Source organism: Pseudophryne corroboree, chromosome 5, assembly GCF_028390025.1.
Source record: "Pseudophryne corroboree isolate aPseCor3 chromosome 5, aPseCor3.hap2, whole genome shotgun sequence".
In the NCBI taxonomy this organism is placed as follows: domain Eukaryota; kingdom Metazoa; phylum Chordata; class Amphibia; order Anura; family Myobatrachidae; genus Pseudophryne; species Pseudophryne corroboree.
Window position 1 is genome coordinate 724,689,465 of NC_086448.1, and position 144,179 is coordinate 724,833,643.

A 144,179-nucleotide genomic window follows, 5' to 3' on the forward strand; every position below is an offset into this window, starting at 1 on the left:
TGCTCTGAGGAGCACTCGTTTTTGCATTCTGACTTTAGGCACTGGTCCTCTTGCACATTAAGATACTCCCAAGCACCTGTAATTTTGGTTATGAAGAACAGTTAATGACAGTCTAGTCCCAAACAGGAAGTGAGGTCATAATTGTTCACTGATTGATATCACTATATATAGCCAGCTTGTCCCATTCTACCCCAGCCCTGTGATGAAGTCCAAGTGACAAAACGCGTTGGGAGACCTATACCTACCTCATATCACAGATAAGGAAAATCTGCTTATTTTGATTTTATTGTAGTTTTAGATTTTCATTTTAAGTGTTTTAGTCCAGCTGTGATTGTATTGTTGTCCCATTTTATATATATGTCATTTAATTTATTATTGTATCAAATAAATAGTTTTATTGTATTTATTACTGGCAAACTTACTTAATTTACACCGTTGGTCGCTATACATCCCTCATCCCCCTGTTTCCATTCTTACTTGTCTCAGGGAATTACCACCCCTGTTTATACTGAGGGACCCAGCTGACGCCCCATTAGTTCAATAGGGGAGTGTAACATTGTATTGCCATTTTTACACAAACATATCTGTATTATATCACATGTGGCGCAGTATTAATCCTTGTCTCTATATTAACTGGTATTAAGTTAACAGATTGCTGATACATATTTAAGCAAGCTAAAAAACAGTGAACTAGGCTACTTTTGCTACATTACTTACCTTAGACCAATGATGTATAATTCTTAGTGTGGAATATCGGCCGGTGGTTGTAATTGATTTATATATATATATATATATATATATATATATATAAAACATAGCAAAATGACAGCACTCAGTAAAAATCAAATTAAATTGACATGGTGGTGCAGGGTCCTGGAAATTGATACAGACACTCACTTTTGCAAAAAAAAAGAAAAAAAGACCAGCACTCACGTTTTGATAATGGAAAGAAAAAAGGGGTTTATTCCTTACAGAAGAAACATCTGGACATGATCCTAGTACTACAGCCCGACGGCCGTTTCTACTCTCCGTGGTTTTCGTCAGGGGCATGCGAAAACCACAGAGAGTTGTAACGGCCGTCGGACTGTAGTACTAGGATCATGTCCAGATGTTTCTTCTGTAAGGAATAAACCCCTTTTTTCTTTTCATCATCAAAACGTGAGTGCTGGTCTTTTTTTCTTTTCTTTTGCAAAAGTGAAAAAGTGAGTGTCTGTATATATATATATATATATATATATATATATACTTTTTGGATGTATTCTTTATATGTTTTAAATAAATTAATATACTCAGTTCCTGTGCGCTGTAATACTGTTGTGTTTCTGTATGGTAGAGTGGCCAGACGGAAGCCACTCCTTAGTAAAAAGCACATGGCAGCCTGCCTGGAGTATGCCAAAATGCACCTGAAGAACTCTCAGACCATGATAAACAAAATTCTCTGGTCTGGTAAGACAAAGATTGAACTCTTTGGCGTGAATGCCAGACGTCATGTTTGGAGGAAACCAGGCACCGCTCATCACCAGGCCAATACCATCCCTACAATGAAGCATGGTGGTGTCAGCATCATGCTGTGGGGATGTTTCTCAGTGGCAGGAACTGGGAGACTAGTCAGGATAGAGGGAAAGATGAATGCAGCAATGTACAGAGACATCCTGGATGAAAACCTGCTCCAGAGCGCTCTTGACCTCAGACTGGTGCGAAGGTTCATTTTCAGCAGGACAACGACGCTGAGCACACAGCCAAGATATCAAAGGAGTGGCTTCAGGACAACTCTGTGAATGTTCTTGAGTGGCCCAGCCAGAGCCCAGACTTGAATCCGATTGAACATCTCTGGAGAGATCTGAAAATGGCTGTGCACCGACGCTTCCCATCCAACCTGATGGAGCTTGAGAGGTGCTACAAAGAGGAATGAGTGAAACTGCCCAACGATAGTTGTGCCAAGCTTGTGGCATCATATTCAAAAAGACTTGAGGCTGTAATTGCTGCCAAAGGTGCACCATCAAAGTCAAAGGAAAGGCTGTGAATACTTATATACATGTGATTTCTTAGATTTAAATTTTTAATAAATTAGCAAAAATCTAAAAAAAAACTTTTTTACACATTGTCATTATGGGATATTATGTGTAGAATTTTGAGGGGGGAAAATTAATTTATTCCATTTTGGATTAAGGCTGCAACATAACAAATTGTGTAAAAAGTGAAGCGCTGTGAATACTTTCCGGATGCACTGTATATAATTGATCCAGTGTATGAGGATGTGACAATCAATGTTTGTAGAATATGATGTTATTTCATACTATGCCAAAATATATTTTCTGTAAAATCACTAAAACTGCATTTAACTGTTCCAGTTCATTTACCAATTTAACTGGCTATTATGTTTTCCAAAAACTGCTCAGAAATGTTTATTTTTTTAATGATTTAATTAGGTGAAAAACATCTATTTAAAATTTTCCCAACATATTTTACTAAAAAAGTACACATTTTTTAAACACAGTATACCATTAAGAAAGCAATAGTTATTGCACTATACACTGTGCATGAACTAGAACTTTAAACTACTGTACAAGTATTTAGCTGGCGGTCCTGTACCAATTGTATTGATCGATACGGAATCACTGTAATCAAAAGGGAACCCATGACCAGAAATAATATTAAAATCAATTTCATGAACATTAGAACAATCGTTGACCATTAATAAACTGTTGGCTTTACATTTACCTGGCAGTTTGTTCCTTTCTGCAGCCTCCAGGTATATACTGGGGGGTTGAGGGTTACTGGATTTAAATTTCCCCAGTGGTGGCTCCTCTCTGCAGCTACTGGTTGAGAAGTGGCAGTGATTGGCTGCATGGCAGACTCTGTGGGAGGATACAAGGATACAGAGTATTTGGGTACTGCCCAGTGGGTGTTTCTAACTGGTTTCATCAGATGTGACCATGTCAGGGAAATCACAGCCTGGCTTGGTCGCATCTGATGTAATAATACCAGGCAAGTGGTTATTGTGCTGTGTTGGTATCCGCAGTGTGTCACAGCATATTAGTGTTGGGCATGGGGTTTCCCGAATCTACCCCATGTGTATTTCCAGAACATTCCCCAGAAGAGAAAGCCTTGATTCAGGTAGAGGCACTGAAAACCAAATACAGAGGTTAGAAGCACCTACATTGTGCAACATACATACAGCCACACATTGCAAACTACAGAATGGAGTGTTACATACATGCCACCATTAATCTGTTGTATACTGTAGATGCTTTTGTGGAAAATATTCAGCAGTCATCATCATCAACTCAAAAACTGCAGCTGGTTATACAGGATTTGTACTTGGCAAGGAAAGTTAAAACACTAAATGTATTTAACAAATACTGTACAATAAATGTAACCCAACATATTTCATTGGAAAAGTCCAGATTGCATCTGTACATATTTTCTGCACTGCACTTGCATGTGATTATGACTGCAAGTGCTGTATATACAGTATGTCACAATATTGGTGCAGGTAGTATGCATATGCAGTGTGCTCTTAAACATACAGCAGCTCTTATTCTTAGGTGGAGATGTATCAATACTTTGGACCAGCTGTACTGTACTGTGCTAATCCTTGAAAAGTGATACATTGCATGGTGATAAGGTTCCAACCAATCAGCTCCTAACTGTCATTTTTCAAACACAGCCTGTAACATTTGAGAGAAATAAAATGGAAAAGTTGTCCATAGCAATGAGTCAGCTTCTAACTGTGATTTCATAGACTATGCTAGATAAATATCTACCTGCATTGATACAGTGTTTCAAAATGGTTAATCAATTGATCAAAAATATCCAGGATGTTCAGTATTTGACATTCTAATGTTCACTATACAAAACATCAGGACTTCACTTGTAGCACTATGAAGTAAGTTATGCATGACGCTAACAACATAATAATTGACGAGGATTAAACTGTAGCCACAGATATCTTTAAATATTACATTTAGTTCATGTTAATCAAGGCAGATGTCAGTAAGGTATATGTTAGTAAGCAAGCTTTAATAGCATCCTGTTATCAATAACAGCTTGAGATGTTTAGCGTGAAGCAAGCAAAGCAATGTTCTTGTAAGCATTCACTGTCAAATGACACATACAAACACGCTCGTTAGCAGAAGCAAACTTGTATAATTGTCAGTCTCCTTGATCCTCTCAGCTGCTGGTAAATCCAATTATACAGCTAAGGAGGGATGAGAATATACATGGTACGCATACCTATTATTTAGAAAGAGTCCATCTACATAAATAGATTTTTATGCTGCAGCAAATTAATTAATTTTAGGAGAGAAAGTGTAAAAGCACCAAACTGCTGATTACCATGTTTTACTTGACGCATTTCTCCACCTTAGTCCTTCAGAGGCTTCATCAGACCTAAATAAAAGAGACCACTTAAGCCTAAGTTGAAATAATGGATTCAATATAGTCAAGAGGCCAATTTTAATACTAAGCAAAGAATTTACAAAACACAATACATATACTGTAAAGCAAGGTATGAATTAGCTGGTGCACGTCAGCAATTGCAGTCAGTGTGGGTTGATACACCTGTCAATCCAGTGTTCAACATATAGAGAAACATGTCAGTCAGAGATGTGGAGGAAATTATTATTTTGTAGAGCAGATTCAAATTACCTACTGTGTGTTGATGCTTACTAAAGAATATGCAGAGAAGACAAGCTGAAGCTATGTACCCACTATATGATTTTTTCGTCATCCTAACATTTTTTTAGCAAATCAAAGGCCCCGATATCTAAGCTACACAATAAAATATTTTATTTTAAGCAACCAATTTTCTACCACACTGACTTTGTATTTGTCTGCCCACAGAGAAACTTTGGAAATAGGAAGCAAATGCCCACTCACTGCTTGATTTCAGGAGATTGAGGCTGAGATTTTCTAGCTGACTGATCCACTAATTAATGTACAGTAGCATGTTTGTGACCATGACTTCTCTGGTTTAATACTGAAACTATTGTTCTTACACACTTTACAGGCCTAGCACCCTATTATTGCCAAATCAGTCCGATAATTCTACAGTGTGTACCTAGCTTAAGAATGTGCACTAATTGCATATGGCAATAACGGGAGCAGATCCTTGATCATATAAAGTAATCTAACCAAGTGAAACCTGTTTTAGAGGAGGAACATGTATGATAAAGATGCAGTCAGGACATCCTGATAAATTTCAGAACTGTGTTTTAAGTTAAACATTAACAAAGTGTTCTGGAACACTGCCAGTTGGTTCTCAGGTTATATTGAAAGAGGGGGATACTATTTAGGAGCTGCCACCTTATGTTTTAGCTGGCTTCAAGTTACATGGTCTTAATAGGCAAAGCTGTTACATTTGTTTTGCATGCAAAAGCTAAAGGATTGGATATTTCTTACACTATTGCTGTGTTCTCTTAACAACTACAGCAAAATTGTTTATTCTTCCCCATGATGACCACAGCTAGAGATGCATAAACCGGCCACATGTGGATTCTTGAATTGGTTCTCCAATTCAAAAGTTTGACAAAATTTCTCAATTTTTTTTAAAATCAAGCTGAATTTGAAAATGTCAAACTGATTTGTTGAAGCTGGTTTGATGAGATCCAATCCAATTCACACATAAACATAAATGAACTTGGTCACATATGGATGAGCTTGCTTGAATATGATAATGCTAAAACTGATTAACTTTAGAGGTATTTTATTGCAAATGGTGATATTGAATGAGTAACTTCAAACATGTTCAAGATCCAATAAAAAAATTAATTTTTTTTTAATACTTTCAAATATTTTTTATATAAATTTTCAAAAAAAAACAAAAACATTATTCTTAATGCTAATGCTGAATGCAACCCTGAAAGATCAAATTAGTATTGCGGGAACTAACTGAACATTTCAAGCCAAAAAATTGGGCTACAGCTAATTCCAATTTGACCATGGGCCCATTTGAACTCCCTAACTACAAGCCTCAAACTGCAGAGATTTGGAGAGGACAGCAGTTTTATTAGGATCTGTTTTATCTCAATGTTGCATTTCTGGGCAAACTTTGTTGAAAGTAGAGATGAGCGGGTTCGGTTCTCTGAGAACCGAACCCTACCGAACATCACGTCCCGAGCCCGGTTCCGAGCCTGGCTTGGGACTTCAAGCCAGACTCGTAAACCAGAACGAGGCAAAACATAACCATCCCGCTGTCAGATTCTCGTGGGTTTTGGATTCCATATAAGGAGCCACACGTCACCATCATTTTCACTCAAGTCCTGGAGAGTGTAGCGAGAGGACTTATCTCTCTCCTCAGTGGCTGTCTGTGCGGGAAAGTGGTGTGGCAATCTGCTCTGTCTTATGTGTCATTCCAGTGCTGTCTTGTGCTGCATCAGTCCAGTGGTGGTGTCTTGTGCTGCATCAATCAAGTCACAGTGGTGACGTCCTCTGCTGCCATATGTCCAATGCTGCTGCATAAATCCAGTCCAGTGGTGCTATGTTTTGCTGCAACAGTCCAGTGGTGGTGTCTTGTGCTGCATCAGTCCAGTCACAGTGGTGGTGTCCTCTGCTGCCATATGTCCAGTGCTGCTGTATAAGTCCAGTCCAGTGGTGCTGTGTTGTGCTGCATCAGTCCAGTGGTGGTGTCCTGTGCTGCATCAGTCCAGTCACAATGGTGGTGTCCTCTGCTGCCATATGTCCAGTGCTGCTCTATAAGTCCAGTTCAGTGCAGTGGTGCTGTGTTGTCCTGCATCAGTTCAGTGGTGGTGTCCCTGTGCTGCCATAAGTCCAGTGGTGCTGCCATTTAAGTCCAGTGATACTGCCATATAAGTCCAGTGGTACTGCCATATAAGTCCAGTGATACTGCCGTATAAGTCCAGTGGTACTGCCGTATAAATCTAGTGGTACTGCCATATTAATCCAGTCCAGTGGTACTGCCATATAAATCCAGTGGTACTGCCGTATAAGTCCAGTGTTACTGCCGAATAAGTCCAGTGATACTGCCGTATAAGTCCAGTGATACTGCCGTATAAGTCCAGTGGTACTGCCATATAAGTCCAGTGCTACTGCCATATAAGTCCAGTGATACTGCCGTGTAAGTGCAGTGATACTGCCATATAAGTCCAGTCCAGTGGTACTGCTGTAGAAGTCCAGTGTACTGCCATATAAATCCAGTGATACTGTCGTATGAGTCAAGTGGTACTGCCGTATAAATCCAGTCCAGTGGTACTGATATATAAGTCCAGTGGTAATGCCATATAAGTCCAGTGTTACTGCTGTATAAGTCCAGTGGTACTGCCGTATAAATCCATTGGTACTGCCGTATAAATCCAGTCCAGTGGTACTACCGTATAAGTCCAGTTTTACTGCCCTATAAGTCCAGTGGTACTGCCGTATAAATCCAGTCCAGTGGTACTGCCGTATTAGTCCAGTGGTACTGCCGCATAAGTCCAGTCCAGTGGTACTGCCATATAAATCCAGTCCAGTGGTACTGCCGTATAAGTCCAGTGGTACTGCCGTATAAATCCAGTCCAGTGGTACTGCCGTATTAGTCCAGTGGTACTGCCACATAAGTCCAGTCCAGTGGTACTGCCGTATAAGTTCAGTCCAGTGGTACTGCAATATACATCCAGTGAAACTGCCAGATAAGTCCAGTGATACTGCCATATAAGTCCAATGGTACTGCCGTATAAGTCCAGTCCAGTGGTACTGCCCTATAAGTCCAGTCCAGTGGTACTGCCATATAAGTCCAGTCCAGTGGTGCTGCCATATAAGTTCAGAGGTGCTGTCCTGTGCTGAATATTATTTACTCCATATAAAGGGGTTATTAATATTTAATCCAAATAATTTTTACAGGGTTTGCCTGGTGTTGTGTAGAGGTACACTCTCCTGTGCCGCATATTGTTATATAACTCCAGAAAAATAATGGAGAACAAAAATTTGGAGGATAAAATAGAGAAATATCAAGAACCACTTCTTTCTACTGCTGCTGCTGCCAATGCAGTTGAGGAACGTAAGTAGTCCTGCAAGCCATGTCACTGGCATGACTGACTAATCCTCTTCTAACCGGGATTGCTCCAAAGGATCCTTGAGTGGTACGCCCACTGCTGCTGCTACCACTGCTGCTGTTGTTGCTGCTGGGAGTCGATCGTCATCTCATATGGGAAGTCGGAAGACCACTTGTACTACTTCAACTAAGCAATTGACTGTCCAACAGTCCTTTGTGAGGCAGATGAAATATGACAGCAATCATCCTGTTGCAAAGTTGATAACTGAGGCCGTGACAGCTATGTTGGTGTTAGACGTGTGTCCGGTATCTGCCATTAGTGCAGGGGGATTTAGACAATTGATGGTGGTAGTGTGTCCCCTGTACCAAATCCCATCTAGATTCCACTTCACTTGGAAAGCGATTCCCAGACTGTACAGGGACATTAAGAAAAGTGTCCTTAGCGTCCTGAAAAATACGGTTGACCCAATGTCCACTTAACCGTGGACAAGTGGAGCAGGGTAAACTAAGGACTACATGACTGTGACAGCCCACTGGTAGAAATATTGCCTCCTACAGCAACAACAGCAGTGACACCGGTAGCAGCATCTCACAGACACCAGCTCATTCCTAGGCAGGCTACGCTGTGTATCGCCGGTTTCCATAAGAGGCACACCGCTGACAACGCACAATGGCTTACCCCACTTAGACTCGCCTGGGAATTTTTGATATTGGACAACACCACCAAAATTGTGCGTGCATTACATCTGGGCAAATTCCAGCACGTCCCACGTTTTGCACATACAATTAATTTGGTGGTGCACAATTCTTTGAAAAATGACAGGGGCATGCAGGAGATGCTGTCAGTGGCCCGAAAAATTATGGGCCACTCTCGACATTCAGCCCCTGCATGCCATTCTTAGATGGGCCAGGTGTTTGTGCCGCATACTTGTGTCTCTTAGCTTAGTCATACAGCTACAGTACCTCATTGTACCTCTTTTTTTTTACTTTGCATGCTGTGCTGTTTGGGGCCTATTTTTTTAATCTGCCAAACTGTCTGCAAATGCAGTACCACTCCTAGATGGGCCAGGTGTTTGTGACGCACACGTGTGTTGTTTAGCTTAGCCATCCAGCTACCTCATTGCTCCTCTTTTTCTACTTTGCACTATGTGCTCTTTGGAGCCTAGTTTTTAAAAGTGTTATCCTGGCTGCTACTGCAGTGCCACTCTTAGATGGGCCAGGTGTTTGTGCCGCCCACTTGTGTCACTTAGCTTAGTCATCCTGTGACCTTGATGCACCTCTTTTTCTTCTTTGCACTAAGTGCTCTTTGGGGCCTAGTTTTTAAAATTGCCATCCTGTCTGCCCCTGCAGTGCCACTCCTAGATGGGCTAGGTGTTTGTGCCGCCCACTTGGCTCGCTTAGGTTAGTCATCCAGCGACCTCGATGCAACCTTTTGGCCTAAAAACAATATTGTGAGGTGTGAGGTGTTCAGTATAGACTGGAAATTAGTGGAAATTAATGCTAATGAGGTTAATAATACCGTATGATCAACATTACCCTCAAATTCTGTAATTTTAGCTGTTTTTATGGGGGGGTTTCAAAAATCATTCAGATCCAAAACCAAAACCTGAAAGGGTGGTTTTGGCAAAACCAATCCAGATCCAAAACATGAGCAAAGATCAAGATCCAAAACCAAAACACAAAACATGAAAAGTGCTCGCCGCACATCTCTAGTTAAAAGTAATATAAAGCTTCACATTACATTTTGGAAAGTGATGAAGTCATAACACTTTCACATGACATTTACACAGTTCACAGTGGGGCTTTCCTGCCACCAATTAGCGCTATTTGTATATAATTTCTACCAGATCTAGTAAATCTTTCAAACATTTTTTTCTATTTTTAAAACTGCTTCATCTACCTTGTTGCCTCCATCTAGCATTAATATTGAAGTATGGATAATGGATTCAAACTATAAGATTAAAAATAAATAAATAAAGAGATATAAGTAAAGAGAGAAATTAAAAACAGTAGACTTTAAGGGGTATATTCAATTAAACGCATTACTTTTTTCTCACTGTGCGTAAAAGTTTGGGCAGCCACAGGGTTTATGGTATTCAATTAGACACAAGAATTATAGTCTCTGCCATTTCTCTAGAAATTAATGCATTTTTTTTCTCCCAGCTTCAGAACAGGTTAAAATTTAGGAAAACTCATTATTTTAACACTTCATTTATGAATTATTATAACCTAATGCAAGATTTATTTTTCAATGTTTTTTTATTAGTCCTCAAGACTTAGAAAAACACAAATTTTCTTGTTTTTGTTTTTAAAACTAATAATAATAATAAAAAAGTTATACACATGTCCACTTATGTCTACAACATAAAAAAAAAATCCCTATTATCATGGAACAGTAATTTAACCATGAACATTTTTGTTAATTATAATTCTTGCAAAAAAGTAAGGTAAAATTAAAAAAAATGTCTGGTATGGTTCCAATTTGTTCTTTTCATGTTGCTTACTGTATTTTTTCTTCAGAAACAAAAAAACCCTCTAAATAAAAAAACAATACATTTTTATGCCTATTTATGGATATATTTATCCAGAACAAAAATGTCCTCAGTTTTAATAATTTAAATATTTTCATTTACTTCTGAGTTTGTTTCATACCTATAAAGTTAGCCTTCTTTCCAAACTAAATTTGACTGATGTTAATGCTTGTAGTAAAAGTTGGAGAAGCACCCTAAATACAAAGGCTAAAGACACTGCATGTGCTTTAATTTTACATGTACATGATGCTTCGTGGCATCCCTTAGGATGCTTTAGATCTGTAACCTTTAGCAAGTGATTTCCCTCACTGAAATTAATATCAGGGGTGTATTTGACTTGTCCCTGTGCTTCAACAGAGGTGGTTTATCCTCTTCGACATTGCAACATAAAGCCAGTGTTGATCAAAGCTTGAGCCATGGATGCTTTGAAATCCAACAGATTCTTGTCATTGAATCTGGGCATTTGATACAGCAGCCTTGCATTTATAAGTCACATCAAGAAAGTGAAAGAACACCTGAATGTATCATCTCCTGTTATTGCCTCTGTGTAGTAACATCGCCACACACTGATCCATGCTATCCATTCCCCACCATGTGCATGTTATACTACTCTGTACCTAACCCTGTTGCTAGATGCTCTTGATGTTTGGATAAAATAAAAACAATACTAATAAAGCGCCCACCACTACTACCACAGCTGCTTCTAATTAGTATAATTTGACATTTACAATTTAAAAAAGCTATGATAATATCTAATGATACATATAAAGCTTTCAAAGCTGGCATATATGGCTATTATATGAGGAATTTATATATACAGATGGAGCCATCTTTATCTTGGCCTTTAATAGGATTAATTGAGCCAGGGCAGTTGGATTTAAACCCCTGCTGTAATGACTTAATCCCCTGATGTATTGTTCTCTCTGTATTGTATTGCAGCTGAGAACAATAGATGAAAGGCTTATGCTAATAAACCATGGTGTGCCTAGGCGCAGCAGAGAAGCCAAGCTGAGTGTGTCTCCATCTGTATATATATATATATATATATATATGGTGCAGAATGACCCGGCACTCGCAGACCCTTGATGCGGTGTATCTTGCTGCCGGTGCCTTCCCACAGGGATGCAACCCAGTAGTATAAGAGAACAAAATGGGCGGCACTCGGAGCCTGGATTTTAGTAAGTAAAGTGCAGTGACTTTATTGTCAACTTCAACATCATGTTGAAGTTGACAATAAAGTCACTGCACTTTACTTACCGATGCGCAATGAAGCGCGCTGTGGAGCTGAGCCTGGGGGTAGGCGTCGGGTTGCTAGGAGACGGTGTCATGACGTTCATGAGTGGAGCGTCATGACGCACTATGTGAAAGAGCGTTGGTCAGAGCGGAACAAGAGAGAGGAATGCAGTGCGTTCCACGACCAGGAAGCGACGTTACGGGAGGTTGACGTGCTATGAGAAAGAGCACTGGTTTGAAGGGAGTGGAACGCAGAGCGTTCCACAACCAGGAAGTGATGATACGGGATCTTTAAGTGAGGCATGATGCACAAAAGAAGCAATGCAGGCTTCTATTCTATGGGAGCTTAAGGAGATTCAAAACGAGGCTTGATACACACATATAGGAGAATTGGTCCATGTGTACTGAATTAATTAGAGCAATTAACATACATTGGTCACAATAGGAGCCTTTTTGAAATAGAAATTTAAGTTTAGTATAGATTAAAAGTTTAAAAGAAGGTATACTTGATTTATTATTTCAAAAGGACAGCTAATATCAATAAAAAGAAGGTTATTCGATAAATTCAATCAACCATAATGATAGGAAGTGAGGTAAGGACTGGAGAGAATAAAAGCTCAAATAGAGCCTCTGTAGTTCATTCAGAGCTAAGCCAGCACAGAGGACACAAGCTCCAGATTACAAGTAATAGTAAGTGTTGGTTTGAATACTGGTGGTCTTGTGTATTGTAGAATAGTTCATTTAGTAAATTAATTTTTCTCTATCTTTAGAATAACGAATGTTATAGAGACATTTGGAGGTTCTTATTAAAACGTTGGCTATTTAAGATTCTGGGATCATCTGGTTATATTAGGATATATATTAATGTTAATGTAAGTATTATTTGCTAATATTTTTTTCAATAATAATATTTTTTTAATAAAATTATGATTGGAAATATGGGATTGATTTAATATTTTATGCCCACAGAATTGTGTCAGTATGGGAGTCCCCCATTTTATACAAATTATCCGCTGGGACATATTGCTCTTACCTGAAGAAAGTAAGTTTTTTTTTAATTTGCTTAAATAAAATCCTCTATAGATGATACAACTGACTAGTGTTGAAAAGATATTTGTGAATACCTCTTACTATAGGACATTATTGTGAATATACATGAAATTTATTATGAAATTATTCTGGTCTAAATTGTTAAATTTATAGAGAGAGGAAAACTTTCTTCTCTAAATCATCAATACTACTAATATTTCTAATGTGGAGCTTTTTGAATTTTTGCATTTTATTAGAGATTATGGTTGAAGTGAGATATTTGTTATATATTTTTAAGATATATACAAAAGGCCATGTAAGTTAGTAAATGTTTTTCCTATATATGTATACACCAACACCCAGATAATGTTACTATTTAATCTCTGTCTATATTATATTTTCATATGTATTCTATATGGATTTTTGTATGTTATTTTGTTAATAAGGTACTATATGTTTTATTTTGTATTAAAGACACTCCTGAGGAAGTCTGTATAGATGAAATGCGTTGGGTGACGGTCTTAGACATAGTGGGTGGACAAGCTGTTTTAGGAGCTCCCCCCGGCTAGGGTAGACAGCGAGTCCAATTAAGATCTTATCCCATGAATGTCAAGACAAATGTAAGAGCTGTTAATACATAAAGTTTTAATAAATTCTACCGTTTTAAAGGAAATGGACTAATCAGTGATTTTGCTGTCTGGGTGTATTCTGGTGAGAGGGTTTTTTATAGAAACCTTTGTCGAATGTGGATATTCAATCTGAAGAAATATTGAGACTGTTGTTTGAGCGCTCCCCTTACACCTATAATTTTATATATATATATATATATATATATATACAGTTGTGCTCATAAGTTTACATACCCTAGCAGAATTTGTGATTTTCTGCCCATTTGTCAGAGAATATGAATGATAATTCACAAACTTTTCTTTCACTCATGGTTAGTGGTTGGGTGAAGGCATGTATTGTCAAACAACTGTGTTTACACTCTTTAAATCATAAAGACAACAGAAACTACCCAAATGGCCCTGATCAAAAGTTTACATACCCTGGAGATTTTGGCCTGATAACATGCACAGAAGTTGACACAAACGGGTTTGAATGGCTACCAAAGGTAACCATCCTCACCTGTGATCTGTTTGCTTGTAATCAGTGTGTGTGTATAAAACATCAGTGAGTTTCTGGACTCCTTAAAAGACCCTTGCATCTTTCATCCAGTGCTGCACTGACATGTCTGGATTCTGAGTCATGGGGAAAGCAAAAGAATTGTCAAAGGATCTGCAGGAAAAGGTAATTGAATTGTATAAAACAGGAAAGGGATCTAAAAAGATATCCAAGCAATTGAGAATGCCAATCAGCAGTGTTCAAACTCTAATTAAGAAGTGGAAAATGAGGGATTCTGTGGAAACCAAATCACGGTCAGGTACACCAGCAAAAATTTCAGGCACTACTGCCAGGAAAATTGTTCGGTATGCAAAGAAAAATCCACAAATAACTTCAGCTGAAATACAGGACTCTCTGAAAAAAAGTGGGGTGGTTGTTTCAAGATGCACAATAAGGAGGCATTTGAAGAAAAATGGGCTGCATGGTCGAGTCACCAGAAGAAAGCCATTACTAGGCAAATGCCACAAAGCATCCCACTTAAAATACTCCAAACAGCACAGAGACAAGACTCAAAACTTCTGGAACAAAGTCATTTGGAGTGATGAGACCAAAATTGAACTTTTTGGCCACAACCATAAATGTTACATTTGGAGAGGAGTCAACAAGGCCTATGATGAAAGGTACGCCATTCCTGCTGTGAAACACGGAGGTGGATCGCTGATGTTTTGGGGATGTGTGAGCTACAAAGGCACTGGTAACTTGGTCAAAATTGGTGGCAAGATGAATGCAGCATGTTATCAGAAAATACTGGAGGAAAATTTGCACTCATCAGCCCGGAATTTGCGCATGGGACGTACTTGGACATTCCAACATGACAATGATCCAAAACACAAGGCCAAGTCGACCTGTCATTGGCTACAGCAGAATAAAGTGAAGGTTCTGGATTGGCCATCTCAGTCTCCTGACCTCAATATCATTGAGCCACTCTGGGGAGATCTCAAACGTGCAGTTCATGCAAGACAGCCCAAGAATTTACAGGAACTGGAGGCTTTTTGCCAAGAGGAATGGGCAGCTTTACCATCTGAGAAAATAAAGAGCCTCATCCACTACTACCACAAAAGACTTCAAGCTGTCATTGATGTTAAAGGGGGCAATACACGGTATTAAGAATTGGGGTATATAAACTTTTGATCAGGGTCATTTGGGTAGTTTCTGTTGTCATTATGATTTAAAAAGAGTAAACACAGTTGTTTGACTATAAATGGCTTCACCCAACCACTAACCATGAGTGAAAGAAAAGTTTGTGAGTTATCATTCATATTCTCTGACAAATGGCCATAAAATCACAAATTCTGCTAGGAAATGTAAACTTACGAGCACAACTGTATATATATATATATATATATATATATATAGAGAGAGAGAGAGAAGGTGCGGGCCGGCACTCCTCCCAATGGCTGGAAATTACCCTGGTGCCCTCTGGAAGAAATTTTGCAAAGTCCCAATACAGAAGACAGCGGCACTCAGGGATTTTCAAAAACACAAAGTTGTATTCAAAGTGTACAAGAAAGCCGACGTTTCGGGGCTCACCCGTCCCTTTGTCAAGGTGTGTAACAGTAAAAACAAGCAGAAACATACCTTATATCTAGAAGAAGCCCGCCAGTGCTCGTGCGCGGACCGGAGTCGCGGCTTCCCGCTACACTTCCGGTCCCACTGTGATGACCTCACTACGGCTGCGTCTTTTGGTTGTCAAGGCAACCCTGACGCTCCTCCGTGCACAGGTCCATTCTGTTAAACAAAAACAACATGACAGAAGTGTATCCTCACTGTCTACAGAACCCTCCAACTTATCAATGATCGGGGCGCACATCTCATGTCACCTATTAGGCAACCCGGTCTATAAAGATACAAATAGATACAATTCTATAGGTTTGGAGCTGATACTGAAGGACGCTCTATTTGTATAACACCATCATATATGTATTTGTATCTATATAGACCGGGTTGCCTAATAGGTGACATGAGATGTGCGCCCCGATCATTGATAAGGTGGAGGGTTCTGTAGACAGTGAGGATACACTTCTGTCATGTTGTTTTTGTTTAACAGAATGGACCTGTGCACGGAGGAGCGTCAGGGTTGCCTTGACAACCAAAAGACGCAGCCGTAGTGAGGTCATCACAGTGGGACCGGAAGTGTAGCGGGAAGCCGCGACTCTGGTCCGCGCACAAGCACTGGCGGGCTTCTTCTAGATATAAGGTATGTTTCTGCTTGTTTTTAGTTACACACCTTGACAAAGGGGCGGGTGAGTCCCGAAACGTCGGCTTTCTTGTACACTTTGAGTACAACTTTGTGTTTTTGAAAATCCCTGAGTGCCGCTGTTTTCTGTATTGGGACTATATATATATATATATATATAATGTAGAATTCTGATCCGTGCACACTGTAGTAGTTCCCAGAGTCTATTAGTTAATACATGTAGTGCCCGCTCATCCACTCCAACCAGGAGTCGGGGGTTTCTAGATAATGTCAAAAATAAGGAGAGTGCACCAATGAATAATAATAAAAAGTAACACTTTACTTATGTAAATATCCACGTACATGTAAGTTTAAAATAATGCACTTAGCCACTCTCTCCGATAACTGCCACTACGATGTATTCCTTCAGTCAGCGGGGTATTTCTCACGGAGACGCCGTTTGCTCTGTATCAAATGGGAGACAGAACTTCGTCTGCAGATGCAAGCCACACCCAACGCGTTTCGTCACTAGGGGACTTCGTCAGGAGTATATATTTAGGTTAGGCCTATATGCCAGGATAAACCATGCATGAAGTATTGATCTTTGTATTGCCTGACATTCACTGAAGTGGACATATGATTTTACATCAACTGTGAAAAAAAGAAATTAAATATTTGATCAAAACATCTACTATATTATGTCCTGGTTTTTTTTACCTGCATTGCTATTTTTGAGTAAAAAGATTTTACAGAAATCCCTGAAGTGCGTTGTGTTGATGATCATGGCTCTGCTATTTTATTTTGACCATATTGCTTTTATAAGCTGCCATTATGTGGAAACTGTATCTTCTAAGGACACCATGCACTAGTGATGTCATAACAGTTTCTATTGGAAATAATAACTTAAAAACAGCTGTCCACTGTAGTGGCCTCTATGCATGAAAGGGTTATGGTAAAAATGTCGAGACTTGATCAGACCCCAGGACCCCATAACTAATTAGACAAATGGAAGTTTTCAATAAGCTTAACTGGTCCAATAAGTACATGCAATTATTTGAGTATTATTATAAAAAGTGTAGAATGATGGGTTAAAATATTTTGAACAGCTATATGGGGGTGTTGCATGGATGGGACAGGTGTTTTAAGATTGCAGGTGTAGTTACAGGTGTTCATTAAAAAAAAAAAAGTGACTTTTTGTTTTTACACCAAAATCAACATTTTTGTATTTTTATGCACCAAAAATTTAACTACACTTTTTATTTAAACAAAACAGTAAAGTTGGATACACAGTGCTCCTGATTCTGTCGCTCCACCGACCACTATTCACCCTTGCAGAATAAAACCTCGACATTGGCACACCAAAAAATACTCATGTACTGCTGAGCGACAATGGAGGAAATCACGCTCTAAGGCAGACAACCTACATTTAAAACATATGCTCTCATTCTTCAGTGCTATCTTTTCCCTAGCTAAACAGTCATGCTTCAAGAATCTCATTTCCTCCCAGGCTTGCAAACCCCAGTACCTCTTTGCCACTGTCAACTCCCTCCACGACCCAACCCCCACCTTGTTTCCCCTCCTCACTGTCTGTGCTTAACTTTGCCACTTATTTCACATCCAAGATTGACTCCATACATCAGGACATCACATCCCACCAGACCATCAGTAATCAGCAACCTTCTATCCCTTAACACCCCTCTCCATCCCTCCCACCAACTCTGACATCTTTCTCACATGTACTGTACCTGTGAGAAAGTCATGGCCCTCATCGAATTCCTCCCCCCAGCACCACCTCCCCACTTGACCTTATCCCTTCCCGCCTCCTCTGCTACATCTCTACTTTTGCCTGTTCCCATCTTTCTCATCATCTCAATCTCTCCCTCTCATTAGGCACTGTCCCCTCTGCCTTCAAGCATGCACTTGTCTCTCCTATTCTTAGAAAACCTACCCTTGATCCAAACACCCTCTCCAACTACCGACTCATCTCTCTCCTCTCTTTTGCCTCCAAACTCCTTGAGTGTATTGTCTACAATCTCCTTACTGCCTTTCTTTTCTCCTACTCGCTACTTGACAATTCTAGTCTAGCTTTTGTTCTCCCACTCCACTGAAACTGCCCTCACAAAAGTCTGCAATGACCTCCAAGCTACCAAATCTAAGGGCCACTACTCTCTGCTTATTCTTTTTGACCTCTCTGCTGCTTTTGACACTGTTGCCCATCCTATCCTTCTGCAAATCCTTCACTTCCTTGGTCTGCTTTTAAAGCTCAATTGGCCAAAGCGGGGATATATGCATATTTTCACATTGTGATTTCCATTGTGATGTTCCTTTTTTATTTTTGGTAATGTCTATTTAGTTTGTTTTAAAGGAATAAAAGATTATTTATTAAACCAGCAGCCTAATTAACCATAAATTTTAACCACATGTGCGCTCACACTTGTAACTATATTTCTTAGGTGCAGTGTCTCTTTATCTAGGAGGATACCCAGATCCTCCTTGTGTGAGCAGCCAATCAATATCTTAATTGTTAGTATACCAAATTTTAGCGCCCACTTTGTATTGTATTTATGTACTCTGTAATTGGGCACAACCAGGGGCAGATTTACCACAAGGCAACCTAAGTGATCGCTTATGGCCCGACGGTTCCCAGGGGCCCCGCTACAGGGATAATTAATTTTTAATGAGTTGGTGCTCCACGCTTATCTGTATGTACTGATGCACTGATCCCTTGTTGTGCTGCGACCTCTCCGTGTACACGAACAAGGAGAGGAGTAGACAACTTCAAGCATGGAGTGCACCCAGAATAAGAGAGGGGGAGGTGCTGCTGGCGGGGGGGGGGGGGGTTGGGCTGTGGCATTGGATGATGAGCGCAGGACCGTAGCGAATACTAGGAAACACCTCCCCAGCCACCGATCACAGAGTGGAGTACGGGCAGGTGTATTTGACATGTTGCAGAGCTGCATGAATGGGGGGGAAGCTGCAGCGCACAGCTCCTCCCAGGCATGGGCTGGCCAGGTGAGGCTACTTGTTATGCACACCAGTGCCTGCAGGAATGTACTGGTGTTTGAACTGTTATGCACACCAGTGCCTGCAGGAATGTACTGGTGTCTGAACAGAGAGGGATGCAAAACAAATGAACTCACAGACAGACTGGGAAATATGACATAACGTACACAGAAGGTGATAGGGTAACAAAACCAACACAGAGTGAACAGAGAAGCCCAGAGGCTAAGAAACTGGGTGTCTCCCTAGTATTAGAAATGCTCAGATGGAAAAAGCAAGATGTTGTGTTTTAATACATAGAGAACCCGAAATGCTGTTGCTAAGGGCAACAGCAAAACCCTAAAGGGTTACCAACGGGTGTGGCAGTAAACTCCTTGGTCAGAGATGGAATAATAGACACAAGGAGAGTCTCCACAATCCTAATTCTCACTTGCAGGGCCCAGGTACAGCTTACTGCCACTAAACTGACACATGGACACCCTGCACAGTGAGAGAGGATTATGCAGGCAGGTCTGAAAGTACAGCCACAAACCTGCTGGGTTCACAGAATAACAAAAGAACCTCAGCAGGCTAAACGACTGACTCCAGTCTTACTGCTAGGTCTGGATTGGCAGAGTGTAGTACCAAATCCCCAGGCCTATTTGCAGTAAGCAACAACAAATACAAAGCTACACAGTACTGGCTAACTTTCAGGAACTGACTAACCAACAAAGATTCAGCAGCATCTGCTTAACCTGAGAAGAGGCCTTATAAAGCAGGTGCCGTCCACGCCCCCCTCAGACCTCACAGACTGTGAGCACAAAAACCAGCACCGGATCCCCTGCCTGTAACCACTGCACAGCAAAAGACCCGAACCGGAGTATCAGCTGCGCTCAGGTTACTCCGCTAGCACTTGTCTCCCGGTTGCCATGACGACGTGGCAGCACAGGGCAGGAGACCCTAACAGTACCCCCCCTCTGACGAGGGGTCAAAGAACCCCTACCACCGGGTTTATCGGGGAACTGCGAGAAGAAAGAGCGTATCAGTCTGGGGGCATGAAGATCACAACTGCGCACCCACGACCGCTCCTCCGGGCCATACCCCTTCCAGTGCACCAAAAATGACAGCCGACCCCGAACCATCTTGGAGTCAAGAATCCTTTCAACAACAAACTCCCTCTGGCCACGTATCAGAAGAGGGGAAGGTCTTCCTCTGGAAGAAGGATTACTAATCGCCCGTTTTAAAAGGGAACAATGAAATGTTTTATTGATACCCAAAGAACGGGGCAGATCTAACTGAAATGCCACCGGATTGATAACCCTGGTGATCTTATAAGGGCCGATGAACCGGGGGCCTAACTTATGAGATGGCTGTCTCAACTTCAAATTCTTGGTAGACAACCAGACGAAGTCTCCTAATTTGAAGCTGCAGGGTCTTTTCCGCTTATCAAAAACCCTTTTGGTCACTAATGACACAGACACAAGGGCTTTCTTCACTTTCCTCCAAATACCTCTAAGGACCGAAACGACAGAGGAACCACCAGGCGTGGAGTCCAGGGGGTCAAAAGAATTGGCCTTAGGATGATGCCCATACACACAAAGGAAGGGAGAGATCCCTGTAGCAGAGTGAGCCGCGTTGTTATAGGCAAACTCCGCCATTGACAGATGAGCAACCCAGTCAGTCTGACACTTGGAGACATAACACCTGAGGAACTGCTCCAAGGACTGGTTCACCCTTTCAGTCTGCCCATTAGACTGCGGATGGTAGCCTGACGACAAGCTGACAGAAATCTGGAGATCGGAACAAAATGCCCTCCAGAATTTGGCCACAAACTGGGATCCGCGGTCAGAGACCACATCAAGTGGCAACCCGTGGAGACGCACAACATGCAGCATAAATAATTCAGACAGGCGTCTGGCCGATGGCAGCCCAACCAGTGGAACGAAGTGCGCCATCTTCGAAAACCTGTCAACGACAACCCAGATGGCTGTCATCCCCGAGGATTTGGGCAAGTCCACAACAAAATCCATTGAAATGTGGGTCCATGGCTTAGATGGAATAGAGAGTGGATGTAATGGGCCAACAGGAACCCCTCTAGGAGTCTTATTTCGGGCACAGATGTCACATGCCCGAACCCACTGATCCACATCCTTAGCCACCGAGGGCCACCACACCACCCTAGATAGCAACTCCCGAGTTCTGGCAATACCCGGGTGACCTGCCGACTTCTTGGCATGGAATTCCAGGAACACTCGCTGTCTTAACCTAGGAGGCACAAACAAAAGACCTACCGGAAGGTCTGGAGGAGCCTGCTCCTGTGCTCTAAGGACTAATGACAAGAGGTCCTGGGTAATGCCCACTTTAATACATGATGGGGACACAATGGGCAACGGCTCCTCGGTGGTCTCCTGGATTGGAGCAAAACTCCGCGAGAGCGCATCAGCCTTGATGTTTTTTGACCCAGGGCGATATGTTATCAAAAAATTAAAGCGAGCAAAAAACAAAGCCCATCGTGCCTGCCTGGCATTGAGACGCTTCGCTGACTCTAAATATGCCAAATTCTTATGGTCGGTGAGAATTGAGACCACAAACTTAGCCCCCTCAAGCCAGTGTCTCCACTCCTCGAGTGCATCCTTAATAGCCAACAATTCCCGGTTACCCACGTCATAATTCATCTCGGCAGGCGAAAATTTACGGGAAAAGTAAGCACAGGGATGAAGGCGATTATCAGACACTCCCATCTGAGAGAGCACTGCCCCAATACCCATCTCAGAGGCATCCACCTCCACCACAAAAGGACGCTCTGGATCTGGGTGTCGCAGCACCTTGGCCGAGACAAATGCCCTTTTGAGACGGGCAAAAGCCGCTTTGGCCTCACGAGACCAGTGAGCAACATCCGCCCCTTTCTTAGTGAGTGCCACCAAGGGCGCCACTATAGACGAAAATCCAGCGAGAAATCGTCTATAAAAATTTGCAAAGCCCAGGAAACGCTGAAGCGCCTTCAAACTAGTGGGCTGCACCCAATCCAGGACTGCCTGTACCTTGGAACCCTCCATTTGGAAACCTTCTGGGGAGTTAATATATCCTAGAAATGCGATTTGCTGAACTTCAAATTCGCACTTCTCCAGCTTCGCCCCAAGCCGGTGGTCTCTGAGTTTCTGGAGGACTAAGCGTACATGCTTCCGATGTTCCTCCAGGGAATGGGAGAAGATTAGGATGTCATCTAAGTATACAACTAAGAATCTATCCAAATATTCCCTGAGCACATCGTTCATGAAATCCTGGAAGACTGCCGGGGCATTACAGAGCCCAAAAGGCATCACCAAATATTCATAATGCCCTGAGTGGGTATTAAAGGCAGTCTTCCATTCATCCCCCTCTCTTATTCGGATTAGATTGTACGCACCGCGTAGGTCAATCTTAGAAAAAATGGTGGCAGTACGAAGCTGGTCAAACAAGACCGAAATGAGAGGCAGTGGGTATGAGTTTTTAATCGTGATACGGTTCAATTCCCTGAAGTCGATGCAGGGTCGCAATGAACCGTCCTTTTTACCCACGAAAAAGAACCCCGACCCAACTGGAGACTGTGAAGGTCTGATAAATCCTTTAGCCAAGTTCTCCTGAATGTACTCTGCCATAGCCTGAGTCTCAGGACGTGACAGGGAGTACAACCTGCTCTTGGGAAGCTTAGCATTCGGCAACAAATCAATGGCACAGTCATAGGGGCGATGGGGAGGTAGTACCTCTGCAACTTTTTTGGAGAACACGTCCGCAAAATCTGCATAACACCCTGGCAATCCTGGCAAACTTAGCTGCGAGAGCCTGACTGGAAGGCTCAAGCAACTCCTGAAACAATCAGTACCCCAACTAAGAATCTCCCCAGAGACCCAGTCAAATTGAGGATTGTGGGCCCTTAACCAGGGTAACCCCAACACCAATAGGGCAAAAGTACAGACAGTCACATAAAAGGACAATTTTTCAGAGTGTGTGGCTCCAATAAACAAAGAAATCTGGCTAGTGCAAGAGGTAATTTTACCCTGGGATAATGGTTCCCCGTTTAACCCACAAATCTCAATTTCCGACGCCAAGGGTACTAAGGAAACAGAGTGTTTCAGGGCGAATTGGCGGTCCATAAAAACCCCGTCGGCCCCACTGTCCACAAAGGCCTCAGTCTTGACAGTTTGACCGAGGATCTTCAAGGTCACCGGAATGATAAAAGTCTTCTTTGGAAATTCTGACTTCTGGCCTGACAGGATATTTCCCATCACCCTCAGGCCCTGAAGTTTTCCGGCTTTTCTGGGCATGATACTACCACATGACCCTTATTCCCACAGTACAAACACAACCCCTGCTGTCTCCTCCGCGTCTTCTCACGCGAGGAGAGGCGGGTAGCCCCAATCTGCATAGGCTCCTCGGAAAATTCCTCAGAGTCTGAGGTTCCCTTGGGAAAGAAGGAAACCTCGGTCTCCCTTTCAAGCCTACGCTCTCTCAGCCGTCTATCCACCCGGATGGATAACTGCATGAGCTGATCCAAGCTATCAGGCAAGGGATATTGTACCAGTTGGTCTTTTATCTGGTTAGAAAGACCTCTTCGGTACTGGTGTCTCAGGGCTGGGTCATTCCACTGGGTATCATGGGCCAACCTCCGAAACTCCGTACAGTAAACCTCAACTGGCCTTCGCCCTTGCTTAAGGATCGAAATCTGAGCCTCGGCTGAGGCCGTCTTGTCAGGGTCATCATACAACATGCCCAGTGCCGTAAAAAAAGCATCAACACTTTTAAGCGACGGACAGTCAGGCTGCAACCCATATGCCCAGACCTGTGGGTCTCCTTGTAGCAAGGAAATCACTATGCCCACCCGCTGAATCTCTGACCCAGAAGACTGAGGCCTAAGCTAGAAATATAACTTGCAGCTCTCCTTGAAACAAAAGAACTGCGAGCGATCTCCAGAAAAACGATCCGGAAGATTTACTTTCGGCTCCTTAACCCCTGAAGGTGCTGCTGCTGCGGGAGCTCCGCCAGCGGCCTGGGAGGTGTGCATTTTAATGGACAAATCATTAAATTGACGAGTCAGGACCTGCACCTGATCGACCACCTGTTGCAACGTATTTTGAGGGGTATGCTCCATATTCCCACAAAATTTCAACATGAGTATTGGGCTGCTGAATATGTTATGCACACCAGTGCCTGCAGGAATGTACTGGTGTTTGAACTGTTATGCACACCAGTGCCTGCAGGAATGTACTGGTGTCTGAACAGAGAGGGATGCAAAACAAATGAACTCACAGACAGACTGGGAAATATGACATAACGTACACAGAAGGTGATAGGGTAACAAAACCAACACAGAGTGAACAGAGAAGCCCAGAGGCTAAGAAACTGGGTGTCTCCCTAGTATTAGAAATGCTCAGATGGAAAAAGCAACATGTTGTGTTTTAATACGTAGAGAACCCGAAATGCTGTTGCTAAGGGCAACAGCAAAACCCTAAAGGGTTACCAACGGGTGTGGCAGTAAACTCCTTGGTCAGAGATGGAATAATAGACACAAGGAGAGTCTCCACAATCCTAATTCTCACTTGCAGGGCCCAGGTACAGCTTACTGCCACTAAACTGACACATGGACACCCTGCACAGTGAGAGAGGATTATGCAGGCAGGTCTGAAAGTACAGCCACAAACCTGCTGGGTTCACAGAATAACAAAAGAACCTCAGCAGGCTAAACGACTGACTCCAGTCTTACTGCTAGGTCTGGATTGGCAGAGTGTAGTACCAAATCCCCAGGCCTATTTGCAGTAAGCAACAACAAATACAAAGCTACACAGTACTGGCTAACTTTCAGGAACTGACTAACCAACAAAGATTCAGCAGCATCTGCTTAACCTGAGAAGAGGCCTTATAAAGCAGGTGCCGTCCACGCCCCCCTCAGACCTCACAGACTGTGAGCGCAAAAACCAGCACCGGATCCCCTGCCTGTAACCACTGCACAGCAAAAGACCCGAACCGGAGTATCAGCTGCGCTCAGGTTACTCCGCTAGCACTTGTCTCCCGGTTGCCATGACGACGTGGCAGCACAGGGCAGGAGACCCTAACACTACTTTTGCAGGACACATGTTGATGGGGGGGTGCAGCAGGCAGGCAGGCATCTTTAAGAACTGATGCTGTCATGGTAAACACTCTCTGAAGTCGCAGGGTGTGGGATGCTTATATGCTTTTAATAAAGGATGTGTTTGTGAATGCATGCTACATGTGTTTATATGTATGCTGTGTGTGTATGCCCTGTGTATGTGTCACATATATACAAAGTGTCAAAGCAATGGACCAGACAACAAAAATACCTTGCACCGGTGCCCGCACAGCTATATAGCTAATTGCTCCAAATAATGCAGCACTCAGCGACAATAACAAAAAAAAAAAAAAAAACCTATATCTTTGCTTTTTTTTATGTTTCAGTGCTTTTAATCCTGACAATAGTGCAATAAAAGCACTGAACCATTGAAAATAGCAATGACACATTTGTTGCTTTTTTATTTTTATTGTCATCAAGAGTTGCATCATTTGGATTATATATATATATATATATATATAGCGGAGTGCCACTGCTTATTTGTCCACATGTACCATTACTTGTTGCGGAGAGCACCTGGACAGAGTTGTTTAAATAAGTGCATATGTGCTAGTGTTATGGATTGTTTGTGGAAGGAGGCCCCAAATTGGTGTCTTGCTTAGGGCCCCATGAGGTCTAAATCTGCCTCTGGGCACAACGGATCCCTCGTGGTGCCATATAAATAAAGGATAATAATAATAATAATAATAATAATAATAATAATATCTGGAAAGGAACAAAAGTATGGTAATGTATGGGAGTAAATGACAATCGACCTTTTGCTCCCAAACATTGGAAAACAGACAAAAATGGACATTCAGACAAATTTGTTACATCTATTTGATTTAACCAATTTATCCAAATGACAATTTTTGCCTATTTTTTTCTGCTTTTGGGGGCAAATGGTTGATTGTTATTTGCTTCCATACATTACCAGATTTTTGCACCAACCAGAAAGATTGAACAGATAATCTTATTTATTTATTTATTACAAGTTATTTATATAGCGCACACATATTCTGCAGTGCTTTACAGAGAATATTTGTCCATTCACATCAGTCCCTGCCCCAGTGGAGCTTACAATCTATATACCCTACCACATGTACATGCACAGACATTTGCAAGGGTTAATTTTGTTAGGCGCCAATTAACTTATATATTTTGGAGTTGTGGGAGGAAACCAGAGTACCCGGAGAAAACCCATGCAAGCACAGTGAGAAAATGCAAACTCCACACAGTTAGGGCCATGGTGGGAATTAAACCCATGACCTTAGTGCTGTGAGGCAGTAATGTTAACCATTTCACCATCCGTACTGCCCAATCTTATAGTGTGTATCCAGTTTTACAGACATTTATACTGTTACCCAATATTTATTTGTAGTCTTTAAGGGTACTTGCTGATTTACACATTTAAAAACTGTTGTACCAATTTGAAAAAAAAAATTGGTAATTGAAAAATGGGCACAATAGTCACATTAATCTATCCAGAGCAAATCTCACATTTAATGGGATATGCTCCTATATGATAAAATTATACTAACATGTTTTAACGCAAATTATTTTTTTCCATGAGCATTTCACTTTAACTGATAAATAAAACATATCAGTGTCACACTACAATTAGACTGACATTCAAGTTTTGGGCAAAAAGTGTTCAGTTCATTTTTGGCTAAATGTCATATTATTGATATTTTCATTCAACAAATGATTTTGCTAGAAAATTACTTTGCTAGAAAATTAGAAAAGTAGCTTTTCAAATGTCACTAATTTGGTTACATAGAATATAGCTAAGTAGCCAATACTGTATAATGGCCCTCATTCTGAGTTGTTCGCTCGTTAGCTGCTTTTAGCAGCATTGCACACGCTAGGCCGCCGCCCTCTGGGAGCGTATTTTAGCATAGCAGAATTGCGAACGAAAGATTAGCAGAATTGCGAATAAATAATTCTTAGCAGTTTCTGAGTAGCTCGAGACTTACTCCTACACTGCGATCAGCTCAGCCCGTTTTGTTCCTGGTTTGACGTCACAAACACGCCCTGCGTTCGACCAGCCACTCCCCCGTTTCTCCAGACACTTCTGTGTTGTATCCTGGCACGCCTGCGTTTTTCCGCAAACTCACAGAAAACGGTCAGTTTCCGCCCAGAAACACCCACTTCCTGTCAATCACACTTCAACTATGAAAATTCTTCGTTCGGACATGAGTAAATCTACTAAGTTTTGTGCTAAAATACTTAGCGCATGCGCACTGCGTACCATGCGCATGCACATTTTTGCCTTAATTGCTCCGTTGCGAAAATCAGCAACGAGCGAACAACTCGGAATGACCACCAATCTTCAGTATTCAAGATACACAGAAGGTGGGTAAATAAGCTTCTTACAATTGATATAAATAATTAAGCTGTTACATTTATATTACATAGCAGCTAGTTATGTTAAACGTTGGCTTATGTCAGTGTCTTCATCTTGTATATTTACTGCAATTTGTTTATTGTTGTTTGTCTTTTATACTTCCTACAATATGCACATTTCAGCCACTCATCCATTAAACTACCAAGTAACTCTACAACAGCATGTTCAATCAAAGCCTTTTCACCAGAGTAGAAGATTAGAGATCTTTGAAGTCTTGTACAGCAACATACTGTAGTGTAGAGTTTATACAGAATCGACAATCATCCCTGTGGGAATTCTAGCTGAGATGTGTTTCACGTCTATGGAAGACGTAAATGCAGTCCACAGAAATAGACTACACACCAATTACTAAAGGCAAAAATAAAATGCCAGCTTAAATGTAAACATGTAGCAAGTTTATTGTAGACAAATGCAGAAATGTGGTGCCAATCACTCTGTGTGAACAGCACTATATTTACACTTAGATGCATATTCAGTGCTGTACTGCAAAAGTGGGTGTATATAATATGAAGCATTTTCTACAAATTGGTTCAAACTATAAAAATTACATTTTAACTGCTGGTGAGTACAGCATGCATACCTCCCAACTCTAGAAAGTTGGGAGGAGGGACACAGACGCGCATTTAAGGGGACGTGGCCTCATGGGTAGGGGGCATGGCCTCACGAAAGTACCGCAATCATGGGCCACGTCCCCGTTTTTCACAGCTGTGGGGGGCATGCCGCCTGTCCTCTCCCATTGAACAGATGCTGTGCGCATGTACACACGTCTATTCACCACTGCTCTGCTTAGCAGAGGGTCTCCCAACTGTCGCCCCCACTGCAGGAAGCTGTGACCCGTGGGTGGGACAGCGAGAAAGTCCCAGGAAAATGGGATTGTACTGCCAAAATCAGGACAGTTGGGAGGTATGCAGTGTGTTTGGCTACTGCAATTCTAAAGCATTTTCACCTGCTGATATTAAAGAAGCCATTGATGATTTGTGTATGTGTGTGTATATATACAGGTGCATACCTCCCAACATGACCCTCTCCAGGAGGGACAGAATGCTCTGCTCCTGGACTACCCTTTTAATTTATGATTGCCATGTGCGGAAACACTTTTCTTATCCATTAACCTGTTCAACACCGGTGCCGGCAATCATAAATTAAGAAAAAAGTCCAGAAGCAGAATATTCTGTCCCTCCTGGAAAGGGTCATGTTGGGAGGTATGCAGGTGGTGTGGGACACAGTCAACATGAAAGATGAATTACAGATGTGGCCTCATATATCCTTGCTGAAGTTGTGCCAAAGCCTCTCGGCTCACCTGGACCAATAAGACCCTGCTTGTGTTGTGCTTCTTTTTTGCTGAAAATGCATTTTAGTTGCAATGAAATGCGGCTACAGTAGGACGCGCCAGGAGACTGTGCTAATTAATTTGATATGCGACACAGTATATCTTTACACAAAGTGCTGCATTATAGCAGCTGCAGATTTTTTCCCAATGCAAGTTCCATTGTACTCTGTATACAGACTCATTCACATACACTATACAAGTGTTGCATATCAAAACAATGAGAACAGTTGTCTGGTGCATCCTTGTTGTAACAGGTTGCGACTAAGATGCATTTTCTACATTAAAAGCTGCCCAATGCAAGCATAGTTGCACGGGACCTGGCTGGACCATCTCGAACTACATGGCGTATTGAGGCTAGATGTATGAGGATACATCAGAAGTCACTGTAGAAATCTTAAGACAATCATCTCCCGGCAACCATCAGTGTCCTTCTCCATTTACATCATTCAAGCTTTGATTTTGTAGAAGATTTTTACTTTTATGCCATGTGGGCACTCATGTCGTTATTCACAGATTCATAGTTGTTGTGTTCCTGTCAGGAATCGACTTACCACAGCTGCATCTGTCCATCGGTGCGGACTCCGTCCGGGGTTCCTACGTCTCGCTGTCGCTGGTCTCCCTGTCGCCGGATGCCATCCTGGGCCTAGGAACGCTCCTGTTGTCAGCGGTTCCCGCCGGGCCGCGGCATGGGCGCCGCCATGACAGCTTTCCTCAGACTGCCGCATCAGCCAATCCGGAGCTTGGCCGCACCTCCTCGTTTCCATTCCAGCCAATGCCTGCAGACCGGGGGGTATATCAGGAGCAGCAGGGTGAGTCAGTCCTTGTCCTGGACTTCGTGTCACTCCTATGACCTTTGTCTCTGGCTCCGTTCTCCTGTTCCTCCGTTTACCTGCTTTGCCTTCCAGTTTGTTCCTGTACTGCCGTGGAACCACAGGCACCAGCAAGCCTTGCACTTGAGTTCTAGCTTCACACCTTTACCAGCTACAGTGTGCTTCAGCCCTCTGCAGTAGAGACTCTCCTCCAGGTGCATCTCGTCATCTACACCTGTTCATCAGCCTGCAAGCTGCCAGTGTTATTCAAACTGCACTGAGAACTTTTAACACTTGTCTCCTGCAATTGCTACCAGGTTTGCTATTTCCACCAACATCTCTGCTGGCTCCACGGTCCAACAACTATCGGTTCCCATACCGACACATCGATCCCCTGATCGATTGAACTTACCATACAGACTTTGCCATAGACTCTCAGCTTCCACGCTGCATATTCACAATTGCATTTGTTTCTGTTGTTTTCAAGTATTCCTGCTGCCATATTGTTTAAAGCCTACTGTTTAATAAACAACATTGCGCACATGCGCAGGAATCCAATCCGGCCTCCTCACTTCTTCCATCCTACCTCCACTGACCCACTAGCGCCCCCTCCGGGGACACAAACTAAACAGAACCTGACAGTAAGTCCAGGACCGATGGGCTCGGATGGTGGTCAGAATGTGGGGTCAGGGGCCTTACAAAATCTGGTCTCCCGCTTGGATGGTCAAGAGGCTGCGCAGCAGCAGATGTTCCAGTTCCTGCAAGGAATGTCCTCCCGTCTCGATACACTACAACAATCTCTGCCCAGTGCTCTTGTTTCTTTAGTTCCAGTCACCCCTGCGCCTGCAAGTGCAGCAGGTTCTCCTTCACCGGCTGCATCAACTCCAGTGTCACGCTTGCACCTGCCCGTGCCCAGCAAATATGATGGCAGCCCTAAGCTATGTCGCGGGTTTCTTAATCAATGTGAAATCCAGTTTGAGTTGTTATCACACAATTTCCCCACGCCAAGATCCAAGGTTACCTACATCATATCACTGCTCTCTGGATCAGCTTTGAGTTGGGTGTCTCCTCTGTGGGAACGTGCCAACCCTCTTATGAATAACTATACCAAATTTGATGAACCAGATTGCGCAACATCAGCTTCTGCAGATCTTATCCAACTTCGTCAAGGTACCTGTAGCATGGGTCAATACGTCATCCAGTTCCAGGCGTTAGCCGCAGAGATTCAATGGAATAACCAAGCACTGGTAGCAGCCTTCTGGCATGGACTCTCTGATCGGATTAAAGATGAACTAGCCACCCGTGACATTCCTGAGCAATTATCAGAGTTAATTTCTTTGTGTATCAAGTTGGACTCTCGCATTCGCGAACGCAACAGTGAGCGTGCTCGTAGTGAGTCTCACAAGCCAAGAATGGTACCTCCTACACAATTTCAGCCTCCACCTTCTGACGAGCCTATGCAAATTAATAGGTCCCGCTTAACCCCTGAGGAGCGGTCAAGAAGACTTCGAGAGAGACTGTGTCTTTATTGTGCGGCTACAGGTCACCAAATTAATTTTTGTACAGCGCGTTCGGGAAACGCCATATCCTGACTTGTAAAGGAGGAGTCAAGTTGGGATCTTTTAGACAAGCTCCTTCAAACCAAGACCTTATCCTTCCTGTGACTTTAGAGACTAGGGCTGGACTCCAGTCTGTAACTGCATTAGTGGACTGTGGAGCTGCTGGAAACTTCATTACTCAAGCTGCAGTTGATAAGTTCCGTCTGCCTGTCTGCGAACTCACATATCCAGCCTACATCACTGCAGTGGATGGTAGCCGAATTTCCAAGGGTAACATCTCTCATCAAACCAAGCCAGTGGTGCTGGGAGTCGGGTTCCTGCATTCTGAATTAATTGAGTTCCTAGTCATCCCTCAGGCAACCCAGGAGGTCGTTTTGGGTATGCCCTGGCTCCAGCTACATAATCCGCAGATTGACTGGTCCACGTTACAACTGACTTCTTGGGGTTCACACTGCCATCAGTCCTGCCTAGCCCAAGTTCGTCCTGTGAGGTCTTCAGAAGTTAAAGTTCAGTCAAGTCTTCCTGTGGCCTACCAAGATTTCTGTGACGTCTTCAGCGAAAAGGCCGCCGATGTTCTGCCGCCCCGTAGAGAGTGGGATTGCCCCATCGATCTCATTCCCGGCAAGAAGCCACCTAGAGGGCGTACTTATCCGTTATCCGTACCTGAAACCAAGGCAATGAGTGAGTACATCAGGGAGAATTTACAGAAAGGATTCATCCGCCCTTCGTCTTCACCCGCTTGAGCAGGTTTTTTCTTTGTTAAAAAGAAAGATGGAGGATTACGTCTATGCATCGATTACCGGGGGCTCAACGATATTACCGTCAAAAACAGCTATCCATTAACTCTCATCACTGAATTATTTGACAGAGTCAAGGCAGCCCGCATCTTCACCAAGTTAGATCTCCGCGGTGCCTACAATCTCATCAGGATCCGAAGTGGTGATGAATGGAAAACTGCCTTTAATACTCGGGATGGTCATTACGAGTACCTAGTAATGCCATTCGGATTGAGCAATGCCCCAGCAGTGTTCCAGCACTTTGTTAACTAAATCTTCCGTGATGTTCTGTACAAATATCTCGTAGTCTACCTGGATGATATCCTTATCGTCTCTCAAGATCTCTCCTCACATCGCCTACAAGTTCGTGAGGTCCTCCGACGTCTTCGTGAGAACCGTCTCTACGGCAAGTTGTCTAAATGTACCTTCGAAGTTTCTTCCATACCCTTCCTAGGGTATATAATTTCTGGATCGGATCTCCAGATGGACCCGACAAAATTAGAAGCTATTGCCAATTGGTCTATTCCGAGTACTCTCAAGTCCATTCAGCGATTCCTGGGATTCGCTAATTATTATAGGAAGTTAATCAGAGGATTCTCAACTCTCATTGCTCCTATTACCAGCCTAACTCGAAAGGGGGCAGATTATTCCAACTGGTCAGAAGATGCCTTGGCTGCGTTTCAGAAAATCAAGCAGGCTTTCATGACCGCCCCAGTTCTGTCACAACCAGACGTTAGCAAGCCATTCGAGTTGGAGGTAGATGCTTCTACAGTGGGAGTCGGAGCTGTTCTCTCCCAAGTGGGGGTTGATGGGAAGATTCACCCTTGTGGGTTCTTCTCTCGCAAATTCCTTCCTGTGGAAGTTAATTACTCCATCGGTGACCAAGAACTACTGGCGATCAAGCTGGCTCTTGAGGTGTGGAGGTATCTCCTGGAAGGAGCAAAGTTCCCATTTAACATCTATACGGATCACAAGAACCTCCGCTACCTAAAGGCAGCCCAGTGTCTTAATCCTCGCCAGTCCCGGTGGGCAATGTTCTTCTCTCGTTTCAACTTTAAGCTTCATTTCCGTCCAGGTTCTCAGAATACCAAAGCTGATGCTCTGTCTCGTTTTATGGAATCCGAAGAGGAGATTTCCGATCCAGTTCCGCATTCCATTCTGAATCCAGTTGTGTTTGCTTCGTCTCAAGTTACTCCTGTTCCGCCTCCTGGCAAGATTTTTGTTTCTCCTGAGCTTCGTTCCAAGTTACTGTCTTGGGCTCATCAGTCTAAGTTCACTGGGCATCCTGGTGTCCTAAAGACTTTCAAGTTCCTGTCTGAAACTTACTGGTGGCCGAAAATGAAGGTCGACATCAAGGACTTTGTGGCGTCCTGCCCCAAGTGTGTTCAACAGAAGTCAGTCTCCGGCAGGTCAGTTACAGCTGTTATCAGTACCCAGCCGTCCCTGGTCACACCTGTCCATGGACTTTATCTCTGATCTTCCCTCCTCTCAAGGATTCAATACCATCTGGGTAGTTGTCGACAGGTTTACCAAAATGGCCCATTTTGTTCCTCTCCAAGGTCTTCCTTCTGCTCCGAAACTTGCTCAAGTCTTCCTACGGGAGATCTTTCGTTTACATGGACTGCCTACTGAAATTATATCTGACCGTGGAGTTCAGTTCGTGGCAAGATTTTGGAGAGCCCTTTGTTCTGCCCTGTAAGTCAACCTTAAGTTTTCATCAGCCTACCACCCTCAGACAAATGGACAGACGGAAAGGGTGAATCAAGATTTGGAGACCTTCTTGAGACTTTATGTTTCATCTTCCCAAGATGACTGGGTAGACCTGCTTCCGTGGGCTGAATTCGCTCACAACTTTCGCTATCATACTGCCACGGAAACCACTCCGTTCTTTGCTGTATATAGACAACATCCTCGTGTCCCAGATTTCCAAGACCTTCCTAACATCGATGTTCCTGCAGCCACTTCTGTTCTAAGTCAGTTTTCATCAACTTGGAAGAAAATTCATGTTTCCCTTAAAAAGGCTTCAAGTCGATACAAGTTCTTTGCCGACCGCAAAAGACGTGCAATTCCCAGCCTAAAACCCAAAGATATGGTTTGGCTTTCCACTCGGAATCTTCGTCTCAGAGTGCCGTCGATGAAGTTTGCACCACGCTTCATTGGTCCTTTTCCCATTGACAAAGTCATCAGTCCTGTGGCCTACAAGCTCAAATTGCCTCCTTCTTTACGAATACCTAATGCCTTTCATGTCTCTCTCCTCAGACCTTTGATCCTGAATTGTTTCCCAAGAGCTCTTCCAGTTGGTCCCAAAATACGAACCCAGCGGGGCATTGAGTTCGAAATAGAGAAGGTTCTGGATTCCCATTGCCGGTACGGTCGTCTGCAATATCTCATCGACTGGTCCGGTTATGGTCCTGAGGAGAGGAGTTGGGTAAATGCTACAGATGTCCATGCTCCAAGGTTGGTCCATGTTTTCCACAGAACTCATCCTTCCAATCCACGTGGGTGTTCGGTGCCCACCCGTAAAGGAGGGGGTACTGTCAGGAATCGACTTACCACAGCTGCATCTGTTCGTCGGTGCGGACTCCGTCCGGGGTTCCTACGTCTCGCTGTCGCTGGTCTCCCTGTCGCCGGATGCCATCCTGGGCCTAGGAACGCTCCTGTTGTCAGCAGGCGTGCATGCACGCCGCGTTCCCGCCGGGCCGCGGCATGGGCGCCGCCATGACAGCTGTCCTTAGACTCCCGCATCAGCCAATCCGGAGCTTGGCCACACCTCCTTGTTTCCCTTCCAGCCAATGCCTGCAGACCGGGGGGTATATCAGGAGCAGCAGGGTGAGTCAGTCCTTGTCCTGGACTTCGTGTCACTCCTATGACCTGTGTCTCTGGCTCCGTTCTCCTGTTCCTCCGTTTGCCTGCTTTGCCTTCCAGTTTGTTCCTGTACTGCCGTGGAACCACAGGCACCAGCAACCCTTGCACTTGAGTTCTAGCTTCACACCTTTACCAGCTACAGTGTGCTTCAGCCCTCTGCAGTAGAGACTCTCCTCCAGGTGCATCTCGTCATCTACACCTGTTCATCAGCCTGCAAGCTGCCAGTGTTATTCAAACTGCACTGAGAACTTTTAACACTTGTCTCCTGCAGTTGCTACCAGGTTTGCTATTTCCACCAACATCTCTGCTGGCTCCACGGTCCAACAACTATCGGTTCCCATACCGACACATCGATCCCCTGATCGATTGAACTTACCATACAGACTTTGCCATAGACTCTCAGCTTCCACGCTGCATATTCACAATTGCATTTGTTTCTGTTGTTTTCAAGTATTCCTGCTGCCATACTGTTTAAAGCCTACTGTTTAATAAACAACATTGCGCACATGCGCAGGAATCCAATCCAGCCTCCTCACTTCTTCCATCCTACCTCCACTGACCCACTAGCGCCCCCTCCGGGGACACAAACTAAACAGAACCTGACAGTTCCCACTATACAGTATTTGTTTGGCAAGGCATTATCCTCACTGTCGGGCAGAAGTTATGAGGGCAGCTGCTGCCATTAAGAAGGCCACAGTGATAATTAATAGCCAATAACAATGACTATTGAATCATGGGTATACGTCGAAGATCCCAACTGTCAGAATCCTGGCAATCTCAATACTGATGCCGGAATCCCAACACCCGTCAGAACACCAACACTGGAATCCAAAAAAGGTCAGGATTCCAATGCCAGAATCCCAAGGAGACAGAATCCCAAAGGTAAGTATAGCCATGAGGGTGAGGGTTTGGCTGCGTTTAAGGTTTAGGGACCACCCGTGGGGGTAAGGTTAGGATGAGGGGGGGGTTAGGGTTATGCTGCAGGAAGGGGGGGTTAGGCACCAATGTGGGTGGGAGTAAGGTTTAGGCACTAAGGAGGATTCGGTTTAGTCTGTGGAAGGGGGAGTTAGGTTTAGACACTAAGGGGGAGGTTTGGGTTAGGCTGTGGTAGGGAGGATTAGGGTTAGGGGGTAGTTTGAATACTTACCTCACCCCTGTTGGGCTCTTGACCAGGATGCCGGTGTTGGAATTGTGATCATTGGCATTCTGTACCAAATCATGACCCTAGTAAAATACTGCATTAGTGATTTTAGTTTATATGGCTTATAAACATAGGTGTTGGAATGGGTCAGAATGGGTCGAAAACATTTGAGAGGCACCACTTAATGTACTGAATCATAAGGCGCAGTGCACCCTCCATTTAGGGTTACCCTTGTGTCAGGAAGGAGATACCCTAGTGTCAGGAGGGAGATAATCTCTTTTCTGGCTGCTCCACCTCTTCCCTCCACAAAGCCCTTTGCTAAACTATGTGGATGCTGTGACGTCACCCGCTTGGTCCAGAGCAAGTGTGAGAGATTCGGCCAGACAGATCACAGCACTGACAGTTTTTATTCTGGCTATTGCATTGACATACTCAAGATTTTAAACTTCTATATACAGTAAGTGGATATTGCTCTTTATATAAAGCTTTTTTAATACCTTATGGATGAGTGCGCTCTCCAATTCTTCTTAGCATGCATATATATATTTCAGGGCTGAGACCCGGTCTTGATAAAGGGGTTTCAGCCCCGAAATGTTGAAACAACAGCCTGCCTCTTTATTTTCATTAAGCCCTCGAGTACCGGACATCTCTGCAGTATATATATATATATATATATATATATATATCATCAGGTGCAGTAGGTGGTGCAACTTTAGTCGGAGGATACTGTACTTTGATTTAGCACAATCTTGTATTTTATTCCGTTTCCCTGCTTATACACATACACAATTGTTGAGAGTTAGGAGAAAACTTGTGAATCAGCATTGCTATCATTGAAATGAAAGTCATGCACTCCCATTTCTAAATAAAATCAATAATCTGAAAGGTTAGCACAAGTCTTTCAACAGCTAAATAGATCTCAAAGCACTGGCCAGTGTTCACAATCAATAGTGGCATTGAGAAACTGTGCTGATTTTTAAGTGTTGCTTTGTAAGAAGCAAAAAATGATATATTCTGATAAGACCGGAGAAAACAACATCAAGAAAGGTTTACAGTAAACTATTATTTTATATGTCATGATGAAATGGACTAATTGTTTCTGTAGTTCATATATTTCTTAACAGAAAAACACCACCTATAAAGCAAAAGTAATAACTACATACATTTAGATTCAACATTGGTTCTCCCAATCAGTCACCACCAGCACAAAAAACATAGGAAGGTAAAAATAAATAAATCAGTATGTACTGTAGGCAGCGTTGCTTGCACCGGATAGACCAATTCATGATGTTGTGTACACACTGGCATTCATATGGGGGAATTCAAATGTTTGAAAAGTCAGTTGGGTGTTCTAATCTATCTAATAGATGGGAAAAAGCAGATACCCAACCGACTTTTCAAACATTTGAATTCCCACCATTGTTTGTTATACAGTATCTGTGGCAGTGTGTTGTCCTAAGCAGTGGTGCCGAGAGGGGTGCACTAGTACTTACCCAGCCTGGGCTTGAGTGGAAGGGCCTGGCAGGGGTCCAGCCTGGGTCAGCTTCCAAGGTGGACCTTGGCCCTCTTTGTAGCGCTGCTGTAGGGGAAAAATATCCTCCTGTGTAACCACCGCCACTGCAACCGGTGCGGTCACCAATGTCCCCTATGTGAAACCTATTCTGCTATTTATTTGAAGGAGTATGGCCACACCTCCTAAGATTTGGCCACGCCCCCTTTCAGTAACCAGGATTGTGGCCATTCTCAGTGGCCCTAGCCCTAAGATAAACATGATAAAGTAATTTTTGTTTGTTTTTTAAGACATGTAAATATGCAAAAATAGCTGATAAATTTAAATCTGCGGAGGAGAAGCAGCAATAGATTTGGACCACAATAGAATCTTAGTTAGCCAATTTATAAGCATTAGCAAAGTTTTTATTTCTTTGCCATAAAAAAATAAAACCAAATAACAAAAACTTTATTTAAAACTCTTAAGAACAAATATTAATGCTTCATTTAGCTCTGAACATAAAATTACACCTTAAAATATAGTTTTTTTTAAATACAGTATGGGGCTGGACATCTGTTGTTGGAGCCTGATATGACTCTTCAATTAGCAATGAATGAAAAAAAATCAAGACTATCAAACATCAAAAATGAATGCTTATTTATTGATAAAAATAGCAAAATCATGCAGCATCAGGATAGTTCAAAAGAATAAAGAACTGACATACGTATATGATTAGATAGCCTTTCATACCCTCCCTTTTGTAAGGCAGATTCACTGAACAAGTCACTTGACCTAAATATACAATGTACATGTAGGATTATATGATTTTTACCATCTTCAAACTATTAAGACATTTGAGCTAATGTTGTTTAAGCCTAAACCTAGAACATCTGAGGTAAGAAAGTTCATATTAGCATTGGGGATTGTTAAGGCCAAGGTCTTGTGCTTGTGACCCAACCTTCCTCTCTAGGCATCAGGTTCCAGACTGTTTACTTCAGTTATACATTATACATATGTTACATTATACTGCACAGTCTTATGGTGTATTTTCAACAGTTGCCAATCTGGTACATTAAAGTGCATGCACTAGTAGTAATTACTATACAGTATATATTTATCAAGGGTCGCAGACCATGCACTCTCTAATGGTTAGCCAAACCACTGTCGTGGCTGGCCATGCCCTAAGCATGGGCCCATACACTGAATTCCCCCATGTACATATTTAGGATAAAATTCAATTACAAATTTTAAAGCAATGAATGAACAAACTTCAGCTGTTTTTAAAACCTGGAGTAATGAGTAAATCATAAATACTGTATGTGCACGGTCCCAATGTTTTGTTTTTGTTTTCTGGTTTTGGCAAAACCACCCTCACATGTTTTGGCTTTGGATATGTGTGTTGTTTTTTTTTAAACAATTGTTAAAAACAGCTAATATCATGTAATTTGAACCTTTTAATGTTCAAACAGTATTATTAGCCTCAATAACATTACTTTCCCATAATTTTCAGTCAATTTTGACCATCCTCACAGCTTACAGTATTGTTCACCAATATTGGTTAAAGGCTGGCTGGCTAAACTAAGCAACAGGGCAGCAGCACAAACACAAGGTAGTTATTTATGATTAAAAATGGGTTGTGAATTAATAATACAAATGTTTGTCTATGCAAAAAAGTACTACTGTACCCCAAAAGTACATAATGAAAAGAAAAGTGATGCAATGTTGAATTGTCCTTGGGCCCTCCCACCGACCCTTATGTTGTATATTAAAAAGGACGTGCATAATGTAACAAACCAAGCACTTCAGCGACAAGGACTGACACTTTTGTGGCTAAAGTGCTTGGTATGTTTGGGCAGAGGCATCACTAGGGTAGGTGTCACCCGGTTTGGTGACTCATGGTGTCACCACCATGGACCTCCATATCACACCACACGGAACCCTTAGTAATGTTTTTGTACTAGTTTTAGAGCACTTGTGTATGATATTGTAAAACCAGGACTAGAGATGAGCGCCGGAAATTTTTCGGGTTTTGTGTTTTGGTTTTGGGTTCGGTTCCGCGGCCGTGTTTTGGGTTCGACCGCGTTTTGGCAAAACCTCACCGAATTTTTTTTGTCGGATTCGGGTGTGTTTTGGATTCGGGTGTTTTTTTTCAAAAAACCCTAAAAAACAGCTTAAATCATAGAATTTGGGGGTAATTTTGATCCCAAAGTATTATTAACCTCAAAAAACATAATTTACACTCATTTTCAGCCTATTCTGAACACATCACACCTCACAATATTATTTTTAGTCCTAAAATTTGCACCGAGGTCGCTGTGTGAGTAAGATAAGCGACCCTAGTGGCCGACACAAACACCGGGCCCATCTAGGAGTGGCACTGCAGTGTCACGCAGGATGTCCCTTCCAAAAAACCCTCCCCAAACAGCACATGACGCAAAGAAAAAAAGAGGCGCAATGAGGTAGCTGACTGTGTGAGTAAGATTAGCGACCCTAGTGGCCGACACAAACACCGGGCACATCTAGGAGTGGCACTGCATGTCACGCAGGATGTCCCTTCCAAAAAACCCTCCCCAAACAGCACATGACGCAAAGAAAAAAAGAGGCGCAATGAGGTAGCTGTGTGAGTAAGATTAGCGACCCTAGTGGCCGACACAAACACCGGGCCCATCTAGGAGTGGCACTGCAGTGTCACGCAGGATGTCCCTTCCAAAAAACCCTCCCCAATCAGCACATGATGCAAAGAAAAAGAAAAGAAAAAAGAGGTGCAAGATGGAATTATCCTTGGGCCCTCCCACCCACCCTTATGTTGTATAAACAAAACAGGACATGCACACTTTAACCAACCCATCATTTCAGTGACAGGGTCTGCCACACGACTGTGACTGATATGACGGGTTGGTTTGGACCCCCCCCAAAAAAGAAGCAATTAATCTCTCCTTGCACAAACTGGCTCTACAGAGGCAAGATGTCCACCTCATCTTCACCCTCCGATATATCACCGTGTACATCCCCCTCCTCACAGATTATCAATTCGTCCCCACTGGAATCCACCATCTCAGCTCCCTGTGTACTTTGTGGAGGCAATTGCTGCTGGTCAATGTCTCCGCGGAGGAATTGATTATAATTCATTTTAATGAACATCATCTTCTCCACATTTTCTGGATGTAACCTCGTACGCCGATTGCTGACAAGGTGAGCGGCGGCACTAAACACTCTTTCGGAGTACACACTTGTGGGAGGGCAACTTAGGTAGAATAAAGCCAGTTTGTGCAAGGGCCTCCAAATTGCCTCTTTTTCCTGCCAGTATAAGTACGGACTGTGTGACGTGCCTACTTGGATGCGGTCACTCATATAATCCTCCACCATTCTATCAATGTTGAGAGAATCATATGCAGTGACAGTAGACGACATGTCCGTAATCGTTGTCAGGTCCTTCAGTCCGGACCAGATGTCAGCATCAGCAGTCGCTCCAGACTGCCCTGCATCACCGCCAGCGGGTGGGCTCGGAATTCTGAGCCTTTTCCTCGCACCCCCAGTTGCGGGAGAATGTGAAGGAGGAGATGTTGACAGGTCGCGTTCCGCTTGACTTGACAATTTTGTCACCAGCAGGTCTTTCAACCCCAGCAGACCTGTGTCTGCCGGAAAGAGAGATCCAAGGTAGGCTTTAAATCTAGGATCGAGCACGGTGGCCAAAATGTAGTGCTCTGATTTCAACAGATTGACCACCCGTGAATCCTTGTTAAGCGAATTAAGGGCTGCATCCACAAGTCCCACATGCCTAGCGGAATCGCTCCGTGTTAGCTCCTTCTTCAATGCCTCCAGCTTCTTCTGCAAAAGCCTGATGAGGGGAATGACCTGACTCAGGCTGGCAGTGTCTGAACTGACTTCACGTGTGGCAAGTTCAAAGGGCATCAGAACCTTGCACAACGTTGAAATCATTCTCCACTGCACTTGAGACAGGTGCATTCCATCTCCTATATCGTGCTCAATTGTATAGGCTTGAATGGCCTTTTGCTGCTCCTCCAACCTCTGAAGCATATAGAGGGTTGAATTCCACCTCGTTACCACTTCTTGCTTCAGATGATGGCAGGGCAGGTTCAGTAGTTTTTGGTGGTGCTCCAGTCTTCTGTACGTGGTGCCTGTACGCCGAAAGTGTCCCGCAATTTTTCTGGCCACCGACAGCATCTCTTGCACGCCCCTGTCGTTTTTTAAAAAATTCTGCACCACCAAATTCAAGGTATGTGCAAAACATGGGACGTGCTGGAATTTGCCCATATTTAATGCACACACAATATTGCTGGCGTTGTCCGATGCCACAAATCCACAGGAGAGTCCAATTGGGGTAAGCCATTCCGCGATGATCTTCCTCAGTTGCCGTAAGAGGTTTTCAGCTGTGTGCGTATTCTGGAAAGCGGTGATACAAAGCGTAGCCTGCCTAGGAAAGAGTTGGCGTTTGCGAGATGCTGCTACTGGTGCCGCCGCTGCTGTTCTTGCGGCGGGAGACCATACATCTACCCAGTGGGCTGTCACAGTCATATAGTCCTGACCCTGCCCTGCTCCACTTGTCCACATGTCCGTGGTTAAGTGGACATTGGGTACAACTGCATTTTTTAGGACACTGGTGAGTCTTTTTCTGACGTCCGTGTACATTCTCGGTATCGCCTGCCTAGAGAAGTGGAACCTAGATGGTATTTGGTAACGGGGGCACACTGCCTCAATAAATTGTCTAGTTCCCTGTGAACTAACGGCGGATACCGGACGCACGTCTAACACCAACATAGTTGTCAAGGACTCAGTTATCCGCTTTGCAGTAGGATGACTGCTGTGATATTTCATCTTCCTCGCAAAGGACTGTTGAACAGTCAATTGCTTACTGGAAGTAGTACAAGTGGGCTTACGACTTCCCCTCTGGGATGACCATCGACTCCCAGCGGCAACAACAGCAGCGCCAGCAGCAGTAGGCGTTACACGCAAGGATGCATCGGAGGAATCCCAGGCAGGAGAGGACTCGTCAGACTTGCCAGTGACATGGCCTGCAGGACTATTGGCATTCCTGGGGAAGGAGGAAATTGACACTGAGGGAGTTGGTGGGGTGGTTTGCGTGAGCTTGGTTACAAGAGGAAGGGATTTACTGGTCAGTGGACTGCTTCCGCTGTCACCCAAAGTTTTTGAACTTGTCACTGACTTATTATGAATGCGCTGCAGGTGACGTATAAGGGAGGATGTTCCGAGGTGGTTAACGTCCTTACCCCTACTTATTACAGCTTGACAAAGGGAACACACGGCTTGACACCTGTTGTCCGCATTTCTGGTGAAATACCTCCACACCGAAGAGCTGATTTTTTTGGTATTTTCACCTGGCATGTCAACGGCCATATTCCTCCCACGGACAACAGGTGTCTCCCCGGGTGCCTGACTTAAACAAACCACCTCACCATCAGAATCCTCCTGGTCAATTTCCTCCCCAGCGCCAGCAACACCCATATCCTCCTCATCCTGGTGTACTTCAACACTGACATCTTCAATCTGACTATCAGGAACTGGACTGTGGGTGCTCCTTCCAGCACTTGCAGGGGGCATGCAAATAGTGGAAGGCGCATGCTCTTCACGTCCAGTGTTGGGAAGGTCAGGCATCGCAAACGACACAATTGGACTCTCCTTGTGGATTTGGGATTTCAAAGAACGCACAGTTCTTTGCGGTGCTTTTGCCAGCTTGAGTCTTTTCAGTTTTCTAGCGAGAGGCTGAGTGCTTCCATCCTCATGTGAAGCTGAACCACTAGCCATGAACATAGGCCAGGGCCTCAGCCGTTCCTTGCCACTCCGTGTGGTAAATGGCATATTGGCAAGTTTACGCTTCTCCTCCGACAATTTTATTTTAGGTTTTGGAGTCCTTTTTTTTCTGATATTTGGTGTTTTGGATTTGACATGCTCTGTACTATGACATTGGGCATCGGCCTTGGCAGACGACGTTGCTGGCATTTCATCGTCTCGGCCATGACTAGTGGCAGCAGCTTCAGCACGAGGTGGAAGTGGATCTTGATCTTTCCCTAATTTTGGAACCTCAACTTTTTTGTTCTCCATATTTTATAGGCAGAACTAAAAGGCACCTCAGGTAAACAATGGAGATGGATGGATTGGATACTAGTATACAATTATGGACGGACTGCCACGGTTAGGTGGTATAAAAAAACCACGGTTAGGTGGTATATATTATAATAATAATACAATTATGGATGGACGGACTGCCTGCCGACTGCCGACACAGAGGTAGCCACAGCCGTGAACTACCGCACTGTACACTGGTTGATAAAGAGATAGTAGTATACTCGTAACAACTAGTATGACACTATGACGACGGTATAAAGAATGAAAAAAAAACCACGGTTAGGTGGTATATATTATAATAATAATACAATTATGGATGGACGGACTGCCTGCCGACTGCCGACACAGAGGTAGCCACAGCCGTGAACTACCGCACTGTACACTGGTTGATAAAGAGATAGTAGTATACTCGTAACAACTAGTATGACACTATGACGACGGTATAAAGAATGAAAAAAAAACCACGGTTAGGTGGTATATATTATAATAATAATACAATTATGGATGGACGGACTGCCTGCCGACTGCCGACACAGAGGTAGCCACAGCCGTGAACTACCGCACTGTACACTGGTTGATAAAGAGATAGTAGTATACTCGTAACAACTAGTATGACACTATGACGACGGTATAAAGAAAGAAAAAAAAATACCACAGTTAGGTGGTATATATTATAATAATAATACAATTATGGATGGACGGACTGCCTGCCGACTGCCGACACAGAGGTAGCCACAGCCGTGAACTACCGCACTGTACACTGGTTGATAAAGAGATAGTAGTATACTCGTAACAACTAGTATGACACTATGACGACGGTATAAAGAATGAAAAAAAAACCACGGTTAGGTGGTATATATTATAATAATAATACAATTATGGATGGACGGACTGCCTGCCGACTGCCGACACAGAGGTAGCCACAGCCGTGAACTACCGCACTGTACACTGGTTGATAAAGAGATAGTAGTATACTCGTAACAACTAGTATGACACTATGACGACGGTATAAAGAATGAAAAAAAAACCACGGTTAGGTGGTATATATTATAATAATAATACAATTATGGATGGACGGACTGCCTGCCGACTGCCGACACAGAGGTAGCCACAGCCGTGAACTACCGCACTGTACACTGGTTGATAAAGAGATAGTAGTATACTCGTAACAACTAGTATGACACTATGACGACGGTATAAAGAATGAAAAAAAAACCACGGTTAGGTGGTATATATTATAATAATAATACAATTATGGATGGACGGACTGCCTGCCGACTGCCGACACAGAGGTAGCCACAGCCGTGAACTACCGCACTGTACACTGGTTGATAAAGAGATAGTAGTATACTCGTAACAACTAGTATGACACTATGACGGTATAAAGAATGAAAAAAAAACCACGGTTAGGTGGTATATATTATAATAATAATACAATTATGGATGGACGGACTGCCTGCCGACTGCCGACACAGAGGTAGCCACAGCCGTGAACTACCGCACTGTACACTGGTTGATAAAGAGATAGTAGTATACTCGTAACAACTAGTATGACACTATGACGACGGTATAAAGAAAGAAAAAAAAATACCACGGTTAGGTGGTATATATTGTAATACAATTATGGATGGACGGACTGCCTGCCGAGTTCCGACTGCCGACACAGAGGTAGCCACAGCCGTGAACTACCGCACTGTACTGTGTCTGCTGCTAATATAGACTGGTTGATAAAGAGATAGTATACAATACATACAACAATATACTACTATACTGGTGGTCAGGCACTGGTCACCACTAGTCACACTGGCAGTGGCACTCCTGCAGCAAAAGTGTGCACTGTTTAATTTTAAATTAATATAATATTATGTACTCCTGGGGGCTCCTGCTATAACAACCTGCAGTGCTCCCCAGTCTCCCCCACAATTATTATAAGCTTTGCCTTTTATACATTGATGTGCAGCACACTGGGCTGAGCTGAGTGCACACAGACTGAGTCACACTGTGTGACTGGCTGCTGCTGTGTATCGTTTTTTTTCAGGCAGAGAACGGATATAGCAGAGAACGGATATATTATATTAAAATAAATAAAAGTTAACTAACAACAACTGCACTGGTCACTGTGGTAAACTCTGTCTGACTCTGCACAATCTCTCTCTCTCTTCTAATCTAATTTCTAATGGAGAGGACGCCAGCCACGTCCTCTCCCTATCAATCTCAATGCACGTGTGAAAATGGCGGCGACGCGCGGCTCCTTATATAGAATCCGAGTCTCGCGAGAATCCGACAGCGTCATGATGACGTTCGGGCGCGCTCGGGTTAACCGAGCAAGGCGGGAGGATCCGAGTCTGCTCGGACCCGTGAAAAAAACATGAAGTTCGTGCGGGTTCGGATTCAGAGAAACCGAACCCGCTCATCTCTAACCAGGACTGCCAGGGAGCTTCAGGGGACTTCAAGGGAAATCACATGCGATGATCACATGCAATTCATCTTTCTGATGTATGGCCACCCTCAGGTATGCACATTCATGCGGAAGTTTGTTTCATTACAAAAAAATGCATTTGCAGACTCGCACTTACAGATGTGTCCTCTAACACTCTTGCTGTGGGAGGCCTAATTTAGACCTGATCGCAACAGCAATTTTTTTCTCTAATGGGCAAAACCATGAGCAGTGCAGGTGACATGTGCAGAGAGAGTTAAGGGCCCTACTCACTGGCCGACCCGCCGCCGAGCTGCCCGACGGCGGATACGGCCGACGAGCGACCCGGCGGGGGGCAGTGACGGGGGGAGTGAAGTTTCTTCACTCCCCCCGTCACGCGGCTGTATTGAAGTGCAGGCAAATATGGACGAGATCGTCCATATTGGCCTGCATGCACAGCCGACGGGAGACCAGCGATGAACGAGCGCGGGGACGCGCATCGTTCATCGCTGGAGTCTCCACACTGAAAGATATGAACGAGTTCTCGTTCATTTATGAACGAGATCATTCATATCTTTCCGAAAATCTGCCAGTGTGTAGGGCCCTTTAGATTTGGGTGGGGTGTGTTCAAACTGAAATCTAAATAGCAGTGTAAAAATAAAGCAGCCAGTATTTACCCTGCACAGAAACAATATAACCCCACCCAAATCTAACTCTCTCTGCACATTATATCTGCCTCACCTGCAGTGCAGCATGGTTTTGCCCATTAGAGGAAGATTTTCCTTTTGTGACCAGGTCTGAATTAGGCTAAAAATCCTTTGATATTCTAATAGTCACAAGTGTGTGTATATGCGCGCACTTGCTAGCGGCCTGAACATTACTGCAATAACTACGGGTATCAAAAATATCGTCCGCCAAATAAATGACAGACTCTTTGGGCGCTGACTGCTCTGACAAGATGGATTCTGTTAATTAATAGTGAAAAAACCCTCAGCCAGCTGCAGCCACACACCAGGGATCACTTTGTCCCCTCAATAAAAGAAAAGAAAAAACCAAGTATATGTGTAGCGCTGCTGATTGAAGATTTACACGTGAATTATAAATAAAAACTAGATGCATTTATTATACATTACAACATATACAATGCATTCGGCCGATGCTATATATAAACACTTAATACTCTAAAATAATATTATCTAAAAAGGAGATAGACCCCTTAGAAATCACAACATTTGTACTTGTTATAATTTACACTTCTCAATCCATATGATGGAAACTTTGTATCCAGCCGAGACACTGCATTAATTATAGTAGGTGTCCTTTTTGTAAAAAGTTCATGCTATGATTATTGTATTGGGGATAAGTAAACAGTCTCCTTCTTAATGTCCGGTGACAAATTATTAACAAATCAGTCCCCCTTTCAATAGCAGGTAACAATATGACCAAGCGATCTCGCTCAGAATGCGGAATGATGACGTAACCGCAGCGAGGTCACTAATGATAAGTTCCACTGTTAAAGCTTTTTAACGGCAAATTCAGCCTATGGAGGAACTCCCTCAGAGACAGATCGTATTCATTGTAGAACATGTGCTCCAATTAATATGGGTGATTGTGGCAGACTCCGGTATATCCTCACCATCTATAGAAAACTTTCGGCGCGGTGACGGGTCTCCTCTTCCCAATAGGCAGCACACCTTTGCACAGTGCAGTCTCTCAATGAGCCGGTATCTTTACGTGTTTCTCCGCCTTAATACCATCAGCGGTTTCATCTTCTGATGAAACTGCTGATGGTATTAAGGTGGAGAAACGCGTAAAGATACCGGGTCATTGGTGTGTGAGTAAACGCACCAGGGAGAGACTGCACTGTGCAAAGGTGTGCTGCCTATTGGGAAGAGGAGACCCGTCACCGTGCCGAAAGTTTTCTATAGATGGTGAGGATATACCGGAGTCTGCCACAATCACCCATATTAATTGGAGCACATGTTCTACAATGAATACGATCTGTCTCTGAGGGAGTTCCTCTATAGGCTGAATTTGCCGTTAATAAGCTTTAACAGTGGAACTTATCATTAGTGACCTCGCTGCGGTTACGTCATCAATCCGCATTCTGAGCGAGATCGCTTGGTTATATTGTTACCTGCTATTGAAAGGGGGACTGATTTGTTAATAATTTGTCATCAGACATTAAGAAGGAGACTGTTTACTAGAGATGAGCGGGTTCGGTTCCTCGGAATCCGAACCCGCCCGAACTTCAGGTTTTTTTACACGGGTCCGAGCGACTCGGATCTTCCCGCCTTGCTCGGTTAACCCGAGCGCGCCCGAACGTCATCATCCCGCTGTCGGATTCTCGCGAGCCTCGGATTCTATCGCGAGACTCGGATTCTATATAAGGAGCCGCGCGTCGCCGCCATTTTCACACGTGCATTGAGATTCATAGGAGAGGACGTGGCTGGCGTCCTCTCCGTTTATAGAGAAGAGAGTGAGACAGTAGAGAGAGACACAGTAGTAATTTTGGGGAGCATTAGGAGGAGTACTAGTAGTTACTTGCTGAAGTGATAGATAGTGTGACTGTATTATCTAACTTGTGGGGGAGACACTGACAGTGGGGAGCAGTTAGAGTCTGAGAGCAGGACTCAGGAGTACATATAACGTACAGTGCACACTTTTGCTGCCAGAGTGCCACACTGCCATTGTGACCACACTGACCACCAGTATAATATATATTGTGATTGTCTGCTTAGGAGTACTACTTGCAAGTTGCTGATAGTGTGACCAGTGACCTGACCACCAGTTTAATAATCACCACCAGTGAGTTTAATATATATATATATATGTTCAATAGGAATAAAGTCTCTGCGCCTTCAGTGCTTTGGTGTGGAAACTTCCATCTGTGTATAACCAAAAAAATGTATATGCGTACCGGAAGTATGATCAAGTTGTGCCTGTAGTGGTATCTTTAATTGGTCATCTTCCCTTGTCCTCTTACTCCATGTATAAACGCCCTCAGCGAGGTGTTAAACCACAATTTACATAGGCAGAGAGGGAAGATGTGTCAGCAAAAATGCTCTTACTATTATAAAGTGACTTGTGCCATAATTGTGCCAATATATAAAATATTTTTTATATAAAGTGCTCTGTGCCTATAGTGTTTCTATAAACCACTATATTTCTTGTGATTTCTAATATAAATAATCAGAATCACACCCCAGTGGCTAAAAGAATAATAAAATAATAAAAGGAAGGTAATAACTCACTCCTTTTAAGGATGCTGCTCCTATGAGGTGATCCTTGACCTAGTCTGGTACCTCTATAAAGAAAGTTTTTTTCTCATGGAAAAAAACAAAGAAGAAAAAAAGGGAGCTAATAGTGTGATATAGTTTTTTCACAATTTTAATCACACACATACATAAGCAATGGAATCGTACAATTTAAAAATCAATAATAGGCTTATCTGTTGTACAGGTAGTTGGAGAGGTAGTGGAAGCTGGCCCAACGCGTTTCGTCCCTTTAACAGCTTTCTTGGGACTTCCTCAGGGGTTGTAGTGCAACCCCTGAGGAAGTCCCAAGAAAGCTGTTAAAGGGACGAAACGCGTTGGGCCAGCTTCCACTACCTCTCCAACTACCTGTACAACAGATAAGCCTATTATTGATTTTTAAATTGTACGATTCCATTGCTTATGTATGTGTGTGATTAAAATTGTGAAAAAACTATATCACACTATTAGCTCCCTTTTTTTCTTCTTTGTTTTTTTCCATGAGAAAAAAACTTTCTTTATAGAGGTACCAGACTAGGTCAAGGATCACCTCATAGGAGCAGCATCCTTAAAAGGAGTGAGTTATTACCTTCCTTTTATTATTTTATTATTCTTTTAGCCACTGGGGTGTGATTCTGATTATTTATATTAGAAATCACAAGAAATATAGTGGTTTATAGAAACACTATAGGCACAGAGCACTTTATATAAAAAATATTTTATATATTGGCACAATTATGGCACAAGTCACTTTATAATAGTAAGAGCATTTTTGCTGACACATCTTCCCTCTCTGCCTATGTAAATTGTGGTTTAACACCTCGCTGAGGGCGTTTATACATGGAGTAAGAGGACAAGGGAAGATGACCAATTAAAGATACCACTACAGGCACAACTTGATCATACTTCCGGTACGCATATACATTTTTTTGGTTATACACAGATGGAAGTTTCCACACCAAAGCACTGAAGGCGCAGAGACTTTATTCCTATTGAACATTTGTATTTGTGACTCAGCGAAATATGAGTCAATAAGAGAGTCTACACTGCAGCCCCTACACGTGGGAGTGCTGTTTGGAATTGACGTGAATGGTTATGCACGAATTTTTTATGTATTTATTGTAAACGTTTTAGATATTAAGCGCTCAATATACACCTTTATTGTACATATATATATATATATATATATAATTGTATCTAATATATATATAATATTGTATACCACCTACCCGTGGTTTTTTTTTTTTCTTTCTTCTTTATACATACTACTATAGTAGCTTACTGTAGCAGTCTGCGGTGCTGCTGAGCTGACAGTGTCCAGCAGGTCCGTCATCAGTCATTACATAATAAATATATATACCTGTCCGGCTGCAGTACTAGTGATATTATATATATATATATATATATATATTGATTTCATCTCATTATCATCCAGTCTATATTAGCAGCAGACACAGTACGGTAGTCCACGGCTGTAGCTACCTCTGTGTCGGCAGTCGCTCGTCCATCCATAATTGTATACCACCTACCCGTGTTTTTTTTTTTTCTTTCTTCTTTATACATACTACTATAGTAGCTTACTGTAGCAGTCTGCGGTGCTGCTGAGCTGACAGTGTCCAGCAGGTCCGTCATCAGTCATTACATAATAAATATATATACCTGTCCGGCTGCAGTACTAGTGATATTATATATATATATATTGATTTCATCTCATTATCATCCAGTCTATATTAGCAGCAGACACAGTACGGTAGTCCACGGCTGTAGCTACCTCTGTGTCGGCAGTCGCTCGTCCATCCATAATTGTATACCACCTACCCGTGTTTTTTTTTTTCTTTCTTCTTTATACATACTACTATAGTAGCTTACTGTAGCAGTCTGCGGTGCTGCTGAGCTGACAGTGTCCAGCAGGTCCGTCATCAGTCATTACATAATAAATATATATACCTGTCCGGCTGCAGTACTAGTGATATTATATATATATATATATTGATTTCATCTCATTATCATCCAGTCTATATTAGCAGCAGACACAGTACGGTAGTCCACGGCTGTAGCTACCTCTGTGTCGGCAGTCGCTCGTCCATCCATAATTGTATACCACCTACCCGTGTTTTTTTTTTTTCTTTCTTCTTTATACATACTACTATAGTAGCTTACTGTAGCAGTCTGCGGTGCTGCTGAGCTGACAGTGTCCAGCAGGTCCGTCATCAGTCATTACATAATAAATATATCTACCTGTCCGGCTGCAGTACTAGTGTGATATAATGTATATTGATTTCATCTCATTATCATCCAGTCTATATTAGCAGCAGACACAGTACGGTAGTCCACGGCTGTAGCTACCTCTGTGTCGGCAGTCGCTCGTCCATCCATAATTGTATACCACCTACCCGTGGTTTTTTTTTTTCTTTCTTCTTTATACATACTACTATAGTAGCTTACTGTAGCAGTCTGCGGTGCTGCTGAGCTGACAGTGTCCAGCAGGTCCGTCATCAGTCATTACATAATAAATATATCTACCTGTCCGGCTGCAGTACTAGTGTGATATAATATATATTGATTTCATCTCATTATCATCCAGTCTATATTAGCAGCAGACACAGTACGGTAGTCCACGGCTGTAGCTACCTCTGTGTCTTTTAGTTGTGCCTATTAAAATATGGAGAACAAAAATGTTGAAGTTCCAAAATTAGGGAAAGATCAAGATCCACTTCCACCTCGTGCTGAAGCTGCTGCCACTAGTCATGGCCGAGACGATGAAATGCCAGCAACGTCGTCTGCCAAGGCCGATGCCCAATGTCATAGTACAGAGCATGTAAAATCCAAAACACCAAATATCAGTAAAAAAAGGACTCCAAAATCTAAAATAAAATTGTCGGAGGAGAAGCGTAAACTTGCCAATATGCCATTTACCACACGGAGTGGCAAGGAACGGCTGAGGCCCTGGCCTATGTTCATGGCTAGTGGTTCAGCTTCACATGAGGATGGAAGCACTCAGCCTCTCGCTAGAAAACTGAAAAGACTCAAGCTGGCAAAAGCACCGCAAAGAACTGTGCGTTCTTCGAAATCCCAAATCCACAAGTAGAGTCCAATTGTGTCGGTTGCGATGCCTGACCTTCCCAACACTGGACGTGAAGAGCATGCGCCTTCCACCATTTGCACGCCCCCTGCAAGTGCTGGAAGGAGCACCCGCAGTCCAGTTCCTGATAGTCAGATTGAAGATGTCAGTGTTGAAGTACACCAGGATGAGGAGGATATGGGTGTTGCTGGCGCTGGGGAGGAAATTGACAAGGAGGATTCTGATGGTGAGGTGGTTTGTTTAAGTCAGGCACCCGGGGAGACACCTGTTGTCCGTTGGAGGAATAGGGCCGGTGACATGCCTGGTGAAAATACCAAAAAAATCAGCTCTTCGGTGTGGAAGTATTTCACCAGAAATGCGGACAACATTTGTCAAGCCGTGTGTTGCCTTTGTCAAGCTGTAATAAGTAGGGGTAAGGACGTTAACCACCTCGGAACATCCTCTCTTAAACGTCACCTGCAGCGCATTCATAATAAGTCAGTGACAAGTTCAAAAACTTTGGGCGACAGCGGAAGCAGTCCACTGACCAGTAAATCCCTTCCTCTTGTAACCAAGCTCACGCAAACCACCCCACCAACTCCCTCAGTGTCAATTTCCTCCTTCTTCAGGAATGCCAATAGTCCTGCAGGCCATGTCACTGGCAATTCTGACGAGTCCTCTCCTGCCTGGGATTCCTCCGATGCATCCTTGCGTGTAACGCCTACTGCTGCTGGCGCTGCTGTTGTTGCTGCTGGGAGTCGATGGTCATCCCAGAGGGGAAGTCGTAAGCCCACTTTTACTACTTCCACCAAGCAATTGACTGTCCAACAGTCCTTTGCGAGGAAGATGAAATATCACAGCAGTCATCCTGTTGCAAAGCGGATAACTGAGGCCTTGACAACTATGTTGGTGTTAGACGTGCGTCCGGTATCCGCCGTTAGTTCACAGGGAACTAGACAATTTCTTGAGGTAGTGTGCCCCCGTTACCAAATACCATCTAGGTTCCACTTCTCTAGGCAGGCGATACCGAGAATGTACACGGACGTCAGAAAAAGACTCACCAGTGTCCTAAAAAATGCAGTTGTACCCAATGTCCACTTAACCACGGACATGTGGACAAGTGGAGCAGGGCAGGGTCAGGACTATATGACTGTGACAGCCCACTGGGTAGATGTATGGACTCCCGCCGCAAGAACAGCAGCGGCGGCACCAGTAGCAGCATCTCGCAAACGCCAACTCTTTCCTAGGCAGGCTACGCTTTGTATCACCGGTTTCCAGAATACGCACACAGCTGAAAACCTCTTACGGCAACTGAGGAAGATCATCGCGGAATGGCTTACCCCAATTGGACTCTCCTGTGGATTTGTGGCATCGGACAACGCCAGCAATATTGTGTGTACATTAAATATGGGCAAATTCCAGCACGTCCCATGTTTTGCACATACCTTGAATTTGGTGTTGCAGAATTTTTTTAAAAACGACAGGGGCGTGCAAGAGATGCTGTCGGTGGCCAGAAGAATTGCGGGACACTTTCGGCGTACAGGCACCACGTACAGAAGACTGGAGCACCACCAAAAACGCCTGAACCTGCCCTGCCATCATCTGAAGCAAGAAGTGGTAACGAGGTGGAATTCAACCCTCTATATGCTTCAGAGGTTGGAGGAGCAGCAAAAGGCCATTCAAGCCTATACAATTGAGCACGATATAGGAGGTGGAATGTACCTGTCTCAAGCGCAGTGGAGAATGATTTCAACGTTGTGCAAGGTTCTGCAACCTTTTGAACTTGCCACACGTGAAGTCAGTTCAGACACTGCCAGCCTGAGTCAGGTCATTCCCCTCATCAGGCTTTTGCAGAAGAAGCTGGAGGCATTGAAGGAGGAGCTAAAAGGGAGCGATTCTGCTAGGCATGTGGGACTTGTGGATGGAGCCCTTAATTCGCTTAACAAGGATTCACGGGTGGTCAATCTGTTGAAATCAGAGCACTACATTTTGGCCACCGTGCTCGATCCTAGATTTAAAACCTATCTTGGATCTCTCTTTCCGGCAGACACAAGTCTGCTGGGGTTCAAAGACCTGCTGGTGACAAAATTGTCAAGTCAAGCGGAACGCGACCTGTTAACATCTCCTCCTTCACATTCTCCCGCAACTGGGGGTGCGAGGAAAAGGCTCAGAATTCTGAGCCCACCCGCTGGCGGTGATGCAGGGCAGTCTGGAGCGACTGCTGATGCTGACATCTGGTCCGGACTGAAGGACCTGACAACGATTACGGACATGTCGTCTACTGTCACTGCATATGATTCTCTCACCATTGAAAGAATGGTGGAGGATTATATGAGTGACCGCATCCAAGTAGGCACGTCAGACAGTCCGTACTTATACTGGCAGGAAAAAGAGGCAATTTGGAGGCCCTTGCACAAACTGGCTTTATTCTACCTAAGTTGCCCTCCCACAAGTGTGTACTCCGAAAGAGTGTTTAGTGCCGCCGCTCACCTTGTCAGCAATCGGCGTACGAGGTTACTTCCAGAAAATGTGGAGAAGATGATGTTCATTAAAATGAATTATAATCAATTCCTCCGTGGAGACATTGACCAGCAGCAATTGCCTCCACAAAGTACACAGGGAGCTGAGATGGTCGATTCCAGTGGGGACTAATTGATAATCTGTGAGGAGCGGGATGTACACGGTGATATATCGGAGGATGATGATGAGGTGGACATCTTGCCTCTGTAGAGCCAGTTTGTGCAAGGAGAGATTAATTGCTTCTTTTTCGGTGGGGGTCCAAACCAACCCGTCATTTCAGTCACAGTCGTGTGGCAGACCCTGTCACTGAAATGATGGGTTGGTTAAAGTGTGCATGTCCTGTTTATACAACATAAGGGTGGGTGGGAGGGCCCAAGGACAATTCCATCTTGCACCTCTTTTTTCTTTCATTTTTCTTTGCATCATGTGCTGTTTGGGGAGTGTTTTTTGGAAGGGCCATCCTGCGTGACACTGCAGTGCCACTCCTAGATGGGCCAGGTGTTTGTGTCGGCCACTAGGGTCGCTTATCTTACTCACACAGCTACCTCATTGCGCCTCTTTTTTTCTTCTTTGCGTCATGTGCTGTTTGGGGAGTGTTTTTTGGAAGGGCCATCCTGCGTGACACTGCAGTGCCACTCCTAGATGGGCCAGGTGTTTGTGTCGGCCACTAGGGTCGCTTAGCTTACTCACACAACTACCTCATTGCGCCTCTTTTTTTCTTCTTTGCGTCATGTGCTGTTTGGGGAGTGTTTTTTGGAAGGGCCATCCTGCGTGACACTGCAGTGCCACTCCTAGATGGGCCAGGTGTTTGTGTCGGCCACTAGGGTCGCTTAGCTTACTCACACAGCTACCTCATTGCGCCTCTTTTTTTCTTCTTTGCGTCATGTGCTGTTTGGGGAGTGTTTTTTGGAAGGGCCATCCTGCGTGACACTGCAGTGCCACTCCTAGATGGGCCAGGTGTTTGTGTCGGCCACTAGGGTCGCTTAGCTTACTCACACAGCTACCTCATTGCGCCTCTTTTTTTCTTCTTTGCGTCATGTGCTGTTTGGGGAGTGTTTTTTGGAAGGGCCATCCTGCGTGACACTGCAGTGCCACTCCTAGATGGGCCAGGTGTTTGTGTCGGCCACTAGGGTCGCTTATCTTACTCACACAGCTACCTCATTGCGCCTCTTTTTTTCTTCTTTGCGTCATGTGCTGTTTGGGGAGTGTTTTTTGGAAGGGCCATCCTGCGTGACACTGCAGTGCCACTCCTAGATGGGCCAGGTGTTTGTGTCGGCCACTAGGGTCGCTTAGCTTACTCACACAGCTACCTCATTGCGCCTCTTTTTTTCTTTGCGTCATGTGCTGTTTGGGGAGTGTTTTTTGGAAGGGCCATCCTGCGTGACACTGCAGTGCCACTCCTAGATGGGCCAGGTGTTTGTGTCGGCCACTAGGGTCGCTTAGCTTAGTCATCCAGCGACCTCGGTGCAAATTTTAGGACTAAAAATAATATTGTGAGGTGTGAGGTATTCAGAATAGACTGAAAATGAGTGGAAATTATGGTTTTTGAGGTTAATAATACTTTGGGATCAAAATGACCCCCAAATTCTATGATTTAAGCTGTTTTTTAGGGTTTTTTGAAAAAAACACCCGAATCCAAAACACACCCGAATCCGACAAAAAAAATTTGGTGAGGTTTTGCCAAAACGCGGTCGAACCCAAAACACGGCCGCGGAACCGAACCCAAAACCAAAACACAAAACCCGAAAAATTTCAAGTGCACATCCCTACTGTTTACTCATCCCCAATACAATAATCATAGCAGGAACTTTTTACAAAAAGGATACCTACTATAATTAATGCAGTGTCTCGGCTGGATACAAAGTTTCCATCATATGGTGTGAGAAGTGTAAATTATAACAAGTACAAATGTTGTGATTTCTAAGGGGTCTATCTCCTTTTTAGATAATATTATTTTAGAGTGTTAAGTGTTTATATATAGCATCGGCCGAATGCATTGTATATGTTGTAATGTATAATAAATGCATCTAATTTTTATTTATAATTCACGTGTAAATCTTCAATCAGCAGCGCTACACATATACTTGGTTTTAACTACGGGTATCAGGAGCATTGCTAACCTCCAGTGGTGCAAGTGGAAAAAATGTCTTAGTGGTAATGTGCGCGCATGTCATAGGCGCACGCCATAAAATGGGAATGTCCATGTGCCACAAAGGGGCGTGGCCAGTAAAATGGGGCTTGTCGTCATGACATGCCCCCATTTTTCGTCACTCTGGGAACATTGATTTACATTCCATATGCACCTTACCTTTATAGTGGTTTCTCTGAAGAATGGGGAAACGCTGAAGAAATGTATCTTCCCTGGTCAGACAGTGTCTTTAGTCGGTATTCACTATTCATGTATGAAATCACATGGTCTGTAAGATGCCTGTTTGTGTAGGAATATAACCAAAGTCATCATCATACAACAGAGGTTCAATCAGATTCATGCCAGCTTTGTCACCTTCTACCCACTGAGCCTCACAGTTACACCATTATCCTCCCCCCTTCGTCTCCTAGCCACACAGCCTGAGTTCCCCCCTCCTTAATTCTGTGTCTCTCAGCCTGTGTCCCCCAATCCTTAATTCTGTGTCTCTCCGCCTGTGTCTCCCCCCTTTATTCTATGTCTCTCAGCCTGCGTTCCCCCCTCTTTCATTCTGTAACTCTCAGCCTGCGTTCCCCCCTTTATTCTGTATCTCAGCCTGCATTATCCCCTTTATTCTGTCTCTCAGCCTGCATTCCCTTCCTTCATTCTGTCTCTCAGCCTGCATTCCCCCCATTCATTCATTCTGTCTCTCTCAGCCTGCATTTCCCCCCTTCATTCTGTCTCCCAGCCTGTGTTACCCCCCCTTCAGTGTGTCTCTCTCAGCCTGCATTCCCCCCTTCATTCTGTCTCTCAGTCTGCATTACTCTTCCTTAATTCTGTCTCTCTCAGCCTGCATCCCCCCCTTCATTCTGTCTCTCAGCCTACATTAGCCCCCCCTCATTCTGTCTCTCTCAGCCTGCATCCCCCCTTCATTCTGTCTCTCAGCCTGCGTTACCCCCCTTCATTCTGTCCCTCTCAGCCTGCATCCACCCCCCTTCATTCTGTCTCTCAGTCTGCATTATCCCCCCCCAAACTCATTCTGTCCCACTCAGCCTCAGTTCCGCCCACTCCTTACCTCTGTGTCTCTCCCACTTTCCCTCCACTACAGGTGCCAGCAGAGGCAAAGCAACGCAGGCATGCAGTAGGAGGAAGCAGTTGCTCTTCCTTCCTGCTATGAAGCTGCACTCCCAGCATGCAGCGCTGAACCAGGAAGAGACGCTGCTTTTGGCTGTGTGCCCATCAGACAGACCCGACTGTGATGATGTTGTGCGGGAGGGTGTATAGCTAATTTTGAAACTGGCATTACAGTTGGTGGGTGTGCGGGCGCTTGGGAGAAATGGGTGTGGGCACCACCGCCGCGGACATGTCCCAGGTCAGTGGATGGGATGAAGGTACGGTTGTGAGTACACGGCTCTATTTGGTGTCAAAAAAATTCATCAGATATATATATATATATATATATATATATATATCTTTCACATTGCAAGGTATTTTAATAAAAAAAATATTAAAAGTTACATTTTAAGATTTATCTTTTTTTCTTATAAGTGCGCCAACAAAGAGACAATCTTTTTCTATCCAATATTGTTCCTGACCAGATGTCATGATGTTGTTTCATTCTGATATGCTTTACCATATTATGTGCTACTTGAGCTGACAACTTGCTCACATTGAGCTCTTTGCATCTCTTGCTGGGACCAGAGGAAGGGACGAACGCTGTCTGACAGACACAGCATGTGTGAATAATGGGAGGGGTAGGCCACAAGCATAGGAGGACCATGGAGATGTCAGGACCTAAGGAAGGGGGAGGCGGACACAGTGACACTAGTGCCGCTAGCATCATCTATTGACGTGGGCAGAGGCAGAACTAGTTGCTCCTACCATTACAGAGTTGTGTGGTTGTCAAAATTGACTTTAAATCATTTGAAATTAAGGTTAATGAGGTTAATAATACTCTAGGAACAAAAAAGGCACACATTATGTGATTTTAGCTTTTTTTTGTTAATTTAAATAAAAAATTCAAATCCAAATTCAAATCCAAAGCCAGGTACGCTATTTGGCAAAACCAAATCCAAAACTGGAAGATGAATCAGGGCCAAATCCAGCAAAAACGGTCTGGCACACATCTCTAGCAGGAACAGCAGCAGCATCTAACAAACAACACCAGATTTTTCAGAGGTGGGATACTTTCTGTATCAGTGGCCTTATTAAGAGACATACCACTAACAAGCTGTTAAAAATAGTTAAGGATGCCATAGCAACATGACTTGTCCCCCTTGGACTTTTCTCAGGATTTGTGATTTCCAATAATACCACATAGTTTGTGAAACCATTACAGCTGGGTGAAATCCAAAATGTCCCATGTTTTTCCTCACACAATCAACTTGGCGGTACAGAGTTTTTAAGGAAATAACAGGGTCATGCATTAGATGCTGTTTGTGGCCCAAAAGATTTTGGTAGATTTTCAGAATTCAGCAGCTGCATGCAGAAGACTGCAGCACCTGCAAGAACAGTTTAATTTGCCCTGTCAATAACTAAACCAATAGGTAGTAACAAGGTGGAATTACACTCTTTACATACTTTAAGGGATGGAAGAATAGCAAAAAGCTATCCAAAACTACATAGCAAGCCATGATATTGGGAGAGAAGGGAGAATGTACCATAACCCAGCACAGTGGAGAATACTTTCCATGTTGTGTAAGTTGCTGAAACCATTTAAAGTTGTCACCTGTGAAGTGAGTCTAGACATTGCCAGCTTGAGTCAGGTAATTCCCCTAATTAGACTTTTGGAAAATCAGCTGGAGAAATTGAGGGAGGAGATGAAACAATAGGATTCCACTAAATTTGTAGATCAAGGCCCTTATTTGTAGAGATGAGTGGGTTCGGTTCCCAGAGAACCGAACCCCGACGAACATTCCGTTCCAAGCCTGGATCTGAGTCCAGCTCGGACTTCCCATCAGACTCGGAAACCAGAACGAGGCAAAATGTCATCATCCTGCTGTCGGATTCTCATGGGTTTTGGATTCTATATAAACAGCCACGCATTGCCAACATTTTTACTCTGGACTTGGAGAATGAGGGAGACAAACCTCTGTCTCTCTGTGGGTTGTGGCATAGGGTGGGGTTAGTGTGTACTCTGTTGGGATTCTGCTACAGTCACTGTGGTGTATCTGTGCTGTGTTAGGGGTGCTGTCCTGGCTGTCACTGGCGTTGCATGTGCTGCTATGGGTGCTGCAGCTGTACATGAGTGTAGCTTTCCTCCTGTATGCTGTAAAATATAAGGGTGCTGCTGTTAAAAGAACATTACACTGGCTCTGTATGCTGCATAAATTCAGGGTTGCAGTATTTAAAAATTAAAGCACACTGCTCCTGTATGATGTAAAATATAGGGGGTGTGCTGCTGTTAAAATAACATTACAATGGCCCTGTATGCTGTAAAAATTCAGGGGTGGAGTTGTTAAAATAAAAGCACACTGGTCCTGTTTGCTGAAAAATATAGGGGTGCTGCTGTTAAAATAACATTACACTAGCCCTGTATGCTGTAAAAATTCAAGGGTGCTGTTGTTCAAATAAAAGCACACTGCTCCTGTATGGTGTCAAAATATAGGGGTGCTGCTGTTAAAAAATAATATTACACTGGCCCTGTATGCTGTAAAAATTCAATGGTTCAGTTGTTAAAATAAAAGAACACTGGTCCTGTATGCTGTAAAATATAGGGGTGCTGCCATTAAAATAATATTGCACTGGCCCTGTATGCTGTAAAAATTCAGGGGTGAAGATTTTCCAAATAAAAGCACACTGGTCCTGTATACTGTGATAATATTGGGGTGCTGCTGTTAAAAAAAATAGTATTACACTGGCCCTGAATGCTCTAAAAAATCTGTGGTGCAGTTGTTAAAATAAAAGAACACTAGTCCTGTATGCTGTAAAAATATAGGGGTGCTGCTGTTAAAATAACATTATACTGGCCCTGTATGCTGTTAAAATTCAGGGGTGCAGTTGTTAAAATGTAAAAGTACACTGGTCCTGTATGCTGTAAAAATATAGGGGTGCTGCTGTTAAAATTACATTACACTGGCCCTTTATGCTGTAAAAATTCAAGGGTGCTGTTGTTCAAATAAAATCACACTGCTCCTGTATGGTATAAAAATATAGGGGTGCTGCTGTTAAAAAATAATATTACACTGGTGTCACAGGCCGCCATCATGGCCGCTGTTTAGTGACAGTTATGTTGCATTTTTAGCCGGCTGTTTCAGGTTGCTATTTGGATCTGGACTATTAGAAATTTCAGCAGACTGGGCTGAGGTTCACTGTGACAGGGGTTTGGCAGTAATCAAGCAGACTGTGTTTGCAGCATTCAGCTGTTTTCAGTTTCCTAAATAACTCCCTTTAAATAGCTCTCCTCCTGAGCAGTCTGTGTCAGTGATAGCTTATACAGAGCCCTTCATTTGACAAAGGAAGCCAGTTGAAAGATTCTGCTTTGTGGACTCATTTGGAAGATCTTGTTCTGTTCCCCTGCTGGAATATACTTCCTAGTTACCAGCTTCAGGAAGATTATGTTTGGAATACCAGTACAGGAAGATCCCAATCAAGTCCCAGTGGAAAGATTCATTCTGGTTCATAGAACCAGTCCATATGCATCCTGTCAGCTTTGAATCAGCGTCGGACTGGGACAAGAAGGGCCCACCGGGGAAATGCAGTAGTAGGGGCCCATGTTTAGGGGTGTGGTCAGCCACCCCAGAGATTTTGGCAAGCCATTAGAGAGTGCATGGGACCCTTAAAGAATATATTTAGTAAATACTGCTAGTGCATGCATGATAGACATATGTATAACTCAAGTGCATAGTCTAGAACTTGATCCTTAGAGGAGAAGGTGAGCCCACAGGCAGTAGGGCCCACCGGGGGTTTCCCCTGTACCCCTGTGGGCCAGTCCGACCCTGAATCCATTCATCCATGAAGTCCTGGTTATAATTTTATTTATCTGGCCGCCGAGCCATATTATTGTGACTGTGCCTAGTTTACATTCTCTGGCTATTACCCATCCTTTCCATTGGTTTGGGTATCCTAGTGACTATTCAGTGGTTGCACCATTAGCAATCACATTATTTCTGGAGTTTACCATCAGTTTCTTTACCCTGTTAGTCATTAGGATTAGCCTTATCCTGCCACCTCACACCATTGTGCAAATACTATGGTTCCCTGCTGGCTTTATAAACTCTTACTTGCCTTGCCCAGCCTCCCACAGCAGCCTTGTCTATTATTAAAACCTGGGGGCATCTGAGTACTGGGTGGACCTAATCCTCCCGGGAAAGGTGGCTGCTATAGGCAAAGTCTTTGGCTGCAGGAGGCTAAAGGACTGCTGGGCAAGAGCAAGAGCACCACCTAGTACCACCCTCGTGGCACCCCTAACATTATATTGCTGATCAGGGTTCCTTAACTGGCCCTGTATGTTGTAAAAATTCAGGTGTGCTTCTGTTCAAATAAAAGCACACTGGTCTTATATACTTTAAAAATATAGGGGTGCTGCTTTTATAAAAACATTACACTGGCTCTGTATGTTGTAAAAATTCAAAGGTGTAGTTGTTCAAATAAAAGCACACTGGACACGTATGCTGTAAGAATACAGGGTTGCTGTGAAAATAAAGGGGCACTGTTCTGTGTGCTGTAATAATTAAGGGGCACTGTCCTGTGAGATGTTCCTAGTTCCTAGTACTAGTGCTGAAGCTGCTGTTGCCACCAGTCATGACATTGATGATGCAATTCCATCAACGTCGTCTGCTAAGGCAGATGCCCAAGTAAATAATCAGAAAAAAATAAATTATCTGACGAAAAACGTAAAATTGGCAATATGCCATTCACGACACGAAGTGGCAAGGAAAGGCTAAGGCCTTGGCCTATGTTCATGACTGGTCGCTCAGCTTCTCATGAGGATTGAAGCCCTCCTCCCTCTCGAAACATTAAAAAAATGAAGCTTGCTAAAGCACAGGAAAAAACAACTGTGCATTTAGAGATATCAGAAATCCCCAAGGAGAGTCCACGTGTGTCCGCGGATGTGTTGTCTAGGCCTGACATTCCCAAGACTCTATGGAAAGAGGATGCTCCTACCACCATTTGCAAGCCCCCTGCAAGTGCTGGGAAGAGCACTGCCAGTCCAGTTGCTGATATTGAGATTAAGGATGTCACTGTAGATGTACACCAGGATGAGGATGATATGGGTGTAGCTGGCGCTGAGGAGGAAGTTGACGATGAGGATTCTGATGGCGATGTGGTTTGTTTGAATAAGTCACCAGTGGAGACAGTTGTTGTCTGTTGGATGGGAAAGCCTATTGTCATGCCTGGGCAAAATACCAAAAAAGCCACCTCTTCGGTGTGGAATTGCCTTTGTCAACCCATAATAAGTAGGGGTAAGGATGTTAACCACCTAGGAACATCCTCCCTTATACGTCACCTGCAGCGCATTCATCAGAAGTCATTGTCAAGTACAGAAACTTTGGGTAAGAGTGTAAGCAGTCCATTGACACCTAAATACCTTCTTCTTGTTGTACCTAACCTCCTGCAAGACACACCATCATCTCCCTCAATGTCAATTTCCTCCTCAGTGAGGAACGTAAGTAGTCCTGCAAGCCATGTCACTGGCATGACTGACTAATCCTCTTCTAACCGGGATTCCTCCAAAGGATCCTTGAGGGGTACGCCCACTGCTGCTGCTGACACTGCTGCTGTTGTTGCTGCTGGGAGTCGATCGTCATCTCATATGGGAAGTCGGAAGACCACTTGTACTACTTCAACTAAGCAGTTGACTGTCCAACAGTCCTTTGCGAGGAAGATAAATTAAGACAGCAGTCATCCTGTTGCAAAGTGAATTACTGAGGCCATATCAACTATGCTGGTGTTAGATGTGCATCCGGTATCCACCATTAGTGCAGTGGGATTTAGACAGTTGATGGATGTACTGTGTCCCTGGTACCAAATTCCATCTAGATTCCACTTCAATAGGAAAGCGATTCCCGGACTGTACAGGGACATTAAGAAAAGTGTCCTCAGTGTCCTGAAAAAAATGGTTGTACCCAGTGTCCACAGAACAACAGAAGCAGCACCAGTAGCAGCATCTCACAAACGCCAACTCATTTCTAGGCAGGCTACGCTGTGTATCACCGGTTTAGGTAAGAGGCACATTGCTGACAACCTCTTACGGAAACTGAGGGACATCATCACACAATGGCTTACCCCAATTAGACTCTCCTGGGGATTTTTGATATCAGACAACGCCACCAATATTGTGCGTACATTACATCTGGTCAAATTCCAGCACTTTCCATGTTTTGCACATACAATTAATTACGTGTTGCAGAATTTTTTTTAAAAATGACAGGGGCATGCAGGAGATGCTGTTGGTGGCCCAAAAAAAATTACAGGCCACTTTTGACATTCAGCCACTATGCGCCGAAGACTGGAGCACCAGCAAACACTCCTGAACCTGTCCTGCCATCACCTGAAGTGAAAGGTGGTAACGAGGTGGAATTAAACACTCTACTGTATATGCTTCAGAGGAAGGAGGAGCAGCAAAAGGCGAATCAAGCCTATACATCCACCTATGATGTAGGCAAAGGATGGGGAATGCACCTAACTCAAGCGCAGTGGAGAATGATTTCCGTGTTATGCAAGGTTCTCCAACCCTTTGAACTTGCCACACGTGAAGTCAGTTCAGACACTGCTAGCTTGAGTCAGGTTAATCCCCTCATCAGGCTTTTGCAGAAGCAGTTGGAGAAATTGAAGGAGGAGCTAAGATGGAGCGATTCCGCTAAGTACTGTATGTGGGACTTGTGGATGGAGCCCTTCATTCGCTTTGCCAGGATTCAAGGGTGGTCAATCTATTGAAATCAGAGCACTACATTTTGGCCACCGTGCTAGGTTTAAAGCCTATGTTGTATCTTTCTTTCTGGCAGACACAAGTTTGCAGAGGTTCAAAGACCTGCTGGTGAGAAAATTGTCAACTCAAGTGGAACGTGACCCGTCAACAGCTCCTCCTTCATTTTCTTCCGCAACTGAGGCTGCGAGGAAAAGGGTAAAATTTCCGAGCCCACCCGCTTGTGGTGATGCAGGGCAGTCAGGAGCAAGTGTTGACATCTGGTCTGGACTGAAGGAGCTGCCAGCAATTACTGACATGTCTACTGTCACTGCATATGATGCTGTCACCATTGAAAGAATGGTGGCGGATTATATGGGTAACAGCATCCAAGTAGGCATGTCAGACAGTCTGTATGTATACTGGCAGGAAAAAGAGGCAATTTGGATGCCCTTTCACAAACTGGCTTTATTTTACCTAAGTTGCCCCCACTCCAGTGTGTACGCCGAAAGAGTGTTTAGTGCATCCGGTAACCTTGTCAGCAATCGGCGTAGGAGGTTACTTCCACAAAATGTGGAGAAGATGATGTTCATCAAAAGGAATTATAAATTCCTCCAGGAAGACATTTACCAGCAATTGCCTCCAGAAAGTACACAGGGACCTGTGATGGTGGATTCCAGTGGGAACGAATTAATACTCTGTGAGGAGGATATACACATTGAAAGGGGTGAGGAATCAGAGGATGAGGAAAACAGGATGTAGAGCCAGTTTGTGCAAGGAGAGTTTAATTGCTTCTTTTTTGGTGGGGGCCCAAACAAATCAATAATTTCAGCCACAGTCGTACAGCAGACCCTGTTGCTGAAATGATTGGTTTGTTAAAGTGTGCATGTCCTGTTTATACAACATAAGGGTAGGTGGGAGGGCCCATGGACAATTCCATTTTACACCTCTTTTTTCTTCTTTGCATTATGTGCTCTTTGAGGCCTAGTTTTAAAAAGTGCCATACAGTCTGCCACTGCAGTGCCACTTCTAGATGGGCCAGGTGTTAGTTCCGCCCACTTGTGTCGCTTGGCTTAGTCATCCAGTGACCTCAGTGCAACCTTTTGGCCTAAAAACAATATTGTGAGGTGTTCAGAATAGACTGGAAATGAGTGGAAATGAAGGTTAGTGAGGTTAATAATACCGTAGGATCAAAATTACCCCCAAAATTCTCTGATTTTAGCTGTTTTTATGTTTTGTTTCCAAAATCATCCAGATCCAAAACCCGAAAGGGTGGTTTTGGCAAAACCAATCCAGATCCAAAACACCAGCAGGGATCCAGATGCAAAATACCTGAATAGTGTCATCTCTACTCATTGGCTTCACCATGATGCAAGAGTTGTCAATATCTTGAAATCAGATCACTACATTTTGGCGACCATGCTTGAACCTAGGTGTAAGTCATATGTTGTGTCTTTCTTTCCAACCGACCCAGATCTTAAGAGATGCAAAAAGCCCTTATTGAGAAAGTTGGCAGCTCAAGTGGTACCTGACAGGACGACGTCTCCTCCTTAAGTTTCTCTGGCAAGAGCTGCTGTCAGGAAAGAACTCAGCTTTCCCAACAGACCCAGTAGTGATGCAAAGGAGTCAACACAACATTTTGACATCTGGCCTGGTCTTAAAGAATTCCCCAAAATGGTGTGACACCTCCACCATAACTCCATCTAATACTGTCAACATCCAAAGAATGGTGGAGAATTATTTAAATGACAGCATATAGATAAACATGTCACAGAGTCCCTTTTAGTACTGGAAGGAAAAAAGGCAATTTGTAAACCCTTCTGACAAACTCTTCGCATTACTTAAGCTGCTTACCCTCCTCCAGTGCGTACTCAGAAAGCCGGGAACCTCGTCAACAATCGGAGTAAGAGGCTACTTTCTTATAATGTGGAAAAGATAATGTTCAACAAAATGAACTGGAAATCCCATGAAGTTGACATTTACCAGCAATTGCATCAAATTACAAACACTTCTGTAATGGTGGATTCCATTGAATTAATATTATGTGAGGATGATATAAGCAGCACTGATGAGGGTGAGGATTATAATGACAATGACATCTTGCTCCTGTAAATCTGTTAGTTTAGCTGCCTTAAGCCCATTGGTAGCTTGTTCTGTGGAGTCCAAACTAACCAAGCACATCAGCCTCAAAAGTGGCACAAAAATGCCAATCCCTGTCACTAAAGTGTTTGGTTTTTAAACTGTTCAACGTAAGGGTGGGCAGGAGGGCCCAAGGACCATTCCATCTTGGACCACTTTTATTTTCATTATGGACTGCATTCTCTGTGGTCATTGGTGACTGTCTTATTCTTTTATTGTGTTTTTGCCACTAGGCCTCACCACACAGAGAATAAGGACCATACTGTACATTTGCCAAAGCCTACATCAATCAATCAATTATTTTTAAAATCTTCTTTTATTATATTTTTGCTGCTAAGCCTCACCTCAGAGAGTATATTTATTCATTCACATCAGTCTCTGTTCTAGTGGACCATACAGTTGCCAATGCCTGCCACAATCAATCAATCAATCATGATTTATTTTATTTTATTTTTTCTGCTAGGTCTCACAGAGAATAGTTATTTAGTCATTCACATCAGTCTCTGCCATAGTGGACAATCAATCTTTTTTTTATTGTTCTATTATTAACTCCATTTCCCTGTATCTCCCTCGGGAATTTCTCCCTCGGGCCACTTTTTAGGTTTTGTGTTTAGATTTGTATCTCCTTAATGTTTAGGAACTGTATTGGTTTTGCCACAACCGCCCTTGCGGGTTTTGGTTTTGGATCTGTATTTATTTTTAAATATCATAAAAACAGCTAAAATAACACAAATTGGGGGGGTGTTTTTGTTCCTGTCATATTAACCTCAATAACATTCATTTCCACTCATTTCCAGTCTATTTCAAACACCTCACAGCTCACAATATTGTTTTCATCCAGTTTAGGCCAAATGGTTGCATCAAGGTAGCTGGATGACTAAATTAAGAGACAGAAGTGGGCAGCACAAACATGTGGCAATCTAGGCTTGGCACTGCAGTGACAGACATGATATCAGTTTTACAAACTATGCCAAAAAAATGCTACAAAGAGCACATAATGCAAAAAAAAGAGGTGCAGGATTGAATTGTCCTTATGTTATATATATTAAACAGTGCAAGCACAGTTTAACAAACCAGTCATTTCAGCAACAGGAACCGTCACTTGTGGCTGAAAAGATTGGTTTGTTTGGGCCCTCACAAAACAATGTTTTAGAAGGACTACCTCCATTAAGTAATTACTCTGAAGATGTTGATGATTAGGTGTTAATTACATTATAATCTTGTACAAAAAATGTCACATCTTCGCTGCAAAGGACATAACATGGAAGAGGTGCCTGGATTGCTAATGTTCCTACCTCTACTAAATGTTTTCACAAACATTGTCAGGATTAGGGTAAAAATAATCCCACACCCAAGAGGTGGCTTTTTTGGTCTTATGCCCAGGCATTGCAATGGCTTTCTTTTTATCATGGTAAACAACTGCAGCAACTGGTGGCTGACTTACACAAACAATATCATCATCGATATCCTCACTGTCAGATAGTACACACATATCCCCCTCATCCTGTCCCACTTCCGCACAAAAATCCTCAATTTGTATTATGTCCTCCTCATCAGATTCATTACTATTGATATTTGTACTGCTCTCCATGTGTGCAGATGGTTCAGAAAAGGTGGAGGGAGGTGAAAGAGGCTTCTCTATGATGACAGCATGAGAAATGTCAGACTCACACATAGCTAACGTGGACACCCCTAAACGTTCCTCAATAATATCTGATGGTTCTGATTCTGAATGCATTTGTCTTATTGCCTCTGCAGCTAACTTTCCTTTTAATTTTTTTTCTTTACCACTGTAATTTTAAATTATTTTACATACCCTGATTTAAGCCCTCTATACCCTTGGGCATCTGCCTTAGCAGATGACGTTGAAAACTTGCATTGTCAATGTCATGACTAGTGGCAGCAGCTTCAGCACTAGTAGTAGCCTCCATTCTATCAACACAAAGTGGGTTTGACCTTCATTGACAATGTCGCACAATTTAGTCAGAAATGTATATAATAATTACACTCTGGGGTTGACTTCACCGATAGCGTTGCACAAATGAGTCAGAAATATATATTATAATTGCACACTGTGGTTGACTTCACCGACAGCATCACACAAATGAGTCAGAAATGTATATAATAATTACACACTGTGGTTGATTTCACTGACAGCATCACACAATACGTGTATGAGTAAGAAATGATGTACTGCAATCTGACTGGCAGTGTCACAGTACTTATGAAAATAAAATAAAAATTGTATACTAAACTGGGGTACAGCACAAACAAAAAATATATATTTTTTATAATTATAATTTTAGTTTTTTTTTGTTTTTAGCTTTTATTTTAATTTTACTCTGGGATGGAGCCCCTGGATGGATGGATGGATGGATGGACGGACAGATCACCATTTCAGATACAGCAGACAGAGCACCCCTTTTTCAGATATAGCAGACAGACAGAGCACCCCTGGACTGATTGGGCAGTCTTAGCAGCATATACACACAAATAACAGTGCTTATTAGAAAAGTGTAAACTTTTAATAACAACTTAAAATTTAAACATACAGCAAATTCTCATCGGGACTGTCGGTCAGTCCTGCAGGTCATACATTTCGAGGCACAGTATAATTCTGAGGCCTTATGCAAGTATTCAATGCACTAGCTTTCTAAGGTTAGTTAGTTAGTCAATAAGCTCTTCCCAAGATGGCAAGTCTTTTGCAAAGCAGTAGTTGTTGCTACTGATGCTGGCTAGTCAGTTAGTTGCAACTACCATTCAAAGCATAGTTAGTTGATTTTTATAGCATGCTATTTATATGTATTTAGAAAAAGCAAGTAACAGTGATCCACGTTTTTGTGTAAATATAACGTGCTTCCTGGGTCTGGAAATAAACCCTTTTTGGTCCAGTATGATGGTGTCTCCCAGCTCCTGGTGCTTTAATTACCGTTTAGTGGTGCCATATCTGGAGTGTCCCAATAATGGTCCAAACACCTGCAGGTTATCGAAATGTAGACCGGTACTTGACAATAATGATAGAGACCTCTTACGCGTTTCTCCACCTCTCAAAGATTCAGCGGCTTCCTCAGAGAAGTGTAGCTCTATCTCTCTGTGATCCCATTTAAATATAGCGGACATTCTCCCGCCAGTGGGGACACGTTGCGTATCTCATCAAGCCTCATTTCAGACTGGAACACATACGCATGCATACTCAGATGTAGTTGTGACCCTTCCCGGTCATGTGACTGCTTCTCACGCCTCGTTTTGTGGCTATAGCATTACTTTACTTTTACTATGCTAGATATCCTATGTGCATTCCACGGCTTCTGGAGTTACACTTTATATAGTCAAAGTCCCCTAGTTTTCTAATCATAAAAACATAGACACGGAGATGAAATTCATTCATTATTTCATAATATATCATATAAAATGTCCATAGACATATAAATATAAAAATACAGTACACACAAATATATAAGTGAAAATAAAAATAAAAATAAAAAACCACAGAAATATGGCAAAAAAACACATACTGTATATGCACATATCAGAATAAAAATAAACATCTACACATATATACGCATATGCCTAAATGCATGTGTATATATGCATATATCCATATAAAAAGTAACAACTCAGATGTCACATACAGAGTATATATTTTTTATACTCTGCATCTAAACTCATTCTATCAATTACTTGTATTATTATCAACCCTAGTAAGGGAATTATATATATGTATAGATTTATATTTATTTATTATTATTATTTATTTATTATTTTATTTTTTATACATATTATTATTTATATATATATATTTTCTATATTTTCTATATATTTTCTGTACATATATATATCTCTCTATCTCCATTCATATCTTAAAAATTTACATCTCAAACCACGGACATCATAACTTATTTATTATATTCTTATTAGTAGAGAGAGACAAAGGAAAAAAAAGGAATACATAGATCTCAAACACGTACATAGTGAACCTGTACTTTTGAAACCTACATATATTGTATACATACGCGGGTGCAGATGAGGAGGGAAAAAGGGAAAAAGAGAGAATTTAAGAGAAATAAATGGGGGACCTCTATGCTCTATCTTACATAAACGTAGTAGCCCCAAAGCATAGTTGGAGACAGCAGTGCAAAAATACATATATGGGCATTTATTTATGTCCCCTATTTTTACCATCTTATATTCAAGTTTATGGTCAAGACGGAAGAGAGACACTAGAATGATTAATATCAAAATTATCATGCAGGAGAGAGAACATAGCGAATGTCGGCCAGGGATCCTAAGAAAGGTCTATATATTATTTAACTCCACTGTGTCATTTAGACCACCTGGTACCAAAGTTCCCAAAACATAGATCCAGTATGCTTCTCTCCTACATAACAGATTAAACCTACTGTATCTCCTCCACGTCTTGTTACTCCCACCTGTTCTATTGCCTTTACTGACACATTTTCCATTCTCTGTTTTTGACACCATGATATATTGAGCGACAGAGGATGTGTACCACAACCCTTTAGAATGTTTCTCCTATGTTCAGAGAATCGAACGTGGAGAGTAAATCCGTACATCCTACGTACTGTTTCCCACATCCACATGTGATTAAATATATCACAAATGAAGAGTTGCAGTTGAGGAATTTTGTTATTTGATGTTTCCTTCGTATGAGATGACCTAAAGTCTGTACTCTTTCTGAGGGAGGACATACATGTGGTGCATGCAGTCCTCCCACATTTGTGAAAGCCAACTGGTTTTGGCGGTAACCAGGTTTTCACTGGTATTATAGATGACTCTGGGTTCATAAAATGACTACGAACTAACTTATATTTCAGATTTTCTGATTTCGTGAAGGTAACTTGTCCTGAAGGGTCTATCTGGTCTTTTAATATCTCATCCATGCATAGTAGGTTTGTGTTCTTCTTTATAATCTTCTTTATTTCCCTAGCATGGCTATTAAATTGGGTGGTAAAGGTAATTGTCCTCAAGTGCTCTGTTTCATTTCTATTTTTCTTCTTTACTTGAGCTACTTCACCAATAGTAAATCCCTATCCATCCCGTCTACCTCAGCTAATGCTTTCTGTAGTATTTCCGGGGGGTAGCCTTGTTCTTCAAAGGACTCCAATATCCTTCCTGCCTGTTGTCTGAATACCTCACTTGATGAACAATTCCTTTTCATTCTAACTAATTGGCTCTTGGGGATATTCTTTTTCCACCCCCTTAGATGTGAGCTCTCATAGTGTAAATACCTGTTTTGATCAACGGGTTTAACATAAGTTTGGGTAGCTAATTTGTCATCCTGTACTGTCAACGTGATATCTAAAAAATTAATCGTAATTGTGCTAAGCGAACAAGTAAACTTAAGACCATACAAACTACTATTTAAACTCTGTGAAAGCATGCAAAGTGGATAAATCACCAGTCCAAATCATAAACAAATCATCAATATATCTGCCATAGAGGGTCAGGTCCACCCCAAGCTCACTCCCCCACACATGTTGCTCCTCAAGGTGCCCCATGTATAGGTTCGCGAAGCTCGGAGCGAACCTGGTCCCCATGTAAATAAAAAGAAGAATCAAAAGTGAAATAATTGTGAGTAAGAATAAATCGGATTGATTCCAAAATAAATTCAATTAGATTATTTTCAATATGTGGATCATTTCTCAAATAGTGTTCAATTACTTTAATACCTAATTCGTGCAGAATATTTGAATATAGTGATTCAACGTCGTATGTTACCAGGTATGTGCCTGGCTTCCAGGTGACGTTGTTCACCAGATTCAAAAAACTTTTTGTATCTTTAATGTATGATTTTAACTTCTCAACATATCCTTGTAGATAATAATCAACAAAAAAGAAAGGTTATTAGTAAGTGAACCCACTCCCAAAATGATTGGTCTCCCCGGTGGTGTGAAAAGTGACTTGTGAATTTTTGGTAAATAATAAAATGTGGGTGTGACCGGGTGATTACAAAGCAAAAAGTGCATGGTTTCTTTAGTAATGGCTCCTGACTGTACCCCATGGACTGATTGGGCAGACTTAGCAGCACCCCTGGACTGATACAGCAGACAGGACACTCCTGGACAGATACGGCTGACTTATCAGCACCCCTGGACTGATACGGCAGACAGGGCACACCTGTACTGATATGGCAGACTTAGCATACCTCTGGACTGATACGGCAAACAGAGCACCCCTGGACTGATACTACAGACAGGGCACCCCGGACTGATATGGCAGACAGCGCACCCCTGGACTGATACAGCAGACAGGGCACCCCTGGACTGATACATGAGACAGTGCACCCCTGGACTGATACAGCAGACAGAACACCCCTGGACTTATACAGCAGACAGGGCACCCCTGAACTTATACAGCAGACAGGGTACCCCTGGTCCAGAGGCATCACTCTCCTCTTTATACCCGGTGCGGGTGCCAAGGAATCGTGACTTTGTGGGAGGGGCGTGGTTAAGTGGACCGAATCGTGGGAGGGGCATTGATAAGTAAATCACAAGAGGAAATTATATCTTATTTTAAAGCTGTTTTCAATAAATTGCATTCATCTTGACCACAGCAGTAATACTGTAGCTTCAATTGCTTCATAGGCTCTTCAGTAAGATAGGTTACAAACAGCCAGGGCACCACCAGGCCTGATTGTTGCAGTCACAAAATGAATCAACCCAGTGTTCTTAATATACTGTATATTCCTGACAGCAAACATGTTTAAATATTATGTAATTCTGCTATTATTTGAAAAAGAAATTTCTGTTTATCCCAAGGCAAAGATAATGTATTTTCCGATAAATAAGTGGCAAACAGATTGCTGTATTACTTTAAGAGTGTGTTGGAACAGCACAGGTCTCTGAGAGCATGGCACCCGCCCATTAGGGGTAATTCAGAGTTGATCGCAGCAGCAAATTTGTTAGCAGTTGGGCAAAACCATGTGCACTGCAGGGGGGGGGGGGGGACAGATATAACATTTGCAGAGAGCGTTAGATTTGGGTGGGTTATTTTGTTTCCGTGCAGGGTAAATATTGGCTGCTTTAGTTTTACACTGCAATTTAGATTTCAGTTTGAACACACCCCACCCAAATCTAGCTCTCGCTGCACATGTTATATCTGCCCCCCCCCTTGCACTGCACATGGTTTTGCCCAACTGCTAACAAATTTGTTGCTGTGATCAACTCTGAATTAGGCCCACTGTTTGCCAGGACTTCTCCAATGTGCATGCGCAAATCAGCAAATCACAGAGCCATTTTCTTGGTGATTACTGTCTTCAGTACAGGCTGCTGCGGGACTCCAGAGAGGTAAGTAAAATTTTATGGCTGCCCGGTGGCCAGTGTGCACTGAACCCATTATATATAAGCCATTGAATCTAGGGCCCGTTTCAGACCTGATTGCTGCTGTGTGTTTTTGCGCAGCGGGCGATCAGCGATTAACTGTGCATGCATATGCACTGCAATGCACAGGCGCGTTGGCAAACAACAACAGGCATCGCCTGTCAGTGACAGGCTGGTGCGAAAAATGCAGTAGCACAGCCATTCACATGCTGATTAACAGGAAGAGGCAGTTTGTGGGTGGTAACTGACCGTTTTCTGGGAGTGTCAGGGAAAAGTGGTAGTTTGGGAAGGAAAAATAAAGACTCTGTTGGGGCACACTTTGCAAATATTAAATATGTTAAAACTTAACGTTTATTAAAGTTCATCATAAGAAAAAGGATCGACAATAGACTTTAGCATAAAAACAAACACCTAGGATACTTAAATTATGTAAATATTAGGGTTAAAATACCCTCTATTGACACTAATCATATTCCATAGTGAACAGTGTCAATTTGAGATTTACGCCTAAGGTGAAAAATATTTCAAAACAGAGATATATATATATGATATCTAAGTGTATCAGGAGTACATTTACTACTAAAATTAAATGAGTATCGTGTAAACTCCTTGATAATTGCTCGCTTGGTGCTGTGGGTAATCAGCTGAGCAAAGTTAAATTTTTTTGGTATTTGAATATCTGTCATTAGATTTCTACTCCTAACAAGAGGATGTAGATCTAGAGGTAAAGCCAATGTTTCCTCCACCACTTCTGCTGTTTGCTGGGAAATAGTGCTACTGCACCAGATATTCCAAGGTAGTCACCTAACCTTGTACTGATCAGGCCTATCACTGCTTTGCTTCCAAGATCAGATGGATTTGGGCGTGGCCAGTGAAGTGTGGCAGTAGTATTGTGATCCAACAAATGAGAGAGTGCATGGTTTTGGCATGTATACCAAAAGTGAGAACTTCTACTGTCCTGCTAGTCTGCCCCAAGTCCATTTTACAATAGGCCTAATTCAGAGTTGATTGCAGCAGCAAATTTGTTAGCAGTTGGGCAAAACCATGTGCACTGCAGGTGTGGCAGATATAACATTTGCAGAGAGAGATAGATTTGGGTGGGTTATATTGTTTCTGGGCAGGGTAAATAATGGCTGCTTCATTTTTACACTGCAATTTAGATTTCAGTTTGAACACACCCCACCCAAATCTAACTCGCTCTGCACATGTTATATCTGCCCCCCCTGCAGTGCACATGGTTTTGCCCAACTGCTAACAAATTTGCTGCTGCGATCAACTCTGAATTACTCCCAATGTGCATTGCAGGGAGCTTGATGTCTGTCAATGGATGAGAGAGTTCTCGAATAAGTAGAGATAGAGAGGGTGCACCCCTACTTTTGCTGTCCAATGTCATATACGGTTATAGAGGACATTGGATGAGAGAGATGGGGTGCTGAGAGAAAAATTTTAATAGAAATGTATGACAGATATTTCTACCAGGTGGTTTGTAAACATAACCTTTTTTGCCAGAATGTGTGGTAAAACTGTCACCTTTTTCCAGACAATGGTTTTTATTAGGTATTGGTGGACATTATAACCTCTTTTGTCAGAAATGCATGACAAGTACTTAGTAGAAATAAGCTCAAGCACTTTTAGCAATAGGTGATAATTAATGAGCAATGGGTTAACACATATCAGTAATTTGTATATTCAAAATGTGCCCTCAAATTCCTATGGCTTTTTAAATAAAGTCCAAAGCATATGTTGGTACATCAAAATGGGAAAAACAATAATGACCCCTTATAAGGAAAATGGATTGATCACAGGCACATATATACTGACTGATTACAATGGTTCTATGTAAGCCTATTCAGAAAAAAAGAGATTCCAAGGGGGAAATTTACTAAGGTGGGAGATTTTTAGAACTAGTGATGTTGCCCATAGCAACCAATCAGATTATATCTATTATCTGCTAGAAGCAACTACATAAATGGTAAGTAGAATCTGATTGGTTGCCATGGGCTACATCACCAGTTCTAAAAATCTCCCACCTTAGTAAATTTACCCCCAAATATCAGATAAACTTATCAGTTAGCAAAACATAGGCATAGATAATTAAAGGCCCAAAAGGGCTATATAACCTTTTTTGCCAGAAATGTGTGGTAAAACTTTCACCTTTTCCAGACTGAATGGTTTTTATTAGGTATTTGTGGACATTATAACCTCTTTTGTCAGAACTGCATGACAAGTATTTAGTAGAAATAAATGCAAGCACCTTAAGCAGTAGGTGATAAGTAATAAGCAATAGGTTAACACATGTCAGTAATTTGTATATTGCACTATTACACTTAGATATCTAGTGTAATACTGACTCTGGGAGCACCACCAACATATACATATACACAATATATACCCATAATAGGGATCATTTATTTGTTACATATTGTTGGTCTCTGCGAAGGCATATGCAAAACCCTCCGCAAACAGAAATACAGTGCGATGTCCAACCCCACTAAGCCTACAGTGTCAGGGAAAACACAGGTGTTCCCAAGTGTTTTCAGTGAGGGTGAGTGATGTCAGCTCCGGACCCGATCAGTCTGTTCTCATCGCACTGTAGGAATAAGCCCTGGGCTGCGCAGAAAATGCACACACAGGTAAAAACCATTCACTGGTGAGTGAGGTGCGAACGGATTTGCAGCTGTCCGCTTACTGAGGGATTATTTTTTTTTAGCTGCTCGGCATACACATGCAATCACACACTTGCACGGTGAATATACACTCCCCTTGGCGGTGACATTCTGATCGCAGGACAACAAATTTAGCAGCCCAGCGATCAGGTCAATGAATCAATGAATCACTCCCATAGTGCATACACGAAAGACATTTCTGCACATATCCAAGGATATTTTGTATTCCATAAGGAAGAGTGCTGCAGACAACTGCAAGTGGTCTCCCTACAGTCTTAAATCTCCCCTAGCTTAACTGAATCAAAACTAGAGAGTGAATAAGCAGTGGCAAACTTAGAACATTATAAAGGAAAGAAATGATCTCATATTAATAAAAAAAATTTCTCTATCAAGCACCTGCCTTCTCTAGAGTATTGCCTGTTTTTTCATGCAGTACAGTGTTCTAGAAAGGAACTGAAGTGTGACTATAATGTAGCTAAATGTGTCATAGCAAGTAAGAAAAGTCAGAAAATGTGATACAAATAGGAAACATGTTCCTAACTGTATTCTATTATTTTTATATTTAAACTTGTTTAATGTTAAATTATATATTTGTAATTCATATGATGCAAAGAGATATGTACTATAGCAGGACCAGTCCTGGCCATAGGTGACCTAGACACAAGCTTAGGACAACTTAGCTTCAGATAGAGGGCCCCTAGGATTACCACCCATCCGTTATTACTGTGATCATTCTGTAAATCGACCAGACTGTCCGGTATCTGGATGGGTGTGGAGATGTGTTGGGACACATCTGTGGCCAGCGATGGGACCAGTATGATGGAAGTGGAGGTGCATGGAAGAGTTGCCTAAGAAGCATGAAAGATGCCACACAGAAGAGGCAACCAGGCAGGAAGAAGAACAAAGGCACGGGAAGACAGAAAACTGGAAAAGGAGGGAGAAGGAAGACATAAGATTCTTGATAATGACAGAAGACTCCAGGGTGCCTAAGTCCTGTCTGCAAGGGGACTCTTGCAAAAGAGTTTATATTGGCCTCCACAGCTATAGAGCTATGATTGTCATTGTAGTTCTGTACAGAAACCATAGTCTGAGGAGGGTGGGTACGCTGAAGCCATCTACTGTAGGTCTATAGACTGCAGCTGGTGGAGTGGAATGGTAGTAACTGGTTACAGGTATGATCTCTAGGCATTGCAAAATGATAAACATATGATCATGATAGTAGAGAGTTCTGCACCAAAGGAGAAATAAATTTCTACAAAATAAAATGTAGTTTTTAATGTTTACCTTTAAAAGGTGGTCACATAATTAAACAAGAGAATACAGGGATACATCAGCCTCTGAAATTACCTGTGTATACAGGTGTAATGTCTACATACAGGTATAAATGTCACCTCCACCCCACACGGGTGCTGATCACCCACCTTGTGATTTCAGTCTACAACAAGTATAATTGACCAAGAAATAGGATGTCTACTGATCACACTCTACCTTAAATGTTGTAGGTTGAAAGAAGTAATTTCTGTCAATAGAAGGATGCCGGTCATTCCAAATGTATCAAAACATAGCATGGAGTATTGGGCTTGGGAAATATGCCTCTATCAATAGAAATGAAAATAGAAATAGACTGAGTCAGAGGAACTCCCATGTGCATTAACTCTGTCTTGAGATGGAAAACAATTGTATAGGTTGTGATTCTGCTTTCAACATTAGACCCTGAGAGTCCTGGGGCTGGGGATACTTACAACACCTGGTATTCCTATGTGGTCTTCAACATTGTACTACCCTGGCCCAACACTTTATCGCTTCCAAGATCAGACGAGATTGGGCAAATTCACTGTGGTATACTTGTAGGATATTGTTACTCGTTTTCTCTTTTGAAATCCGTGATGAAAGTTCACGAATGAGAGCAGGTGGTGAAAGTGAGAAAAGTGGATAGAAGAGGAGCCCCATAGATGGGTGACAAAAAAAATCACCTCCCCAGTTTTGATGCAGGGGGAGGATTGATTGAAGAAAATGTTAGGATCTGATTTTAATGTTAGGCAGAGAAAGCGAATGTGAAATGAATGTCTAGTTCTAAGAGTCCTGCTGTTTTATTCCCGGAGACACATGGGCAAGGCTGCACTGTACACCTGTCTGCAATGGTACCTTTTTATCTACCATTCCCTCTTATTTCTCCCTACAAACACTATCTCACGCTGACCTCTCTACCCCAACATCACTGCAATGTTATATTATGTAATTATATATGTTATATTTAGTAATAGTTGGTCTTAGTATTATTCTCTTACCTTCCAAGTATTGTGCGGGATTAACCCCCTATAAAATTGGGGAAACTTTTAGTTGGATAATGTGGGCTCTACCTGGCATAATGTGTATCAGGGCCTCTACCTTCCATAATGTAGGCTCTGCCTGGCATAAGGTGTATCAGGGGTTCTACCTGGCATGTAAACCTGGGGTTCTACCTGGCATAATGTGTATCAGGGAATCTACTGTGGTGTGGTGTAACATATCTAAGTTGCTCTACCATGGCATAATATGTATAAGAGGCTCTACCGTGGTGTAACATGTATAAGGGGTACTACTGTGTGTGTAATGTGAATAACAGACACTACTGTGCCATGAAAAGTGAATAACAGACACTGCTGTGCCATGTAACGTGAATTGGTACTTTTCTGTGACCACATCCCTTCCCCAAAAATCCACACCCCTATATTCTTGCATGTGCCTTTGGCTAGCACCATCCCCATTTTAAATATGGTGGGAGATGGGGCACCAATTCTTTTTCTTGCACAGGTACCAAAATGTTTAGTTACAGCACTGGTAAATTATTTAAAGTTCCAGCAAACAACTGTTGGTGTAATTTGCATACTGTACATGTAACACCTGCCATTATAATACTGCTGAAGTGAATATTGAGACCCCTTGTGGATAAGCTATTGTTAATGTGGGAGTGGTCCCCTCCTTAGTACATGATGCTATAATAGGGAGAGACTTTCCCCATTCATGGAAATTATGAGAATCCTATATGGTCACAGGTCTGAATGGTATAGAGCCAGTATACCATCTTGGTTATATGCTGGCTGCAAGTGGGACCTTGAAAACCCCATTTTGCTAGTATGGCTGGGGATGTAGACAATGAGGAATAAAAGGAGTTACCTCCTCCAGGGGAAGCAGAAGCTGTAGTTGTTGATGAAAGTATGCTTCGTGTTGATGTGAGAAAGAATCTGTTTGCATCAGAACAGTTAAGGGACTACACCTTGATAAAAGCCAGAGAAAATTATAACAGGCTTATGTACCCACACATGGCCCTCTGAAATGAGCTCTTGTACCAAGAGACAAAAAGGGATGAAGTTGTGGAAAAACAGTTCATGGTTCCCTAGCTGTATAGGAGAACTGTGTTGGATCTACTGTAGCTCATGGTCACATCACTGCAGGACAATTAGGGGCTAAAAATGCAACTGAGAGCATTTTTTTAGCCCAGGGTGTATAAAGATGTCTGAATATTGTTCTTCCTGCCCCGAGTGCCAGTATCATGCTCCCTAGCACCCATGCCTTTCAACGAGGACTGTTTCACAGGATAGACATGGATCTGGTAGGTTGGGGTCATCAGTGTATTCTCGTAATAGTAAATTTTACTACTCGATACCCTGAAGCAATCCCTTTGTGTAATATGTCAATTAAGACAATAGCTAGAAAACTGGTGAATGTTTTTAGTAAGGTGGGAATACCAAAAAAAGGTACCCCTTTTATGTCTAAGATTATGAAGGAATTACTATACAGTATGTTGATTATTTAAAGTTACTCACCTGAGAGCCACAGTTTATCACCTTTAAATGGATGTGTTGGTAAAGAGGTTCAACAAAACCTTACAAAGTGTGCTGAAAACACTTTTGCAATGATTTTTGTAATTTAATTGCAGAGTTCAAGTTTGTTGCATACCCCATGCCCGTGTGGATGAGTTGATAGAAAGGCTAGACAGACAGATATTTCACCACACTGGACTTAACAAATAGGTTAATGACATACCCCATTAACTGACAGGGCAAAAGAAAAAACTGCTTTCTCTGTTCCAGAAGAGCTGTTTCAGTATAGGATGTTGCCTTTTGGGTTGCATGGGCACCAGCAACCTACCATCTTGCAATGAATAGAATTTTGAAGCTTCACAGGTTGTATGCATCTGCCTATCTGGATGATGTGACAATCCATCGTCCAGACTGGGAGTCTCAGTGAGAGTACAAGCAGTGTTGGATTTAAACAGAAAGGCAGGGCTAACAGCCAACCCAAATAAATGCTGCTTAGCGATGGAAGAGGTGAAATACTCAGGGTTTACCACAGGTAGTGGTAGAGCTTTGACTATATGAAGTATATGAAAAATACAAAGAATATGCTAGAAATATCATCTTTGTTTTATTCTAAAAAAACTTATACTAAAAACTCTGAAGTAAAAAATCCATAGCAAGTGAGGCAGTGCCTCACCTGCCTAACTTTTCTCTGATCAAAACTCATCAACTTTCCAGCAGTATATACTGCAGCACCTGTGTATAATGCCTAGATGAACCCTTGGGCTCATGTGTGTTGTGTAGGAAACACTGGCGGTTGGGATGCAGATGGTCAGAAGACTGACCACGGCATCCTGATGCTTAGAATCCCAACATGGGGAAAGTAAGTATACTAACCTTACCTCAATGCCTTCCTAACCCTCCCCACAGCCTAAACCTAACCCCTCCCACCCCACAACCTAACCCTAACCCTCCTTGGTGGTGCCTAAACCTAATCCCCCCTTCCCATAGCCTAAACCTAACCTTCCCTTCCCCACAGCCTAACGCTAACCTTCCCCAGGGGTGCCTAAACATAACCTTCCCTCCCTGCAGCCTAATCATAACCCGCCCTTCCCCGCTGTTTAATCCTAAATTTACCCCCCCTGGTGGCTCAGTCCACGCAGAGGGCTAATTAGGTCTTTCAGCTGTAGGTGTGTGATAAAAAGGCTGGCAGCTTGGTCATCTGTCTCTCACACTGCCTGGGAAAAGAGAGACTAAATAGATATAGATATATATACACACAATAAGGCCCGGCACTCCGGTCTGTCGATTACTGGCTCTGGTGCCCTCCTAGTGGGTGATAGCTCCCACACACCTGCAATCCATAGATCAGGTGGCACTCAGAGACTGGACATAGTTAAATGCAAAATATCCCCGCAGGGAGTGTTTACTCAAATGGTGACAGGTCTAAAGAAGGGGGACAAGTCCCTGAAACATCACCATTTGATTAAAGACTGATTGCATTTACCTATGTCCAGTCTCTTAGTGCCACCTGATCTATGGACTGCGTATATATATATATATATATATATATATATATATATGTGATCACAAAAAGATTAATTCAAAAAATAATGAAAAACAAAAGGTATTGATATTCTGCCCTTGCCAAACCTAGTTTTGGGGTGCATGTGGTATGTGACCACATTGTTTAAATAAAAATCACAAAGGCTCTGCACTCCCCATAATAACAATGGGGTTTTCATTCATATATTGATCCATGCATTTAAGCTTGCAGCCCCACCAAGGAACCCCATTGTTATGCAAGTCCTACTTTCCACTCAGAACTATAAACATGGCAATTGCCATCACATTAAAATTAGAGATTTGCATGGACCCTCTGTGTTTTGTTTTTCGGTTTTGGCTAAACCACCCTCAAGTGTTTTGGTCAGATTCGGATTTGGTTTTGCATTTCTTGAAAATAATAAACACAGCTGAAATAATGTAATTTGGGCCTGTTTTCATTCCTACAGTATTATTAACATCAATAACATTACTTTCCAGTAGTTTCCAGTTAATTTTGACCACACTTTCCTGTGTGAAATGGCAACTGAAAGCACGAGGGAGGGACTTATAGGTAATCAATAACCCAAGATTCTTAGTTCTGAACTGAGGGCAGCTCCGAATTGGGACTCAGTTCAGCTTGGATCCCATAAAGGGATCTGAGTCGGGACTCAGTTAGACTCAGATCCCCTAAATTTAGGTGAATTCAGATTTCTATAAAAAATAATTGCACACCTCTAATGAGAATTAAACTTAGCATATGCTAATTAAGTGCACTGAAACATTGTTTGTTATACTGCTGCTGTATGTTTGTGTGTGTGTGTGTGTGTGTGTGTGTGTGTGTGTGTGTGTGTGTGTGTGTGTGTGTTAAATATGGGTACAGAGGTTCAAGGGAGTTAAACTGGAGCATATCTAACATTACATGACAATATCAAAGACACCACTGAGTTGAAGGAGGGAATGTGTTAATTAAAATATATTAAGCAAATATAATTATAGAGAATAAATGAACCCTTATCAATGTCATGCCATGGTAATTATTCCTGCGAGTTGAGAAGAAACATGATTGCAGGCTTCTAATTAACTCATTTACTTTTTACTTTCCCCAGCACATTCTATTTCATTTACATATATTATATATAATGATAACTGTACACATTTTATTCTTGCATCTAGTTGTCTTAAATCAAGATCAATATTTTTATACCTGTTTAAAACAAGTTTAGCCATGGAAAATGCTATGCTTTGCATGAATTCTATAGAGCCAATACTTCTGTTGAATAGGATTAAACACAGAGTAATATTTCTAAAAATATTAAAAGAGGGTGGTTAAGTGTTATGTGGATGATGCTTGGTTGGAGTAGTGGTTAGCACTATGAAAACAGAAAACAAATATAGAGATGCTTGGTTTTACACATATTGTAGAAAGGGGATGTAGTTATGTGACTGGCAGTCAGGAGACATTGCCGGTGAAAACACCTCCCCCTACATACTGCCCACTAAGAATCCCGACAGTCGACATGCCAACTAGCAGGGACTATTCCCACTCGTGGGTGTCCATGACACCCATAGAGTGGGAATAGTACTGATAGCGACCGCAGGTCTCCACCGAGCCTGCAAGGGTCTGGTTGTGACCCCCCTCCCGCTCACCGACATTCTGCTCCTGGGATACCAGTGGAGGTATGGTGACCGGTGGTCTCCAGGCTGCCGGTCACGCATACCCAGCCCATAGAACATATTGTGTTGCAATATTAATGCTCAGCAACTGCAGCTTCCCTACTCAACCTAGAAGCATGGGGGTCCAGGGAGGCTGCTGCTGGTAAGAAACAGCAGTCTCCTCTCTCTCTGTCTGCTAGATGTCCCATTGGTATTGTGCTGCTATATATTCCAGAAGCCAATGGTAGTGGACAGGTAAGTTTTGGGCTGGACGAGTGGGGAAGGGCCCCGTCTTAGTGCCTTGATCCCCACAAAGGCTTAACCCAACCACACTTGGTAATAATTGTGCACTATATAAATAACTTTTTAATAAATAAAATAAATAAGTGAAGGAAACCCTATCTACAGTTATTTAATATATTACGCAAGTCATATGTTACACTATGGACTACGAGAGATTTCACAGTGAAGTACATATGAGTTATATTCATTTTACAAATTTTCTAAAGGATAATACATAATAAAAAGAAGTGGATCATTTATTGGTTAAGCTGACTTATCTATCTTGCGGCAGTAAGTGTAAATTTATGAAGCAGTGATTTGCTTAAATTAGTGCTTATCAGTTACTTTTGGGCAGAAAACAACCAACAGGATTAATCAAAGCAAAACTGCTGGAAAATTGCTGCACAACTGCCATTTCCAGAACCGGACACTTACAAATCTCAATTGTAATTTTTTTTAGCATAATAATGCCCAGCAGAAAAAAATGAAGATTTAATTAATTACATAAAGCATTTTTTATTTGTTTACATGAAAAATGTTTCCCTTTTATTTACTTTGTTTACATTTTTTTCCAGTTTTTTCTTTTTCTTTTCATTTTTGGCAACAGTTGAGCTGGAAGAACATGTCCAGGTTTACAGTCCACTGTGCATTTACCTTCACACTGGCCTGGTGACATGGCAAGTTCAGTCATCGCTCAGCTGCCCAAAGCAATTATAATGATAAATTGTTAAATAGACCCTAAAGAACAATATTAATAGAGGAGACATTTTAATTTATGGTATCAACTTCTACGGGTCCTCAGTCAGTTTTCTCTCTAAGATACATAAATCTACTATGGAGGCCGATTGTGCCAGATAAAGATTCAATGACATGTTCAGAAAATGCAAATAAGTGGGGTGATTCAGAGTTGTTAGCAAACCAAAAAGGTAAGCAATTGGGCAAAACCATTCTGCATTGCAGGTAACATCTAAAAAGATTTAGATTTGGGTGTGGTGTGTTCAAACTGAAATCTAAATTGCAGTGTACAAATAAAGCAGCCACTATTTACCCTGCACAGAAACAATATAACCCACCCAGATCTAACTCTTTCTGCACATGTTACATCTGCCCCACCTGCAAGCGCAGCATGGTTTTGCCCAATTAGCTATCTTTTTTGATTTGCTAACAACTCTGAATAATTACTAAAGAACACCTTGCTCTAATATAAATTTAGCACTGGTAAGGGTGAATAAACACAACAAGATTTTATGAATGATCGCTATTTATTTAACTAAAATATGCAGATATATTTGAATGATCATATATTTTTCAATATTTATTAAGGTAAAACTTTATATGCAACATATATACAAACAACCTAAAAAATTACAATTATTCCCCCTTGAAGGTGGATTAATTAGAAAAATTGTGCACATAAAAATACATTATAAAAAGCATTTTGTTGAATGTAAAAAGTCATTATATATCCGGATACTTTATCTCATAGATAGACAATACATACTCAACAATGCTTAATGAATAGGTTACTGTTCCTGAAATCGTATAGCAATGTATGCAGCAGGAGCTCATGGTGAAGCACGCTGTATTGGCCACAGCAGAGGACCTGGGTAATGGATGATGTACCTCCCTTCAAACCATCCTTCGCTGGTGGAGTGTATGATACCCCTGGTCAGTCTTACTGGATTGTCGGACCATATCCACGTCTCCACAATGTCAAGCACCATGCTAAAGAGGGAAGGAGTGGCTGGGCAATAACAGACATCACCATTTTCCAGAACAATGTGCCGCTCATACTTCCAAATGGGTCAGCATGGTTTGGCTTCCAGATATGGTAGAACATGCAAACACAGCAGGTTGGAATGAGATTATGGTTGGAAAGATAAACTAGCACCTATATTTTCTAAATTCAACAACTCTGAATAACCCCCCTTATCTGCATTATCTGAACATGTTAAACTACTCTTAAAGAAATAAATGTTACTGATATATTCTGATACTGTTTCAAAGGTACCACTGGAGATTTTGTATATTTAGATGATTTGCTATGGCAAGATTATTATCGGTCTAAAGTTGGTGTACAGTCATAATACTTCCATACAACATAAAATGATCAATTAAATGTATATCTAGAGTCATGAGAATGTATCATAGCCCCATATAATAATAGCATTTATATTTGTTGAAAATACTTCATGAATATTAGCACAATTATTTGAAAAGTTAATTATATCTCCAAATTTGTGGCATGGCCATGGGGACTGTTATCTCCCTATTTTTCTCTTCTGACTTTGGGCAGCTGCAATTAAATACATTATACAGTATATAGTATATACTGTGTGTTAACACATACCATAAAAACCTTGTCACTTTCAAAAGGCTGATTACAATTGAGTGGCAGGGCTTGGAATTACAGTTTAATAATTTTATGTAATAAATAAGCAGTAAAGATTTTTACATTAAAATCAATTTGCTAAAAACCCATTTTCTTAATTTATTAATAGAAACTGACATTATTTCATTACTTAAGGTCTCAACTAAAGCCATATAAGCAGTAGTTCCCAGCTGCTTTAGATTCTATTCAAGTTGTAAAATAAAAAATTGAAAGACTAACATCCCTCCCATTCTTTCACACATACAAATATTAAAATCAATCTTTATGGAAGCTGCAGTAGATATATTCAGGAGAGAATGTTTATCCAATGAGACTTGTCCCTCAGAGTATTACCAAAACCAATGATCTTATTATAATAACATTTACAAAGTTACAAAAGTACACAGGATCAAAAAATACCTTTTTGTTATAGATCATAGTGTAAATGAGAAGACAATTACATGCATTCAATAAAATCATTGGATGGTCTTATCATTGGTCAGCTTATAGAAGAGAAATTGCTACACATGCAATAAAACTATTTTTTATAAGATCTAGAACCATCAGTCATTAGAATTGGGTTATCTGAAACTGACCAATGCATAGGGAACTACAAACCAGATATTTTCAAAATAACAAGTAGTAAAATAAAACAAAAGTTAATTGCTCTTTGTGGACATTTTGACAAATATTACACATAATATTAAAAACCTGTTTAACATCAATGTGTTAAAATATGTTGAAAAAACAAAAATATTCTGAAAAACGCTACAAAAACTTATCTAAATAGTTTAAGCAATGTTTCACAATAGAGAGAGGACAATTAGAAAAAAAACTCTAAAACTAAATGTTTTTGGATCCTTGAGGTTTTATTCCGTGTTCCCAAACTGATTGAATGATGTCTACAAATTGCCATATTTTATTTTATTCTGGACCATTTTTCCTAATGAAAGATTTGTGTTTTTCTGTAAAGATATTTGCTTTATTTATTCATAAATACACATATTCTTTTATACAGTTACATTTATGTTGCTTACTTTTCTTTTACATTAATTTCACATAACATATTACATCAGGAAAATAGAACACAGATTTGGCTGAAATAATGAGCTTTCAGAGTAATAATGGCTTAGATGTAACACTACCCTCTAGGTTATATATTTAATTACAAACTGACCTTGTACTGTAATGTGGCTTCTGTTTTTTAGTTTTATAACTTTTCTATATATTATACAAGAAATATAAGAAAGATTGTACTTGGTACCTCTGGCAATATCTAATTGTAATACATATTTTCTTAGTGTCATTGTCATTATTACCTTCAGTTAGTACAGTATGTGGTGTTGCCTTCCCATTTTCTAAATTTAAGATATATAGGTTTTCTTAAAAACCCACAAATCTAATTAGCAATTAGGTATCCAATAAGACACTTGTGTATGAATAAAACAGATTTTTTGCCCCAATATGCACTGTGCCTCTAGGTTTGTAAATGAGTATGTTAAACGTACTTGTTTTCTTTTTATCTGTACGTGGAAAGTGATTATCTTATTCAGTCTTATTTCATCTATACATATTGAGTTGGTTGGACTTGCAATGAAAAATGTTTCTTGAAGGCATAAAAGTAGATAAACATTGTCAATGCTTGTCAATATACTGTAGCAACTTGCCTTTCTGCTGTAATGTTCCAATAAAAGAAAACACTAGTGCTAACATGGCCTTCTTCAGAGTTGTGCACAAACCCGTTGGTTTGCGTATAACTTTGATGTTCGGCGGACTTTGCATTAGCAGGATCCATACTGCGCATGTGCCAAACTGGCCTTGCAAGATTACTCGCAGTGACCGTAAGCTACAGTATGCCAATCATGTCTAGGAACAGGGTGGTGTTGACAGTAACGCTTTTACAAAACAGGGGCATGTCTAGGTCAGGGTCAGATTAACTTAGGCCAATGGTTATCTGGTGCTAAGTCTTTGGATGCATCAGCAGATCACAGAGGCCACAGATGGGTGTCTTTTCACACAAGATGTCTCATGTGGCTTTTACATATTTTTGTAAAGCAGTTGCATCCAAATGTGTTAACAGCACCTACCACTGTATCAGGCCTATAGATGAACACCCCGAGAGGTATCCAGTTTCATGCAATAACAGATTTACATTTAGCACAATCTTCTTTTAAGTCTGACGGTTATTATGGAGAAGCAACTATTAAGTGCTGACTAGATACAAGTGCAATTTGTTCTGCATGTGACCATAAAATTTCACTTATCGTGCATAGAATTTGGGCCAAAGTCTTCCCAGTCCTAACCCAACCACACCACACAATACTTCAGAATAAATCAACAGTCCTCACCATGGCTTTATTCATTCTGCAAAATGCTGAAGCGCAAATGCAGTACGGAATGGCCTTCCAAAGAAAAGTGAAACTAAAGTAGGATTTGATGATTACGTTACCAGAACTTCAAACCTCCATGAAGTGATATGTCCTACTGTACACCACAATTTCATTACAAATTTGCCATTTTTAGTGCTGACAGTGGTGATAATCTTCAGAGCCACTGGGACTGAGCATGCGGTGTCTATAGCTCTACTAGTTGTGGAGATGATCTTCCATGGAAGATTTATCAAATCTGTGATAAAGTTGTGAAGTTGCTCAGAGCAACCAAACAGCTTATTACTTTCATTTTTCTAGCAGAGCCTTTAAAATGTCAGAAGCTGACTGGTTGTTTTTTGTATCTTCTCCACTTTATCTCTGTCCAAGATTTGATAAATCTCCCCTCTATACCAAAAATAATATTTTCTAGAGTTGTCCTTTAAAATCCTTGCTATTTCAATTCTAAATCTTTAAATACCCTTAAGAAACAGCTGATACAGCCAGCTGAACTAAACAAATGTTACCTACAGTTCAGCAATTTAATTACAAACAGAAGGAAACCAAGTACTCGGCATCATTTCTAAGAGGTCCTTGGAGAATGAAGGGATGCTGAAGCAATTACAAAGTAGCTGGAACATTATTTACAAGGCAGACAACAACCACACAGTCAAACAATTCATAAACATGAACAGAGAATAATTCCTTAGGTAAACTGAACAAAGGACCACATTTTGTTCACTATCTCAGTCTCAAGGTATAGATTTTTTGAACGGCACAAAATCCAGCTGTGTTACAAATTCTGTTCAAGGCTTTACATTATTACTATGTACATCCCATTGGTAAAACTGCTTGTTTGGTGCAATATATCATTTACCAAAGGTTTGTATTATCCTCTTTTACAGAAAATGATAACTCCAATGTTATGACACAGGATTATGAGTGTCCAATATGCTTAAAATACCATAAAACCATGTATTGTTATTTAATACCTCCTATGCTAAATAAGAGGAAAGCATAGAGGGGAGCATCTATAATGTACAGGGTGTTCGGTGCACATTGACCCCTGACTCAAGGGGAGAGCACACCACTCACCATGCATCCATTGATTATACTTACCTTTCCACTACAAAAATCACTGGAAAAATGGATCTTCTCAGCTCATGCGCCAGTGAAAGTGTGTGTGTGTGTGTGTGTGTGTGTGTGTGTGTGGGGGGGGGGGCAGGGGGGGTGCTCAGAGACTGCACACTAGCCCTCTCCTTTCAGAAAATGCCTATGGACACATCTATATATTTTTAATAAGGAATCTGTCCTTGGGGATGTAGTTATAATGCTGGCTGTCGGGATCTCGGCGTTCAGGAGCCCAATGCTGGAATCCGGACAGCCGACATATATCCAGCGGTTGGAATGCTGACATCCCCCCATGATTCCACGCCACCAACCAAATGGGAATAGAACCTGTGGCGAGCATAGCAAGCTCATGGAGCCCGCGAGGAGACTCGCTGTCTCACTGCCGGTATACCGGCAGATGGGATGCCACTGTCGGTATACTGACAGCCGGCATCTCGTCAGCCGGTATGTCATTCCCATCCCCTGTCCATACTACATAAAATATATTAAGCAATTTCTATGCTCTCAAAGGTTGATTAAGAAATAGGGAGTTTCAGTATTTTGTCTAGTTTAAAGAGGGTATTTTATTCCTAATGTGGAACAGATAGGGTTTTATTGATATTTCATAATCATATGTATGGATGAAGTATTACATTTTAATTTGTTATTTCATTGCAACTGCTTTTATAGAAATAAATGTTTAAATTTATATTTGCAAAACCAAACAATGTTTTTCATTTGGCACTAAAGATGAATAAACAAGTATTTTAACGGACTCACATAGTGGTATAACTGCAGAACTATGCAACGCGGTGAAAGAAAGCTGGCAGGGGAGGTATTGGCTGCAAAAACAAAACAAAAAACAAGTAACATTACTGTTTAGTATCAAGGACCATTGATACTGCAACCATGCAAAGAGACAGTGTTTGCAAATTTTACAAAAATATACCTTTGGTTGTAAACTGTGAAAATGGACTATAGATGTTAATGGTAGCTACAATGTCATACATTATATCATTTAAATTGCTGCCATTTCTGTCTGCCACTAAAAATTCATTGTATCTATGTGATCTGCAGCAGAGCACTGATATTAGGGAAGAAGTAGGATTTGCTGGCCAGCATTAAACAAAACGCACAGCTATTGATAATATGAAAAAAGAGTTTAGTCTTACATTGCTGAGTTCACACGTTTTTTCTATGTTAATTTCTAGGACTAACAGGAATATCAAATTTTTACAAGTTTTTACTTTTTCTGGTCATGCTGGAATGTGAATTACTGTATGTTTGCATTTATATATATATATATATATATATATATATACAATAGTATCAGGCAGCACTCACAGCATTGTAGACACTGATGAATAAACGGTCAGACTCCGTGTAGATAAATCAACGTTTCAATTTCATTACAAATTGTCGTCAAGGATACAAACAAAACATTAATGTTCTCACCTTATATCCCCACCACTGTGTGCATTTCTCCCGCCCGCCGCGGCGCCAGCCCAGGACGCCGGAGCGGGACGCTGTTCAGTGACGTAGCGGCTAAACGCCGTCACATCCGCTCTGAGCCCCATCACCATAGAAACCATAAACATATCCCAGTGCTGCAATAAGTTACAGAAATATACCAATAAAATCCATCCTAGAAAGTTGTATATACATATATCATCAGCTGAATCACCATACACATATGTTACTTAGTAGTTACCACACAGCTCAAATATGCACGGGAAAACATAGTGTGACAAGTCTCAGCAAAAATAACAAAATCAGATGGATATATATATATATGGCGTAATCAAAAAACAGGACCTATACATATCTAACAGGGAAATTACTAATTAAATGACTAATTGAATAGGGTAAGAATAATCAGTGGACACAAAAATGGTCACCCTCCACACTTCTTGTTACAATTAATACTACTGCAGTCTTCTAGAAGCATGATAAAGGGAGCTTCTCATTTAAGCCACGTGGAGACAAAACATCAAGTTTGAAAATCCACCTGGACTCGCACCTCAACAGGGCTGCACCCCTATCGCTACCTCTCAGGGATAAAGGGATGTGATCTATCATACGGTACTTGATGCTAGCTACACTTACACTTTAATTCGGCAAAATGCCTGGCTACTGCTTGATCGCTTGTGCCAGTAGTAAGTGCCCGTCTGATGGCTAAACGATGTACTGTCATCCTCTCCTTGAACTTTCTAATAGTTTTACCTATGTAAGAGAGCCCGCAGGGGCATATGATCTGATATACAACGTAAGTGCTTTCGCACGTTAAACGGTGATGAATTTTGATCTTAGTTCCAAGATGAGGATGGCAAAAAGTGTCACCACTGATTCAATATTTGCATGTGGTACATGGGCATTTATAGCAACCTACTCTACCTGCCACCAAAAAATGTTTTGATGGTGGTAGCCCTTTCCCTGTAATGTCCGTTTTGACTAGAATATCTCGCAGATTACTAGACCTAGAAAAGCAAGGCATCAGGTCTACCATACCCAATCCCAAATTTTCGTCTGACTTGATAAGATGCCAGTGTCTCTTAGTAATTTTACTGACCGTTTCAGATCGTGAGTGAAATTGATTAACCCAAGGGAATTTAGAATTTCCTATAGCCCTTTCTTTCTTTCTTAACTAGTAAATCCTTCCTATCCATAGCCAATACTTTGTTCTTGTCAAGCAGTAATTTATGCCGTTTGTATCCCCTAGCTACAAACTTAGAGATCAAATCATCTATTTGAATAGCTGCTGTATCAACATCATCGTTGATCCTTCTAACTCTAATCATCTGAGAGTATGGCAAGCCATAATTCAGACTTCTAGGGTGACAACTCTTCCAATGTAGAAAAGTGTTACGGTCAGTAGGTTTAGTAAAAACCGTGGTGGTAATCCTGCCCTCCATAAGAGAAATTCTAACATCAAGAAAATCAATGACCCGTCTGTCCATCTTATACGTAAATTTGACAGGACTAGTGGAATCATTATGTTGTTCCATGATTAATTTGAAGCTTTCCTTTGAAGCCACTCATTTTTTTATCAGCCTCTAATAACGGTACATGCGTTACCTCCAATGCTGAGATTTTCATTTTGACAGCTTCCACCTTTTCATGTTTGCGGCAGAGCATGAGATATTTTTTAAAGACCCTGAGATTGCGACAAACATTGTATTTTACACTAGATTTATTGATGACCTCCTACTTGTGTGGAGGGGCACAGAGGAAAGCTTCAAATTAATCATGGAACAACAAAATGTCTGATGAAAGTGCCGATATAATAAAAGAAGGGGGCACTGAAACGTTACCCTATATGCCTACATAAGAGTTGATTGCTTTATGCCCAGGAGTGCCGCACGCGGAGACTGTTTTATATATATATATATATATATAATTTAATTGTTAGCCAGGCAGTGGAAGGTGTGTGGCATATAGGTACAGCTACTGTAACGTACTGTACTGCACTTTTTAATAAACCCAGTTTTGCCATGTAAATGATTGCCACTTTAATAATATGGACAGTCTCACACAAAGTCCCAGACAGTCTAAATATATATTGGCGGTCGCCCGTTTGCAGCTTTACTCAAAAGCCGATACAAAGTCCTTCCCTTGTTTACATCTGTGCAAGGACTGAGACGTCCACTGTCAACACCCATACACGCAGCAGTAATAACGATTGGTGAGTCCTTAGATGCCACCATTAGTCGCACCATTAAAGCCCTATGGCAGGTGTAGTTTCCCCATCCGTGTATGGCCTCCTATGTGAGCAGTTGAGCATCTGCAACCACTTTCACTGACACTCCCATTACACTCCCAGTGCGTGCGCTAACACACCTCCCTGTCACCACCCAGGAACTCCCACTGCATTTTGAATACACTTCTTACTGCATGCACCTGAAATTAGAACCACAATTCTGCACAAGGTGCATGTGTGGTGCTACTTACATGCATGCATGCACAGTAGCAATTTATTGCTCCACTATGTCTGATACTGGCATTGTTTACACCTATGAAATAGGCCATGATGATGTGGGATGCGGTCAATTTACCTACAATCAAAATACCGATGGTCAAAATCCTGACAACCATTGACTGACGGTCAAAATCCCTGCAAGCTCAAAATCCTGACAAGTTTAAAATACCGACATTTAAAGTACCAACAAGGTCAAAAGTCCACATGAGTTTTTCATTATTTTTTTTATTGAAACCGACTTGTTCATGATTTACCATCCCAGTGGACCTGGAGGGGGAATATAATAGTGTGCCGAACACAGCAAGGCACCATGCCCGAAGCATGGTGAGCGTAGCGAGCCATGTGAGGGGACGAGGCATACTTATACGGTGTCCATGTCAACCTTTATTGACATACACACAAAAAAAACTTGTATCGATTTTGATCTGTCGACATTATAAATGTTGGTATTTTGACCTTGTAGGTATTTTAAATGTCAGTATTTTGACCTTGTCAGTATTTTGACCTTGTCGGGATTTTGACCGTCGGTCAATTGTTGTTGGGATTTTGAACATCAAGATTTTGATTGTAGGTATTTCATACTGATCCTGATGATGTCTTGTTTACTGCAACAGCACTAACAACAACAACAACACACATTTTAATACACGTATTTCCCTTATGTATTAAGACCTTATTGTATTTGAATTGTGTACTGCTGATACTGCAATATTAGCAATCAACACATATAAATACACTTGTTTCCCTTGTGTATTACTATCTTTTTTCTATGATTTGTGTGCTGAGATTCCACCATTATCAATAAAAATATTTAAATATACTTGTTTACCCTGTTTATTAAGACCTTATTGTCTATGAGTTGTCGAGTGTAGCACAATTCCTAGACTGTGTTGTCGTGCACCGTAAATATCTTAAAATAAATATGGCGTGTTGATAGCATTGCACTGTGAGAACAGGAACGCTCCCTGGTTACTACATAAAACACTTCCTCTAGAAAGAACACACATCCTGCTATGTGCAAATTTAGTCTGAGTTAAATATTGTTTCATACACTATATATATTGGGACGAGCGCCTCCCATGTTTTATGTGCTAGTTACACACAGACGATATCTGTCTTTCTGTTCAGCAGCCAGAAATGATAGAAGTAGTAACATAATATACTTTAGCCTTAGGTCTGGGACAAAGAGTTAAGTACACACTATATAATTATTTTGCCAATTCGAATAATTATGTAATCTTACTAATTTATTATACAGTGTGTATGAAGTATGAACGATCATTTCGGCAAACACAACATTTCGATTATCCGATCTGTGGGACAGGACCGAAAATCTGAGCCACAATCTGCCAACATTGACCAGTGTGTGTGCATTCCCGGGGGATTTCTTGAAAAATCATCTGATTTTTCAAAAATAAAATAAAGTGTGTGGCACAGATATCAGGACTTTCTGACAGATATCGGGCAGTGTGTACCTAGCTTAATCAGTAGAACTGGCTGTCTTAGGTGAAGCTATGCTCAATGGTGTAAGTTCAGAATTAAATACAGCCTATGAAAGACAATGTTGATTATGGTCAACATTTGATCATTATTAAATATAATGTTTCATGGTATGTTTACAACCATCAAATCCTAAAGCATGATGCCCGTAGAGTCAGTCATTTAAAAATCTATTCATCATTGTGGACCATCTAAATAATTAACTACCAGAGCAATTAGGTATTGCTCCTATATTCTGAAAAGAAACTGTCTCTGTGTTCCTTAAAACTGGGTACACTTTGCACATTGAGTGACCCATCCGACGACATGATACTATGTAACAAATAATCATGCGCCATATTAATACTGCACAATCTGATGGGTGACCTGATGGAACACTGTGTCATTTAACTGCATGCTATCATCATTGAACGTGCAGCACACCAGATGGAAAGATGCGATGAACGACAACCCTGCTGCACAAGCTGACATACACACTACATGAAGCATACAATATATATCGTTCCGATCTGATTCGGAATTATATATCATGCTATATATCTTATAGTGTGTACCCAGATTAACAGTGCTACAGATGTAGCATGTGTGAGGTGAGTTAACACATGCGAGTGGCCTCAGGTCACCCAGTGCCGACATGGTGGATGGATCCTATTGGATCCCTCTTTGCAAACACAGACCTTCTCCCTATAGGTAAAATCAATGTTCCAGGAACCAACATTAGCTAAAGTTGGCATTGGTTCTCGCAGGTTGAATACTAGGTGGCCCCATCAAGCCTCTAATGAATGGGCCGCAGAAACTACTATAAGTAGCACAACATGACTAAGAACTGTAGGTAAAATGCCCCAAACAACTTTACAGCCACGTAGATGCACACATCTAAACAGTCCTGTCACTTTCACTCTATTCCTAGCTATAAGACCAAAGCCCATTGTGTCATAACACATTCCATCATGTTGAATAATAATCTAGAGATTGTCAATGAAAGCATATTATTTCTTATAATGTACAGTGTCATACCATCACTGTGCTTGCCCTTCTCTATAGTACAATAATGTAAATGTGCTAGTAATACTACAGAGAACAAAACTAGTTTTGAAAGAATTAGTAATACTTTCATTGTGTTAAATGAAGTGCATTATTAGTAGCAGTGAACCCTAAGGAAATCTTGAGTAGATCAAAATATACTAATGAGGACTCAGAGATGGCTTCCATAGTGGACAATTATTCTATGACACATCCAAGCCTAACAAACAATATACTAAGTATACATTATACAGAGAAACAACTATGTTGATTCTTAAAAAGATCACACACTGTATGAAAGATGCTATAGAATAGTTTTTCAGTAGTGCAGTGTCTTTAGTATTTTACGTCCATTATTTTACAATGCATATGTGATGATTTTATATGTATATACTGTATTATCTGCAGCAAATAAATCCTATATAATAAAAGGCTAACAATGCTCCTCACCCCTATGGGAGGATTCAAGTATTTTGTGCGTTGGCGACCACTAGATGGCACCTAGTGGAGCAATTCAAGTGTTGCATGCACAGCCGCCGGCACTGACATTACTGTTATATTGTTCTGTCATTTTGATGGTCTGGTAACTAATTGATTTTAACTATTGTATTTTAGAAAAACGTTTGCATTATAAAGAATACTGCAAGTATATTATAATTTATAACTATTTCATATATTTGACATATTTTCACATTTCTGAGACTATTATTATTATTATTATTATTATTATTATTATTATTATCATTGATTTTTATGGTGATACAGTACTCTGCATTAGCGCCAATAGTGAAAAACAGAACATACTGTACACCGTGGCCTTTCATAGATAAAATAAATATAGACATGGAAACAAATGGGAAGGAGGGCCCTGCTCTTGAGAGAGTTTACATTCTAAGTGGAAGAGGGCAGAGCTGAAACAAGACCTGGAGTGTGGCTCACAGTGGAGAATGGGACAAATGTAAGGGTGCATTAGAGAGTGTTGAACTATAAATGAGATAAGGGCAAACTGTAATATAGAGGTACATGACTCATGATTTTAAGTACTGTAGTGTTTTGTTTTGTTTTGTTTTATTAATGGTAGAAAATTAAATTGAAGTAAGTGGTTGTACAGTAGTTGTTGGTTATAGCTCTGGGTCTCCAGAGAAATGTAAAGTTATTTTTTTTGAGTTTTTGAGTGGGCAGGAAAATAGAATCCTAGGGCATCTGATGAAGAGTTACTAAATTTACATCCTGATAGAGTACCATGCATTTGCAATTCTTGAAATACACTATGGGAGGGAGATTTATGGGTTGTATGGGTTAGCACCACATCTCCTGCAGAGAGTGAGATTTTGAATTCATATGGGAACAGTCAGGCATTTTTGATTTTTGGATTGTAATCTGGCTGCCAGAGGATCGATATACAATGCAAAAATCAAAAGTGAATGTGGACAACATCTGCTATTAGTTTTAATGGGAATGTACATTTGTATTTATATCCATATTTATGGAGAATGCGAGTCATACCCCTCAAGTCATGGCCTTTTGCAATAGTTGGGGCCATGTCCTGGTATATATGAAGTTTAGAGCCTTCAGATGGGATATTGTGTAGATTTCTTTTCTACATAATACATACAGAATAATGTTACTATATTTTCTCACATCTCTTGGGGTATCTTGACTCCTTTGTATTAGTATGTAGGATACCTTTCAGTTTATAGTGTACTTGATAAAGGCTACATACTAGCTAGAAGCTGATTGGTTCCTATGGGCAACTTCTCCACTTGTCCACTTCTTCACTCTTTAGAAGGTTTTAATGCATCTCACCCCAAGTGCACAATACAAACATTCCAAATATACAGTAGTTTATTGCTGCAACTGAATGCTTGCTTTCATTTCAAAGCACACTTTATATAGCATTATGGGGCTGACTCTGAGTCTGATGCAATTGCATCCATATCTGTGACTGTCCAGTCACACATCTGCAACTTTTTGCAAACACCGCTATAAAGCCTTCTCCACTGCACATCCATGTGTGTACATATGCAAGGACTGAGAGATGCCCGCTCTGAGCATCTTTACATGCTTGAATAATTATTGGTGTGTCTTAAGATGCCACTATTGAAACTTTTACTAGCCCTATGGTAGGTGCAGATTTTCTGTCTGCAATTCTCTACATCTCCCTATCAGACTCTCCACCTATCTTCAAAATTACAGATGGGCTCTCAAGACCAAAGTCTTCATCAAACCCTGTCATCCTAACCCTGTGACCCATGCTCCCTGTCTACCCCATTTGTGTCACCTCATCTGTCTATCTGCCCCTACCTTTCAGAATGTAAGCTCTCAGGGGCAGGCCCTCTCCCCTCATGGGCTTTTCCTTCTCTTACTTATACCATCAAAAATAGCAACATCTCCACTGGCTTACTTCTCCACACATTTCACTGCTTTATGAATAGACACCACAGTTTCAATAACCCTCTGCATGCAAGTGAAATCACTACTGCAACTCTTTATGAACACAACTGGAAAGCATGCTCATTGCGATTTAGGCCCATTTCTTCTGCAGTATCTACATGTATAAGAAATCTTGCTATTTTTTTAAGCTACTATAAAGGTTTAGAAAAATCTAGCCAATGATAATTAACCACTTGCCTGGCATGGTCGCATCAGATGATTGCGGTGCTGCCGATCACTGCTGATCGGTCAGCACGGCAGGATCCCCCCCTCCAGCTGCTGCAGACAATGGCAGCCGCTGGGGAGTGTAAATGAAGCCTCCCAAGCCACCCCCAGACCCCCCCTGTATACCTGCATGCTGTTCCGGCTTTCAAAATGAAAGCCGCGATGGTCGCAATGTTCCCTATGTTCCGATGGTCACGATGTTCCCGATCAATGTTTCAATGTTTGGAATAAAATGGGGGGGAAATCCAAAAAATATTTTTTTCCTTTTTTTTTTTTTACAAAAATCATTTGGGATAGGGTTAAATTCATGTTCTTCACCTAATTCACTCATAAAAAACCAGACAATTTTGGAGTGGTTTTCAGTGAAATAAATCATCAGTTAAGTGGTTAAAACATATTGTCTAATTTTGTGATTTTTTTACTAAAAACATTCTCTAAGTCTCTATTTGATACTGTAGTGCAGTTCATAGAAAATGTTTATATCTGATAATGTGTGCTTTAGTGTAATGATGCAATATACTTTAACAAAGCATGATCAGTTTGAATTCTGTGTGCAGTAATTGCAGATTTAGGAGCTAATCTGTATGTGTCATAAATGACCAATTGCTGTGTGACATCCAATTATAGTAGTTCCTGGTCAAACAAAGCCATAATTGATATCTAAATGCCCTGTTTTAATTGAACTAGGCCAACTATATATATGAAAGAGATTAAGTAAAAATATATTAGACAATCTCATACTTTTCATCTTAACTATAATTGCATGCTCCATATAGTAACATAATTGCTGTTCATGGCCTTATGTAGACCTCAATAAATGACAAGTCAAATGTAATCAGCTACAGGCTTACATGCCATATAACCTATGTTATGAGGTGTAAAATAGTCCCATAGACCAAAGAATTGTACAGAGTGTGCGAAGTGAGCTGAAAAAAATAATTATTATTCAGCGGACACCAAGCCACAGTCAGCAAAAATAGATATGAGCTAAAAGAGATGGGTTGAAATGAATTTGACTTTAAAAAAATCTGTTCAAACATTTACATGACCTCAATAAAATATGTATATAGTTTACATAAAGATGTTGAAGAAAGTTGGAAACTCCCATTTTAAATAGTCCTTGTCCAGATGGAAAAGTATTCAGTAACAAAAATAGGATGGAACTCTACTGTAGATGATTGCAGATTCTTAATCAAGGGCATAATTCTGACGTGGCAGAAAAGCAAAAAAGAGCAAGTAAATGTGGATCTTCACAAACCAGTAACAGTGCAAGTGGTGCAAATACATACATTTGTTTGCTTGCAGGGTAAATACTGGCTGTATTTGCTTGTAGCCAATAAATGCTGGAAAGCTTTATTTTTCCACTGCAATTTAGAATAGATGTGAGTTTGCACACACCCTCTAAATCTCTCTGTACATTTAAAATCTCTGCAACCTGCAGAGCAACATGGTTTTGCCATTATTCTTGTTTATTAGAGCAATACACACACGCAAACACACACACACACAAACACACAAGTATGTATGCACACACATATAGCTATTAAATGATCAGATCAGGGGGTAAAAACTCTTCCATTTAGTATACAGGTTGAGTATCCCATATCCAAATATTCCGAAATACGGAATATTCCGAAATACGGACTTTTTTGAGTGAGAGTGAGATAGTGAAACCTTTTTTTTTTGATGGCTCAATGTACACAAACTTTGTTTAATACACAAAGTTATTAAAAATATTGTATTAAATGACCTTCAGGCTGTGTGTATAAGGTGTATATGAAATATAAATGAATTGTGTGAATGTACACACATTTTGTTTAATGCACAAAGTTATAAAAAATATTGGCTATAACTACCTTCAGGCTGTGTATATAAGGTGTATATGTAACATAAATGCATTCTGTGCTTAGATTTAGGTCCCATCACCATGATATCTCCTTATGGTATGCAATTATTCCAAAATACGGAAAAATCCGATATCCAACATACCTCTGGTCCCAAGCATTTTGGATAAGGGATACTCAACCTGTATCAGAAATACATTAGCGATATAGTAAAGGTGAAAGGCTGGCACTTATCCATCATGCAATACCATCATGGGGGCATCTAACCTGCTCCAAATGTATTCTGCAGCAGGACAATGACCCCAAACATAAAGCTAGAGATGTGCGGTGGATACTTTTTGGGTTTTGTGTTTTGGATCTGAATATCCGCTCGTGTTTTAGATCTGGATTGGTTTTGATAAAAACAGCTAAAATCACAGAATTTGGGGGTAATTTTGATCCTACAGTATTAACCTCAATAACATTCATTTCCACTCATTTCCAATCTATTCTGAACACCTCACAACTCACAATATTGTTTTTAGGCCAAAAGGTTCCACTGAGATCGCTGGATGACTAAGCTAAGCGACACAAGTGGGCGGCACAAACACCTGGCGCATCTAGGAGTGGCACTGCAGTGGCAGACAGGATGGCAGTTTTAAAATCTAGGCCCCAAAGTGCACATAATGCAAAGAAAAAACAGAGGTGTAAGATGGAATTGTCTTGGGCCCTCCCACACACCCTTATGTTGCTTAAATAGGACATGCACAGTTTAATAAACCCATCATTTCAGCAACAGCTGGTCCCCCGGGAAAAAGCTCGCCAAGTTCTCTGAATCATAGCTAGCTACAAACATACCACCTCCTTCCTTGATGACTTTTCACATTATGTGAAGAGGCAAGAGGAAGGGGGCAGTGTCAAAAAGGTGATTAAAAATAAGAGAGGTACACGCAATCAGGAACAACACACAGGCTTTCACCTCCACTCCTATATTGGTGTGTAATGGTAAGGACTTCCACCAAGCAAATATATAATTAATTACCACATTACTTTGCAAACTGAAAAACTAGGGGTCAAAGCCTCCAAATTTGAACCCTCTTCTACATGTTCAGGAATTAAGATAATCTTGGATTTAATGCTGGTATACAAATAAATTGATGTATACCACAGGATCAAGATTGTATATTTTACCCTCCACGGAGTCTGGAGATTTATTTTGTGAAAATCTCGTGTCTTTCTTTTTTTCCATTTTTTATTGCATTTTTATTTACATATTTTGTGGCAGATGCCTTATTTTGTTTTTCACAGCTCCCCGTAATATGCATGGGAGCATACCTGTGTGTCCCAGTTACACGCATGTGAGCATACCTGTGTGTCTTGTTTATTTTTTTCATATAACATTTTTAAATAATGGAGCCCGTTAGATGTTTTAGCAGCCCCTCCTGAGCTCCCACAGCAGCCCTGGATGGGGCAAGTTGAGTTCAGGTGGGTTCAGTACAGTACTAAGAAGGACTGTGCAGTGAATGTTTTGTTATTGAGCCCCTGCTCTAGTGGAGATACCACTCTACAGTCGAAAAATCATTTCATACTATAAGTAGGACTGTGGGAGGAAGCAATGCTAACCTCTGTGCCCACAGCATGCCTCAGCCTTTCAAGCCAGACATCTTCCTGGATGTAAACCATGATGAGACTCCATACTGGGCCTTATTCAGTAACTGTTTGTGTCTCACAGGAGCTCCTGGCCCATCTAGTGCTGCAGTGCAATGGAAAGCTGATGCAATGCAAGATCACTGAAACTCTGTTCTTCTAACACTGTGAGGTCTTGTGATAACCCTACACAGCCCTTAGGAAAATAACCAAATGTGTATCTTGTAAATATATAATCCCAAAATATGGATCATCAATAATAAATCAAAATTAAGGTTGACTAATTGAAGCCATTCATTTGAATGAGTCCCTAACATGAAATAATTGAGAAAAACCTCTCTCTAGTGATCCGGCAGAAAATCTCACTTTCACCTCTCTGGCAGTTGCGCTGGATTATGATTCAGTCTCTTCTGAGTCACAATGACTTTGGTCACAAATGTGGTCTCTCCCCACTTTATTTAAAAAAACTTCATCAAAATACCAATTTCCATTTCCACCTTTGCGGCTATGTTTTCACAAATCTGTTTGTGATGTTGAGGCTTGTTTCATATCTGCTCTAGGCTTTCATTTAAACCTAGGATTAAGTACAGCAGCACCCACAGAATTATACAGCAGCACCCCTGGTCTTATACAGCATAGGCAGCACCCCTGGAGAACTCCACAGCACAGCAGACAGGCAACATCACCCATGGACTTAAATGGCAGTGGGGTAGCACCACTGGACTGATAGGGCAGAGGGGCAGCACACCATGAATGATGTTGCAAAGAAAAGAGGTGCAAGATGGAATTGTCATTGGGCCCTCCCACCCACCCTAATGTTGTGTAAACAGGACATGCACACTTTAACAAACCAATCATTTCAGAGTCAGGGTCTGCCACACGACTGTGGCTGAAATGATTGGTTTGTTTGGGCCCCACCAAAAAAGAAGCAATTAATCTCTCCTTGCACAAACTGGCTCTACAGAGGCAAGATGTCATCCTCATCCTCAGATCCCCTTCAGTGTTTACATCCTCATTCTCACAGAGAAATAATATTCAAACAAACCATATCATTTATGTGTCAGTGGACTGCTTACACTGTTACCCAAAGTTTCTTTGACAGTGACTTATGATAAATGTGCTGCAGGTGACGTATAAGGGACGATGTTCCTAAGTGGTTAACATCCTTACAACTACTTATTATTGATTGACAAAGGCAACATATGGCTTGACATCTGCTGTCCTGATTTGTGGAGAAATAATTCCCCACCAAAGAGGTGGATTTTTTGGTATTTTGCCCAGGCATGACAATGGGCTTTTTCATCCCATGGCCAACAACTGTCTGCACTGGTGCCTTATTCAAACAAACCACATCACCATCAGAATCCTTATCATCAACATCCTCCTCAGCGCCAGCTTCACCAATATCCTCATCCTGGTGTACACAGTGACATCCTCAATCTCAATTTTAGCAACTGGACTGGTGGTGCTCATCCCAGCACTTGCAGAGGGTGTGAAAATGGTGGTAGGAGCCTCCTCTTCCTATACAGTCTTGGGAAGGTCAGGCCTAGGCATAGCAACTGCGGACACACTTGGAATCTCCTTGGGGATTTGTGATATCTCTGAACGCACAGTTGTTTTTCCTGTGCTTTAACAAGCATTATTTTTTAAATTTTTTTGAGAGGGAGGAGGGCTTCCATCTTCATGAGAAGCTGAACCACCAGTCATGAACATTTAGCCTTTCCTTGCCACTTTGTGTCGTGAATGGCATATTGCCAATTTTAAATTTCTCATCAGATAATTATTTTTTGGGGGGTTATTAATTTTGCTTCTTGTATTTTACATGCCCTCTTTGACATTGGGCATTAGCCTTAGCAGACGACATTGATGGAATATCATCATCAATGTCATGACTGGTGGCAGCAGCAGCTTCAGCTCTAGTACTATGAACTGAAAGTGGTTCCTGATCTTCCACTATTTTTTCCTCCAAATTTTTGTTCTCCATTTCACAGGACAGCACACCTTTATTATTACAGCACACAGAACAGTGCCCCTTTATTTTTACAGCATATAGGACCAGTCCAGTGTACTTTTATTTTAACAACAGCATCCCTGTATTTTTACAGCATTCAAAACAGGGCCAGTATACCTTTATTTTCAAAGCACCCCTGTAATTTTACAGCACACAAGACAGGGCCAGTGTATCTTTATTTTCACAGCACCCCTGTCATTTTACAGCATACAAGACAGGGCCAGTGTACCTTTACAACACTCCTGTATTTGTTACAGCATACAGGACAGTGACTCTGTACAGCACTGTGACAGGACACCAACACCCATGTAGAGCTGCAGCACCCTTAACAGCACAGGACACCACAGTGACAGAACAGCATCCCTAACAGCACAGGACACCACAGTGACAGGGCATCACCCCTAACAGCACACAGGACAGCACCCCTAAAGAGCACACACTGACCCACCCAACACCACCACCCACAGAGAGACAGAGGTCTGTCTCCCTCACTCTCTAAGTCCGGAATTAAAATGGCAGCGACACACGGCTCCTCATACTGTATGGAATCTAAAACATGTAAGAATCTGACAGTGGGATGATGATGTTTTGCCTTGTTCTGGGATCATAGTCTGGCTGGAAGTCCCAAGCCGGACCCAGTTCCCGGCTCGGATCGTGATGTTCGGGAGGGTTCGGAACTCAGAGATCCGAACCCGCTCATCTCTTAGATACATACATACACACACACACACACACACACACACACACACACACACACACACACTATATATACTGTATATATATATATATATATATATATAGTCTCAATAAAAGAAACCAGCACCTCCAATTAGATGCAAATCCTTTATCAAAAAACACATGTAAAACTGTATAAAACATCAGAGGCATGAAAAAAGGGGGTATCAGAGCAAGCACATGAGGTACCTCATGGACACAAACTGCGTAACTTCATCATACAGTATGTGTGGCATGAGCTAATGATACAAGCCTCCAGCGACAAAAGGTTGGTCGGTCAACAGTCGTTTCTGTGCTCAGAAAGGCACCTTCCTCATGGACAACCAGCCAAATGAACAGGTAAGCCCTTTATACCTGCCAGGAGAGAGATAACTATGCTCACCTGTGCAGAGATGGTCCACACGTGCGTCCTCCCGGCCTCGTCGCCGTGTCCATGACCGGAAGTGATGTTTGTCAACATCCGGCCAGAATTGACAGCAGCCTGACGTGACCACAGGGCCGTTCACGTGATATCCACGTCACCGTCCACCCAACAAAGCTGCAGCGCCGGTCACGTGATGTTCGCGTCACCGCCCATCTAATAGGCCATGTCACAGCCTAGACAGAGGGAGCTGTAGCCATATCAATCACAGGTAAACAAAAAAATAGTAGTATGTATGCCATACACAGTAACACTAAGAATAAATGGCGCTGTCCCAATCACAATACGCGCTGAGACACAGCACCATAAGAAGTCTAAAAAACATTATATAAATATCTCTCTAAATACACTGGCAGTAGGATATGTCCGCGATCACCACCCCGCCTAAGAGGGGGAACACAGTCTATTGGCATGCAATGGAAATCTTTAATTGTATGTCTGCACATCACAAAATGTTTGGCCACAGGTGGTGTATTTGAATCCAATCTGTTATAGGCCTTTTTAATTGAAGAACGGTGCATTGAGATTCTCTCTTTTAGTGTCCTTATCGTCTTCCCGACATACAACAAATGGCAAGGACAGGATATCAAATACACAACATAGCGACTATCACAGTCCAAATTATGTTTTATTTTAAAACTCTTACTGTTCTGATGGTCAAATAAGGAGTCTCATAGAATCAAAAAACTGCAGTTTGCACACCCATGGCATCTGAAGACCCCCAGCTTGGGCTGTAACCAACACTTAGATTTAATAGGGCCAATATCCGATGCTGCTACAATATCCTTAATATTGCAACTAATGGTTTCTATTAACAACTTTGATTCACCAATTAAGTTTACTTTTAGCCATAGTACCAGTAGTGCCAACTTCCTGGATGTACGGGTGATAGTCACTAATGGTAAAATTGAGACAGGTGTTTATTCCAAAAGTACCGACAGGAATACTTTTTTGAGGGCCTCAAGCCACCACCCTTTGGCCTTGAAGAAAGGTCTCCCGTTGTCTCAGATGATGCGCTTTGCACGCATCACTAGTGAGCCTAAGTTATTGCCAGAGGCTCTGGACGGCCTTATTGCAAAGTTTACTGATAGAGGGTATTGTCCATCAATTCTTAAGGAACAAAAAATGCAGGTGTTAGCCATGGATAGAGTTAGTTTACTCAATCCTGCTAAGCGTCATCAAGATAATGTTATCCCTTGGGTCAGTAATTTCACTACGGCCATTCCAATTATTCGCAGGGCAACGAATGCACTTTGGCCCATTGTTAGTTCTGATAAAGAGCTTCCAATCTTTAGGAACAAGAGACCTCTGGCAGCTTTTAAGCGTGGAAGTAATCTACGGGATAGACTCGTTCATGCTGACATTACAGGTATAGGGGGCAAAAAAAACAGCAATGTGTACACTAAACCTCCAGGCTGTTACAGATGCCATAATTACATTACTTGCAAATATATGGTAGCCTGTAGAGAATTTAAGCATCCGCACATTGACAAAATCTATGACATTAGATTTGTCTTGACATGCAATACTACCCATGTAGTGTATATAATTGTGTGTCCTTGTGGCTTATATTATATCGGTCAGACCACCCGTAAGTTTAAGGAGCGGATGAACGCCCATAGGTCGGCAATCAATATGACCCTTAATGGGGAAGATATTGATCAGCCGGTATCCCGACACTTTAAGGAGGCAGGTCATTCTCTAGAAGATTTGAAATACTATATTATTGACCATGTGCCGGAATCCCTTCGGGGAGGGGATCAGGGTAAACAACTGTTGGTAAAGGAATCCCGCTGGATCATCCGTTTGGGCACTACTAAACCTATGGGCCTAAATGAAAAAATCAACTGGAATAGTATGCTTTAATATACTGTAGGCACTGTGGTCATGTAGCTTTAATTCTTTTCTTACATATTATTGTTAATATTGATCCTGTTCTTTAGCCTCTGGTTAGTTTATCTTGTGTTATATGTATGTTTTTAATTCGTTTTGTTATTGTTCCTCTTCCCTACAGCTCTCACGCTATAGCCATATCGGGACTCTCTGCTGGCTGGATGGAGCGCAGGAAGCCGGCTGTGGAACGCACACCGTGCGGTTTCCATAGTAACGGAGGCCGCGCACCAGGAAGTACAGCAGGTGATACTTCCGGCGGGCGTGTGGTTTGAGCGCTGGACGGAGCGGGAATTGAGGGACAGGTAAGGGTATTTATGTAAGTGTTTTGTGTCTGTTCTTTGCTGTAGATGTTGTTCTATGGACGGGGCAGATACTCCGAAAACGTTTGTGTATCAACATCCAATACAGATGTCTTTTTTCACTGCTGCAAGTCTCTGAGTGCCATCTCTGATATTGCTGGATATTATTTTGTTTGGAAGGGCACCTGAGCAGTTGGGGTTATCACATTGAGTGCCGTCAGACTGTGGATGGGTATATATATATATATATATATATATATATATATATATATGTAACCCTGATTTAGGGTTTAAACAACACTTATACTGAGGTAGTTATAATATGGTGACTAAAATGGAGTATAAGCATATATATTATTCATATAAAAGTTAATGGATGTTGTAATACTGTATGCATGTTTTGAGGTAAATAATACAGTTCACATATATGTAATTGTATGTACATTGATGTAAATGTAGTGGTGAATACAATTAAGGCTTATTTTATGGTTTCACAGTGTATCTAAAGGGTTAATGTCCTTGTGCTCCTAACTGTCAATCACCTAGTGGGGTGATTGCCAGTGGGCGGGGCATCACCTCAGAGTGGTTCATGTGACTACTAGAGAGGGGTGGAGAGGTGCTGTGAGTGTAGCTGGGGGAGAGACTGCATATCCCTTGGTGAGAGGACATCGTTTTTTGCTGCTCCGGCCGTCGCCCGCATTAGAGCTGAGCGGTATACATTGCGGCAGCCGGAGGGGGCTTAGTGTGTGTAGCCAGAACAGGGCTTCCTTACTGTAAAGGTGGTGACAGCAGCATTGAGACTCAGCACTGTTCATAGAACCCGGCATCAGCGCTAGTCAACTCACCCAGCATTATTGGAAGGGCGCATCTATGACAGGGAGACAGAGAGGGTTCCTTCCTACATATTACCGGCACAGACTCTGACAGCCACAACAAAGAAGCCAGGACCAGCAGCAGAGGCTCCATTCTGTGTGGCTGTAAGTGTAAGGGAGGAGTAGGGGGAGCAGCCTGCAGCAGCATCACTAGATCGTAGAAGTGTGAGTGTATAATCCAGCCATTTATATTACCCCTACAATAAGCACAGCAAGCCATAGGTGACTATGGTACATAGTCAATTTCATATTGGGACTAAGGACTCCAGGGCTAGGCCGCAATAATGGCTATTAAGCAGGAGGATAGTAATGGGTCACAGTAGTCAGAGTGACCTATAATTACAGTTCCATGTATGGCTTAATCATAGTGCTAAGGAGAAGGTAGAAAGCACTGGATATATATATGTAACAGGAGGAGTGGAGTGAAACTTGAACTGTTTAACGCTTCATAACTAGTTTTAAAGCTCCCCCATATATCAGCATCACATCAGTCAAAGGAGAGCCAGAGACATTGTTCCGCAGCGCTAAATAGAAAGTAACACCCAAAAGCTGCCACCTAATATGTGTATTTATGCCACTGAATTAGCAGAATTAGAGTCAAGGACATTAAAGGTAGCCATACTACAGTGACATTGGATGAATGTTAAAGCCTCTTAGCCACAAAGGATTAGAATATCATCCCGATTCAAGGACTAGCTTGTGGCACTTTAATACAACTGTGTTATATGTATATTCGTGAACCCGTAAGAAGGACTGACACGTAAGAGACTATTAGTTTCAAAGTTAAAGGATTTGAGCTCGCTGTGACTATGATAAGAGAAACCATCTCTTGCAGATATATTTAATATAGACTCATCCTAAGAGACAACAATAATTTGAGGCATACAGGAATCGAAAAGCTATATATGCTCTGAAATATAGAAAGCATTAGCTACTTCCAATGGACACAAGGACGCAGCATAACAAAGGTTTATCATACCAGCTTCTTAGGAGTTTAGTTTAATACTGGACAACTACGGTAACATTTTTACTGAGGAAAGGATACAGATTCCTTGGTAATCAACTGTTGATGTTACTATCTATGAGCTAAATAGATACTTTCTGTTATCTGCCAAGGAGGAACTATAAGTAACCTTATAGGAGAAAGTAATCGCTACCATAAGTAGACTGAGCCAAACATCTTTCTCTTTAACTGAAGGGAGAACTGATAGTTGATACTAAAACATAGTGTCAGACATTCTGTATTAACTGCTGTTATTTTTAGGAAGTTTATGGGCCCTTATAGTGCACTATCATATTAAGAGTACCCGGGTCACTCTAACACCTAAGGGTGTCTTGAAAAGAAAAAGGATTTGTTGTATTGCATGCAGGTACTGTGTATAGGCCTAATTGACAGGGGGTTAGCATGGATTAATGATTTAAAGGGGAATGTGTAATTGATGAAATGTTAATGTATACTTAATCCATTTGGTACTGGTCATTAAAGTGTTATACTTGCCATGTGTGTCTGGTCCGTCTGGAAGTTGATCTGAAGATCCAGGAAGAAAGAGACAGGTATATTAGATAATATATCTATGATATAAGGGAATCCTCCCCTAAGGATAGAGATCAGGCTTACTCAAGCAAGCCTTAACGGTAGTTAAATACTACACATAGCTTGAGTGGAGGCACAACTATTAGGTAACCATCCCTTAATAGAATACATAGACAGCTCTCGTTCAAGGTATTGAGGGTAGGGTTACATATATATATATATATATATATATATATATATATGTACAATATATATATATATACATATATATATATGTACAATATATCTATATATATATACAGTATATGCTACAATTGTAAGTGCACTCTTTAGACAAAGATAATTATATACATTGAGCCCTACTTGCAAACACTGTTGTTGCTTTGTAATTTCTATGTGGCTCAATATTGTTTTGAACAAACAAAATAAATAAAATAGTGAAATAGGGCAGCCTGCTTCCTTTTCTTAAACCTTGTAATAAATGTCAAATGCCTGCAAGTCATGTCAGGCTGTTTCTCCTCCGTCAAACAAAGTGCATTACTCTGGGAGAATACCCTGTTATTATACTTCTGGAGAAACATCATTTCGGATCACAATTTCTGTCATTTAGAAATGAATCACAAACAAAGATTTTTTTTTAATGTATTACACATTGGTATGTTAAACATCCCATGCAAAACAAAGGCTAAAATTGGTTAACGTTAGTCATTGCACTGCATGTGCTATAGTATATTTTAATTTTTAAATTGAAGGCAGTAAAACTATAGCTACCTGCAAAAAAAAAGAGGACAAAGTTGCAAAATGTGACTGGTGCAAATATTATCCAACCAAATGATGAACCTACTGAAAAAGATCTGGTTAAAAACATATAAGAAGTGCATACCTAAATGCAAGGTGTTTATTTGTAGATTTGATTGTTGAATTCATTATACAGAGTGTAGTTTTCTAAAATCAAAATAGAGTGCCAAAATAAGCCACTGATAAGGTAATATAGGTTTATAAAAACACAGTAATTAATTAATTAATTAATTAATTAAACTAATTACTTGGATGATTGTAATCATGGTGGTTAGTAGACAGTACTATTTTTCTGGAAAAATAGGTTCAGGAACTATAGGTCTGGGGGTGCAGCGTTTAAAAAAGTGATAGATAGATAGATAGATAGATAGATAGATAGATAGATAGATAGATAGATAGATAGATAGATAGATAGACAGTTTTTAGAAATGAAGGCACTCAGAATTGACTTTCAAATAAAACTTATCTTATGGAAAATACCTTTTGGCCCAGGACAGGTTCAGGAACCCCATTTCTGATAATGCCATATTTCATGAGAGGTTCAGGAACTGAGTTCCTGCTGGTTCCTGCTGAAAAATAGCACTGTTAGTAGATCCACTGCTATTTTGCAGGTCGGACACCCATGTTGTGTCTCATCTGACACAGGTTTATTCAGAGATGGACGCAGATTTTGTCTACCATACTGGCCTCTGGAGTGTGCTGCTTGGAGAAATTTGCAATTGCATTAGAAAACTCATATATTCTTTGCTTTACTTTTCTTTATACTTTTTTTTTATATAGTCTGTTTTTATTGAGAACAATGAAAAAGTACACACCGGTTCAGCCTCGGAAAACATACAATGGACCTACTGATACAGAGAAGAAAAGGAAAAACAGTGTATATACATTCCTTGCAAGCTTTGTCAATAAAATCTAATAGAACACTATGAATCCTAGTAACATAAGTCCATCAAAAATGAAAAAATGAAATTTGATATCAAGTCCGGCCGAAACGGTGCATGTGCCAAAATAAAGCACAACTTAATTAAGAATTAGGAAGAGGGACTAGAGAATAAAGGAGGGCAAAAGGTGTTAAAAAGAGCAAGGAGAAGGAGAGGAAAGAGCAGGGTAGAGAGACCGAAACCTCATTGAGGTATCTTAGTCAGAAAACATCCTATTAATAATTGTAGGGAGTAGGCTAGAGATGAGAGTAAACGACCTCTTTTACTGCATTAGGAATATATAGTCTTTGTATAGTGTCGAGGTTTTATAGGTCAACCAGGGAAGCCACATAGAATTAAATTCAACAGTCTTGTCTCTAGAAGCTAAAAGTGTCTCCTCCATAGCCATATAATAATCTAACCTAGAGAACCAGTTTTTACGTGTGGGGGAGGTGGTAGATCTCCATAGACCGGTACCGTCGCTCTGGCTGCATTACAGAGTTGCCTCTGTAGTGAAGATTTATAATCCGATAGGGCCATAGAAGAGTGATTCAGTAACCAAAAGGCCGCGGTAGAGGGGACAGTAATATGCAAAATATCCTGGAAAGTTGTTATAACATCAGTCCAGTAGGAGGTTAACAGGGGACAACTCCACCAGATGTGCAAGAATGTACCCAAAGCTTTACAGCATCTCCAACAATTAGCAGAAACTGAAGGAGAGATGGTATGCATAAGGGTGGGATGTCTATACCACCGCATTAGAATTTTGTATTGTGTTTCTCTGATCTGGATACAGATAGAACTATTCTGTGTTTTGAGCAAAATAGCTTCCCATTCCTTGTCAGAAAACTGCAGACTCAGGTCTCTCTCCCATCTTGAAGTGAAAGATGGAAGGGTGAGAGTGTCGGGCATATGTAATAGTTTGTATAGGGTGGAAATTGTGTGAGTAGGGTGAATTGGAGCGACGCATAGTCTCTCAAATTGTGTTAACTCTCTAGTGGCCTGAGGAAGTCTATTATCTGAATTTAAGTAATGTCTAACCTGAAGATATTTCCAAAAATCTGTTTGTGGGATGTTCCATTTGGTTCGAATATCCGCAAATTGTTTAACTCCAGATTTTTGTACCAGTTGTCCAACTCTGAAAAGTCCCTCTAGTGCCCATGTATGAAAGTGCGCAGGAGAGATACCTGGTATAAAGTCCGAGTTACCCAAGAAAGAAGTTAAGGGGCCAAAGTCTGAGGAAATATACAAACGGCAACGTATATTTTTCCAGAGAGATAGTGTGGGGGAGATGTTAGGATGAGCTATAGTCAATTTGGGTATAGCGGGAAGCCATGGAAAAATTTCGGGGAATTGCCGTGTATAAAGGCCTTCCAAACCCACCCATTGCTTAGTGTCCCGACTCCTGTTCCAGTCCAGAATTCTGTTGAGCAAAATTGCCTCGTAGTAGCTCCTAATATCTGGAAGTTGAAAACCCCCTCGTGAAGCTGACCTTATCATAATTGATTTACTTATTCTCGGTCTCTTACGGGACCACACAAATTGCTGTATAAGGAGCTGAATGGATCTGAACCATGAGTCCGGGACCTGTATCGGCAGCGTCTGAAGAGTGTAGAGTAATTTAGGCAAAGTGTTCATTTTAACTACGCCCACCCTACCAAGCCAGGACAAATATCTTAAGTGCCACCTACAGTAATCATTTCTTACGGCTCGGAGGAGTGGGAGGAAATTCAAAGATAGTAAACATGATAGGTCCTGTGGCAATTGGACTCCTAAGTATGTAATATGTGAGGGTTTCCAAAGAAATGTAAAAGGAGTGTTTCAAAATAATTATTGTAGAGATGTTCAGGGCGCTGGACTTGGAAGCATTCACCTTAAAATTAGAGAGGGTACTAAATGTGTCCAGTTCTCTCATAAGATGAGGTATGGAATGCGTGGGACGGGTAATCAAAGCTAGAATGTTATCAGCAAAAAGTGATAGTTTATATTCCTCATCACCCAATTGTAGGCCTGATATACATTTGTTGGCTCTAATAGCCCTGGCTAGTGCTTCTATACAGAGGACAAAAATGATAGGGGAAAGAGGGCAACCCTGTCTCGTCCCGTTACTTATTAAAAAAGATTCTGATAGTGAGCCATTAATGTGGACTTGTGCTGACGGAGATGAATAAAGAGCTAAAATCCTGCCCAACGCCCGCGGACCTAGTCCGATGTGCTCCAGAACCGACCTCATAAAACTCCAGCTAACCCTGTCAAAAGCCTTCTCGGCGTCCATTGACAGAAGAACGGCAGGGATCCGTCCGTGCGAAGCAAAATGTATAAGATTCAGAATTTTAGTCGTGTTGTCTTTAGCTTCACGACCCGGCACGAATCCCACCTGGAACTCGTTGAGTCTAGTCGCCATCAGTTTTGCAAATAGTTTTATGTCCACATTTAGTAGAGATATGGGTCGGTAGCTGGAGCACACCGAAGGATCCTTCCCCTGCTTTGGGATAACTGTTATTTGAGCTTCTAGGGATTGCTTAGAAAAATGCGTATCTGCAGAAATGGCGTTAAAAGCTTGAAAAAGGTGGGGAGCCAATCTATCTTTAAATATCTTGTAGTAAGCGGACGGAAAGCCGTCAGGGCCAGGGCTTTTGCTATGGCAAGTTCTACTTCTTGCAGGGTAAAGGGCCGTTCCAGCCGAAGTATCTCAGTCGACGCCAATGTGGGATAAGCAACCCTCTCCAAATATCTCCTGGATTGAAGGACATCCGAGAGAGGATCTGCATCCGGGGAATATTCAGTCAAGTTATACAGCTGCGAGTAATATTTTCTAAAACAATCTGCTATTTCAGGGGTCTTGAAGCACTGGACACCTCTATCATTTTTCATAGCATTAATAAACATGGATGATCGTTGAGCTCTAAGAGCATGTGCTAGAAGACGTCCCGGTTTGTTACCCCACTGGTAGAACTTAGCTTTACACTTGCGTATAGAAAATTGGGTGTTTGCGCTAAGGATTTTGTTTAAATTCAACCGTGCTTCCGTTAACTTAACAAATTCTTCCTTTGATAAGGATGATTTATGCACTGTCTCCAACTTACTAATTTTTTGTAGTAACTGATTTATTTGGGCAGACTTTTTCTTTTTTTTAAGGAACCTAGCTGGATAAGTTTACCTCTAAAGGTACATTTATGCACTTCCCATATAATTACTTTAGAGACCCCATCAGTAACATTATTCTCAAAATATTCAGCAAGTGCCATGTCTATCTCGCCTTTGCAATGTGTGTCATGTAGAAGAGTCTCGTTAGGACGCCATGTCCATGGTCCTATTGAGTGTAAGGGCACCAATAGCACCATAGAAACCGGGGCGTGATCTGACCAGGTCACCGAACCGATAGATGAGTCGACCAAGAGATGTAGGTATCTGTGGCTTACAAACAGATAGTCTAGGCGAGAGTAAACTCTATGTGGGTTAGAGTAAAACGAGTAGTCCCTGCCAGTCAGGTTCATAACCCTCCAGGAGTCTACGATTTGTAAGTCATGAAAAATCTGTTTGACTTTGCGGTGTTTATGTTTAGAAAAATTAGGGGTACCAGAGGAGGTGTCAAGGGACGGATCCATAGACCAATTCAGATCACCCCCCAGAACAGCCAATCCTGTTGCAGTAGAGTCTAGATGCAAAAGATTAGATTGAAAAAAGGACAACTGTCCTTGGTTGGGCGCATAAAGTACTATAAATGTGTAAAGCTGAGTAAAAATCTTACAGTTCACAACTAATAATCCTCCCGGTACAGGTCTACGGACTGATATATCAGAAATTTGCAAATATTTAGAAAAAAGGATCGCTACACCTTTGGTTTTGCCATCTGGATTATTGCAATAGTAGGTGATAGGGAACCTATGGTTACTTAGTGAGGGGTTGCGAGCTGAAATCCTAAAATGTGTCTCTTGAATTAGGGCAACATCGACCCTTTCTGACCACAACGTCCGAAGCAGGTTGGACCTTTTTTCTGGGAGATTCAGGCCTTTTGCATTAATTGAAAGAACTTTCAGTGTACCCGGTACTGTCATTCTCTACACAAAACAATAGGGTATGCATTGGTTTCGGGTCTACCCAAAAGAAGAAGAAGAAGAAGAAGAAGAAGAAGAAGAAGAAGAAGAAGAAGAAGAAGAAGAATAGAAATGAAAGGAGAAGAAAGGGGAAAACATACTGGGGAAACACGAACAATAACAATAGTTAAACACCTGCTACGGGAGACCTGGTGCGTATACACCAGGTGACCAGGAGGCGCCTGGGCCATATGCGGGTAAGGGGCATGGGAGTCACTACTAGAGACATAAAGTTAAGTATTTGGGAAATCTCATCAATTATCACAAACATTGTCATAAACTGTAGACATATCAACAACAAAAAAAGTAGAAAAAGAAATACCTGTTGCACATTGACTGAATCAACAAATACAAAAAACAACCTAACGTGTGAGACTAACAGGCGTGAACCTGGGTTAGCCAAACGGTTACCAAAAAAACAAAAAATGTAACCCATAGCTCAAGAACAAGAGAAACAGCAGAAAAATATCATCAGTCAGTGCAAAAATAAACGCACAACACCAAAGGATCTAGCGAGCATATGTCAAACTTCTTTGGAAATAAGCAAAGTGCGGTCAGGTGTAGGTGTCGTCCTGACGAGGTGTTTTTAAAAGAGGGCTTCTCTTTCTAGAATGATGAACCTCCATCCAAGAGGCGGTACTCCCGAGCTGCTGCAGTGGTTGAAGATCAGGCACAATAAATTCCCAGGTGGGGATAACGAGATTCAGGAGACCCAGTCCTGCACAAAATGATAAGAGTTCAGAGTGAGTGGTTAGGGTATGTAGCCTCCCATTCGAAGAAACCTGGAGGCTGAAGGGAAAGCCCCATCGGTACTTCAATTGATGTTTTCGAAGTTCGTCGGTGAGAGGTTTCAAGGATCTTCTTTGTTGGAGAGTGTGCCACGACAAATCTTGAAAAATGTGTATCGTCAAAGCGTTGAAGTCAACTCCGTCTAATTGTCGCACTTTGCGCATGATGTCATCTTTTTGGGAAAAATAGTGTAGGCGGCATATAACATCTCGGGGGCGATCAGCAGATAATCTCTTTGGTTTAAGAGCGCGATGAGCCCTGTCAAATGTAATTGTGTTGGTGGGGGTCAGCCCCCAGTATTTTGTTGAAAATTTTCGTCAGGGCATCGATCAGATTAGATTGAGGGACATCTTCTGGCAGGCCTCGAATACTATATTATTTCTCCTACCTCTGTTGTCTAGGTCCAATATCTGAGACCTTATAGAACGAATCTAGGTAGATTGGGCAACAACAGTGTCGGTAAGGGACTTCATAAAATTCTCAGAAGCATCTTGCCGAGTTTCCACAGAGGACACTCGGTCAGAGAGTTGTGAGATATCCTGTCGGACAGTTGCGAACTCCCTACGTATAGTGTCCTGGAGATCTTGTTTGGTTGGAAGTGTCCTCATGAAGGCAAGAATATCGTGGAGGTCCGAGTCACCACCACGCTGGGGACGAGGGGATTCTGCCGCTGGAGATAACTTTGGAGATGCAGAGGGAGTAGAGGAAGGTCTGGATACAGAGATCATCAGCGAGTTTAGATGGGGTGGGTCTCAAGAATGGTCTCATATCCCCTTGCGACATGGTCTCGGTGAGAGAGTGTACAATTCCTTTTTGAGCAGATTTTTTGCGCCTGACCATAATGCAGTTAGAGAATAATAGCCGAAGATAACAGCCTCTTGGACATGCGACATTTGAATGTCTACATAACGCTTAAAGAAGTGCCCCTAGCATTGTGACTCCCAGTGGGTTAGCATTAGCAAGTCATCTGGTTAAGATTGGTTCACGAGTATTTCAGGAAAACCAATCTGCCGTGTCTCTGATACAGAAAAAACAAGAGCCAGAAGAGTGATCACCATGGCAGGTCGTCCCACTATATAACTTCCATACAATGCAGGGGTCGGAACATCAGTATAGTAAGTAGTGGAAATTCCAAAGTAAAAGCATCCACTAGAGGGAGCTCCAGTATCACTTATGCAAAGAACCAGGTATTGTGGACCTGTAGCTTATCCAGTAAACTGGCACTGAAGTAGTTGGTTCAAATGACCCTGACGATAATGCTGGATACAGGAAGGTAGTGTGGAATAAATCTACTCCTATGAGAGAAAATATGGAGCAGCAGGGAGGGAAAGTGAGTGTTGGATAAAACACAGCTCTCCACTATTACTTGAGATTTAATGGAAGGGAGAAGTGGGAGAAAACCATCAGGGCTTGGTCTGATCCAGTTACAGCCCCCTTGAGACACCAGGATGCAGGGTGTTGCTTCTGGGACCCCCCAAGGTGTGTAGGGAGCACTCCACTTGCTGCCGTCCCCCCTTCTGTAGTGTTGCACCTCACCTCACCTCTGAGTCCTCCACGAGCAGAGGTAAGATGGCCGCCGTCCTCTGCAACACAGGCCGGTCTCAGTCTCAGGGGAGCAGCGTCCCGCGCTCCGCTGCGCCGAGCAGCGTCTTTGATCCTGGCTGGAGGGCACAGGCGCGATACAGGGGTGCCTCCAGGTAAACTAGCTCTCAATCTGGATATGTTCTGTATGTGCCATTATCATGTGGCCATACATTAAGCAATTGTATGACCCATAGTGGATGTTATTATTATTATGCTGTGTATGGGTTTGGGGAGTGGTACCCCCCCGGGTCTGGTGGGGCTGGGCCACCTTGGGGTAGCATGCCATATTATTTATTTAGCACTTATGTAACACTCCTATTTTTTCACTAATATTACTCTTTTGAGTATTTTATTAACACCCTTATTTTTGTAGCACTTTCTAACCCACAGCTTCTGCTTCTTTCTTAACACATATTAACACTTTAGTATTTCAATGGTGTGCTGCCCTGGGGTGGTCGGACCTGAGCCGACTTTGTGGGGTCCAAGCCCTGGACCTATGCTTAGTTAGGGACCTCCAGTAATAGAGCAGCCGTGAAGTGGCCTGGAGGCTTATCATATCTTTTGCAAAACATATGTAACGAAGAGCTCTAAATTTCCTATTATTACATAGTATATAGTTCTTCTTACTAACAGCCAGCAGAGTGCGTGGGAAAAATCCCTTTTGTATTTCTTGTCTAGAGTAACCCCCTCCCGCAGCACCTGGGGATTGTTACCAGCTTGATTAGAGCAGTTTTCCACTATTTATTGCAGTTCAGAGAGGCATAGATGGAGCCAGCATTAGGAGGGCATGCTGGGTCCTGTGGTGCCATTTGGAGGATACAGGGGTGCCTCCAGGTAAACTAGCTCTCAATCTGGATATGTTCTGTATGTGCCATTATCATGTGGCCATACATTAAGCAATTGTATGACCCATAGTGGATGTTATTATTATTATTATTATGCTGTGTATGGGTTTGGGGAGTGGTACCCCCCGGGTCTGGTGGGGCTGGGCCACCTTGGGGTAGCATGCCATATTATTTATTTAGCACTTATGTAACACTACTATTTTTTCACTAATATTACTCTTTTGAGTATTTTATTAACACCCTTATTTTTGTCGCACTTTCTAACCCATAGCTTCTGCTTCTTTCTTAACACATATTAACACTTTAGTATTTCAATGGTGTGCTGCCCTGGGGTGGTCGGGCCTGAGCCGACTTTGTGGGATCCAAGCCCTGGACCTATGCTTAGTTAGGGACCTCCAGTAATAGAGTAGCCGTGAAGTGGCCTGGAGGCTTATCATATCTTTTGCAAAACATATGTAACGAAGAGCTCTAAATTTCCTATTATTACATAGTATATAGTTCTTCTTACTAACAGCCAGCAGAGTGCGTGGGAAAAATTCCTTTTGTATTTCTTGTCTAGAGTAACCCCCTCCCGCAGCACCTGGGGATTGTTACCAGCTTGATTAGAGCAGTTTTCCACTATTTATTGCAGTTCAGAGAGGCATAGATGGAGCCAGCATTAGGAGGACATGCTGGGTCCTGTGGTGCCATTTGGAGGATACAGGGGTGCCTCCAGGTAAACTAGCTCTCAATCTGGATATGTTCTGTATGTGCCATTATCATGTGGCCATACATTAAGCAATTGTATGACCCATAGTGGATGATGTTATTATTATTATGCTGTGTATGGGTTTGGGGAGTGATACCCCCCGGGTCTGGTGGGGCTGGGCCACCTTGGGGTAGCATGCCATATTATTTATTTAGCACTTATGTAACACTCCTATTTTTTCACTAATATTACTCTTTTGAGTATTTTATTAACACCCTTATTTTTGTCGCACTTTCTAACCCATAGCTTCTGCTTCTTTCTTAACACATATTAACACTTTAGTATTTCAATGGTGTGCTGCCCTGGGGTGGTCGGGCCTGAGCCGACTTTGTGGGATCCAAGCCCTGGACCTATGCTTAGTTAGGGACCTCCAGTAATAGAGTAGCCGTGAAGTGGCCTGGAGGCTTATCATATCTTTTGCAAAACATATGTAACGAAGAGCTCTAAATTTCCTATTATTACATAGTATATAGTTCTTCTTACTAACAGCCAGCAGAGTGCGTGGGAAAAATCCCTTTTGTATTTCTTGTCTAGAGTAACCCCCTCCCGCAGCACCTGGGGATTGTTACCAGCTTGATTAGAGCAGTTTTCCACTATTTATTGCAGTTCAGAGAGGCATAGATGGAGCCAGCATTAGGAGGACATGCTGGGTCCTGTGGTGCCATTTGGAGGATACAGGGGTGCCTCCAGGTAAACTAGCTCTCAATCTGGATATGTTCTGTATGTGCCATTATCATGTGGCCATACATTAAGCAATTGTATGACCCATAGTGGATGATGTTATTATTATTATGCTGTGTATGGGTTTGGGGAGTGATACCCCCCGGGTCTGGTGGGGCTGGGCCACCTTGGGGTAGCATGCCATATTATTTATTTAGCACTTATGTAACACTCCTATTTTTTCACTAATATTACTCTTTTGAGTATTTTATTAACACCCTTATTTTTGTCGCACTTTCTAACCCATAGCTTCTGCTTCTTTCTTAACACATATTAACACTTTAGTATTTCAATGGTGTGCTGCCCTGGGGTGGTCGGGCCTGAGCCGACTTTGTGGGATCCAAGCCCTGGACCTATGCTTAGTTAGGGACCTCCAGTAATAGAGTAGCCGTGAAGTGGCCTGGAGGCTTATCATATCTTTTGCAAAACATATGTAACGAAGAGCTCTAAATTTCCTATTATTACATAGTATATAGTTCTTCTTACTAACAGCCAGCAGAGTGCGTGGGAAAAATCCCTTTTGTATTTCTTGTCTAGAGTAACCCCCTCCCGCAGCACCTGGGGATTGTTACCAGCTTGATTAGAGCAGTTTTCCACTATTTATTGCAGTTCAGAGAGGCATAGATGGAGCCAGCATTAGGAGGACATGCTGGGTCCTGTGGTGCCATTTGGAGGATACAGGGGTGCCTCCAGGTAAACTAGCTCTCAATCTGGATATGTTCTGTATGTGCCATTATCATGTGGCCATACATTAAGCAATTGTATGACCCATAGTGGATGATGTTATTATTATTATGCTGTGTATGGGTTTGGGGAGTGATACCCCCCGGGTCTGGTGGGGCTGGGCCACCTTGGGGTAGCATGCCATATTATTTATTTAGCACTTATGTAACACTCCTATTTTTTCACTAATATTACTCTTTTGAGTATTTTATTAACACCCTTATTTTTGTCGCACTTTCTAACCCATAGCTTCTGCTTCTTTCTTAACACATATTAACACTTTAGTATTTCGATGGTGTGCTGCCCTGGGGTGGTCGGGCCTGAGCCGACTTTGTGGGATCCAAGCCTGGACCTATGCTTAGTTAGGGACCTCCAGTAATAGAGTAGCCGTGAAGTGGCCTGGAGGCTTATCATATCTTTTGCAAAACATATGTAACGAAGAGCTCTAAATTTCCTATTATTACATAGTATATAGTTCTTCTTACTAACAGCCAGCAGAGTGCGTGGGAAAAATCCCTTTTGTATTTCTTGTCTAGAGTAACCCCCTCCCGCAGCACCTGGGGATTGTTACCAGCTTGATTAGAGCAGTTTTCCACTATTTATTGCAGTTCAGAGAGGCATTGATGGAGCCAGCATTAGGAGGACATGCTGGGTCCTGTGGTGCCATTTGGAGGATACAGGGGTGCCTCCAGGTAAACTAGCTCTCAATCTGGATATGTTCTGTATGTGCCATTATCATGTGGCCATACATTAAGCAATTGTATGACCCATAGTGGATGATGTTATTATTATTATGCTGTGTATGGGTTTGGGGAGTGATACCCCCCGGGTCTGGTGGGGCTGGGCCACCTTGGGGTAGCATGCCATATTATTTATTTAGCACTTATGTAACACTCCTATTTTTTCACTAATATTACTCTTTTGAGTATTTTATTAACACCCTTATTTTTGTAGCACTTTCTAACCCATAGCTTCTGCTTCTTTCTTAACACATATTAACACTTTAGTATTTCAATGGTGTGCTGCCCTGGGGTGGTCGGACCTGAGCCGACTTTGTGGGGTCCAAGCCCTGGACCTATGCTTAGTTAGGGACCTCCAGTAATAGAGCAGCCGTGAAGTGGCCTGGAGGCTTATCATATCTTTTGCAAAACATATGTAACGAAGAGCTCTAAATTTCCTATTATTACATAGTATATAGTTCTTCTTACTAACAGCCAGCAGAGTGCGTGGGAAAAATCCCTTTTGTATTTCTTGTCTAGAGTAACCCCCTCCCGCAGCACCTGGGGATTGTTACCAGCTTGATTAGAGCAGTTTTCCACTATTTATTGCAGTTCAGAGAGGCAAAGATGGAGCCAGCATTAGGAGGGCATGCTGGGTCCTGTGGTGCCATTTGGAGGATACAGGGGTGCCTCCAGGTAAACTAGCTCTCAATCTGGATATGTTCTGTATGTGCCATTATCATGTGGCCATACATTAAGCAATTGTATGACCCATAGTGGATGTTATTATTATTATGCTGTGTATGGGTTTGGGGAGTGGTACCCCCCGGGTCTGGTGGGGCTGGGCCACCTTGGGGTAGCATGCCATATTATTTATTTAGCACTTATGTAACACTCCTATTTTTTCACTAATATTACTCTTTTGAGTATTTTATTAACACCCTTATTTTTGTAGCACTTTCTAACCCATAGCTTCTGCTTCTTTCTTAACACATATTAACACTTTAGTATTTCAATGGTGTGCTGCCCTGGGGTGGTCGGGCCTGAGCCGACTTTGTGGGGTCCAAGCCCTGGACCTATGCTTAGTTAGGGACCTCCAGTAATAGAGCAGCCGTGAAGTGGCCTGGAGGCTTATCATATCTTTTGCAAAACATATGTAACGAAGAGCTCTAAATTTCCTATTATTACATAGTATATAGTTCTTCTTAGTAACAGCCAGCAGAGTGCGTGGGAAAAATCCCTTTTGTATTTCTTGTCTAGAGTAACCCCCTCCCGCAGCACCTGGGGATTGTTACCAGCTTGATTAGAGCAGTTTTCCACTATTTATTGCAGTTCAGAGAGGCATAGATGGAGCCAGCATTAGGAGGGCATGCTGGGTCCTGTGGTGCCATTTGGAGGATACAGGGGTGCCTCAAGGTAAACTAGCTCTCAATCTGAATATGTTCTGTATGTGCCATTATCATGTGGCCATACATTAAGCAATTGTATGACCCATAGTGGATGTTATTATTATTATTATTACTACGCTGTGTATGGGTTTGGGGAGTGGTACCCCCCGGGTCTGGTGGGGCTGGGCCACCTTGGGGTAGCATGCCATATTATTTATTTAGCACTTATGTAACACTCCTATTTTTTCACTAATATTACTCTTTTGAGTATTTTATTAACACCCTTATTTTTGTAGCACTTTCTAACCCATAGCTTCTGCTTCTTTCTTAACACATATTAACACTTTAGTATTTCAATGGTGTGCTGCCCTGGGGTGGTCGGGCCTGAGCCGACTTTGTGGGGTCCAAGCCCTGGACCTATGCTTATTTAGGGACCTCCAGTAATAGAGCAGCCGTGAAGTGGCCTGGAGGCTTATCATATCTTTTGCAAAACATATGTAACGAAGAGCTCTAAATTTCCTATTATTACATAGTATATAGTTCTTCTTACTAACAGCCAGCAGAGTGCGTGGGAAAAATCCCTTTTGTATTTCTTGTCTAGAGTAACCCCCTCCCGCAGCACCTGGGGATTGTTACCAGCTTGATTAGAGCAGTTTTCCACTATTTATTGCAGTTCAGAGAGGCATAGATGGAGCCAGCATTAGGAGGGCATGCTGGGTCCTGTGGTGCCATTTGGAGGATACAGGGGTGCCTCCAGGTAAACTAGCTCTCAATCTGGATATGTTCTGTATGTGCCATTATCATGTGGCCATACATTAAGCAATTGTATGACCCATAGTGGATGTTATTATTATTATGCTGTGTATGGGTTTGGGGAGTGGTACCCCCCGGGTCTGGTGGGGCTGGGCCACCTTGGGGTAGCATGCCATATTATTTATTTAGCACTTATGTAACACTCCTATTTTTTTACTAATATTACTCTTTTGAGTATTTTATTAACACCCTTATTTTTGTAGCACTTTCTAACCCATAGCTTCTGCTTCTTTCTTAACACATATTAACACTTTAGTATTTCAATGGTGTGCTGCCCTGGGGTGGTCGGGCCTGAGCCGACTTTGTGGGGTCCAAGCCCTGGACCTATGCTTAGTTAGGGACCTCCAGTAATAGAGCAGCCGTGAAGTGGCCTGGAGGCTTATCATATCTTTTGCAAAACATATGTAACGAAGAGCTCTAAATTTCCTATTATTACATAGTATATAGTTCTTCTTACTAACAGCCAGCAGAGTGCGTGGGAAAAATCCCTTTTGTATTTCTTGTCTAGAGTAACCCCCTCCCGCAGCACCTGGGGATTGTTACCAGCTTGATTAGAGCAGTTTTCCACTATTTATTGCAGTTCAGAGAGGCATAGATGGAGCCAGCATTAGGAGGGAATGCTGGGTCCTGTGGTGCCATTTGGAGGATACAGGGGTGCCTCCAGGTAAACTAGCTCTCAATCTGGATATGTTCTGTATGTGCCATTATCATGTGGCCATACATTAAGCAATTGTATGACCCATAGTGGATGTTATTATTATTATGCTGTGTATGGGTTTGGGGAGTGGTACCCCCCGGGTCTGGTGGGGCTGGGCCACCTTGGGGTAGCATGCCATATTATTTATTTAGCACTTATGTAACACTCCTATTTTTTCCACTAATATTACTCTTTTGAGTATTTTATTAACACCCTTATTTTTGTAGCACTTTCTAACCCATAGCTTCTGCTTCTTTCTTAACACATATTAACACTTTAGTATTTCAATGGTGTGCTGCCCTGGGGTGGTCGGGCCTGAGCCGACTTTGTGGGGTCCAAGCCCTGTACCTATGCTTAGTTAGGGACCTCCAGTAATAGAGCAGCCGTGAAGTGGCCTGGAGGCTTATCATATCTTTTGCAAAACATATGTAACGAAGAGCTCTAAATTTCCTATTATTACATAGTATATAGTTCTTCTTACTAACAGCCAGCAGAGTGCGTGGGAAAAATCCCTTTTGTATTTCTTGTCTAGAGTAACCCCCTCCCGCAGCACCTGGGGATTGTTACCAGCTTGATTAGAGCAGTTTTCCACTATTTACTTCATTTAAAGCAACAAGAGGAGTCGCTAGGGAATTTTGTTGTTGTTGAGATTCTAGTGTTGCCACCACAAGCTCATAGGCCAGTTATATTTCTCAATTTCTGCGTGCAATTTGTGCTGAAGCCTGAATGGCGGCCCCTATCATCACTGCCTTAAGGGCGCACCAATAGTTAGCAATAGAGGTGTCAGCCGGGTCATTAACTTCCAAGAAGGAAGACAGTGCCTCTCGCAAGATAGTTCCATCCTCATCTCTCAAAATATAGTTCTGCAACCTCCAAGGTCTTGGGTGAGAGCTATTGTATTATAAGACCAAGACCACACCAAAGGGGCATGGTCAGACCATGTAATCTGTAAATTCTCAACACTTGGGATTAATTGTAATGACTATCAGTGAGGAGGGGTTCTATTATTGAATAAGATTTGTGCACTGCTAAATAATCTGTATAATCCCTTGTTCCCGTATTTCTGATTCTCCAGGCATCGTATAGGTCAAATTCAGCTAATAAATGAGATAAGGAGGAGGCTAGATATCTAGCAGCACTAACAGATTGCTTACCAAGGGCTGAGATTTTATCCAATAGGGGGTCAGGAGCTAAATTAAAGTTACCCATAATAAAAACTGCACCTCTCTTAACATCTTGTAGCATTTGGAGTATAGATTTGAGGAAATGAGGTTGTGGGGTATTAGGGGCATAGAGCCACACTAGAGCAACATATCTAGACTGTATCGTCCCTATGAGAATCAGATATCTACCATTGCAATCCACCCACTTGCTCTCCAATTGAAAAGGGCAGGATTTATGAAATAGTATAGTGACTCCGTTTCTTTTAAATGGAACACAAGAAATATAGGATAAAGGATAGTTGGTATTGGAGAGAGTGCAATGAAAAATGTGATTCCTATATAGCAACCACTTCTGCTTTTTGGTCTGAAAAATATTTCAGAGCTAATCGTCTCTTATGAGGTGAGTTCAGACCTTTGACATTAAGGCTTAAAACTTAACCATGAGGAATAGGAAACAATATGCAATATAAAACAATTACAGACATCAGTAGAGAGTGAGGTATGTTATAATGGGCATATGCATACTTCTGTAGAAACCAGAAAAAAAATGATATCAGTGGGGCAGGAACAGACAAAACAGAACAAAAAGTGTGAAAAAGCAGCAGAAATAGCATCCATAGAGGAGCTAGAGGCACCGTCACTGGGACTCATAACTGAGTATAGGTAGGAGGCGGATCAGCCTTAAATACCCGCTGTAACTTCCAGAGTATCACAATAACAATAAGAAGTAGATAACACAATCATCCTGACTAAAGCAGAAAAGGTCATCTATGCTAATTTCAAGAAGAAATGAGTATTATCACAAATGCAAAAGCATATTTGTATGCGTATTAACTGTAGTACTCCATTACAATATTAAAGAGAAAGTACCATTAGCAAAAGCCTGCAAGGCAATGCACAGTTCAAGACAAGGTAGAAAAGAAATAGCAGAATACATTCACCATCTATCCTTATAAAAAATAAGCTTTAACCTGGGACTGATGACCACTCTGTGGGTATTCATTTAGGTGATGCAGCCAATGCAGCAGGCTGGTTATCAAAAGAAATGTCCCATTTTTTTTTTAGAATTGCAGGGCCATCTTCAGGAGCATTTATGACTGTAGATGTACCATTTTGCAACACTACCGATTTAGTAGGGAATCCCCATTTGTATTGAACGCTGGCTTTCCTAAAGACAGATGTGATGGCATAAAATGATCGTCTCTTGGCTAGTGTTGTGGAGGACACATCTGGAAAAAAAGGAAGAGAGTTAAGAGAGTTAAGACAGTCCGCAGTAGATAAAGACAGTAATTCAGCACATAGAATCTTCTCCTTAATGTGAAAAAATGTAGTCTAAAAAGGTTGTCTCGTGGCGCTTGATCAGGCGCCTGTCTGGATTTTGGGAATCTGTGGATCCTGTCAATCAAAAGATCCGACCAGGAGGCTTCTGGCAATAGCTTCTGGAAAATATCTGTAACGAATTGGTACAGCTCAGCATTCGTTACAGAATCAGGAATACCTCTTATCTTTATATTGTTTCTTCTAGAGCGGTCTTCTAAGTCCGTGACTTTTTCACAGACAGAGGCAACTTCATTTTGAAGAGAGTCGTGGGCAGTAATTAGATCGTTATGTAATGCAACCTGCTCTGCCATTTTGTACTCATTGTGATCCATTCTACTGCATATATCAGAAATATCAGCAGAGAGCTCTTGGATGAACGACTCAAGTTCAGCAGTAATAAGGGGCATAGCCAGAACTTAGTGGGCCCCATAGCAACATTTTGAAGGGTCCCCCATCCCAATGCTTCTAAAGAGACATTTCTCTGCAGCAGTTTTTAATTGTATGCCCTATAAAGTGCCCTAGATCATTTTCTGAACCATAGTAAAGTCTTTTATAATGTTATGCCCCATATTAGTGCCCTAGTTTTTTTTATGAATCACAGTAGTGCTTAAGTTAACCCTGTGTCACATTTCAGAGCTGCAAGCACATATTATGCTGCACAGTATCCCCAATTCACATTATGAAATGTAGTGCTCCCCATTCATAATGTGCCTCATTACAGTGCCCTGATTCATATTATATAACATTAAAATGCCCTCCAGTTCATTTTATACCACACTACAATGAGCAGGTCCAGGGGCATTCCTAGATATATTGCAGGCCCTGAGGAAAAAGTTTGAAATGACCCCTACCAATTTGTCTGAATTACCTTTTTGTCAGTTTTATGGCATTTAGAAGCAATTGGTCAATTGCCATTTGCTCTCATTCATTACCAGGTTTTCATTCCAGCCAGACTGGACAGATAAATCTTTAGGTGTATGGCCAGCTTTACTGTTGTATAGTATTTGTTTATATAAAATCAGTTTCCCCTGTACTGGTCTCAGGGTGTCTGGAAGGACAATAAAGTTCAAAGGGTAGGTAGAGTTCAAGTATGAGTACTCCTCACAGACCTTAGTGAGAAGTCAGAACCTCCTCCGCAGATGGGGAAGATGGCACTCTTCCGATCTCTAGAGCACCCAGGAGTGTTGGAGGTACTGGGCGAGTCCCAGTGCCAAGGCATTGTGAACCACTGTCATGGCAGTCCAGGAAGCTGAGCTGATGGCCGAGCGGGCTGCAGCAGGAACTCCAAAGGGGTGTCTGACCCCCACAGTGTTTGTTTTCAGAGTGTAAGTCATATGTGTACCAAGTTTGTTGTAAATTGCTGCAGACATTCCAGAGTTATGCTTTCTGCTGACATACTCTGTGCTGCTGTCCCACCCCTAGGGGTGTCAAATTTCACAATCTTTGCTTGTAAACTGTGGATTTGTACAGAAATACAGACAGAAGGACAAATTTTCACTTTTACATAGTAGAAATTTTGGAGTCTTTATTTTCCTGGTCACTATCTTTTCCCAGTTTTGTTTCTCCATCTCTCTCCCACTCTTCCTCCATTTCTCTTTCTCTTCTGCTGTCTTATCCCATATCTCTTTCACTCACCTCTCTCTCTCTCTCTCTCTCTCTCTCTCTCACTCTCTGTCTCCTCTTGTCTGTAACACAGTTTTCATGTGACTCTCTCTTTTCTCCATCTCTTTATCTCTCCTAACTTCCCCAACTTTGTTTCTTTCATTATTCACTACATATTCAAACAGTAAGTGACAGGTAGAAAGGGCAGGAGCTACCACTTTGGCTGCAGACATTATATAAGGAAAGAAAGGGTTAAAGCAGACTGTAGTGCTAATACCAGCCCTAATGGGTTTAAATGACTTCTGATATTGGTTCTGATAATGTGGATGACTCCAGTACTGTGAACTTGGTATAGTGTATGCTCTGCGGGAGCATGAGGCAAAGGGAAGCAGGTTTGGGAAAGGGAGACTTGAGCCTATTATATAATAGATTTTTAGCTAGCAAATATACAATTTAACACTTTACAGTAGGGTCATGTTTTGTGGATTTCTTTAATCATGCACAGATGAGCTAATCTATTTTGCTGGGTTAGTAATTACCCCACCTGTTTCCACAGACAGAAATCCTCAAAAATGTCCCAATGTCCTTAAAATGTGTTGGCAAAACAAAATAATTCTGAAATAAATTGGAGAACAAGGGAATTTACTTCCCACGTTGCCGAGGGCAACCTCATTTGGGAGCTGTCCAGGAGCCATTAACAGTTATCCCTACCTTATCTTTACCTCATTATCAGGATGTAAAAGATGTATTTGCAAGAAGATGGATTAAAGCGTTTCGTCTCCTAGCAACCGGAGACTTCCTCAAGACGGAGACGAAACGCGTTGACGCCCACTCCACGTTGGATTTCTGTTTGGTCCAACCTGCCCATTGATCTTATTCACGGCTCCTTACAGTCTCAGCACACTTCCACACGCTGCACGCCGGGCGCTCCAGCCGGCGATCACCCGCTGACATCACCGTTCACGGCTTCCTGCAGTTGTTTCCAGCCGGCGGTCTCCCGCTGTGTTTACCATCTATGGCTCTTTACCGTCATCTCAGCTGGTGGGCATCCGCTGATCACCGCTCACGGCTGTCTACAGTTGCCTCAATAACATCCAGGACTCCACCTGCCTACATCGGGTAAATGCCATTGTCCTCCGCTGCGAGGTCTAATACCCGCCACGTGGAATTAATCCTAGAGGCTTCCTTACAAATTAAACAACCAGTGTGTGCTTTGCCTTTTAGAACGGTAATTTCATACCATACTGATTACCTGTATATGTGCATTAGTCTACAAAACGGACCCTGCATTTAATTATTCCAGGAACCAGCACATGGGTAATTATACACTGCAATTCCTGTAAGCTAGTTATCAAGAGACTGTGTTATTTCATTGCAGGACTTTTCACTTAATTAGACACTGGGACGCCAGTGTTAAGTAATATAATTCTAACCAAACAGAGCCAACAAGTTAGTTTTAAACACATTGTATACTATTTATATTGCTTTCATATAGAATAGCTAATTGTTACAAAGTATATGTTACTTATGTGTCCTATTTTGTTACTTTTAACAGATCAAATATAAAAGTGGTTACATATATCTGAAGTCTTACTGAGTCAATTACTACACATGACAGACTGCACACTGTGATTTGATTTAGTGTATCTTTGCGCAGAGTAATCTTTTTTCCTGTTTATGAATCCTAATCACAAGCAATTTAGCAAGTTGTTTTTACTCAGCTGCCAATTAACACTAGTTTTATTTAAGTTGATTATTTTTTACTATTAGCGCCGGATTTTAACAAGTCTGTGACATTTGTCTAGATTTGTTTTTTATGTAATTTTGATCCTACGATATTATTAACATCAATAACAGTCATTTCCACTCATTTCCAGTCTATTCTAAACACCTCATGCCTCACAATATTTTTCTTAGGCCAAAAAGTTGCACCGAGGTAGCTGTATGACTAAGCTAAGCGACACAAGTGTGCGGCATAAACACCTGGCCCATCTAGAAGTGACACTGCAGTTGCAGACAGGCTGGCACTTAAAAAAACTAGGCCCCAAACAGCACATCATGCAAAGAAGAAAAAGAGGTGCAATGAGGTAACTGGATGACTAAGCTAAACGACACAAGTGTGTGGCACAAACATCATGGGACATGCTGGAATTTGCGCAGATGTAATACACGCACAATATTGGTGGCATAGGAGAGCGTACCCCTAAACCACACACACACACGGCAAAGCCAGTAAAATTAATTTGGATAATACTAACCCTTTTATTTGGAGCTATTATAATAATATGCAGCACAGGCGAGCATACCCCTACACCACACAGGGCAAACCCTGTAAAAATGATGTGGATAATAATATAAGTAATGTATATAACCCTTTTATTTGAAGTAAATAATATACAGCACAGGACACCACCACTGGACTGATGCAGCACAAGATAGCGCCACTGGACTGGACTTATACGGCAGTACCCCTGGACTTATATGGCAGTACCCCTGGAGTTGTACGGCAGTGTCAGACAGGATGGCACTTTAAAAAAACTAGTCCCCAAACAGCACACGATGCAAAGAAGAAAAAGAGGTGCAAGATGTATTTGTCCTTGTGCCCTCCCACCCACACTTATGTTGTATAAACAGGACATGCACACTTTAACAAACCAATCATTTTGGCGACAGGGTCTGCCTCACGACTGTGGCTGAAATGACTGGTTTGTTTGGGCCCCCACCAAAAAAGAAGCAATCAATCTTTCCTTGCACAAACTGGCCCTACAGAGGCAAGATGTCGACCTCATCCTCTGATTCCTCACCCCTGTTAGTGTGTACATCATCCTCCTCACAGAGTATTAATTCATCCCCACTTGAATCCACCATCACAGGTCCCTGTGTACTTTCTGTAGGCAATTGCTGGTCAAGGTCTTCCCGGAGGAATTTATAAATCATTTTGATGAACATCATCTTCTCCACATTTTGTGGAAGTAACCTCTTACGCCAATCGCTGACAAGGTTACCGGATGCACTAAACACTCTTTCGGAGTACACACTGGAGGGGGAGCAACTTAGGTAAAATAAAGCCAGTTTGTGCAAGGGCATCCAAATTGCCTTTTTCCTGCCAGTATACGTACAAACTGTCTGACATGCCTACTTGGATGCTGTCACTCATATAATTCACCATTCTTTCAATGGTGACAGAATCATATGCAGTGACAGAAGACATGTCAGTAATCATTGGCAGGTCCTTCAGTCCAGACCAGATGTCAGCACTCGCTTCTGACTGCCCTGCATCACCGCCAGTGGGTGGGCTAGGGTATCTTATCCTTTTCCCCGCAGCCCCAGTTGCGGGAGAAAATGAAGGAGGAGCTGTCGATGGGTCAATTTCCGCTTGAGTTGACAATTTTCTGACCAGCAGGTCTTTGAACCTCTACAGTCTTATGTCTGCCAGAAAGAGAGATACAACGTAGGCTTTAAACCTAGGATCGAGCTCAGTGGCCAAAATGTACTGCTCTGATTTCAACAGATTGACCACCCTTGAATCCTGGCAAAGTGAATGAAGGGCTCCATCCACAAGTCCCACATACTTTGCGGAATTGCTCCGTCTTAGCTCCTCCTTCAATTTCTCCAGCTGCTTCTGCAAAAGCTTGATGAGGGGAATGACCTGACTCAAGCCGTCAGTGTCTGAACTGACTTCACGTGTGGCAAGTTCGAAGGGTTGATAAACCTTGCAGAAGACGGAAATCATTCTCCACTGCGCTTGAGTCAGGTGCATTCCCCCTCCTTTGCCTATATCATAGGTGGATGTATAGGCTTGAATGGCCTTTTGCTGCTCCTCCATCCTCTGAATCATATACAGTGTTTAATTCCACCTCGTTACCACCTTTTGCTTCAGGTGATGGCAGGGCAGGTTCAGGAGTGTTTTCTGGCACTCCAGTTTTTGGCACGTGGTGGCTGAATGTTGAAAGTGGCCTTCAATTTTTCGGGCCACCGACAGCATCTCCTGCACGCCATTGTCATTTAAAAAAAAATCTTCACCACCAAATTAATTGTATGTGCAAAACATGGACGTGCTGCAATTTGCCCAGATGTAATGCACGCACAATATTGTTGGCATTGTCCGAAATCACAAATCCCCAGGAGAGTCTAATTGGGGTAAGCCATTGTGCGATGATGTCCCTCAGTTTCTGTAAGAGGTTGTCAGCGGTTTGCCTCTTAAGGAAAGCGGTGATACATAGTATAGTCTGCCTAGGAATGAGTTGGCGTTTGCGAGATGCTGCTACTGGTGCTGCTGCTGTTGTTGCTGCGGGAAGCAGTACTCCTGAGGAAGATGAACATACTATTTACCAGTCAAAACATGTTGAGCCTGCACGCCACTGATACCGCAATCAGATGAAAACCACGCTTTTTGGCACAATCTTTGGGAACCAGAATTTTAACTGTGACCCACTTTCACCATCATGGCAGCTTTTGGACACCAGATTTAGCATACAAAGGACATTCCAGCTGATCTACAAGGAGACTGCATTCTCCCAAGAGGTCTTGTTGCTCCAGCAGTTGGACACTTTCTCAGCATTCAAAGGACATCCCAGCTAATGAAATTAAGGGACTGCTTCTCCCACTTACAATACTGGTAAAAAGAATACAGACCTAGATATAATTTCTGCTATAGACTGTGGTTCCCAATATATTCCAAGCCTTTCCCTAGCCAAAGTGGAAAATTGGGCGATCAGTGGCTTTATTAGTATCCATTATTGGCACTTTAAAAAATGATGTGATTTTTTTATTGTTTTTTTTAATGAATGTGATATATATATTATAACAAGCCTAAATTGTTATTCATTAACAAACAACCAGTGCTGGTATATCCCCTATACATTTATACGGCAGTACCACTGGACATATACGGCAGTATCACTGGAATTCAATTATACGTCAGTACCACTGGAATTATGCACCAGTGCCACTGGAATTATACGGCAGTATCACTAGAATTATACGGCAGTACCACTGGAATTATACGGCAGTACCACTAGACATATACGCCAGTATCACTGGACTGGATTTATACGCCAGTACTGCTGGATTTATACACCAGTACCACTGGATTTAAACAGCAGTATCACTGGAATTATATGGCAGTACCACTGGAATTATACGGCAGTACCATTGGACATATAAGGCAGTATCACTGGACTGGATTTATACGTCAGTACCACTAGAATTATACACCAGTACCACTAGAATTATACAGCAGGATCACTGGAATTATACGGCAGTGTCACTGGAATTATACGTCAGTATTACTGGATTTATACGGCAGTACCACTGGACATATATGGCAGTATCACTGGACTGGATTTATACACCAGTGCCGCTGGAATTATACGTCAGTACCACTGGAATTATATGGCAGGATGACTGGAATTATATGGCAGTAATACTGGAATTACACAGCAGCACCACTGGACATATACGGCAGTATCACTGGACTGGATTTATACGCCAGTACCGCTGGAATTATATGCCAGTACCACTGGAATTATACCGCACTATCACTGGATTTATACGGCAGTACCGTTGGACATATACGCAGTATCACTGGACATATACGGCAGTATCCCTGGACTGGATTTGTACGCCAGTACCTCTGGAATTATACGCCAGTACCACTGGAATTATACGGCAGCATCACTGGATTTATAATGCATTACCGAGGGACATGTACGGCAGTATCACTGGACATATACAGCAGCACAGCGACACCACCACTGGACTTATGCAGGATAACAGCACAACTGCAATGGACTGAACTTATACAGCAGCACTGGACATATGGCAGCAGAGGACACCACCACTGTGACTGGACTGATGCAGCACAAGACACTACCACTGTACTGATGCAGGACAACACAGCACCACTGCAATGGATTTATACAGCATCACTGGACATATGGCAGCAGAGGACACCACCACTGTGACTGGAGTGATGCAGCACAAGACACCCCCACTGGACTGATGCAGCATTAGACAGCACCACTTGACTGGACTTATACAGCAGCACTGGACATATGGCAGCATTGGACATAGCCACTGTGACTGGACAGGTGTAGCACAAGACACTACCACTGAACTGATGCAGGACACTGAGGATGGAGACATGTCTTCTCTCTACACTCTGCAATGCCGGAGTGAAAATGGCGGTGACGCATGGCTCCTTCTATGGAATCCAAACCCCGCGAGAATCCGACAGCGGGATGATGATGTTTTGCCTCGTTCTGGTTTCTGAGTCAGGCGGGAAAACCCAAGCTTGACTCGGATTCGGGCTCAGGTAGTGAAGTCTGGTAGGGTTAACGAACCCACTCATCTCTAATAAAGTATATGAAAAATATAAAGAATATATTATAAATATATTTTTTGCATATTCTAATCATTTTCATAGTCTAAACGCTGGAGTAAAACGTCTATGACACTTGAGGCAGTGCCTCCCCCGCCTACCTTATCTGCATATCTCTGATCACAACTCACCAAATTTCCAGCAGTATAGACTGCTGCACCTGTGTATAATGCCCACAGGTATATACTGCTACGCATGTGTATAATGCCCTTATGAACTTTGGGCTCATATATTGCATGTAAATTTGGCTCTGGTACTAGCCAGGGGTTGGATATGAAATCCTGGTGGATGGGATGCCGGCTGTCAATATCCCTACGTCGGCATCTCATGCACCAGAATTCTGGCAGCGGGGCAAGTGCACGGAGGCCCCTTGCGAGCTTCTGCATGCTCCATGCTGCTGACATGGTTGCTCGATGCGCTCGCCACAGGTTCTATTCCCACTTTATGAGTGTCATGGACACCCACGAGTGGGAATAGCACTGGCGAGGCTTTCAACATTCTCAGATGCTGGGATTCCGTCATCAGGATCCTGAATGCTGGGATCCCAACAGCCGGGATATTAACTACATCCCCTAGTTAGTGTCTCCTGAGTCATTTACCTCAACACACGTCCCTGAAGCAAATATTTACTAAGCTGGATTTGAAAAGTTTATTTGGTCAGAATATTGGTTGGGTATGAGTTTCAAACTGACATTTTAAGTACCTTGTAATGCCATTAGGTCTAGTAAATATTCCAGCTACCTTCTAGAACTTTGAAATGTGTCTACATACAGTATTTAGGGATATTTCAGATCAATTCTTTATCTCTTTAGATGCTATACTTTTTTATTACCATGATTTGGAATAACTACAGCCTCATGTTAGCTGAGTTCTGAGTCATGTTAGAGTACATGGTTTTTATAATAAGCTTCAAAAGTGTGTTTCTGAAGTGAATGAAACTGAGGGATAGATTTATACTGAGGAGAAGCAGGAAGCAATAGCGATCCCAGTAGTCCCTGTCAGCATCCATAGCGTATCAGCCTAGTGGTGATGGACTGTGCCTCTCCTCCCTGCCAGATCGCTGAGCATGCCCAAGATCTCAATACTATTGCAAGATCTCTTATGCAGCTCAGAGCCAGCAGCCACCTCAGCCAGGGACAGCGCTGTCCCTGCTGTGGTGACTGGGCAGCAACAGCTTTTGAAATTGATAGCTGCAGGTGTCAGATTGGTCAGTGCTACTGACCATTCATACATTGCGCTGCATACCAGAGTGCTATCTTGTAGATAGCAGTGCTGATATAGACAGGGGCAACCTTGCACACATCCTAGTATTCATACATGGGGGAGAAGCAGTATCAGCAAACATACAGAAATGGTGCTGATACCACTTCTTACCCATAACGAACCTTCATACATCTACTCAAAACAAAACAAGGGAGATGTAACTTGCGCCCTGTAGCAGCTTTACACTAAAAACCCTTTAGGACCACCACTCCTACACCCAAATGTATAACCAAAATTGCAGGGTAATACACAAGCGCTACTTTTCCTAAAAGGGTACAACTTTCATAGGATAATCTTTTATACTCTATATACTTTTCTCCGTGGGATTCACACCTCCAAACTGACCTCCTCTCAAATGATGGTACACATATAAAGTTATCTTTTCACACTTCTTTCAATTCCCCTTTTCCTCTTATAGTTACTCTTTCTCTCCTTGGAGACGCTCACCTCCAGAGAGAGCCCTATATGCTCTGAAAGGTTTCTTTATTTCAATCTTCATACAACACTTTATATCCCCGCAGTCTGAGGGCACTCTCTCCCTTAAATAAGACGCTCACCTTGGGGCATAGCCCTATGTTCCATAAAAGGTTTCTTTGACTGTCTCCTTCACCGGACATCCACTATATGTTGGTCACGTCCTTAATCATAGCACTCTATTCCAATGAGCAACGGCAAATATCGTAAGTCCAAAAACGGGTATCAGAAATGTATTCCAAAAATTGACATACAATATAAAAACAACATAAAATACCCCAAATAGGCAGCCTGGGTTGATCCTCCTATAATCCCCTAGGAAACCGATGGGAACAATTACTCCCAATAAAAAGTGAAATATGGAATATGCTCCAAACTTCAGTCCTTAGTAAAAAAAAGGGGTAGATATGGAGAAAAACCTTACCACCAAGGGTTAAAAGAAACTGGTACCAACGCGTTTTGGATAAAAAGCCTTCCTCAGGACATATTGCAGGACTAACCCAGTCAGCCTTTTAAACCCAACTGAGCACTTCCTATCATTTCCTAAGACAATCAGACAGTCACAGCACTGATATGCATCAAAAACCTAATCTTGATATTCCATTTATATATATTACTGGATTCCCATAAATGGATATACATTGTGGTTAACACGATATAAAAAATTTAAAACAAATTGAACAAATAAAATCAATATAAACATTAATAGGTAACATTCAATCTCCATCCTGGAATCACTGATGATCCAATCCACAATGGTTTCTATACATATACATCCCATCCCGTCCGGATTGAGAATCCGTAAAATGACAGTCCCGTCCTAATGTTATTACGGCTGGTAACTTCCGGTAATCCTATCCCAGCATGAAACACTGTCCCCCAATGAATAAAGTCCGCCTGCCCGATCACAGGGTTTCCAGTCCGTGTTCTCGACGGACCCCGTGGTTATGTACTTCCTATTTGTTGTAGCGTAACCAAGGGGATCGACGGAGCGCATCGGCTTCTCTCCATGCTGACGTACTTCCTGTTGAGTGGACCGCAACTAGGAAGTCCCATGGAACGCATAGATACTTCTCAATGCTGGCATTTTGCTCACTCTTTCAGCGCTTGGGATATGTATGTTTTTAATCACGGACAGACAGACATAAAGAAAAAACTCATTAGGTCACAGAAATCCATATTCATTTCTTGTATTTATAACATTATAATTTATAACACAGGTCATATGAAAAAAGGGCATATATTTTTATCTTAACCACCACCCAAACTATTCTTATTGGTCCACCCATATCCATATATCTAAGTGTGTAGTGGACCAGATTGATGGTAAACCTGGTTTCTCATTTATAAGAACCACTTCATTTAAAATTCAACGTTAAGACCTTTGGGAACCAAGGTTTTTAACTCATAAATGGTTCTCATCTCCATTTTTGCCAGTTGTATTTCCCCATCACTCGTTCTCCAATTGGGGGCAATCAATTTAATTCCACAAAAACTGACTAGATGACTAATGTTACATTCATGGATCTTATTAAAATGTAATGATACATTATGGGAGTCCAACCCTTTTTTGATGTTGCGGGCATGTTCGGCCATTCTGATCTTCAGCATCCGGGTAGTCCTACCCACATACTGTGACACACAAGAACATTCCAAGAGATACACAACATTCTTGGTGTTACATGTTATGAAGTCTTTGATGTCATCGATCTTCTTAGTCTGCGTGGATCTATACTGGGTCACTGTATTTTCTTTACTCTTACATGCCTTACACATCATGCACAGGCCGCATCTAAAAAAAATCTTTAGATCTATTTTTGGTAAGCATTTTGGGGGCCGTTACAACACTGCTTACTATGTTTTCCTTCAGATTTTTAGCTGTTCTCTAGATGAATTTTGGAATCCTAGAGACCACTTCCTTGAGGCATGGGTCCTTTCCCAAAATAGACCAGTGTCTTTTTATTATTTGTTCAACCTGTTTGTACTGGCTATTATATGCAGTAACAAACAACACCTCATCTGACATTGTCTTTCCCATAGTGGGAGTCTTAGTTAACATATCTATACGGTTATAACCACCAGTGATCTCCATAGCAGATTGAACATTGTCCTGATCATATCCCTTCACAATTTACTGTTTCTGCAAAGTTTGTGCCTGTTTCCAATACACACTGATATCAGTACAATTCCTCCTAATTCTTTGAAACTGGCTAATAGGAATACTCCTTAGCCAGTTATGATGATGATTACTGGTGTAATCTATATACGAATTACAATCAGTAGATTTTATATAATTACTCATTTTAACCATATCGTTTTCCACATAGATCCATAGATCCAAAAAGTTGACTTCTGACTCACTAATATTAAATGTCAAATTAATATTACATTGATTAGTGCTAAGATGTTCACAGAAACAATCCAGTGATTGACGGTCCCCACTCCATATAAACAATATATCGTCAATATAACGATTCCACGACACCAGACTGGCACCAAACTCATGGCCATTCCATATTTGTTGTTCCTCCCAATGCGCCATGAAAAGGTTCGCATAGCTTGGTGCCAGTCCGGTGCCCATTGCAGTTCCCGTCAGCTACAAATAAAATGAATTGTCAAACCAGAAATAATTATTCTGTAAAATAAGGGATGTACCCTCCAAAACAATTTTTTTTCTATCTACCGATATTCCTTCTTTGTTCATAAAGTACTCCAAGGCCTCTAATCCTAATTGATGTTTAATCACCGTATATTAGGACGTACTGAAGTAATTATCATTTCCTTCTTTCCCAGAATAAATTATATTTCCTCCTTCTATTTCCTCCTCTTTTTATCCTTCCATCCTTGAAAAAGGGTTAAAATTTTCTCCTACTAATAGGTGTGACAAATTTGAAGTCCTGGTGGACGTTGAAAAATTCGTTAGAAATCTCACTCCAAAAAGATTATTTAGTGATATTCCTGAAGGTAATACTGTGACAAGCACTAACACCATATCCAAGTTTAAAAGGAAATCCACATTCTATCCCAGACACAAAAAAGGGAGTTTTATCGAGTAATTCGAAAAAGCCATAAAGGCGGATTTAGATAGTGTCATCTTTAAACCCAATAGGAAAACCAATTTAGCTAAGGAGAAAAGAAAAGTGATTACTAGTTTGAGGAACAACAAAGAGATAGTGATTAAACCCGCTGACAAGGGGGGAGTATTATAATTATGAATTTAGAAGATTTTAATAAGGAGGTTATGAGGCAACTTATGGATAGTTCCACCTACCAGAAATTGAGGGGGAATCCCAGTGATAGTATAAATAAAAAGCTTGAGGTCTTCCTGGGTTTGTATCTTGTGCAGGGCACTATTATAGAGGAGGAATATAAATATATGATCATTGAGAACTCTTCTATACCGGTTCTGTATGTCCTGCCCAAGATACACAAGAACAGAGAGGGATATGATCAGGTCATTGTTCAATCTGCTATGGAGATCACTGGTGGTTATAACCGTATAGATATGTTAATTAGGACTCCCACTATGGGAAAGACAATGTCAGATGAGGTGTTGTTTGTTACTGCATATAATAGCCAGTACAAACAGGTTGAACAAATAATAAAAAGATACTGGTCTATTTTGGGAAAGGACCCATGCCTTAAGGAAGTGGTCTCTAGGATTCCAAAATTCATCTAGAGAACAGCTAAAAATCTGAAGGAAAACATAGTAAGCAGTGTTGTAACGGCCCCCAAAATGCTTACCAGAAATAGATCTAAAGGTTTTTTTAGATGCGGTCTGTGCATGATGTGTAAGGCATGTAAGAGTAAAGAAAATAAAGTGACCCAGTATAGATCCACGCAGACTAAGAAGATCTATGACATCAAAGACTTCATAACATGTAACACCAAGAATGTTGTGTATCTCTTGGAATGTTCTTGTGTGTCACAGTATGTGGGTAGGACTACCCGGATGCTGAAGATCAGAATGGCCGAACATGCCCGCAACATCAAAAAAGGGTTGGACTCCCATAATGTATCATTACATTTTAATAAGATCCATGAATGTAACATTAGTCATCTAGTCAGTTTTTGTGGAATTAAATTGGTTACCCCCAATTGGAGAACGAGTGATGGGGAAATACAACTGGCAAAAATGGAGATGAGAACCATTTATGAGTTAAAAACCTTGGTTCCCAAAGGTCTTAACGTTGAATTTGAAATGAAGTGGTTCTTATAAATGAGAAACCAGGTTTACCATCAGTCTGGTCCACTACACACTTAGATATATGGATATGGATGGACCAATAAGAATAGTTTGGGTGGTGGTTAAGATAAAAATATATGCCCTTTTTTCATATGACCTGTGTTATAAATTATAATGTTATAAATACAAGAAATGAACATGGATTTCTGTGACCTAATGAGTTTTTTCTTTATGTCTGTCCTGTCCGTGATTGGAAACATATACATATCGCAAGCGCTGAAAGAGTGAGCAAAATGCCAGTTTTGAGAAGTAACTATGCGTTCCATGGGACTTCCTAGTTGCGGTCCACTCAACAGGAAGTACGTCAGTGCCGAGAGAAGCCGATGCACTCCGTCGATCCCCTTGGTTACGCTACAACAAATAGGAAGTACATCACCATGGGGTCCGTCGAGAACACGGACTGGGAACCCTGTGATCGGGCTGGTGGACTTTATTCATTGGAGGACAGTGTTGCATGCTGGGATAGGATTACCGGAAGTTACCAGCCGTAGTAACATTAGGACGGGACTGTCATTTTATGGATCCTCAATCCGGACGGGATGGGATGTATATGTATAGAAACCATTGTGGATTGGATCATAAGTGATTCCAGGACAAAGATTGAATGTTACCTATTAATGTTTATATTGATTTTATTTGTTCAATTTGTTTTACATTTTTTATACCGTGTTAACCACAATGTATATCCATTTATCTGAATCCAGTAATATATATAAATGGAATATCAAGATTAGGTTTTTGATGCATATCAGTGCTGTGACTGTCTGATTGGCTTAGGAAATGATAGGAAGTGCTCAGTGGGGTTTAAAAGGCCAACTGGGTTAGTCCTGCATTATGCCCTGAGGAAGGATTTTTATCTGAAACGCGTTGGTACCAGTTTCTTTTAGCCCTTGGTGGTAAGGTTTTTATCCATATCTACCCCCTTTTTTACTAAGGACTGAAGTTTGGAGCATAGTCCATATTTCACTTTTTATTGGGAGTAATTGTTCCCATCGGTTTCTTAGGGGATTAAAGGAGGATCAACCCAGGCTGCCTATTTGAGGTATTTTATGTTGTTTTTATATTGTATGTCAATTTTTGGAATACATTTTTGATACCCGTTTTTCTACTTACGGTATTTGCCGTTGCTCATTGAAATGGAGTGCTATGATTAAGGACGTGACCAACATATAGTGGACGTCCAGTGAAGGAGACAGTCAAAGAAACCTTTTATGGAACATAGGGCTATGCCCCAAGGTGAGCGTCTTATTTAAGGGAGAGGGTGCCCTCAGACTGCGGGGATATAAAGTGTTGTATGAAGATTGAAATAAAGAAACCTTTCAGAGCATATAGGGCTCTCTCTGGAGGTGAGCGTCTCCAAGGAGAGATAGAGTAACTATAAGAGGAAAAGGGGAATCGAAAGAAGAGTGAAAAGATACCTTTATATGTGTACCATCATTTGAGAGGAGGTCAGTTTGGAGGTGCGAATCCCACGGAGAAAAGTATATCGAGTATAAAAGATTATCCTACGAAAGTTGTACCCTTTTAGGAAAAGTAGCGCTTGTGTATTACCCTGCAATTTTGGTTCTTCATACATCTATCCCTACATTCCTAGGACACACAGCTTCCAATAGAAATAAACATTAATAAGTTACAGGCTTTCTAGGAGTGAAAAGAACCAACTGACATCTGGACAATCAAGCTTATTGTTGACTTTGCTAACTATTATAGATGTTTTCGTAAGGGATTTTCCTAAATTGTTCAGTCCCTAATGATTCTCATTAGAAAGAATATAGCATTCAATTGCAACAGTCAGATGCAACATGCTCTCAATCAACTCTCCCCCAGTCCACCTCCTATCTAGGTTATCCAGAACCACAGATTCTATTCACAATGGAAGTTGATGCTTCAGAAACCACCATGGGAGCTGTCCTTCCACAGTATATGGGTCTTGAGCAGATCTTTCATAACCCCTTCTGGACAAAGTGACTGCATAGGTAATTGTGAACTCTTTGTTAATATAATGGTCTTACTGGCCTAAAAAGAATGGAGTTACTTGCCCCCAAAATGCTCTGACTATCTTCAAAAAAAACTAGGGGCAGCCAAAACACTTAATTCATCAAGAGCTTTGAAGGCCATGTTTCTAATTAGAGATGAGCGGGTTCAATTTTCTGGGAACTGAAATCTCCCCCCCCCCCTTCACCCCCAAACATTGTGATCCAAGCCAGGATCTGAGCCGGGCTTTGGTATTCCCGCCCGCCTCTACTACGTCATTGAGGCAAAACGCCATCATTCTGCTGTTGGATTCTAGTGGGTTGTAGATTCTATATAAGTCTCCGTGCATCTGCACCATCTTTA

The 144,179-nt window shown here is 41.8% G+C and overlaps 1 pseudogene; it reads right to left on the reverse strand.

Moving 5' to 3' along the window:
• Window positions 1-75,158: 75,158 nt before the first annotated feature.
• Window positions 75,159-75,277, reverse strand: LOC134931627 (5S ribosomal RNA; annotated as a pseudogene).
• Between the last annotated feature and the right edge of the window lie 68,902 nt (window positions 75,278-144,179).